This window comes from Cydia strobilella, chromosome 23 (genome assembly GCF_947568885.1).
Source record: "Cydia strobilella chromosome 23, ilCydStro3.1, whole genome shotgun sequence".
Lineage (NCBI taxonomy): Eukaryota > Metazoa > Arthropoda > Insecta > Lepidoptera > Tortricidae > Cydia > Cydia strobilella.
Window position 1 is genome coordinate 8204403 of NC_086063.1, and position 144179 is coordinate 8348581.

General features: G+C 36.3%; 1 protein-coding gene across 4 annotated transcripts; it reads left to right on the forward strand.

Moving 5' to 3' along the window:
* The first annotated feature begins 582 nt into the window (after positions 1–582).
* LOC134751875 (irregular chiasm C-roughest protein-like) lies at positions 583–102324 on the forward strand. Of its 4 annotated transcripts, none has more exons than XM_063687409.1 (20): positions 583–599; positions 62279–62454; positions 73142–73292; positions 79784–79864; positions 80508–80659; positions 81148–81239; positions 81988–82096; positions 82653–82826; positions 85356–85458; positions 86067–86200; positions 86526–86655; positions 86962–87107; positions 87450–87603; positions 87992–88230; positions 88680–88838; positions 89889–89974; positions 91222–91376; positions 92654–92734; positions 98062–98154; positions 100998–102324. In XM_063687409.1, the coding sequence occupies exons 2-20, from the start codon at positions 62326–62328 to the stop codon at positions 101033–101035; spliced, it is 2406 nt and encodes an 801-aa protein (XP_063543479.1). In that variant the 5' UTR covers positions 583–599; positions 62279–62325; the 3' UTR covers positions 101036–102324. The 4 variants fall into 4 exon arrangements, with proteins under 4 accessions (XP_063543479.1, XP_063543481.1, XP_063543478.1 ...); XM_063687411.1 differs by lacking the exon at positions 583–599 and adding an exon at positions 44272–44523 and having other exon boundaries at positions 98062–98163; XM_063687408.1 differs by lacking the exon at positions 583–599 and adding an exon at positions 44272–44523.
* Positions 102325–144179: the final 41855 nt, after the last annotated feature.

Sequence of the window (144179 nt, forward strand, 5' to 3'; positions counted from 1 at the left end):
ACTTCTAACTTTAGGTCTGTATTCCCAACGTCTAATATATAAATCTATATCTATCACGACAGGTTGTTTGACAACCAGTATACAAATAAAACGAAAACATAATGGAATTGGCCCAGTACTTTCCAGTTTTAGACAAAAACTACACAGTGTTTACCTACTTTACCTCTTACTGTATTACCAACATCTAACTTCCAAGAGTTCCAACCTGTACCGACAGATGTTCAAAAACCAGTATCCAAATTTAAAAAAAATAATACAAAAAATACAAAATTGGTCCACGGAGAGCACCCAAACAGCCACGCTAATCACTAATGCAGCTGCAGTCCGAAGGTCGCACGCATCTCTGACAGTGCGGACCGAAACGTCGCGACTAACGCACGCGAGTGACAACCGGCGCGCCGATCGTGTTTTGTTTTTGAACGTTTCGATTCGAGTGACAGTTTGAATTTAGAACAACGGATTTTGAGTTGAGTGTGTAACCTTTATTCTTAATTACGTACTTTGTAAAGTACATTAAGTTTGTGGGATTTTGAGATTATTGAAAGTGTTGTGTATTTCGGAAGTTGGATTTTATAAAGGACAGTGTTTTGTTTCATGAGGTAAGTTTTTTAAACTATTGTTTTGTAGAAGTTTAACGATTTGGTTTTTTGTTAAGCTGAGTGAACGAACTTTGAATAATTGTTATAATAGTCTTTGCGTGACTAAAAGTTTAACAGGCAATTATGAGTCTAAAGTTAATGGTACCAATTTGTTTTATAAATAAAGTTTGTGTGGCTGTGTTTATATGCATTGTTAACAAAAAAGTTGTTACAAAAAAGGAGGCCCAAACAAATACTTTATTTTTATTTTTCATTAAAGTAGATATAGCTGGTCAAGCAAATCTTGTCAGTAGAAAAAGGCGCGAAATTCAAATTTTCTACGGGACGATATCCCTTCGCGCCTACATTTTTTAAATTTGCCGCCTTTTTGTACTGACAAGATTTGCTTGACCAGCTATATGTACATTTTTTTCAGTATTATGTTACTTTACATTAAGTTGCAAATACCATTATTTAAATAATTTTAAAAAGTGTTGTCTCTAGAGTTTACTAGTTACTTGTAAGTCAATAAAAGCTTCGAGAAAATGCCCAGAGATGGCGCTAGCAGTATCAATTGAATAGTAACTGCATTTTGTTAGGTGTGTATGTACACTATGCATCTAGGTATACTTTAAATGCAGTGCGTCGTCACGCACGAGTAAAATAAAAAATAGGTAAACTGTTTTGGTAAAATTCATGAAATTTTTTTTGACCGAGCGTTAGCGAAGGCCTCCGTTTCAGCTTGCGCAAAAATACTTTCGTATATCCGGATGTTCTTCTCTACAGGTCGCAATTCTCAACCGATTCTCGTGAAATTTTGTGAGCAGGTTCGATGTTTAAATAGATTTAATTTCGAATCAGTTTTTGGAATATTTTCAAAACGGCGGAGCCATAATTTTATTAGGGTTCCGTACCCAAAGGGTAAAAACCGGACCCTATTACTAAGACTCCGCCTGTCTGTCTGTAGCCAGGCTGTATCTCAGGAACCGTGATAGCTATACAGCTATACAGTTGAAATTTTCACACATGATGTATTTCTGTTGCCGCTATTACAGCCGCAGTCACAGCAAATACTAAAAAGTACGGAACCCTCGGTGCGCGAGTCCGACTCGCACTTGGCCGGTTTATTTTTCAGTTTAAAGTTATGCTCGCGAGGTCTACAGCTCACAGAGCCACTTGTTTAATTTATTTTGAAATCCTTAAAACATTTTCTTTGGGAAACCAACCATGTACACTCAGTTTCCACTTGTGTGTACTTATTTTTGTACTATTTATTGCAATAATGATAATAATGAATTACTATTTAATAATTCAACGCGCTACTGTAACAAAACGCAAAACAAACTCGATCAAATGAATTTCTAATAAAAAAGACATTACCAGGTAGTCCGTGTCCTAAAAAAAGGACAATCAAGTCGATGCTACGAACTCGAGATGATCAAAATACAAACTTACAAAAACATCTACTTTTAATTATGTGAACTATTTACAACCTTAAGGTTACATGATAAGGTTGGAGGGTTTTATAGTGATCGTAAAGTTATAGTGGTAAATAAGTATTTTTTGTGTGGTAACTGGTTTTGATACATGTTTGTAATTAGGGCAGGTGTTCGATAGGGCCGTGTTTTTTGTTTTGAGAACTAGATTTTTATTTTCAATGTGAGATATTTAAAGATGGACAGGTTTGAGGTACTTTATATAGGACAACTTATTTTTGTGATGAAAGGGCAGTAGTATGAGTGGATAATAATTGATGTTTTAATTGAAAACGTGCTAGTTTAATATTAATCTGAAAATCAGTTATTATTAGTGCGTAACAATAGTAGCATTGTATCTACTCACGTAATTACAATAACTTAATTACGTATAGGAAAACTATTATATTAGGTACTTCATTAGTAGTTCTTACTTAGGTACACTTCAACTCATATGAACAAATACGTTAAAATTTTCAGCACTCATTACTTAATCTGCCACCAATTTCTCAGTTTTGAATTACCATATTAAGGACAAGTCAAGAAAACAACGTGTCAATATGAACAAACTTATATATGTCTATGAATGAGGGAGTATAGTATATGTAATTCTTACGTCTTCTGAATGTGTATATAGACAAGTTTTAGTTTAAGCGAATCAAGTTTGAAAGCGTGTACTTTAAAAAGTACAATTAAAGACGCACAAAAAAATTGTAAATCGATTTAACGGACAATCAAAATTTTCTTACGCAATTTCTTTACATAGAATTGATTAGTCATAGTTTTTTTTCTATTATCGAAAATAATACGGCTTTTAAACCAGTTATGGTGACCACCTAGTACTAAAGTATAGAATATTGATTGACTTTATAGGTATATTATGGTCCCGTTTTCTAATAAATGTCTATACACGTATTATAAATTTAGATCCCCTGTTGTGTTCAACTGTGTAGGAAATATTATGACCGGATTTGTTTTTGCGATTTGTATGATCAACTAAACTTGAACATTTTGCTTTAAAATAATAATTTGGATATTTAAATTAAAAGTGAAGTGTGGGATTTATAAAGGTATTCGTAAGATTTTTTTTATACTTTGAAAACTTTAGCAAATCGTGTTTTCTATATAAAATCTAACGTTATTAATTAAATATCTAGTAGCTTATTAGTTACGTCGTTTACATACCGCTGTTTGTAATAAAATATTGTTTACCGCTGGAAAAGGGTTAAAATGAATATGTCCTTCTCAAAGTACATAATTTAAAATAATAACTGTGCCAAGTAAAACAAGTTAAACACTTAATAAGGGGTTACTATAGACGCAACTCCTTGTAAATTTAAGTAGACATCCCACACAATTTGAAAATACATTTTCATACTAAATAGCCCTTATAAACTTTGCCTTATTTAGTATTTATGACTATAACCTGACCCACATATACGGTAAAACAACCCGTATACTATTTTCTTTATTATATCGCAAGTACTGTTATAACAAGTTGTTTAATACTAGTCTTTACAGCATTAGAATACAGCATAAAATTTAACAACCTTTAAAAAGTTACGGATAATACTTATAATACTTACCAGTATTTGTGGCTTTCCGTCAGCACTAGAAGCATAAGGACCCTGCTGTGATGGAAAGCCACATTTTTACTTAAACTAAACTAGACGACATACATACATAGACAGTGCTCTATGTCCTATGGATAGGACAAATGTAGGCACGAGGCTATTAAAAGGCCGTTCCTTTTTAATTTTCAATTCTTTATTTAAACGTCCGCACAAAAAGAGCGTTACTACATATTTTGTTTATTAAATTTTACCATAACTATATTGCAGTTCATTAGCACTTTGTTGCAAACGTATCAAAGTCTATTTTCCATTGATTTGACAGTATTTGATGGGTTTTGTCTTTTATTTATTAAATTTTACCACAATAAAATTGCGGGTCATTAGAATCTTGTTCCAAAGGTGTCAAAGTCTATTTTCGGGTGAATGAACAGTATTTGTTTGGGTTTTGCCTTATACCGTCCTCAATGCCTGTTCACCTACGCGAAATTCTTCGCTCTTGTCACACGAGTTTGTACGAAGTTGTAATAAATGAGCGTCCATCGTACCTACAAATAATTTTGGATTGGATATAATTATGCGTTTTTTTTCAAGCAAGATAAGATAAGATAAAAAGATAAAAAATGTTTTTATTGCACAGAACGAATACAATTGTAATACATAGTAAGTATATATCACAAGTTACAGAAAAGAGTTGGTGCATAACTGAATTGACATTCGGAGGTTCCAGGAGTCCCCGCACTAGGCAAGGGGTAAGTTGTTATCCATAAAGCATTATTGCCATTGGTAATGTATTTAGAAATCCTTTTCAAGTCAACTTCGTTTGTATGGGAGCGGCTTTTGGCGGCGGGTTCGTGTGACTTCTTTTTAAACTGTTACATCTTAGCCTCCTAAGGCCCAACGTCCTACCTATAGTACTTCTTCAGTTCGATGAAACCATATTCAATTTGAACAGTTGCATTTCTTTTGTTTCATTATTTTATAACAAATAAAAATCAACTCTATTCTCTGCACTATAGGTTCAAATTTTAGTTGCAAATTTCGGGTTTTTCGTTTGTATGGCTAGAGTAAAAAGTCTACCAATTAATAATAATTTCTACAATGTCTTCCTCAAAAATCATTGTCAATATTTCTAAATTGTGTGTATTTGCAGCAATCAAATAAACGCTTTATCTATATATCTATCTATCCATCTATCTATCATTGTCCTTAATCAAACAAGTTATTATAATTACAACAGTTAAAATACTTGTTTGAGTTGTCTAAAAGTCCTAAAACTTCAGCAAAGATTTTAATTGCTGAAACTCGACGAAGTCTCTTGCTAAATCAAACCTTGATAATTTTGTACGAGTTTAAGTTGAATGAGTTATAAGTTTGTGCCATAAATATCATTTTTAAATACATACTCAATTATTGCCCGGGTACCCGATTATATTTTCGTTTGTATTATATATGTTACTGTTAAACACGTTTTAGTGAAAACGCGTTTTCCCAAGTTAGAACTAGTTTTCCGTGTCGCCTCACTGAATATGCGTTTTTCCGTAAGGCCTCGGTGAAAAATAGATTTAACTGGGATTTTTCAGTCTTAACTTGTTTTAAGTAGATATTTAACTTCTTACAAATACAAAATACAAAAGTTTAAAGTGAGGTATGATTATTATAACTACAGGTAAGTATAGCTAATTATCCAGATTTAAATAAGGCATCGACGCTTTTTGTAAGTCATCGATGTTTAGAAACTTTCAAAGTTTCCATTGTTATTTAAAATACAATACATTCCAAAACTATAAACTCCGAAGCTCCACGCATATAGGTATAAAACTATTATAGTAACCTACAGGTCTTTATATAGTGGTACTTTATGAATCACTTATTGAAATACATTCAACCGAAAATAAATCTTAATCAATCGATCTATGGATGTATTTAGTTTTAACAAATAATTTAAATGACAATGGAGTCGGAAATACCAAATTAATTATTTGGAGAATACCATTCACGATTCATGATTGTTTAGATTTGTGATATAAGAATAGTTTGATACTTGCCAAATTATTTTTAAGATGTTATTGTGATGTATTTTCTTATAGGGTATAACTAGTTGTTTTTCTAGTGAGAAATTTTCAAAAGTAGTGCTGAGACTTATACAACGAATTCTGAAGGTTTTTATAACTGGAGGCCCAGAGTGCTTTAAAAAGTACTTTAAGTAAAGTTAATTAATACAATTTCAAATGTACCGTTCATCGATCTAAAGAAGTTTATAATGAACTAGCCGCCACCCGCGACTGAACGCCTAGGAAAATTTGAAACTGACTACCACCACCACCATTTTCACCACCTTGGGGTTAAATTAAAAAAAATATTTCGTGGTCTAACTACAACACTTAAAAAATTAATGACTCATTTTTATTCAAGAACAGGCTAATAGTTACCATCAGATATGAATTCTCTTAAGACCAAGAGTCATTCATGCAATTTTTAATTCGGAACCTTTTATTTCATTACAGTTCTAAGTCCAATTTCATTCTGTCCTTTTAAAAGGACACCGAGACTTAGTAGTGTATAGATAGGTCATTGGATTCTACGCGTTAGGAGGTTCCCTAAGCTATAGAAAACCTCACAGAGCGGTAAAATGAAAGCTATAGAGTAAATTCGACTATTTCCGCTATTTCCGTCATGTCACCACCCAACAATGTTCGTTGGACGGAAATACTAGTTGACTTTAATTGTAATTGTTTTGTCGTCTGCCTTTTAATTGGGCCATGAAAACATTTAAATTGGCCAGACATTCCTGGAAAGGATTATTCAGATGTTTAAATGGTTTATGCTGAGCAGGTTTATGTACGATAAACCCGAGCATTTGTTGATAATTATCAGCGAATATAATGTTTACTGATGGAATTTAGGAATTCACATAAGCGCGCTCTGACGTACACTGTTCCACACTGTAAGGTCGGGCATTCAAGCGCGCGAAGCGCGCTCTGACATACAGGGCGCCTGCGGGGCCCCTTACAGGCTCTGTATACTATTCTTTATTCTTTATTTATTCTTAACAATAATTATTATAAGATCGAGTAAGGTCGGGCGTCTTACATACAGACCGTCTGCGGTGCCGTTTACACTGTAAAGTCGGGCAAGCCCTAGCGCACCTAGCGCGCTCATTCATACAGGGCGCCCTTTACACTGTAATGTCGAGCAACTGACATACAGGGCGCGTGCGGGGCCTCCCCCCCTGCGATAAGCACTGTATTGTAGTCAAGGTTAATATGTAAGGTGCGTTGGGGTAACTTCAAAATCGCATTTAATTTACTTAACATAATAAACTTCGTAACAACCGCCTGAGAACGGGAAAAAGTCATTTATTGTCGCAGTAAAAATAAAAATAAAAAACAGTATCGGTAAACGGTAGACTTATAAGCCAGTAGCACTTCATACTTTGACCACCACTAAGAAGCAGCTTAGTTAATTATTTAAGTAGTGCCAAGAAACTGTTAAGTGAATTTTTGATCAGCTCTGTTTAGCATTCCCGTATCGAATCCGTAACAAGCCGTCGCAAAGCGTCACAAAGCGTCACTAAACGTCACAGACCGTCACTGTGACGCTACGCTTATTGAGATCCCTGTGGATGACGATTACTTTAGATTGAAAAACTAAAACGATACCCTTTGGGTAAAGGTGTGTCGTCATTTATGCAATTTACTGTGTACTTAGTATAGAATGGGTACCACACCATGTACAGAATTCTCACTGTGAGGGCAATTCCAACTTACACTGTGACATCAAAATTATACCTAAGTGATGCCACGATGTCAGTCGCCCGTGCATCTCGCTCGCGGCAATTACATACGGACAAGTACGAGCGAAATGCACGGACGACTGACAGCGTTTAGATGTCATTTTGATGTCACAATGCTTTGAATTACAACTTGGAGCAGTCGCCATTCAAACGCACTAACAATTTCCACTGGTAAATGTAGGTATGTAGAAGAAAATTACTAGGTATACATGACGTAGGTACTTAATCTTGATTGATAGTACAAGTATGTACTTATACCGTCGCCTAGTACCCGTAGTAGAATAGAATAGAATAGAATAGTTTTTATTCGTAAACACACAGACAATAAACATTAAAAGAACATAGTGAAAATAATGTGTCACGAAATGGCCCCATCTCAGCATGCTGCTGGCGACTTCCAGCGCTGATCTTCCGATGAGACCATCAGGTGAGAATCACGGAAGGTAACAGACAAAAAGAAAGCAACATAAAGGAAAGAGACATAGTACAAGCTTTGTCTGATCTCTAGGTACCTATAGAACGACATAATACCCACTCAGATTGTTTTCATTTACATATAGGTATGGATCGGCACACGCTTAAACCAAACATAATATACTCATCCTTTTCTTTTGGGTGCTAGTACTATTGTAAGACAAATTATAGTATGATTCTATGTTTGAAATGAGACAGCTTAGTCCTTTGACAAACTAAGTATTTGTTTCTGTTGGCATAATCTAAGGATATATTTTGTTTCTAAACGATTGCGCGCCATCTGTGTTAAGTTTTGGGCATTTATCACCATACTTAACTTATTACTCGTCTACTCGTCCATCTACGAGTATAAATTCACTACTGTATTTCTTCGACGCCAGCAGGGGGCCCGATTTGTCGTCAAACTAGTCGCCGCACCGGTCTGGCGACGGCAAAAAATCGGTGTCATTGTGGTTCTCAGCGATGTATACATTATGTATTGATTACCTACATACATTGCTTGATGAGTACGCGGGAGTAATGGAAGCGGGTATTTTTTTATTTATGTTAATATTTAATACCGGTTATGAAGAATCTTTTCTGAAAGACAAAATGGTTATCAAATAATCGGGTATTTACAAATTTTATGTAGAAAAAAAAAGACCGTACAAATCGTCTCCTATGTTCAAAACTTTGTAAATAACCTTTTTTGGGACTCTGGAAAGTAGGTGGCTCCTCTCTTAGACCCTTGTTTGGATTTTCAGTGATTAATTATCTTCTCAAGTACTTTTTGTTTGCTGACAAAAAATGGACAATATTACCTTAATTGGGGTAACTTCTAAACCAGAAGCATTTCAAACTTTGGCAACACACTGACAACTCACACTTTAGTTACGCTCTCATTTTAAAACGACTAGGTAGATTGCTCTGAAACTTTGTACTTACAATAGGATAAGATATATCTATGTCTGTAATTAGTTTATGTAGCTTCAGATACCATAGTTAAAAAAATACAGCGAATTTAAATTTTTCATACTTACTTGTTTTTGCTCTATTTCATTTGTTGTATAAACTGGAGCTATATAAACTAATTACAAACCAAGATATACCTCAGATCATTGTATGTGCAAAGTTTCATTACAATCCAACCAGTAGTTTTAAAATGAGAACAAAACTCCGTTTGTATGGGAAGGTGAAATTCGGCCAAGCTTGCTGGGGACTCTTAAGCTATTTCAACGCTTACCAAGGTATGTTGCTTATGCTTACTATTGCTCCATAAAAAAGTGCTGGTTTTGTAAATAATATATACGATTTTCAAAATTACCTCGGATTCAAAGGTATCCCAATGGACTCCCCAGGAGTACTCTCAAAATAAAATAAAAAAGCCAAATTTTTTCGTTACATAGGATAAGTTGAGATAGAAATCTTCTCTAAATACCTTAAAACCATGGCCTCGTTTCTCCCAGCGCCAACTATAACAGAACATTAATTGAAATGTTAAATTAACTGTATAATCGCTTCCCGATTAACCCTTCAAGGCGATTATTGAAGCCAAGCGTTGCGATTAAAGACCAGTAGTACTTGGTCCCTTACTCGATGTATCATCATCATCTTCCTCGCGTTATTTTGCCACGGCTCATGGGAGCCTGGGGTCCGCTTGACAACTAATCCTAAGAATTGACGTAGGCACTAGTTTTTACGAAAGCGACTGCCATCTGACCTTCCAATCCAGAGGGGGAACTAGGCCTTGTTACGATTAGTCCGGTTTCCTCACGATGTTTTCCTTCACCGAAAAGCGACTGGTAAATATCAAATGATATTTCGCACATAAGTTTCGCATATTTCCCTTACTCGATGTATATAATTCAGATTTTACTTTTTTTAGATAATAAATTAAATCTGCATGTGACTTCATCCGAAGTTGTTAAAGACCAGTAGTGCTTGGTCCCTTACTCGATATAATTCAGATTTTACTTTTTTAGATAATAAATTAAATCTGCATGTGACTTTATCCGAGGTTGTTAAATATAGGTAAAATTTCTATAAACTCATTTGCGACGATACAATTTTAAACAAACTGCTAGCTTTCTTAGGGTCCAACAAGGAATCGTGCTAAGATTTAATATCATCATAGAGTAACTTATACTAGAGCGGTACTGTCATAGTAAATTTTGTAACCCCAGTAAATTCACTGCCATCTGTCGACACACTTCAAAACTAAAAATAAATATTTATAAAAATACGATAAAATGTATTTAAATATGAATAAATGATTTTTTTATTTGCATTAATTATTTTTATATGATTTTGACCCATGTTCTTTCACTAGTATGCGTTAAAATTATAAATAACAAACTCAACAGTCAACGCCCTCTATACGAGTGTAGGCCAAAACTAGTGGCGCCATCTGATCGAGAATCAAATTTTCGTGATTTTCGAGGCACGTTTTTTCCTTAGACTGTCATGCGAGTATTAGTCGAAACCATATATTGTTTAGGGGGCCCTTTTGTTTGACATAATTATTAAAAGTCATAATGTAATGATTGTCAGATTATTATTAGTCATAAAAACCTTTAACTTTTCAGGATTTTCCTAAGGTTATCCTATAGATAGGTTAGGTTTGTTTTATGGCAATCCTGAAAAGTTACGCGTTTCTGAGAAAAACCAAATTCATCATCATCATCATCATGTCAGCCGATAGACGTCCACTGCTGGACATAGGCCTCCCCCAAGGCTCGCCAAACCAAAAAACCAAAAACCAAATTATGACTAACGAAAATGTAGACAAACAATACATTATGACTTAAAACTTTATGGGAAACAATAGACTATAGAGGTCACGCCTAAGGATCTTTGCAACGACTAGTCGTAAGCTTCAGAAAAGCGATTCGTAAATATAAAATTATATCTATTCTAAAACATAGACTAAAATAGAGACTGTGGCTTTGCTTGATGGTGAAAAATAAACTCACGAATTCAAGTGTCAAATTAATATAGAAACAAGCTCCAAAAGTAAACATCGGTTTGTGAACAGGGACCTGTAACTGACGGACCGAGAAGACAAGACAGTATCGATTCCACGCCCGTGGGAATTGAATTGTTGCGATAAATCGATTGTCGAGCGATCAGCGTCAAGACAAAGCGAGAATATTGTTTTGCTGTGGTTGTGGTTCTGCACAACATTTTCTCATTTTTATCGGTAAAAATTTCTTTTTAAGATAGATTATAATTGTTTGATATTTTTCTTATACTTACAGTGATTTTGTTATGTCTGACCATATTCTAAATATGTAGGTCATAGTGATCAACTTTTACGATGAAGCCAACCCCGAAATCGTGCAAAAAAAATCTCCATACGAAATATCATAACCAAACGTCAACATTATCGATGTTGCGATGGCTATAAGTAAAGCTATGTTTTGTGAAAATGTGTCGGAGTTTAGGAAATTACAATTTATAGGTATTTGTTTAACTTTCTTTTTAAGAAAAGGAAGGCGTTTGCTCAGCAGTTGGACACAAACGTTATTAAAAAATAACTTACTACCCGTCTATTTGTACCTACCAAAAAACATGAAGTACTCTGCGTTCGGCGACTACTTGAGAATTTGCTGCGAAAATTTCAATACTTTCTATTCAATACCTATACCTATATAATATATGTTTAACTATTAAATATTGTCACCGTACCTGTCTCGTTTAATATCGCCGTGTCGTCAAGTGGGCCAAGTCGGCAATCAGGCTTTGTATGGCTTCGGCGCACAGAGTTACTAACAGTAAGTCAACGAAAGTTAAAAAACTGTAATAATACCTGAGACCGGTTCATGGGTGTCTTGTTGCGCCTGTGAATGGGTTCCAGCAGGCATTCTACATGTTAAAGCTCTCCAAAGGCTCTATATCCCCACGCACAAACCTAGCTACTATAGCTGGGAACGAAAGGTCCGATCGCTGTGTCTCGTTCCAACCAATAGTTGCCGTCGTCACCGCCGTCAGTCGCGCAATGTCGTGGCCGAGCCATCAGAGGTAACTTAGTTCGGTTTCTTTAAGACTTTCGATCTTTCACCGAAGAGTAAATGGTACCTAAATGTAAAATGCTCTTTTGTTGATAAGTTCCATGAAACTAATTGATACCTGGTAGCTGCGATTAGAACTCACTACTTCTGGTTAGAAATCTAACCTAGCCTTTAACGCTTAAAATTTTCCTCACATCAATAGATAAAAATAGATCTTTGGGCCTCTCTAGATTAAGACTTGCGCGGAACATTAAAATAGATAGATAGATAGAGAGATTTATTATTCAAAAGTTATACATTATGTTACACAGTGGCCTGCAAAAATGTTTTCACAGTTTGTCTGCAGGTAAGATGGTTAACTAAATTATTCTACTTCTAATATTTTGGTACTAACGACCCGCCCGGCTTCGCACAGGTAAACAAATTTTATACCTAAACCTTCCTCAAGTATCACTCTATTGATAGGTGAAAACCGCATGAATATCCGTTCAGTAGTTTATAAGTTTATCGCTTACATACATACAGACAGACGCGACGCGACGGGAACTTTGTTTTATAAGATTTGGTATGAATAATAGGTACTTAATGCTGTGGTAGTTTCGGTACATAGATACTTATTTACTTTAGCGTCAATTATATATATATATATTCTACAAGTTGAGTCTAGTTCCAGCTCAAATCTTATGTGCACTTTTTACCTTGCACTACTGTTTCTTCCCCATTTACTGTTCATACTTCTTAGTTAATAAGATTTCACGAAGGCGACATTTTGTAGGTTTCCCTCCACTCGAACGGACCAAAATAATAGCTTTGAAGGAGTATAGACTTGAAATTAACTTCAAATATATTGAGTTCGATTACAGTTTGCTAATACTAAAACGATGAGTTTTAAAGGAAAACTTTCTATTTGTACAGGTTCCTAGCGGCTTACTTATTTCAAATTCAAATAACTTTATGCCCTCGGCCGGAAAGCATCAACTTTCGGTCCGTTCTGCTAAACGAAGTTGCCGGTTTCCGGCGACGTGAAACGGAAAAATAGTACCTATACACATTGATGATGGAAGTTGGAAGACGTATTGATACAACCAGACAATAAGACTACACTTTATTCATAAAGATCATCGATTATAAAAGGATTGGAATACACGTACACAAGCATCTATACACTACACACCTCTGCCAGTAAGAAAGCCTCAAGTCACATGTTTGTTGACCTCGGCTTCGCCTCACTTGTGACAATTACATGTAAACTGAGACAATTCTTACTTTACTGCCCTCGGTGTACTATACTCGGTGTACTCGGTTTACTGCACGCGGGGAGTGTTTTAGTGTCGTGAGTATTGCTGGATCGTTGGAAAGCAGAATTAGCGAACTATACATATATTATGACTTGTAGTTGTATTGATTTAACTACACAGTCTACACACTATTACTAGATATACAGTTTCTGTCATCTTGTTGCTTTAAAAGTTCACACGTATTTATACCTTACTTTTTAAACAAAAAAAGGATGGATCCATCCTTTTTTTCACCCCCAAATCGGTCCACTATAAATTTCCACCCCTTTTTTTCCACCCCTAAGGGATGATTTCGGGGATAAAAATTATTCTATATCCTTTCCCACATCTCAAACTGTCCCATACCAAGTTTCGTCTAAATCGGTTCAGCGGTTATTTATTCCCCATACAAATTTCCACCCCCCTTTTTACCCCCTTGAGGGGTGAGTTCTGGGATAAAAAGTATCCTATGTCTTTCCCCGGAACTCAAACTATCTGTATACCAAATTTTTACTAAATCGGTTCAGCGGTTTAAGCGTGAAGAGGTAACAGACAGACTGACAGACACACTTTCGCATTTATAATATTAGCTTGGATTAGCACTATTTTCACCAGTACAGTATATGTACATAATATTCTTTACAGTACATATGGTGCTACTTTCTCGCACTAGTGCGTAAAGTGCACTTTTTGTGCATATGTCGAAAGTTTAAAGGGCCATATGTACTGTAAAACGTTGTTCGATACACGTGCGAATAGGTAATTCGCCACTCCTTTCGAATTTCCTCTTTTCCGCACTTGTATTGAAAATAACTATAGTTGCACAGAAAAATAAACAAAGACAATATTGTGAACTCCAAACTCAATCTATGCACTGTATCTATGTGTCTACTCATCTTCCGCTGTTCACAGTTAGTTATTTTTGGCCACGTATGCAACGTATGGCATCGGGCAGTATCAGTCAATAACAACACAATCTAGTTAGCATGCAACATATGGTTAGAATACAGGGCAGTTTACACTACGAGGCGTGGCGGGGATACACGGGCAAATAGCACATCGAGCATACTTGAAATGCTGGATCAAAATGATTTAATAACAAAGATTCTTAGAAGAAAAGATGCTTTAACGGTAAATGTGCTAAATCTTGAAGAATAAGCGTAAAGAAAAATGTGAACATACCGTAAAATGGGATGAGTAGGGTTCGCGGGGAGAGTTGGGTTATGAATAGGGAGAGAAGGTTTGAAAGGAGGGGTGAGATGGGTTTTTAGGGCTACTGCTACAAAAATAATGTATTCCAATTTAAAATGGAGCTATAGTAATATTCATAATAATAAAATATAAATCCAACAATCTTCCAAAATCACCTTTGTATGACAGCCCATCTCACCCCAATTACGAGGGACTACGGGGTGAGGTGGTTTTTCCGGTTTATCGTCAAAGTTATGAAATGGAACTACCCAAAATAAAATAAAAACTAAAATACAAACGTCCGGAACACTTATTATATACACCATTCAGTTTACATATGTAAAAATAAAATGTTATCGAGGTTTGATCAGTTTTGCTCCTAATCACCCCATTTTACGGTATATAGTCAAATATATTTAGGTATTTAATCAAGTAAGTATGTAAATTGAAGTAGTATAAACTGAATGACAATGTGGAATAAAAGTCGGAGTCTATACCTATATATACCACAGTTAGTTTTGACCACGTATGATTGTTCGTTTTCAAATGCCTTGTCTTTACAAATAATTAAACTATGTATGTATAAGGAATATGAAGTGACCTTTCATCGCCCCGTCATGCGTTGTTATCGCACTAAAATATCCACATATTTGTTGAAACGTTATGCCCACGGTAACTGATAAATCGCGATCGCAATTATAATTGAATAGGGAAACACTCTTTTAATAATATCATAAAATAGTACTTATAATGTACATAATATGTACTACATATATTGAGGAGCCAAACTCCAGACACCCATATATTCAAACATACCTTTTGGGTGCGTTTGGACCAAGAAAACTCTTCACAGACTTTGCAATGACAAAGTGTGAGCTCGACGGCATCATGGGCGTAGCTGCCCCCCATCCCCATCCCCCCGCCCTATTTTACATACAATGTATGCCCCTCCTAGGCCTCCGGCGATATCAACTTTCTGGCTACGCCCTTGGGCGGTATAAGCGTCAAATTTCTATGAAAATATGACGTTCATCATTTAATTGTACTGCCATACTTTGTTAGGTCAAATTTGGCGCAGTTAGTTGATACGGCTATACAAACTTTCACATTTCGTAATATTAAATAGCAAGTTGGACAAACTCTGCGTCCGTATGTCCCAACCATGTTTTTCTTGTTTGCCGGGTGGCATCGTATCGTATCTATGTAAATTGCATCATGTACAGGGTGCGTCCTGTTTTTGCACCGGCTATACAGCGTGTAGAACATACTAACAAGCCGTGGAATGAGCAATTTGCCTTGATTAGTGTTTTTTTGCGTTTTTCCTGCTTTGATTCGGGATTCCTTTTCTAGCGTTTTAGGTTAAGAGCCCATCCACGTGCTCACTAGCGCCACTGCTAAATAATTGTGATTATTTACATACATACATACATACATATAATCACGCCTATTTCCCGGAGGGGTAGGCAGAGACCACGGATTTCCACTTGCTACGATCCTGACATACCTCTTTCGCTTCCTTCACTTTCATAACATTCCTCATACACGCTCGCCGGTTTAGGGTGCTCTTGACCTGGCCTTTCTTCAGGATTTCCCCGATCTGATCAGAGAAAGTCCGCCGAGGTCTGCCCCTTCCAACTCCCGTTTCTACCTCTCCCTTATACACTCTCTTTGTTAGCCTTCTTTCACTCATTCTTGTGATTATTTAAATTTAACAATAGATAATTAAAAAGGGGGCCGCTTCTTCTTCTTAAGATTTATTATAATGTATTCAAAAGGTACTTTTTTGAATATTTATCGCTTAATTTAAATAATCACAATAATTTACCAGTGGCGCTAGTGAGCACGTTGGTGGGGTCTTAAGTGAAAGAGCATTGGGTATTAATAGGAGAGTTATAAAATAAAAGTAAATAAAACCGGTCAAGTGCGAGTTCGTTAAATTTTTTAATTCTTAATCATAATCATAATCTTTTATTGCAACAATGGTATTACAAGGTATTCTTTTATTTAAAACTAGCTTTTGCCCGCGACCTCGTCTGCGTGGCCTTAGTAACCCCAGCTAGAGTAAGAATAGCGCCTGGAGAAAGTCTTATAGCAATTATTCAATTTGAGCATATTATGCACACAAATTAGCAGACACTTCATTAATTATCTCAATTCCACCCCGCTCTTTAGGGTTCCGTAGCCAAAGGGTAAAAACGGGACCCTATTACTAAGACTCCGCTGTCCGTCTGTCCGTTTGTCTGTCTGTCTGTCACCAGGCTGTATCTCATCAACCGTGATAGCTAGACAGTTGAAATTTTCACAGATGATGTATTTCTGTTGCCGCTATAACAACAAATACTAAAAACAGAATAATATAAATATTTAAATGGGGCTCCCATACAACAAACGTGATTTTTTTGCTGTTTTTTTCCGTAATGGTACGGAACCCTTCGTGCGCGAGTCCGACTCGCACTTGGCCGGTTTTTTTTACTTTCTTAAGGGATCATTTTCGGGATAAAAATTATCCTATGTCCTTCTCAGGGACTCAACCTACCTCTATGCCAAATTTCATTTAAATCGATTCAGCGGTTTAAGCGTGAAGAGGGAACACACAGACAGAAAGACAGACAGACAGACTTTCACATTTATAATATTAGTATGGATAGGCAAGCTGGTTATTTACCATCGCCACGGGCATAAATGACTGGTTGAGGTTTTACAAGTCCAACCGCACGTATAATCATTACTGCATACGTCAATATTGGCGTGCTGCACATCATTAATATAATTGGTCGGTGTATGGACTGAATGTGTGGGATGTGATGTGCTTAAACAGTTGCTCTTGATTCAGGGGTACTATGGGAACTCGAGCATTCATTTATTTAAAGAAAGAAATAGTAGTCGAGTAAACTAGTGCAATTATTTGCCGCATACAACCAAATTGGCTCTAAGAAATTTGATTGCTGGTTGGATTAACATTGTGCGAATAACTTTTTTTTTTGCTTTCTAAGGAGAACAAACAGACCATTTTATTTAAATAACATAACACTTTAAAAAACTATTTTTATGTTTAATTTCTATTCAGAATTTCGAGCTATTTCGATCCTTATATGAAAAAAAAGTAACCCAAAAATTCCATACATTTTTTGATATGTGCACTGTGTTACGGTCATTCAGTCTATGAAAAATGGCAACGGAATGAAAATAAAAAACTAGCGACACTTTTTTTCCTATTAAGATCGATAGAGTTCCTGATTTTAAGTAGGAGTAACATAAAAAATCCCAAATCTGAAAAAAATGTATTGCCAAGAAACTTTTTTCAAAAACCACAAGAAGCAGCTATGCGGGCCAAGTTCTTAAAATTTGCACATGATTGGAATACAGTTGCGTCCAGATCTTTTTGAATACCTCGCCCGCTTAGTTACTCCTGCCACTGACATTCCACGGCGCCGTAAATTAAAACGATGACAGGAAAGTTAACTTTTTGCATCGCACGCTTTGCGCACAACGTGTGAATTGGCTTTGTTCGTCGATCAAAACTGTAGTTTACTTTCCCTGTGCTTGATAGATCTTTACGAGTATGATATATGTTTACTTTTTATTGTTTTGCTAGATGTCTGTGGTAAAACTCTTGTCTACAAATAATAATATATATCGTATTTTATATTAACTCTTCCGATTTATATTATCCTCGAAAAAATAGTACCTAATCATTAGTAGTTTTATGTAGTTTTTAAGTTTAGTTTATAATTTTTACTTTAATTATTTATTTATTTTTGTTTACTCTAATTTATTCCTATGCATTTGTTTTCGTTTTTTTTATTATTATTTATATATTTAAATTTACAATTTACATTTATATTCTCGCCAAACTGCAACGTTTTATGGCGATGGAGTTGCTTTATATGATAAATTATTATCGAGCAATTATGATTTCTAGACAAAATACCTTAAAACTAGTATATAAATTTCTTAATCTTAAGGTATATCTTGAAGTAAAACTAATTATGGTTGTGTCACAAAGAGCCGACAGAACTTAACATAATTGTGGCATTAAGGGGCTACCTGAGGTTTTCATCGATTTTTGACAGGTTTTGAATCGTATCTCCTACTTTTGCACTACATATAGAATTATAAGACAAGCGGCTATCGGTTCTTCAATCTTTTATCTCCATTTTTGTCTACCGGATTGTGAAAAAAAATGAATACTTATTTATTTATGATTGTTTTAAACATTGTCTAAAAAAACACTTTTTTCGTATCTCGATTGCTGTGAAAGATCTTACTTATACGAAATCTACATATTTGGGTTCGTCTTAGACGTCTCTAAAAATTTGTCTAAGGTTTTAATTTTAAACTAATTAACACAAAAGTTATGGCCAGAAGACCAGTTTTTTGGCCTAAAATTGTTCAACTTTGATGCCAAATATTTCGAAAACAATGAACTTTGAAGTAAATATGGGATACTATATTGCTAAAATCCGTTGCTGTTAATATGATAAGCTACAAAAAACATTAGAAAACTAAGGGATTAAAATCGAAGGTCATTGGGGCATGGGATCCCCTTAAATATCTTTCAGTCTCGCCTCTTAATAAGTTAGGTATTTGTCTAAGAATCTCAATCTTACGGGTATTTACTCAACATTCACCGAGTAAACATTGCAAATAAAATTTAACTCTTTGAAAAACAAATTAAGTACCTAACTTCTCGTAATTTAAACACAAGTGTATCAAATCCATTACCTACCTGCGAGTTAGCAAAAATTCTCTGTGATTTAGTCATCGATCGAGATTGCGTAGTGTAGTAGCGATTACATTTCATCAGCGAGACCAGTGGCGGTAGCATCTTATTAATCGCAACATTATGCGATAGATATCGGTTCGCGTCCCGCTCTCAGTCAATAGGTCAAATGAACTAGTTCGGTCTTTCATTAGTTCAGTTCGGTTGTTGAGAGCTGGAAATAAGAATCGGTTTTTCATTAGACTTTTAATTGGTGCTAACTGACTGGAAAGATTTGAAGTGATTAGTCATCGATCGAGATTACGTAGTAGCGCTTACATTTCATCAAGACCAGTGGCGGGCATCTTATTAATGGGAACATTATGCTATAGATATTGGTTGATAGGCTTCTGCTTGGACGGTCACTACTACAGAGGGCGTTTCGATCTCGGCCAATCGGTCAAATCGGTCTTTGTTCCTGTCAGTTCGGTTGTTGAGAGCTGGAAATAGGAATGGGTTTTACATTAGACTTTTAATTTGTAGTAACTGACTGGTTGCAAAGATTTGAAGTGAGTCATAGATCGAGATAGCGTATTAGCGCTTTCATTTGAGCAAGATCAGTGGCAGAATCTCATTAATGCCAACATTATGATTGGTATATATTGTTTGATCAGCTTCTGCCTTCTCGGTCACTATAGAGAGCGTTCCGCTCGCAGTCAAATCGGTCAAATCGGTCTTTTAGTTCCTTTACTTCAGTTTGGTTGTTGAGCTGGGAAAAGGAATCGGTTTTACATTAAACTTGTACTCATAATTTGTGGTAACTGACACCAGCCACCACAACCACCAGCACAACCATACAACCATGTAAAGATTTAAAGTGAGTCATCGATCGAGATTACGTAGTAGCGCTTACGTTTCATCAAGACCAGTGGCGGTCATCTTATTAATGACAACATTATGCGATAGAGATAAGTTGAGATACAGTGTGGAGAAATATCGGTTTTGATAAGCTAAAACCAATGGGTTTTAGATTAGTTAGATTTAACTTGATTGTAAGCAATTTATATGTAGTTACGTAGATGTGTCCCGCCGAGTTTGTTGCCGGTCCCATATTGGGATACCCTACTCCAATTGAGGGGTATTTAAATCTTCTCGGGGCAGAGGTGTAGGGTTAGAGCCAGCGTAGCTTTATTAGACGTTCATAAGCGCATTGTAATATACCTACTTGAAAAATAAACTTTCTTTATCTTTATATTATCTTACGATAAAAATTTGTACTTTATGTAAGACCGATAATTGTTTAATGAATGCATGTGGAAATGTAGTGTATACAGGGTCATTATGACCCGTAAATAAGGGTTATAGCTCTCAATTTATTACTTGTTATCACACTGGCAAAAAAAACAAATACATTTATAGCGAAAACAAAAATTTGTTACAATAGGAATAAGGAAAATTATCGGTATTTTCATACGTAGGCGGTATACAGCTTTGATTTAAAATAGTCTAAAATTTGACATTAACGATGACATTGCCCCACTTTGTCATTTTGCCATGCAGAGTTAGTTCGGTCCGTCAACATTATCTTCTCTGTTTATCTTTTCTGCATGATTTAGTTTTAATGCAGTTCTGCTAACGTTTAGACTTAGTTATACCTACAGCAGCATTCAGAATCCGCCTGCTTGTTAGTCTATGTCACGTTGCTGACGTCACTGTTTGACAGCTCGCTGACGCCGCCATTGTTGCTAAAATGTGCAGCCACAGCTACCACTGTAAATGTACGAATCACACTATGATAATTTATTATTATCAAATAATTGTGATTATTTAAATTTAACGATACATATTTAAAAAAGGGGGCCGCTACATACTGTATTTTGTATTTAAGTACCTTTTGAATACATCAAACTAGTTTTTATGTGGCTGGATTCGTCGATCTATGAACTCAAAACAAAAACGGCCGTTTTAGCTTCGGACGCATAGATTGACGAATCCAGCAACGTAAATACTATTATAATGTATACAAAAGGTATTTAAATACAAAATACAGTACGTAGCGGTCGCCTTTTTTAAATATCTATCGTTAAATTTAAATAATAAATTATTTAACAGTGGCGCTACTGAGCACGTTGATGGGCTCTTAAGTGAATGTTTATGATTGTAACTTTTTTTAAATTAATTTATTTAGGGACTTAATCTTATTTACTGTACAAACAAAAAAAAGAAGAAAAAACAATCTTAACTTAAATTTTAATTTCATAGCTTTCGAATTTCGATATTGAAAGATAACGTTTTTAAAATAAACAAAAATTAACAAAATTCGATCAAAATTGACACTTGACGCGATCTATCCCGTTCTTTCTTCCGAAATGTGACAGTGACAGCGGCAAGCCAATGGTAACGGCCTTAAAGTCGATTTTTTATTGAAAATTAATGAATAAATATTTTTTTTGCAATAATCACGTGTCTATCTATAAAATGAAAACAGTACAAAAAATTGTCAACATCCCTATTGTAATAATATGCCATGTTTTCAAGTCCAAAACCCCACAGTCACTGAAAACCAGGGTCCACAAGCAATCTAACGCTCTGAAAGCATCCGCCTAATAGGAAATATTACGCGAAACTCTGCGTAGGAGCCACTGCCACAATCTGAGGGTCTATCGCGAAACAAGAAAATCGAAATTTCGTTATCTAACATCTCTGTCACTCTTGCATATTCGAGCGTTAAAGAGGCAGATAGCGAAATTTCTCTGTAAACAAACCGCCGCCATCAATGTCATATTTTATTATCTATGAAAACTTGTTAAAAACCTGTTAAAGGTACAGTATGTATAAGTTACTCTATGGTTTACTAAAAAGGCTAGTGCTGTACTCTGGTGGCAGAACATTGCAGTAATATCCCCTATTGTTGCAGTCCTATATTTAACCGGTTGTACATTAAAATCTATTGAATAAATGCTAAACGTTGCAGTGAGAACACACTTTAACATCGCAAACGCATCTCGCTCTGAAAGCATCCGCCTAATTGCCGGAGATTTGTCTGAGGTGTGCCGTAGCTGTCTCGTGCCTCGTTTACAACTTTACACTAGGAATCTACTTGAATGAGCACTTGACTATTAACCTTAAGGGGCCCACTGACTATCAGTCCGCCGGACGATATCGGCCTGTCAGTTAGAACAAAAATTTGACAGTTCCGAACAACTGACAGGCCGATATCGTCCGGCGAACTGATAGTCAGTGGGCCTCTTAACTATGCGAAAGTTAATAGTACGTAAATAGTAAGTTAGTAGTATCTAAGTTGATTAGTTGTTTAAAATGACCTGCACACGCTTATGTTTTCTTCATAATAAAGTCGTGTTTAGTGTTGTTATCACCTCCCCGATTAGCAACTTCGGAATGAAATACGAAAATAAAAATACCAATAGCAACAGCCAGTCTTTCCGTCTGCCTGTCATCAGGCTGTATGCCTTTTGCTCATATAATATAAAATTTTGATGAAATGTTTATCTTCTGTTACAGGTAAGTTCGTCGTTAAAGAAAACTTACTGTTATTTACTAGGGTAAGTTATAAGTGGCGTGGACACAATGATAACAATACATAACAAATGGACAAAGTATATACATTCTAAATATAAGTACATTAAATTATCTGATTTGTTCTCAATAGAATCTTTCTGTATTAAATATTTAATACGTATATTTATGTATGTATATGTTACTGTGTACTAGACGACCGGTCTGGCCTAGTGGGTAGTGACCCTGCCTGTGAAGCCGATGGTCCTGGGTTCGAATCCCGGTAAAGGCATTTATTTGTGTGATGAGCACAGATATTTGTTCCTGAGTCATGGGTGTTTTCTATGTATTTAAGTATTTATATATATTATTATATATATCGTTGTCTGAGTACCCATAACACAAGCCTCCTTGGGCTTACCGTGGGACTTAGTCAATCTGTGTAAGAATGTCCTATAATATTTATTTATTTATGTGTGTAACTTATCGATTTGAGGCATTGAGGCGAATCGGATAACTAATCCTTCTTTGTGTAATCATCGCACCTCGCACCGTCTACAGTTCTTAAAGCTTAGTACTTAAGCCAGTACTATACACCATCTAAACACCCCTCCACGTGAGAACGTATATTATTTATCTTCCTCCCATTTAGCGACTTGGAACGCAATCAGTCGAGTTGGTATGCAACTATTTACTCGACAAAATGTACAGAATGCCATTCCTTAATAGGAATTTAAAGGCGGTTACGACGTTCTTCAATTTGAAATGGTATTTAATCCAATATTAGGTACAGAATGTTCTATTTTAACAGTAATGTAAAGGCGGTTAAGACTGTTTTTGAAGTGTGTCAGAAAGTGTGATTCTACAGAGAGGAGTGCGTTAGTTCTAAATGTTCTAATAATGATAATTATGTATGCAAATTCACGAGAAATTCATACAATGTGGATTTGAATAAGATATATATATCAAGGCTATCTCTGGAACAATGGGTTTTCAAAGTATAATCTACGCGCATTTTTGAAAAAAATGTAAGAAAAAAATATGACATGGTCGAACCCCCTCTATCCTAAATCGTCTTACGTAATAAATGAATGGCACCTTACTAGAACTTTGTTACCAAGGTCGTGTGTCGTCTAAATCAACAATTTAATATGGTTTTGAACTAGTTTTGATACGACCTTGGTGATTGTCTTGGCGATTAGCGAAAATCTCACGTACGATCATTTCGCATGCACTAATCAGCGTCAAAAATCGCTTTTAAGAGTCCCCGACAAGCTCGGTTCTCCATACAAACGTAGTTACGCTCTCATTTTAAAACGACTAGATAGATTGCTCTGAAACTTTGTACTTACAATACGATAAGGTATGTCTTCACGTCATGCCTGCTACCTTGTTTAACATATGCTTGCCAAACTTGGAATTTTACCACAAGCGCAAAGAGAAAATTAATTTCGTGTCAAAGGGGAATAGAGCGCAGCATGTTAAACATAAAGAAAATGCAAAAAATACGCCATACAAAAATACGTGACGTCACAAATGCTACTGACGCTCTAACCTTTGCTCGAAGGTTAAAATGGAAATGGGCGGGGCACGTAGCACGCCTGCAAGACGACAGGTGGACGAGAAGAGTAACTTCTTGGAAGGGTCCTATAGGAAATCGTCGTAAGGCACGACCGCATACGAGATGGGAAGACGACGTCGTCAGAACCGCTGGACCTTCGTGGCTACAGGTGGCCCAAGGGAACCGTTTGGAGGAGGCCTATACCCAAACAGGGGTTCTTGCAACAGAACCATATTAATAAAAAAAAACTAATGTATATACATAAACAATTAGAGTAAGGAAGCATTTTTTTTTATAAAGTAAAAATTGTATACAGAAGTTAGAACAAAAATAAGAGAAAATATACTAACATTAGAAAATAGTAATACTTAAATAACTAACATGAAAACTGTAATCTTAAGTGCAAGCAAGGAATAATAGGTTTTTTTTTATTTATTTTTTATTAAGGTATGTCTAAGTCTGTAATTAGTTTATGTAGCTTCAGATACCATAGTAAAAAAAATACAGCGAAAATAGGAATTTTATACAAAACTTGTTTTTGCTTTATTTCGTTTGTTTTATAAACTGGAGCTACATAAACTAAATTACAGACCTAGATATACCTCATGTCATTGTATGTGCAAAGTTTCATTACCATCCAACACGTAGTTTTAAAATGAGATCGAAACTCCCTTTGTATGGGAAGTTGAAATTCGGCCGAGCTTGCCGGGGACTTAAAGGTCTTGAAGATCTTCAAGTTCGTATCAAAATGAGATCAAAGTATTAATCCATACTTACTAATATTATAAATGCGAAAGTCTGTCTGTCTGTGTGTTACCTCTTCACGCTTAAACCGCTGAACCGATTTAGTTAAAATTTGGCGTAGAGATAGTTTGAGTCCCGAGTACATAGGATAGTTTTCATCCCGAAAATCATCCCTTAAGAGGGTGAAAAGCGGGGTGGAATCATGATGGAATTGAGATAATAAATAATAATAAAACGTTTATTTATTTAGATAACAAGATCCATTTTTGTTAGTAATCTACAAACTAAACCGAAAAACTATGTTAGTATTCGTACCTCACTAATGACAACGTATTTTTAATTAAGTGTTGCGTTATTGAGCACTCATTCCTTACAGCTATTGTCTTCAGGAGGCTGTTTGGGCTGCCACGTATTCTGTTCAGAAGCGATGCCATCTTTTTCCGCAGCAGAGCATTGAAACTGTCTACGCGTGCTTCCGCGAACATGGTCGATGCACTGCAGAAACGTGACAACCCCAGCAACGCCCTTAAGTAATGAGTTGCCTAATATTTGTGTGCATATTATGCTCAAATTGAATGATTGCTATAAGACTTTCTCCAGGCGCTATTCTTACTCTAGCTGGACTTACTAAGTCCACGCAGGCGAAGTCTCGGGCAAAAGCTAGTAAGTTGATAAATCTGAATTGAGTTCACAGTCCATTATGATAACGCGTCGCACATATGTGGTATTTTCTATAAAAAGAGACCTTATTGTCGATGGCGCTTACGCCATTATAAACGATGCTCCGATATAAATACAATGCCACGCGATGCTGTGCATCGTAAGCGCCATCGACAATAAGGTCCCTTTTCATAGAAAATGTCCCATATCCCTAGTGTTCATTGCCCGATATCAAAGCTATCATAGTACTAATTGACGTGGATTGTGCTGGTCCTTCGAGCCGCTGAATAATACACGCTCGCACAATGCGGTTCGATAGCGTGTGAGGCTTAGTGTGTTGTGTTATAGCTGTTGAAAGTCATCTCATTATGAATGTGTATTTGTGTAACCAATTGTAAGGAAAATTTAAATTAACATTAATAGAAATGCAGATAGTACTTATAACAAAATCTAGTTATTTTATAAGGCACGCTTAGATATTTAATGGCAAATATATGACCACGCTATGACACGCATTTTTTTGTAGAAATAGAAATAGAAATAATTTTATTTGCAGAAAAATTGTACAATAATTGTCTTAGATTAAATGTACATTACATACAATCGTTTCACCTTCTTCAGCTGTTTAAACAGCATGCAAATTTACACATCGTTAATAATGAATTAAACCATACAAATAAAAAACTATAAGGTACAGGAATTTTGCAAGCATACATTATTTTTAACTTTAAGGATACTACATTAGGCTAAAAATATAAAGAACGAACAACAGTAAATTAAACATTATGTACAACTAGTGAAATCATCACTTTACTCTTTATAGGCAATATAATCACTAATGTTGTAAATTTTTTTTAGATAATTTTTTAGGGTTTTATGGAGGCGATGAAATTTTAATCGTGTAGGTTTTTAATCTTGACTGTCATCCTATTATTTAAGGTATTATCCTCTAGCAGCCCACTACACAAGAAAAAAATGCATTCCGAATTAATGTTATTAGCAAATAGAACAGAATTTGTATTGTTTCAAAATTAAAAATAACTGATTCATTTAATAATTATTTAAATTTCATTGTAGATAATTAGTACTAGTATTAGGAAAGAAAGAAAAAAAGAAAGAAAGAGAATACATTTATTTATAGCCACAATAATAATATAGTACATAAAAAAGAAAGACATGCAGACATAAAAAAAATCGGACTCTAAATAGGACTCAGCATAATGCGGCAAACCGTGGCGCTAGTTTTCTGTGGGGACCTGACTTTAATCTTAATTTTTAATCTAAATTTAATGGACAATGAACCTCAAGAGGCTTTGCTTACTTATTGCCAAGGTCATGAATATTCGGATGTAGAATAACATACTGTAATGAAAGCTTAAGGAAAATAATATACACGTGTCTGGCCTTTTACACGTCTTCAGAAGCTTTGGAGTATTTACTAAACAACAGGAAAATAACAAACACCTAATAAAAACCTGGTGAAGATGGATCAGAAGCGAAAAATATACCTAAGGCATCTGTGTGAAAATCTTCGCTGTTGGCAGAGCGATAGGGTCGTTATCCAGAATCGCGATTTCGAGCCTCCCCAAAGACTGAATTTTTCCACTTTTGATTTATTTCTAAGCAGAAAACACCTCCCGTATCGATAATCACTAATATCTGGCTCTCCGTAATTATTCACACAGTGGGTTTAGATTACATAGATAAAGATTGGTTACCGTAACGGGACTTGTTCTGTGGTTGGAACCGAACATCCTGATATAGGCAGTTTAATACGACTTGACAGATATACATTTCTTCTTAAAATACTGTAAAGCCCGCTGGATACGGTCACGTTTGATACGATTTCTCCAACGACGGAATATGAATATAAATATTATAGGACATTCTTACACAAATTGACTAAGTCCCACGGTAAGCCCAAGGAGGCTTGTCCCTATGGGTACTCAGACAACGATATATATAATATATAAATACTTAAATACATAGAAAACACCCATGACTTAGAAACAAATATGCTCCTCACACAAATAAATGCCTCTGTGCTCCTCACACAAATAAATGCCCTTACCGGGATTCGAACCCAGGACCATCGGCTTCGTAGGCAGGGTCACTAACCACTAGGCCAGACCGGTCGTTAAACCATATAAGAAGTATACGTATACATTTTTGACTTAGAAAAACGGTCTATATTTAAGACTGACGCTTATCTGAAACATATTACTAAAAGTTGTCCCTTCTCCAAAAATTATATTTTTGAAAATATAATGCAAGATTTTTTAGTTATTACCTACTTAAATAGCCGTTGCCGAATTTAAGGTATTATAGCTCTCGCGTCACGTTAAATGTTTTTTGGAACTTTAGCACATTAATTTTAAGAGTTTAAGTGCCAGTTGCAACATCCGCACTTGACAGACTGATCAACATCACCCGGCGCGACGTCGCGGTTTACTATGAAACTTTCCATACAATAAAATATAGCGAACTCTTTAACGATGACAAACAGTTGGTGCAACCGACCCTAAATACGGTAAAAACATATTTATTCAAATATTTTTTTAATTAAGCCAAACCAAAACGGACTTGAAGGAACTGTCATACTTAGGGACCATCAGTCGACGCGAGAGCTCTAGATTTCGACTTATGTTTATATAGTTAAAGTGGAGTAGGTATAATTATATATATATCTTCTTAAAATAGTTTCAGAAGATTAACTTGAATTTGAACATTTACTGTAGACGAGATCGTTGCCACTTTATTTTAAGAGTATAGCAAATTATTTTTAAAGAAAAAATAGGTAAAATTAAAATAAGTGGTGGTTTATCAGATCAATTTTGACTGAGCCTGTTCTGTGACACCTGTTTCTTATTTATTTTTACCACACGATTCGTCGTTTGCAAACTGTATACTTCAAGTATAGCCTACGGCAGATCATTACTGTTAATAAGGAATAATACTGGTCCCAGATTGCTGCCTTGAGGAACCCCCAATTATACGAAACTCAGAAAGACAATTTTGTTTAATGAGTTGCTTTCCCAGCATTGATATCGTAGTTTTAGAATAGTTTGTTTTCCTTCACCAATGTTAGCGTATAAATATGTGTTTCTATGTGCATTATTTTTTATTCTTAGTTTCTTTGTTCGTTTGCTAACCATAGGTCTATATCTAAAGACCAGCTTGTATTTTATTCGCTGCATTCTGAAACATTTCTTGTCACCTACTAGTTAAATGACCACGTCATTAAATAACAAACCCTGTTGTGTCATTTACAATTAAAACAGCGTAATTAAATATAACTGTTACTATACTTACGACTTTTAGCTTCCAAAGGATAGTGTTACCAACCCTGCAAATGACAATTTTCTATTTACAGTTCGCGTGACCTTTATCACGAAGAGTTAAAGTGCAAAATGAGTCGTCGCAACTGCAAAGCAATCTGCAAGAAAATATTTTTCAAACCAGCCAGTGACAAGTTATTAGTGTCAAGTCATAATTGCATAGAACCTTCCCTGTATAAAAAGGCGTAAGTCACAGGAGTTCCTACATAAGTTACGCTATTTTATTCATTCATTTTGAACTGGGACAGAGTGACGTAGCACTTTGTTATTGAATTTCAATCGTAGTGCAAATAAATTACAGTTCAATTTTAAATATTATGATTGTTGCTTTAAACATGTTTTAAATAATATCGAAAAAAAAAAACTTACACAGTAGCATGTGAAAATGTGTCGAATAATGACTGTTACTGATATATTTTTTTTACGTTCCTCGAATTTCGCAAGTAATTTTATTTAATGAGCTAACTAAATCTTTTTTTTACTCATTTGGTGAGCGGTTCCATTTCATATTTAATACATGACATTACTTATGTTATATGACATGATGTTACGTATGTATAATAATTAAATTTAATGTTAAATGGCGATTCATTAAGTATGTATTAAAAGTACCTACAGCCACAAAGTAACTATATACAGACCTATAAGGATTCATTATAATAATTATAACAGGTAACAAGAAATGTTTACAAATGCAGCTAATATAATATAAGCTGGTCATAGGATATAAACTTGTGGTTAGCAAATGAAGAAAGAAACTAAGAAATAATGCACATAGAAACACATATTTATACGCTAACATTGGTAAAAGAAAACGAACTATGCTAAAACCAAGACATCAATGATAGGAAGGCAACTCATTAAACAAAATTGTCTTTCTGAGTTTCGTATAATAAGGGGGTTCCTCAAGGCAGCAATCTAGGACCTTATTCCTTATTAACAGGAATGATATTATGAAGGCGTTGAATACCTATAAAACTGCAGATTAAGACACATATGCTTTCGAACATGTGATTACAGTTACTTAGAATCGCTATCCTGGACTAGGAGGACAATTCTAATTTAACAATTTGTTATGGTTTTGATACGACCGTCTTGGTAACTTTGCATGCGTGAGCGATCTTCAAGGTCGCATCAAAACCAATTCACAACCATAACAAATTGTTAAATCTTAATCGGATTCTAGGCAAAGGATGCCGTTTGTTTGCTTTTATTTGATTGGGTTGTTTGTACCTATCGAAGTAGTTTAAGATCTTAATCTCCTAAGACAGACGGTGGTCTGGGTCATAAGGTTCATAAGCACGAACTAGTGTTTGTGTTAGATACAGGCGATCGTGTAGCATGTACCATTTTTGTAGTAATCCTAGTGCTTTGTAGCAAATCATAGATGAGCCTTCCGAGGTTTTCCCGATGGTCTACAGTATGGAGTTCTTCAAAAAAGGTGTACAGATTTATAAAAGGTCGGAAACTCGCATGTAACACCTCTAGAGTTTCAGACGTCCATAGGCTACGGTGACTGCTTACCATCAGGCGGGCCGTATGCTTGTTTGCCACCGATGTGGTATAAAAAATTAATCTTAGAAAATCGGAACACTAAACTTAACATCGAAATAATAAGCATTGAAGGGCTAAACGAGCTATCTCAAAAATTTAGAATCAAAAAATCTGCATTGTAGGTACAAAAAAAGTGTGAAGTACGATTATAATAGATTTTATAAATACCTAAAGTATTTAAAAAAAACTGTATCTTTACTTTAGCAATAACTTCACGTCAAATGCAAATTCTGAGGTAAATGTTCCCATCTATTTATGGAATATTTTTTGAAACTGGCTGAATACCTTTGTAAAGTATTTTAAACTAGACTTAAATTCTAAATCTATTAGGTATAATTTTAACGAAAACTATTAGAAAATGCTCAAAAGGTGTTCTAAAAGATAACAAACAAGTTGGCTTCCTGTTAAGATGATATATTGTTATACTTAATACATTTGGATGTAAAATCGATTTATTTTTACACTGCGGGTTTCTGATTTATGGAGGAATAAATAAAATTGATGATAATTATCTACCGGGTAATTAAAATTTATTATTGTTAGCTTTATGTCATCACCTAGAACGAAACGTGGTGTTCAAAATCTTACTACAATAACTTACGATATAAGTGCGGAAAAGAGGAAATTCGAAACGAGTGGCGATAAATTAAAACACGACCGCAGGAAGTGTTTTAAATCGACACGAGTTGCGAATTCCCTATTCGCACGTGTATCGTACAACGTTTTACAGGACATATGGCCCCTTAAACTTTCGACATATGCACGAAAATTGCTCTTTTACGCACTTGTGCGAGAAAGTAGCACCATAATGTACTGTAAATTATGTTTTGTATTCTTACCGTAGCTTACCATCGGTTGTAATGATTTTTTATATAATAGAAACATAGCTTGTGGTGATTTTACTGGCGATCTAATTACTTTAGTTTCATAATCATCAATCATTATATTTCCATCTGAATCGTAGAAATGCCTTTCTTTTACCATGAGCTCATTTTTGAATAATTCTTAGTCATGTGCTGTTAAAGCCAATGTATAGAATATATACTAAATGATTTCATTGTTTTAAACATGAATTGTAAACATTGCGTCGCAATAATGTTATCTAGAAATCTAAAAATAAATTTGACGCAACGGGGTCATTGTAGATAAAAGGGTTTTGTAAATAATAATATGTAATAGTTTATGTAAATATATGTCATAATATATGAGAGTCAAGGCTTAGTTCATTGTATTGTTTTGCTTTTACATGTGAGGTAATAATGTGTTAATATAATTGTATACTGTAATAATAAATAAAAAATAAAAAATTGTATACTGTACCTTGTTTGTATGTATTACTTTTTGTCCTAAATTTCGCAGTGCATTAGTACCTACTGTAATGCTGTGTAATTTTTTTAATCAATAAATAAATAATAGTATTAAAACTTTGGACACGGCGCGTGTTTTCCTCACTCTGTGGCCCTGACTACCGGCAGCTTGGGCCCTGCCCCGCTGCTACTCGTGGCCCGCATAATTTGCCTAAGGTGTAGAGTTTGTGAAGTTAGTGCTTGTAGAGTTAGAAGCTTGGCTCTACAAGAGATCTGATAACTTTTTGACAGTGCGAGCCTTATGGTTTCGTCTTGGCAACATTTTACATGAAAATGCTTTTGGTGGGATCATAATTGCCGAATACATTTCTAATTACTATATACTTAACATCTTCATCTTGTATTAATAACATGTTAAGACATTACCAAACCAGAAATTTTTGTTAACCAAAAAATGGGTTTTGGAAATACGGGGACAATCAGATTGTGAAATTAAAACTAATTAAAAACAAAAAAAACTAAGGAGTCCGATTCTGGTTTATTTACGTTATGATATGATTTTCATCTTGTTTTGATACGAGCTTGATACGTGTCAACGTACATCTCGCACGCACCAAAAAGTGTGAGCGAGTCCTGATTTCCATCAACATTTCCATGCACCACTTAGATGGCTGGCAATCCTCAACTCTGCGTTTCTCCTCAAACCTTCTGCCTCGCACAGATAAACTGTGGAATAATTCGCCTGCGGTATTTCCGGACCGACAGGACCTTCAAACTGGTGTTGCAGGACTTGCAGTAGTGTAATTCTTATTATTCATATTTCATATTCATATTCATATTTCATATAACAAGTAGTAATTACGATTTAGAAGAATTATACTAATAATCACAACATTGAAAGTAATGCTAAATAATAATATGCTAATATTTCATATTTCATATTTCATATTTCATATTTCATATTTCATATTTCATATTTCATATTTCATATTCATATTTCACATTCATATTTCATAGTCATATTCATATTTCATATTCATATTTCATATTCATATTCATATTCATATTTCATATTCATGTTAACCATCGAGCGCTTCGTCTGCTCGTTTGTCGCCTATATCATTAAAAAGATATACGAGCTTGAGCCGTGTGAACATGCAACATGTATGTCACGGGTACTGACAAGTGCGAGCGAGATGCCAGATCCTTATTGCATTTTGTGACTAACGCTAATTGCTGCTCACGATCAAGGTCGTATCAAAATAAAATGAAAACTATAAAATCAGCCTTTAGAATACTGACCTGTAGTTTAATCACAGAGATGTGTCATTCAACAGTTAATGCGTTCGAGCGTACCTAATGTTGATTCTGATTTCTATCATTTGTGGTACAAGTGATGAGAGCTTCGCTTAAGCACAAACGAGAGCGATAAGTATATGTTTAAGTGCTTAACAATAATTATTTAGGTACATTATTATACGGTCAAGCTTTAACCACTCGTTTGTGTATAATAAGGATCCTGTCCGAATTTTTAGTCACCATTTTGCATTTTTTGTAAACTATTTTTTCTAAGTATACAGCACTAACGAGGTTTGAACCCACGATTTTGGCCACCACCAAATATAAAAGGAACCTGAAAGTGGCATATAATATAAGTACCGTCAACCGGGGTGAATAGGGGTGGCTGGGGCGAATAGGGACAAAACCTAAAACGTGATTTACCTCACAATTTCTTATAAAATACCCACACAAATTGTATCACACAAAATCTACTAAGTATTATTTTGAATGAGATGAGACAAATAATTACGATAAGGGAGTAGTCTCTCCATTTCATTGGGTTTCCTCTCCCTCTATTTCATCTAAACTTTCCCAGTGACCTGCAAGAGCTAACTTATTTGCTTAAAAAAAAAAACAACAACAACTTGTCAGTTCATCAAAACGCTCTCGACTCTAAATTGGACCACCGTCTCTTATAAAACGGAATCGTAAAGACACGCATACATTATCTTATCTCGCTGTCCCCAATTAGTTTTAATTTTAATTACTCTCTCTGTTTTATTGTCTCCAGAAAATAAGGGGTCCGAATTAAAATGTGTTTCTAAATTAAAATGCATGTCAATTATATGATGCTGCACTTTAATATGCCTTATTTTATTTGTTTTTTATTATGCATATATTAATGAAATGCATTAAAACTTGGATTTAATAAAACATTTGATTGCACTAAGGGTGCTATTTATTAATGGCACCCATTTTGTGACGTAGTGCTAGAAATGTCTTGGTGAAAAAGATAGACATACCTTTTTCTGTACATAAATAATTTTTTTCACCTTAATCCATTGAATTATGGCATAGGGTATTTATATATTTAGGTCAAAAACCACGCCTAAATATAAAATTTCGAGTCCCTTACAAAAATTTGAGACGTTTCCGAAATTTTTCCATGTCGAAATTTCGTACTTTCGGAAACTTTCCGACAAACCATTAGTACGCCAGCTGCTTCTTCTTGGATATATTCGATAATATCATCGCCTGTGGTTTGCTTGTAAACCTTTTTTTAAACAAAACATTTTTTTGTTCAACATATATTATACATATATTATTGTATATTATCAAAATTTATTACCTTTACCGTACCATGGCGGAACGATAATTTTCGTTGATAACAGTGATCATTTTTAGGGTTCCGTACCCAAAGGGTAAAAACGGCTGTATCTCATGAACGGTGATAGCTAGACAGTTGAAATTTTCACAGATAATGTATTTCTGTTACCGCTATAACAGCAAATACTAAAAAGTGCGCAACCCTCGGAGGGCGAGTCCGACTCGCACTTGTCCGGTTTTTTTAAGATTGATATAATGATGAGCTGAAAAATCAAAAATATAATTTAACCCCCCGCCATCTAATTGCTATGCAAATTCCAGTTCTAAGCTATAATTGTAATTGTAACACTACATTATACAGCAAATAGTTAAACTAAAACTAAATAATGTTTAGCACTTGAGTGTATTTGAAATTACATTGACGTGTTAAGTAAAGTTTAGTTTACAACTATTTAGTTATGATTAAGTTTGTTGATAGACAATGTTAATGTTAGTTGTTCTTTTATAAAGTTAGTTGTGGGGATTCATTGTTCACAGTCAGCAAAATTATTAACTTAGTTACGTGTTCATGAAAATTTAATATTATTATAAACTAACTAGTCAGCATGAATAATAGCGGGTGAAACAATGCGCCAAAAGTATCTGCCATACTATCGTATGGTATACTTTTCGAAATAGAGATAGAGTTCGTCATCATCATCCTCATACCAGCCCTTTATCGCCTACTGCTGAGCATAGGCCTCTCTTCTAGTACGCCGCTTGTCCCGGTCCTGAGCTAACCTCATCCAGAAGTGACCCGCAATCTTCCGGATGTCATCCACCCAACGAGCCAAACGGACGCAAGGGGCTTCTTTTATTCGAAAGCGGTCACCATTCCGTTAACATCTTAGTCCACCTGCCATCACTTTGCCTAGCAACATGTCCCGCCCAACTCCATATTAGTTTGTTAATGACGAAACCAACGAGTATTATTTTTAACGTCAAACTTCTATGAAATTATGACGTATGCGTATGCGATTAAAATCGTTGCAGACTTATCTTGGTCTAACTATATCTGTATGGCTACCACTAGTTTGACAGTGACATATTCGCTAGCGTGTGCATAACAGTAAAGATCATGGAGACTATATAAAGGAGCCAAATCTCTATGTATGAAAAGTGTCCATCAAAAACAGTAATTAGGCGGCGCCACCATACACCGAAATACTACCAAAAACAACCTACGTAATTTGGTCGGGTTATTTGTTGCCTTATATGGTTCATGTTATACTCATGTCCCAGAGCCTAACTAGCGCTACCGGAGAGATTAGGAACTATTATTTAAAGCTGAAAGCGGTCACTTTTGCAACAATTCTGCCATAAGAGATTGGCATCCTTTCTATACCATCCATAATCTGTATGGCTACCACTAGTTTGACAGTGACATATTCGCTAGCGTGTGCGTAACTATAAAGATATGACGCAGACGTAAGCGACTATGTCAGTTTGACACTGCCAAAGCAATCGCTGTAAGAGCGTTTTCACATTACCCGATCCGATATCGGATGTCAGATGCCACGGCTCATGGGAGTCTGGGGTCCGCTTGGCAACTAACCCCAACAATTGGCGTAGGAAAGCGACTGCCATCTGACCTTCCAACCCTGCACCCTGAGGGTAAACTAGGCCTTATCGGGATTAGTCCGGTTTCCTCACGATGTTTTCCTTCACCGAAAAGCGACTGGTAAATATCAAATGATATTTCGTACATAAGTTTCGAAAAACTCATTGGTACGAGCCGGGGTTTGAACCCGCGACACACATGCCCTTACCGCTAGGCCACCAGCGCTTATTAACGCAACCTAATGAACCTATCCTACCTATAACCTATTGGTTTAATGTGACTAACTTACCATCAAAACATTACACAGGAACTTAACGATCGGGCGGATTTTATGTTCAGCCGCCGGCAGATATATCACTATATAGTATAAAACAAAGTTGCTTCCAGGTGCCCATTTCTCGAACGGTATTAGTCTAATATTATTAGTGGGTTGTCATGGCAACCAATACGATTTGACAGTTCGTGGACTAATATTATAAGTCTAATACCGTTCGAGAAATGGGCCCCTGTTGTCTGCTTGTATGCTTAGATCTTTAAAACTACGCAACGGATTTTGATGCGATTTTTTTAAATAGATAGAGTGATTCAAGAGGAAGGTTTATATGTATAGTACATCAGCATTGTACCCGTGCGAAGCCGGGGCGGGTCGCTAGTAAATAATAAACAAAAGTTGACACAACCTCAAGCCGACCTGAATTTTCCTCCGCCATTTTTAATTAAGATATTAATAAGCTGTTGATACCATCATGATGTATGGTGATTGGCTCCCAATGGGATTGTTGACATCTTTTATTTATTGCTTTATGCATATTTGAGCGGTTTATTAATATGAAAAAATCATAGGTATATGCATAGAGTAACTTATACTAGAGCGGTACTGTCATAGTAAATTTTGTAACCCCAGTAAATTCACTGTCATCTGTCGACACACTTTAAAACTAAAAATGAAGATTTATAAAAATACGATAAAATGTAGTTAAATATGGATAAATGCTTTTTTTTATTTGCATTAATTATTTTTATGATTTTGACCCATGTTCTTTCACTGATATGCGTTAAAATTGTTAAATAACAAACGAAACCGTCAAGGCCATCTATACGACCGTAGGCCAAAGCTAGTAGCGCCCTCTGAACGAGAATCAAATTTTCTTAATTTTCGAGGCACGTTGTTTCCTTAGACTGTATCCATCTATTACGGAGTTATATCTATCTTTGGTATATGGAAATTTTCTCTTTAATATATTTGAAGGGTACCCGGAAAGAACATGTCTAGTCACTTTTTTAGGAAAATGAGATTTTTATCTCAAAATGTAGAGCTCCTAATGAACTATTAATTATATCTTTTGCTACCACTGTATAATATATGTAACACATCTTTTTTTTAGTTAAAAAAGTCCTGGTCACGGAATTACCATACGTTCTGACATGGTTCCAAATTTTAAAACCGCGATTACTCAAAATGTTAGTAAAGTGACTCCAGACATGTTCTTTCCGTGTACCCTTCATTTATAAACTTGTATAAACTGCGAGGCCGATTTTTAAAAATAAAAGTATTTTCCTGGAACAGAATTGGTCAAACACAGATTTTAAAATAAAATTGTATGCAAGTGTACCTCGGCATTTTCACTTAAAAGTGTACCATTAACTTGTTTTCGAAAATCCGTCAACTTTTGCATTATTTCTACTCAGAATGACGATGACTATCGATTTAAAAAGTTAAAAAAATATGTCCACAAAAAATGACAGTTTAGTAACGGATATTCACATACATTTTGTATGGACCGTTACAAAACTGACACCCAAAATTTGTATGAAAAACTGGGGACACTTTTTTTCTTTGTCTCATTCAATAGTGCTCGTGATTCTGAGTCCAAATGACCCAAAAGTTGTAGGTTTTTAGAAAAAAAGTAAACGGTACCATTTTTTCTGAAAACCCCCAAAATTTGCAGTATGATCTTGAAATTTAAATAAATATATAACCGACTAGTCCAGACCGGTCGACAACATCATGCATTTTTTTCGGTAGGTTGAAACATTATACATTTTTTATGATATATATGTGGGATTAATTTAGGCCTCTTAATAAAAACCAAAGTAACACTTGACTTTTTTATTTAAATGAGAAAAACTAATTTTTAAGAATATTTAACACCTTATCGCACGTTCGCTCGCTCACCATTCAAATCGTTCTCCCCGTCCCTTTCGCACCTCTTGTCATCCTTCTCTCTCCCTTACGTTCCGTTTCACGCTATCCTCTTACGTTCCATTCTTACATATATATATATATATATATATATATATATATATCTCAAACGCAAACGAGTAGACGAAGCGCAAGATAGAAAGCAATTTACCGTATAGCATCGTTCACAGACGTTTTTGCTTGTTAAAAAATCAAATTCTAACGCCAACATTAAGTAAACAATTTTCTTAAATACTTTCCACTTTTTATCTGTGTATCGTATTTCATAAAATTATTTATGGAAACAACCAAAAGTTCAAAAAATGCATTCATTACTGCACCCACTATTTTTCAACCAAAATAACGGAAATGTACCTACAAGCCAGCAATAACTTTTTAACCGTCCGTAAAAGGATCCTTTTTAAAAACACGTTGAAAATGTACCCCCCATTTATCCTACGCAAAAACGACTTCAACGCCAGTAAATTGACATTAACATAAGCTCTTTTAAGCAAACAGTTTAGGTATCAAAAGGAATCCAACTTAATACTTTTGCTAAATAACGAAGTTAGTTAACTTAAGCTATTGTGGACTTTGGGATTAAGGATTAAGGTTGAGTTTACTTTGTGATGTAGTTTCAGGCCAGACTGAAAAAAAAGAGCGGATGCAGTGCGGATGAATTTAGCGAAAGCACAGAATAGATAAACAGAAAGTTCATTTTCTTAAAAAAAATATAGGAATAACAGTTGTGCCGAAAATAGGAAACTAAACTAAAGTTAAAATTTACGAGCTTTGGAAATAAATTATGGTAATTATATATGACTGCAATGCAAAATGACTTTTACAGTACAGTATTACAACAGGTAATACATTTTCACCCAGTTTTTCTGTTTCGCATTATTACATTTTAGTTCAACAATTATTTTGAAAAGTTTGAGTGCAACATCGTTTGTTTAAATATAATTAATAAGTGTTCTTAATTACACTGCCTATAATTTATTATTTACAACACTTTAAAACATTTGAGTTGGTTTTTAGCACTTAAGTCAACAGTATTAAGAGATTTTTTATTGTCTGCATCTTCTTAAATGATTTTTTCGCCAAATACCCTAATCTGTTAAACAAAAGCTTTTGTTCCTCTTATGCGTGCGCGTGCCCATTGTTGGTGAGCGCGTGCCCATTGTTGGTGAGCGCGTGGCCATTGTTGGTAAGCGCATGCCACTCGCTGATACACAACGGTCACGCGCTCACCAACAATGGGCACGCGCACACACAAGAGGAACACAGGCTTTTGTTTAACAGATTAGGGTCTTTAGCGAAAAAATCATTTGAGAAGATGCAGACTATAACCTTTTGAACGTTACTTCTGTCGTGTGCGGCGCGTCATTGTGAACCTTTTTGGAATGCACGAGGGTTGATATTGGGCCGAAGCCGCGCGCGTCAGTTGACGTCTTTGAGGGTCAAAGCATACGAAGAATTTCAGTCGAACTCTAGAATTCTTAGTGAACTCCATGAATTTTGTAAGATGAGATGAATTATTTCAATGGTACGTTGAAACCGAATGAACATTCTGACGTTACATACTCTGTGCCAAAGAAGGGTAAAGCGTGCAAAAAGTACTAGACACCCTTTTCCAAGGTACATTTACCGACTGTATCAAGAATTAAAATAGGCAGGGAATATTTTCAGCATTTTCAGTGCTCTGAGTTTTTGGAACGTTTCACATGGGTTCAGTTTTTTAAGTATTGCACTTTAAGCGTGTTTTAGACGTCATACCCTTTCGTTACGCCGGGCCGCATTTGCCCAGAGTGCTCGCAATGTTTTATTCGCTGTGTCTCCGCCACTCATATTTGCCTATGGAATAATAATTATTAAGCTTAGAATAAATTGCGGCCTCTGGATCGATACTCCAGCGCTCTGCCAACTGAGCCACCAAGACCTCACCTCACCTCGCTGGTTATGGATGATTATGTCCTCTAGCCCAGAGGCCTATAAAAAGGTTTCGCTATTCCATTCTATTTTGAATCTTAATTCTGAAAAATCAAGATTGCATTTGCCTTGCCAAAATTCACGGGCGGCTAGATATGGTTATGAAGTTTACGATGTCTATTTTCCTAAAACTTAGTTCGTGCTTTTATAAAATCAAAATTATAGTGGTATAGGGTAATTCTGTACATTCAACAATATGTAAATAAAACTCCCGAGACGTATACTGAACTGCATTTTAATTATAATAGTAAAACACTCATCTACCTCGCGTTATCCCGGCATTTTGCCACAGCTCATGGGAGCCTGGGGTCCGCTTTACAACTAAGAATTGACGTAGGCACTAGTTTTTACGAAAGCGACTGCCATCTGATCTTCCAACCCAGAAGGTAAACTAGGCCTTGTTGGGATAAGCCTGGTTTCCTCACGATGTTTTCCTTCACCGAAAAGCGACTGGTAAATATCAAATGATATTTCGTACATAAGTTCCGAAGAACTCATTGGTACGAGCCGGGGTTTGAACCCGCGACCTCCGGATTGAAAGTCGCACGCTCTTACCGCTAGGCCACCTGCGCTTATTATATTACTAAAACACTATTTTATAAAAACGCTATTTTCTAACAAAGTCAAATTAACAAAGAAAGAAAAGAGTAACATTAATTTGAACATGTGCAAAAGCACATATTATTAGCAAAGGTAGTCCGCCATCTTGGACAGTCAAATGACTCATTGTTTTGAGAGCAAATTCCCATAGACACATTCAATATAGTAGATTGTTAACCAAGGGATGAAAGGCACTCATTTCTGCCGAGGTATTTTGGCGCTCGAACGCAGTGAGAGCGCCAATAGTCCGAGGCTGAAATGATGCCTTTCACCCGAGTTAAACACTCTACTTTTCATTTCGAATACGAGAAAAGTAAAATGAATGTGTTTTTTAAACATGACTAAGTCTTGTATACATTTTTATAGTATTTCTTGAGGGTACTTTCAATTAACAATTTAGGCAAAAGTATCGTTATTTATGGAACGGAGAGTCAAATATCATAATGGAAATTGTATAAAAAATCCATTTAAATTCAAATTTCAATTGCTTATCGTAAAAAAAGTTAAAAAATCGTATTTCGAACGTAAAATGCTCTAGTGCAGACACGTATCATTTTCTGCACACCTTTTAGAACAACAATGACCCTCTTTCAGAGCGTGAGAAATGAAAAAATAATATCTATTCATAGTTTCATAAACTCATTGAATGTTTTTTCAAACTGTCCTACTGTCAAAACATCATAGTATTCTTTAAAACAATGTTAGTTACGACATTTTTAAAGCAACAACGCCCGCCATTTTTAAAGCATTAACGCCCGCCATTTTGAAAAGGGCTTATCTCAAAATTTCTGATTATTTTTGTACGATTTTAGACCTTATTTCCTAGACATAAATAGCAGAATGTTCATATATTTTTAGTTGAGACTAGATATTTGTCCTTTTAAAGTGTATTCAGTTATGAGTGAGTCACTTTGGGAACCGAATTGAAAACATATGGCAATGATAAAACATGTGTGGTGTAGGGTTCATTGAAAAATAATCGAGATAAGTATTAATAAAATATATTAATTTATCGATCTTTGAGGCAGCTTGCATATAGATCAATAATAATTACTGAAAGCATTAATTAATAATGTTATTGCTTATAGATAATGAAATTAAGTCCGCCATTTATACATTCTTTTTGTATTTTGTGCAATAAAGTTTAAATAAATAAGTAATTTTATACGCAATGGGGCATAAACTAACTTACGAGTAGGTACATGATAACACTAAAATGAATATGAATTATTTTAGAATTATTATAAAATATACATCAAAATATAATCAAATACTTCAACTTACTAATAATAAATACATAATAATATGACAATAGCCAAACAATAGTATGTCAATTATAAATTTCTCAATGTATTAGTTCGCTGGCTGTAATGCTGTGTAAATTTTTTTAATCAATAAAAAAAAAATATGTATACAACTTAATAATAAATACATACCCAGAATAGTATAAATGGATAATACTTTCAGCTGCTTTAATCATCATCTGTTAAATTAAATTAATATTATTATAATTAATACTGTTTTCAAATAAATAGTATAACTCTATTAAATCACATTTAGAAACGGGCCTATCGCGAATGTATTTTGTTACCTTTATTTACCGACGTTTCGACACACTGGTCGTGGTCGCGGCTAACTGACGTCCCAGCAAAATGTCAAAACAGAGATTTGTGTGACTACCCCACGAAAAGTGCATTTAAAGTTTGAGGTAGACATCACATTTTCAAACCACCCACTACACACATAAAAGTTAATTATTGTCAATAGTCCGACACACAACACTCACAACATCCGCGCACACATCCGAAGATAGATCCCTTGGCTTTAACTTCTGGATCACTGGTCCCCAAGTTGCCGTTGCGTTTCTAAATGTGATTTAATATGTGTTCAAACCGCGAAAGTTTTAAATGTTATAGTATAACTCTAGTTTACACAAATATCAATATGGGATCATTAGGTATAATAAAATTTGGATTTATTTACAATTCATATTCATGAATTGTTTAAAGGATTATGGATATATTTTCAATATTTTAAAGAAAGTTCTGAATATTTGTAAGTAAAATACTAAGTGACTAAAATTCTTCAGACAAGTACTTTGGGGTTTTGTTTTTACTGATAATACGAAAATCAATCAATTTAGTTAAACTTACTTAAGGCATTATGAAAATCAGAAATAAATACGCATTAACGATAACATAGATTCTTAACTCATCTTGACGATAACCGTCATCTTCAATATTGCCGCTTTCTAAACAATCAATAATATGTATGTATATATCTTCCGCCACGTCCAAACTCCGGCGCCGCTCTTAAAATATCGCCCCCCTGCGGACATTTATACACATACTTCCGTTTAAGTATCCCTTCAGCGCCATACAAATCCTTCACCCAAAGGCATTACTGAGCGGGGAAATCGGACTTCTTTGAAGTCGTAAATGACATTCGGAACTATAACTTTTTTAGGCTCAAAACGAAGTAACTGACTAGGAAACTGATAGACAGTTAAGAGGGGGTTAACGCTAAATTGTAGTTTTTATACATTTAAATCAAAAGCACCAACAGTATCCTGAAAATGATCTGCAGACTGGACTTGTCCGTACATGAATCGGTGCTTTTCAGTCTCAAGTGGTCAGCGGTGTGGTGATCTATGTATGGATAATAATGTAATTTAATTTAATTTAAGTAACATACAGTGTAATTAAATTTAATTTGCAATTGAAATTTAATTTAATTTTATTATAAACCTACTAACCTCAGTTATAAGTAAAACATAAAATATGTAACCAGCAATATGTGGATCCTGGTTATCTAAATAAAGAAGTTTTATTATTATTATTAAAAGCATGCCATGAAAAAATTCATACCGAAAGTAGATTATAATTTACAAGGGCAAACTCAAACCAGAACCTTAACGGATTAAAGTTAGCTTGTAATATTTACAATCGGGTCTATCGCCAATTTATTTTGTTATACCAATACCTTTATTTACCGACGTTTCGACACAGGTTTCACTAGTCGTGGTCGCAGCTAACTGACGTCCCAGCAAAATGTCAAAACAAAGATTTGTGTGACTACCCGACGAAAAGTGTATGAAAAAGTTTGAGGTAGACAACACATTTTCAAACTATCCACACACACACTTGATAAACTGCATACACTTTTCGTCGGGTAGTCACACAAATCTCTGTTTTGACATTTTGCTGGGACGTCAGTTAGCCGCGACCACGACCAGTGAAACCTGTGTCGAAACGTCGGTAAATAAAGGTAACAAAATAAATTCGCGAGTAGAAAAATAACGAAAACTAGTCTAATTTTCATTTATGTTAAGTTATTCTGCATACCGTAGCAGTATAATTTTAGTATAAACTAGCTAGTTATATAGCCGAGGGATCTGTTAAGCAAAATTTTAAACAGAATTCAGAGTAATTGAAATGAAATGTAAAAACTCGCTTGGCGGCCATATCTTTCATTGCAATTTTCTTTGGTTTCTTTCTAATTTCCTGGCCTTACGCCTCCTCTTAATCCTTTCCTGTAAAATTGATTTACATTAACGCTCGCACTTGACCGTTTTTTCAAGCGGATACGGCCAGTCGGCCACATAGTCGCGCCCTCAGACAAGGGGGCGTATTCTAAAAATACAACAGTATTCTAAACTATACATGCGGCTTAGTCACGTATCGTCGCTCCCGAATAGTCGACGATTCGAATCTCGAATTCGAATTTTCAAATTTCGAATTTCGCGAAATGGAAAGTGCTTGAAATTGGTGCAAAGTTCTTTGTGATCAGCCATCGCACATGTCTGGAATGAGGTATGGATTTTTAAAAATTGAAGGTAGTTCTTTTATTGGCAGTTTTGGAAATTACGTGGCCGGCATTGTTCTTGAATTTCTGTGGGAATTTTTCAGTTTTAGACAATGGAATTTCTAGCTTTAGTGGTGTTTTAGGAGATGTGAAGAAAAAAAATGATAACAATTTTAAATTTCCATGTCTATACTACCTAAAAGGTCAGTATGCTTCGGTACTTTCCGTTTTTATTTCAAATTAGTAGTTTTTTACTCCGTGACAACTTTTCATAGCAATAACCTGCCTCGGCCCTGCTACAGTACAAAAAGAGTTCAATTTGATACTTTATAATAGTGCGACATAAATTATTAGAAATTAAATAAAATGGAACTTAAAAAAATCCATACTGGATTGTTGCCATGTTTAAGCATTTTACGTCAAAAATGTGACAGTAACGTAGGAAGTAGCGCCGTCAATAATGTTCTACAATTTCTTGTCGGACTATACATTCACACATGCATGGGCTGACTAAGGCAAAAGGTAGTTTAAAGTTAGACCAAGATAATTCTGCAACGATTTTGATAGCACACTCAGTGCAACTGTTACTTTAAACGTCAAACTTCTATAAAATTATGATAATGCACTGCGATTTCCATCAAAATCGTTACAGACTTATCATGGTCTAATTCTACCTAGGTTTTATTGTTCTTAAAAAATAACTTTTCAATATTTTAATTAATTTTCCGCCTAGAATTAATTGTGTATTGCTTGTGTTTTTTTATTTAATATAAGTGACGTATTAGTTTTACCATTAATCTCAATTGTATGGTTCGTACGTAAGTGGAAACATACTCGTACACAAATTCAGCACATTCAGCACATGACATTTTCCATCTACTAAATTTATCCGGCAAGTCAGAACCGGTTTCAGAGATGACTAACGGTAATTATGCCTGAATGTTGCGAAATATTTTATCATAATCCCACATTATTCATTTGAAAAACCTTTCTTATATCATTTAGGTACATCATAAAGGTGCCAATTCCTTAATAACATTAAAATTCTTGGCTTTTCAAAAATAAATAGTAAAAAAATACTATAAGTCGAACAACAACGTGGGAAGCAGTATTAATACGCCATTTTCTCTACATTAAAACACCTCATATAACAAGGTCCCCGGCTGCGTCTGTCTGTCTATATGTATGTTCGCGATAAACTCAAAAACTACTTAACGGATTATAATGCGGTTTTCAACTATCAATAGTGATTTTTGAGGAAGGTTTAGGTGTATACTTTGTAGGTTTTATTTTGTGTAACCTGTGCGAAGCTGGGGCGGGTCGCTAGTATTATGTATGTACGAGACAACAGTTTCCATCAAACACTTTGGTGTAAGCCCGAATCAAACCTGCGATCTTTTTGTAAGACAGTTTTTATATACAGTGTACATTTAATTCGATAGCGTGACGTGACATACGTTGCGTTTTATTTTGAGTTTCCAAAACGTCCCGCTTGGCGCGCTGTTCAAAATCCCATACAAAATGATACTTACCCGCAAACGCGTACGTCCGTCACTGACGAATAAAACGTACACTAGGGGTTTTGAATCGTAATTCGAATCTAGACAAGCAGTGTTTTGTAGTTACCTACCTAGTTAAAAAGAAACTACTTTCTAGTTTTGTGCTATGAGAACTAGATCTAGACATTAATGATTAAGGTTAGGTCAATACTTGGTTACTGGTAAGTGTGGTTGCGGGATCAGTGTAATTGGGGTCCGTTTCTCAAAAGCTTGTAACTTGTAATACAAGTGGAAGTCCCTTTCTAACAAAAGCTGTCAAAAAGTGACATCCACTTGTATTACAAGTTATAAGCTTATGAGAAACGGGGCCTTCATACCGAGGTTTGAATATTTACTAAACGCAAGTAGCAAATGTATGAACTCGGAATAAACACTAATCAATGTGTAAGCTGGACCCAATGTGAAGGCCAGTCACACTTAGGTACCTCACAGAGTCACAGTCACGGAGTTTCGGTTTCAGCAGCTTTCGGCATTAGAATCATGTTTCAGCCAAAGGCTCGGTTTCGGTCAAAATACTGACCTTCACCACCAAAACTGTATTAAATTTTCGGTAAAGTTTCGGTTTCAAATTTTGGCATAAAAATCATGTTTTGGCCGAAGGTTCGGTTTCGGTAGAAACTAGAGCAAAAACCAAACCTTCGGTCTCAGTTTCACCAAAAAGTCGATTTCGTTCGAACAGTATTTTTATTGCTATTAGTAAGTACTTTAGTAGCTTAACTTTCCTGCCGCCACATGAAATATAAGTGACATTCATACATATATAAGTAGATTCAACGAAACTTACATTAAAAGTTACTTTTATACTTAAATAGATATAAGTTTTGTAAAAAGACATACCTAATTACGCTCACTAAGATGGCTCCTATGTTAATGTTTCTGGGAAGCCAGACAGACAGACAGACAAAAATAGAACATTTCCTTTTGCAATAAAAGCTTAGGGCTGAAGCTGTGAAGGAAGCGGGAAGCTTTATAATAATGAAGTAGCTTTATAATTTTTGAGTCGACTTAATTAGAAAAGAATTACTTTTTATAATAATACCATAAACTGTTCCGTTATGAAATTTTGAAACTGGGATTTTTTGAGCGGCAATGTATTGCATATAGTCATCACTTGTGACAGTTGTGACATTCAGTAAGTGCGACGTTTCGAATAAAAACTATTGCGTGCTGAATTGTTTTATAAAGGGGCCCACTGACTATCAGTCCGACGGACGATATCGGCCTGTCAGTTAGAACAAAAATTTGACACTTCCGAACAACTGACAGGCCGATATCGTCCGGCGGATTGATAGTCAGTGGGCCCCTTAAGGTCAAATAAAAGATTTTTGAAGTAAAACTTATTTAGGCGCGACTAGAGGGTAACTCTGATTTTTTTCTGACGGAAGTAACGCTCAGTAGTAATAGTAACACACGCACAATAGGACACACATCAAAGTGCCAACATAGCGTTAAACGTCAAAGAAGTTTTACTTCATTCGCGCGTAAAGATTACACGCACACCCTTTTTTTTAAGGAAAACATATGAAAGTTAATTCATTAGCCTCTACTACTACCCTTAGATTGTATTAAAATACTCGCTGTATAGTATAAGTAATATAAGGTCACGTCGTCACTCACGTGTTTTTAGTCACTCGCGCGACATGTTTCCATTTTTAAGCACTATCAGTGCATTAGTGTTGATTTTGAATTCCGAGAAAGCGAAAGATCCTATAATTGAATCACGAGCGAAGCGAGTGATTCTAAGTTAGAATCTTGAGCGTAGCGAGGGACATAAAAACACGAGATGTAAAATAACTTTGCTCTCGTGTGACACATATAATTTTTCACCTCAGTATTAGTGAGAACATATTAAAGGTTAAAATGTATTTCGAATTTGTAATAGACCCCGAAGTATGAAGTGGCAGTTCATGGCTTCACTAAATTAAAAAGCTACTTTGTTTCACTCCCTGGAGTGAGGAAAGTCGCACTTTCGTCACTCCAGCGAGTGACGTAGTTTCGGAGAAGACAACGCCGTCCTCGAAACGTCGGAGGTAAATTTAAGACTCATTTTACGCTATTAAGTCCCGTCGTTGTGAATAATAATGAGTAAAAATCGTGAAAGTTTAAATCGACATTTCAAAAGTTTTCCACTAGGGCTTCCAAATGGATAAGTACTCAGTAAACTGTTGATTTAAATGTAGCGCGCCGCTGAAAGCGATGGGTGCTTTTATAATAAGTGATGACATTTTTATCTTCGTTTCGCGAGATCATTTCATCAGGTTTAGGTGTTCCTATTTTGGCTTTTACGGTTGAAATACTTTACGTAGGTTATAATAGAAGTGTTGGTGGGCTTATTTCAAAACTGTTATTAATGTTGATGGGGTCTATTTTCAAAATTATACTCTGGCAAAGCCAATTTGTGCGCCGGCGCCTACATTTTTCTAATTTGCATATGCATATGTTCCTGCATGGGTGTTTTCTATGTATCATCATCAGCCTACTCTCGTCCACTGCTGGACATAGGCCTCTCCTATTGTACGCCATTGAGCACGATTTGCGGCAACTCTGATCCAGCTCTTGCCAGCCACCTTACTAATCGCTCCATCTAGTTTGAGGGCGTCCTACGCTACGTTTGCCGACACGCGGTCTCCACTCGAGAACTCGTCTACCCCAACGGTTATCGGTTCTACGGCTAATATGACCGGCCCACTGCCACTTCATCTTGCTAACCCGGTGGACTATGTATGTATTTATCTATATAAGTATGTGTATTTCGTCGCTTAGTACCCATAGTACAAGCTTCGCTTAGTTTGGGGCTGTTGATCTTTGTAATACTAATATTTACATCTAAAATTCTAAACTCATGGCCGCGAACAAAAGCAAAAAGTACCAGCTAAACAAATAGGATTTAACATATAACCTTGAAGGTTTCAGACCTATGTAATTAGTTACAATCCTAGTTACCGTTAGTAAATAAATACTGGCTGTTACAGATTTAAAACAGCAATTGAGACTCTCAACGTAGGCGCGTAAAATGGGTTTCTAGGACGCCTCAATAGAATATATATTTTTACATTTCCCTTAAGTATTACCCTATTGTTAAGTATCGTTGGTGACCGTATTGGCAGGCGGCCTAGTTTTAGGGTTTTGGCAATGAGCCTAAAGGACCCAGGTGATTACCTGGAGTAAATGTGTAATTGTGTAGTTTTAGTAGAGTGAGAAAGACGGATGGACAGAAACCAGTGTTCTCCGAGACGACGGGGACAACGCCGTCCTCGAAACGTCGGAGGTAAATTTAAAACTTATTTTAAGCGATAAGTCCCGTCGTTGTGAATAATAATGAGAAACCAGTGTTTTTTTAAACAGATTTCTTTTAGTGATAGTCCAGTATATGTGCAACGATCTTTTAATCCATTTCCTTCCGTTTGTCTGTTATTTATTGAGGTGTTTAATAAAGTAGTGCATTTGTAAATCCTAGGGTGATTTTAGTTGTGAACAGGTAACAAAAATCTCTGTTTTTATTTTCTAGTGGCGGTATTGGGTCTAACCCATTAGCGCCCATTGTACAGTCGCCGTCAGATATATCGGAGCGGCCAAGGTGCTCACAAATATCTGAACACGCCTCTATTGTCAAGGCGTTAGAGTGCGTGTTCAGATATTTTTGAGCACCTCGGCTGCTCCGATATATCTGATGGCGACTGTACCTTCTTACACCTGTGTTACCGTGTTAAATTCGATTTTCTACTGTAACTACCTAACAGCATTAAAAAATAAAAATTCCAAAAAGTGGGTATAGGCACAGAATAAGTAATAGTATTATCATACAGAACGGCCACGCACCGCCCCGCCCCGACTCGAATTACCTCGCTCCGCGACAGTAGATTGACGGCCGTTTGCCGGTACTATTTTTAAGCAACTTACTCACACTATGACGCATGACGCGTGTACAGATGTGCCGTTCACACATAGAAACGCAAGTGATCTTTGATGTATATCGTGTCAGCCCTGTGGTATAGGTACTATTGGGCTAATGAAATAAACCGTTCAGTTTCAGTTTCAGTTTCTTTATTCATAACAAGAGTTACATGTCAATTTTATTATACATATGTACATCTTGTGTCTAATCATCAATAATAATCGTTAATAATCATTTGTTTATATCCATAATTTTGACAATTCCGTTTATTTCAGTCACCTTAAAATATTCAAGAGTATAAAAAATAATCATATAGGCGTGTTGCAAAAAGTTTCTACGCAGTTGGAAAAGTTCTCGTAAATTTCAGGAAAATTTTAAAGGAAACCAAGGAAACAATTCCATACAATGATATTTCTATGTAGAAATTCTGCTATTTCTGAAATCCGACGGCACATCAGTACCCGCGTCTGACAGGCCAATTAAAATTTTAATTATTCGATCTGTTGCCGATATGATACTGGTCTGTCAGTGTCAAGAGTGACGTTTTTGGTTGAAGAAATTTAACTCTTGACACTGACATATCAGTATCATATCGGGAACAGATCGAATAACTAAAATTCGAATTGGCCTGTGAGCAGCACGAAGCGGGTAAAATAAAATTGCTACACAAAAAGTACCCGTTTTGCTCTTGAACGTATTTACCCAAGACGGATACAATACATCTAATGCATTCGAATTTCCATTATCGACTTATTTATAGAAGACATTTCAGACGGGGGGCTTATTTCGAAAAACAATGGAATCCGATTTAGGTTCAACGCTCGGTACGAATTTAGACTAAACGCGGGGGGCGCTTATTCTAAAAGCGAGAGATAAGGCGGTTCCCTAAGCCAGAAGGCGAAAAATCTCCTTACATGATCATGTTTTTCTAAAAGGCGTTGATATTAGTAGACGTGAAAAAAATATATGTAGTTCTTGACTATATTATCTTTAATAACACAGCTTCCGATACACGAATTATGACACTTCGCTCGATACAATTATTTCCCAAAGTAACCTCTAACTCGAACTTTTAATCCAACTTTACTCGGTTATTTATTATGTGGTACTATAAACAAAAAAAAAGAAAAAACAATCTTAACTTAAATAGTAATTTCATAGCTTTCGAATTTCGATATTGTAATAAATAAAAATCGACCACTTGGCGTGCATTATCTTTCCCGTTCTTTCTTGCGAAATGTGACAGTGACAGCGAGCGGCAAACAGATGGAACCCGATGTTTCTACGGATGGAGTTTTGAAAATCGATGTGGAGCCTGTACTTTATAAAAGTATATTGTCAAATACAAAATTCCGCTTAAATTTGTTTACTAGATCATTTTCTTTACTTTAATAATTATATGTGTTAGAATAAGGCAATTAACACATGTTATGTTAAAAAAATCTGTGAAATCTTGCCTTATACTTCTATGAATAAGAAGATGGTAAGATGTTGGATGTAATTATACATACACAACTATCGGGGTCCTTCTCGGGTGTCTAACTATCGCCATACAAAATTTCATCTAAATCGGTTTAAGCGTTAAAAGGTGACAGGCAGACAGTCAGATAGGCAGACAGAATTACTTTAGCATTTATAAATAGTATAGGAATTACTGAGTACAAAATATTAAATTCGTCAAAATTGATATTCAGATGTAAAGTTAGTGTGTGCGAAGAAATTGATCGAAATTATTGATAGATATAACTCCGTAATAGATGGATACAGTCTAAGGAAAAAACGTACCTCGAAAATCACGCAAATTTGATTCTCGATCAGATGACGCCACTAGCTTTGGCCTACTCTCGTATAGAGGGCGTTGACTGTTTCGTTTGGTATTTATAATTTTAACGCATATCCGTTAAAGAACATGGGTCAAAATCATATAAAAATAATTAATGCAAATAAAAAAAACATTTATGCATATTTAAATACATTTTAACGTATTTTTATAAATCTTCATTTTTAGTTTTAAAGTATGTCGATAGATGGCAGTGAATTTACAGTGGTTACAAAATTTACTATGACAGTATCGCTCTATCTTATTATATCCTCTTTGTTATTAGGTACATTTTGTTTTCTGCGATTTATTTTTTAAGCGTATATATAGTTATGTAGGTACGCGGCTCTGCCCTTACGAGTCACTTCCGCTCCATCCCCTTTGGAGTGAATTTCCAAAAATAAATTAACTCCATGTCCATTATCAGGGTTTGCTATATTGTATGTATAAAAAGTTAGTAATGTAATAGCGTTGCTTTTACTATTAACGTCTTCTTTAACCTCTTTATTAATTATGTAATAGGTTACGGCATTCGGGGACAAGTCTAGATGTCCTAAAATTACTTGAGTGACGTGAAAAATACATCTACACATGATCAAGATTTTTCTAGAATCCTGTCACTAAGTTACGAAAGACTGAAGCTAACTGCATGCGATTTGCAATAAGAAAGTGTGGAAATGTCAATGAAAATATGCCCTTTGTAATGACACTCCTCACTTTTTTCTGTTCAAGTTAGTGCAAAGTTAACTTAGACGGACTCTCTTAAGAGTCCCCGGCAAGCTCGGTTCTCCATACAAACGTAGTTACGCTCTCATTTTAAAACGACTAGCTAGTTTGCTCTCAAACTTTGTACTTACAATAGGATAAGGTATATCTAGGTCTGTAACTAGTTTAATATGTAGATTCAGATACAATACTTCAAAAAATACAGTGAATTTAAGTTTTTTATACAACTTGTTTTTGCTCTGTGTCGTTTGCTTTATATACTAGAGTTATATAAACGAATTACAGACCTAGATATGCCTCATATCATTGTGTGTGCAAAGTTTCATTACAATCCAACACGTAGTTTTAAAATGAGAACGAAACTCCGTTTGTTTGGGAAGATAAAATTCGGTCGAGCTTGCCGGGGACTTAAAATGCACAGAATACACTCCGTTGCGAGGTTAGACCATTGCATTTTACGTTTCTAAATTTGCACGTGTGTAAGTGTGGATGTGTCATGTGCCAGCCACGATCTATGTCTATTTATATCTACATACATTTTGTTACTTGCTGTGCCGTTCATCATCATCATCATCATGTCAGCCGATAGACGTCCACTGCTGGACATAGGCCTCCCCCAAGGCTCGCCACTCCGACCGATCGTGTGCCGCTCGCAACCCCCGAATTCCCGCGACCTTCACCGTCGGTCGATCCATCTTGTTGGAGGCCTACCGGCAGTTCGTCTTCCGGTACGCGGACGCCACTCCAGAACCTTCCGGCCCCACCGGCCATCAGTTCTGCGAGCAATGTGCCCCGCCCACTGTCACTGTGCCGTTCAGCAAAATATTATCAGCACGTGACGATAGCTAGAAAGGAGTTAGCGCACGCGCTGGTCCAGTTAGGATGTCAGTTGTATCGTAGTAGATTTGAACTGTACGAAAGCACTACTATTATACAGGGTGGGCACAGGGATTCCGACAGACTTTAACCGTGGATTCCTGGCAGTGTTACGAAAGAAAAATGTTATATCAACATGGGTCCAAAATTGCCTAATTAATTTACTTAATTTCTGGAACAAAATAAATCAATTAACGATAGTACCAACTTGTGAACGTATCTTTAGTTTGAAAGAGTGAAAAAGACAACATGCGACACCAATATGACACTTTATAGTCTAGTTTATAGCAGGTGACAGGTAAGTTTACTATTTTTAACACTTCTGCTTTGCATGTGTGATTGTTTGTGTCTTGGTATGTATGATTACGTCACATAAGGGCGTGTTGCCTTGAGTTTTTTTAACTTCGAAATTACTTAAATAATTGAATATCTCGTAAATTAGGCTTTCTATGGCATTGTTATATTACTTTTTTTTTTATCCAAATAGGCACTAGAATTCATGGTTAAAGTGTGTCGGAATCCCTGTGCCCACCCTGTATATTATAAGCACCAGTTAGAACGAAGTAAATTAGTGTAAGCCCGACCACTATACCTTTTACTCAGCGCCGCTACCCCTTTGGATAATGCAAAAAAAAACTATCTCTAATGCCAAGAGAATGTGGCTAGAATTTAAAATTAAATGCAGAGAACAAAATATTGTCTTCGGTTACCGCGATAGTTACTCATGAAACAATACAAAACAAAATCAACACAACAGAAACAACAACAACAACAGAGAACAATACAAAATCATTGACTTTATTATTCAAAGTTCGTAAATACATATTAATGAGAAAAAAACATTTTCGAAAACTCGCGCGGCTAGATGTTGATGTCAACTTTAGCCAGTCTTCTCCGAGACAACGGGACAACGCCGTCCTCGAAACGTCGGAGGTAAATTAAGTTACTTAAATTACCTCCGACGTCCTTAATACTTAAATACGCGATTAAGTCCCATTTTACAATTTAATAATGTAGAAAACATTTTGGACTAATAAATAAAGTCGGATATTTTGGCTTAGAAATTGCTTACTATCAATCAATATGACAATTAAGTCCATAATCACTGTTGGTAGTGTTGGTACGTTTTTGCCCCCGAAAAACCGGGCTTTACTCATATTATATTATTAAATTAAATTAAATTTCTTTATTTGAGAGACAACGTATGGTCCATAAATTTGTTAGTTATTGCAGCTTATACCTTATGTTAGTAACAACAACAACAACAACACTATACAGTATATTATACTATAAATTAAGCTAATAATTGAAAACAGTCGCACCTTAGAAATTTTTCCTAATCCCATAACACAAACCACACTTTTCAAACCATCTTGTTGTCACATGACCGATTTTGAACGACATTCGATATTCCATCCAACGGACCACACGCATTGAAAGTCAATGACATTCTACATTTAAAATATAGGTTAAGTTTTGACAAAGACCTTAATACAAAGGTTTAAGATTTAAAATTGAATAACAAGTCAAAGTTGAAGTGATAATGAATGTCTCATAATAGGGAATATTACGCGAAACTGCGCAGAGGTGGTGCCACTACCACAATCTGAGGGTCTATCGCGAAACGAGAAAATCGAAATTTCGTTATCTAACATCTCTGTCACTCTTGCATATTCGAGCGATAAGGAGGCAGATAGCGAAATTTCGGATTCGCGTTTCCCGGTAGGTCCTCTGTAAACAAACCACCTTGATGCATCAATGTCGTATTTTATTATCTCTGAAATCATGTCAAAAACCTGTTAAAGGTACAGTATGTATAAGTTATTACTCTATGGTTTACTAAAAAGGCTAGTGCTGCACTCTGGTGGCAGAACATTGCAGTAATATCCCCTATTAGGAGTTTTGCACATTCCTTTCTATATTGATTAGGCATTTTGCTTATTGAATTTGTACTTTTTGCAGTTATGATAGGGTGGAAATTTGAATATAAGTTGATATCAAAGATAGATATAACTCCGTAATAGATGGATACAGTCTAAGGAAAAAACGTGCCTCGAAAATCAAGAAAATTTGACTCTCGTTCAGAGGGCGCTACTAGCTTTGGCCAACTGTCGTACAGATGGCGTTGACGGTTTTTGTTATTTAACAATTTTAACGCATATCAGTGAAAGAACATGGGTCAAAATTATAAAAATAATTAATGCAAATAAAAAAAAAATCATTTATCCATATCTAAATACATTTTATCGTATTTTTAAAAATATTTATTTTTAGTTTTAAAGTGTGTCGACAGATGGCAGTGAATTTACTGGGGTTACAAAATTTACTATGACAGTACCGCTCTAGTATAAGTTACTCTATGGTTGATATTAATCTGTCTCAGTACTTAATAGGAACGATTTACGAAAGTTACATAATTTTAAATAATTGCAATGTCATGATGTTCGTATTTTTATCGTAATCAAACTAGCTTCTGACGATAATAATAATGATGATGATTATTAAAAACTATCAAATGTCCTTCGAAAGGGCTCCAAACAATCTCCATACCAAACTTAATCTTAATCGGTTCAGCGGTTTAAACGTGAAGAGATAACAGACAGACATAATTACTTTCGAATTCATAATAGTAGGGATTGTCTTTGCCAAAATTACTATGCAAATGGATAACAATAACTTCTCAATATGTTTAGCATAAGCCATAGTAAAGTTCGCTAAATCACTGTTTCAAAACGACGTAAGCGCCACACATTTTCTTCCAATATAATCCCTTTTGTAAATTACACTGGTCGTAAGTTATAAGAAAACCGTGATAATAAATCACATGGCGGGAACCTTATCTTGTTGAGTTAAGGTTGAATTTTGCTTAATTTGAGGTTGGTTATATTGGTAGGAAATCCTGCTGTTTTATGTAAGTAGAACAGTTACGATTTACGTCTTTTAATGGTTAAATATTAGTCATTAATTAATTTTGGCTTGAATTCTAAAATGTTAGGCCTCGTTTACACGGCCCCCTACCAAGTCACCTGTACCCCTACTAAGGTTATTTAGATAAAACTTATAAAATTGTGAACGGAGTCTATTCGGAGGATCGAGTCTTTCAGTTGCGCTTAGAAAAGGAACTCGGAACTTAAAAGTCTCGGAAGTTTTAACGCTGAGCCTTGTAAAAACGAGTCGAATTCTTCAAAAGACTCAAAAGAATCTAACACCATGACTAATAGAGTCTTATTGATTATATCATTATACTTGATAATTAATTCAGACGAATGAGAACAGGGCTCTTAAACGAGGTTTTATTCGCTCTTAAAATTGGAAATGTTATAGATACTTTAAAATTAAATGACGGATATTTAAAAGTTTTAAAACATACTATATTTAATGCCGGATTAATAATAACCTAAAATTAATATAGTCGTCAGTGGAAATTTCAAATGAAGTACGTTATTTTTAGATACCTAATAAAATTAATAAAACCATAATTACCTTTGAATACAATTTAATAGTTTCTTTTTTAAATTAAAATTTTACAAGTCAACAGAACGATGTGATAAATTCTAATGCTTAAAAAGAGCCTTCTTACCCCAATGTCGCAATTGAAGAATATAAATAATAGTAAAAATAAAAATAATAGGCAAGTGCTAGCCGCCTTGGCCCCTCCTCCTATCCCATCCCATCCTCGTCGCCACTTTTAGTCGGGGTGCGGGGCGGGGCAAGGAAATGAAAGACGTGCGTCTCGCGTAGGTGCATCTATTCGACTGAATCGCATACGGTCGCAGCCGCACTACTTAATACTAACAATATATGGAACGACACAATTAATGCTCTGCTTCATATGTTACGTGGGTGCCAAACAAGCACGCTGCCCATGTTTGAATATAAACTTAACAACTTTATTCATGTATAGCGTTATTTGTAGTGTCTGTTGTTAACTTATTAAATTATTCAATGCATTTTCTGGTCGGTTTCTCGTTTTATAACTTGTTCTATCACACAAAATAAACAGTAAAATGCGATGAACTATGAATTTGAATGGTTTTGTGATTAAATAGGTTGTATTGAGATAACTTCAGAAGCGTAATAAATTTGAAAATTGCGAATATTTTGGTAGGTACTAAATTAAAAGCAATACCTACTGTAGCAATAATAAGCAAAATACCTTGGTTGTCAGGTTAGTTGAATTTAAATGTTGCCAAGGGGTCTCTATTGTTTCCCAAAAAGTTTGTCAAAATGTATTGTTTTTCCGCATTTTTTTTAGCCATAATTTCTTTGCTCAGAAACGCGTAACCTTTCAGGATTTCCATGAAACAAACCTAACCTAACCTATCTATAGGATAACCTTACGAAAATCCTGAAAAGTTAACGGTTTCAGTTTCAGGACTAATGATAATATGACAAACAATACATTATGACTTAAAATCCTGCATTCGGAGTTACCCCAAAGCACCTTCCTATATTTTGTATCAAAAGTTTAATTTCTTAAAGATCGTAAAGTTGAGTTCATAAATATGTGTACATTTTTTATTCTTAATCCATTGCAATAAGGTTAAAAAGATATACATATTTATGAACTAGACTGCGTGTGTTTGTAATGAAAAAATGTACTTAATATCAAAAAAGTTGCCGCTATAAGTACACTATAAATTTTTGCAAAATTAATTCTAAACTTACAATAAAAAATAACCTAACATTAAAACTACCTAAAACCTACCTTTTTGCATGACAAGGGTGTTAAATCTTCGCTGAATTAAGTATGTTCCCATATGTTCCCAGTTTTTCTACATTCTATAGTTCGTTCCGTAGTGTTATTTTATTTATATATCTTAATGCTTAAAGTTACTCTATAACTTGCTAGAATAACACTAACAGAATTAAGTTTCGTGTGAATTTAAACACACTGCATTATCCTTTTAAAGTTATCACAAACAGAGCTGTGGTTTTTTGTAAATGTTTATTATTTTAGAGTTCCGTACCGGAAAAGCAAAAAAAAAACAATTATTTGTCAGGGTCTACTTTAAACATTTTTTTACAAACAAATATAATAACCCTCGAGCGGCAAGCTACCTCGAATGGGACGCACTTTGACAACCGCGCGTGCGGCGGGCCGCCATTTTTAATATGGAAAACATGGCGCATTACGGCTGCGCGCCGCACGGCGCGAAAATTTTAAATATTGGCTTTGCCGCTCGAGGGGTTATAAAATTTAACTTTTAACTTTTGTGCGGGTGAGTGCGGGGCAGTGTTTGAAGAAGTTACCATTAAGAAAGAGGAGGCAAAACGCTATAAAATATAATTTTATAAATACGTAAATAAATAATGAATGATCGTATTCAAACAAAGCAAACCTTGTACTATGGATATTAGGCGTTTGACATCAAAATATTCCTAATAAACAAACAAATAAACGCCATTTCTGGGACTCGAACCCAGGACCTCAATCTTTGATTGCAGAGTTGTAGCCGCCGTGCAAATAAAAAGACTTCGATTTGAAGTAAACTTATAATCAATAGGTGCTGGTTACTTTACAAGGTACAGTTGACGTAAACGGTTAAAGGTGTAGAAGTGGTGGTAACAGTATGGAGGCTGATGCGAAAGTGGTTAAGCTAATTTTGAATGTTAAAAATGGTAGTCAAAATTTAGGTGCCTCTAATTGGCCGCGATACAGGTTATGTGGAGCGCTCCTATTGGTGCATTTAAATAAGCCTCCGCATAGTAAGCGAGCCCGACGGCTGCGTTTTGCTACTGCATTATAGACATATAAGGTTGCGTTCGCAACCGAGTTACTACCAAAGCTAAAGGGGCCCATTACCAGTCAGCTGGACAATATCGGCCTGTCAGTTGTTCGGAACTGCCAATTTTTTGTTCTAACTGTCAGGCTGATATCGTGCAATGTATCGAATATTGCATACAAATTCTTGAACCTTCTAAATGGTGCTAAATAATGTCATAAATCTCACAAATAAGCACAACCTAATATTTTTTACACTGCGGAACCCTTCACGCGCAATTTAAGCGCATCTAACCATATTCGTACAAAAACATTGCACAAAAACAGTTTACACTAAATTCCGTTGCCACATGTGGGGCCATGTGCTGTTATCCTTATCTGTGATATTCTAAACACTGGAAGCGGCTTGCGAAATGTTATGGCCTTATTCAGACAAGCCCTTGATAATTGTTTGTCCTCATCTGTCATTTTGACAGTTGTATTTATTAGTTGTATTTATGGTTGACCTGTAGAGAATGCCTATAATGGCATTAAGTCCGCCTGTTGTACACTTTTTATGTGCAATAAAGTTTAAAATAATAAAAAGACAAAATTTGACGAAGGTTTGCTATGTTTTTGAATAAGGAGATAAAGCTTATTAGGTTACAGTTTAACAAGGAGATAAAGCTTGATATGGTACTATGACGTAGTAACTCTATGACCTCTGTAGATGTAGACTTCATGAACCCTCGTTGCTCCACCATTTTGAAGAATTTTCAACGACTGACCAGACAAAAAAAATACTGTGGCACATTATTGGTAATTTTAACAAACGTTTGCTTTTGTGTATAAAAGAAAAAGGAAAACATTTTGAAACTACAGTAAAAATTAAATGAAATATACTGATTTAAACTAACACGATTTTCACTCATAATCATAGTCAGGCCATAAATAAACGTAAGTTTGTACGCGATTAAGTCCCGTGTTACTTTTAAAATTATAAATTAAATGAAGTTAAATGATTCTAGCTTTAATTTTAAGTGATATTTTGTATAAGACGTATAAGTAAGAAGAATATTCCTGAAAAAAAAATGTAATCGTATTTTTGAGTCACGCCTGTAGTCTGTACTTTTACTCTGTCGCTTGTCAAGTCAGGAGCTAGAGTTAGACCAAGAAAAGTCTGCAGATTTTGACAGCACACGCAATGCCAGTGTTATTTATACGCATAGACATAGCATACAAGTAGTTATAGACATGAAACCGAGCGACCAGGGGTAAGAGACAGACATATTCATGTATTGACAGTTTCATGTATGGCAGCATAATCCTTTTTCTCTTTCACTCTTAGAAATTTCGGTATTTCGCCATCGCCACCTTGCTATGATGCCATAACCCGACCATGAAAAAATGCCCGGTCGGTGATAAAGAAAGCATGGCGCTGTTTTCTCTTTCCTCTTATAGGAATCGCAATAAGACTATCTTTCTCTATCAAAGAGTGTCAGGCCCTTGTTTATACGTCATCATTTCATTGAAGTTTGACGTTTAAAATTACACCTGCATTGCGTGTGCTGTCAAAATGTCTGCAGACTTTTCTTGAATTTAAACTGTTGTGCGACATACTAACATTAAATCATTTTACGGTTTAGACTCACTTGTTTTAGTCACTCGCGCGACATGTTTCGGAGAGCCTAGGTCTCCTTTCTCAAGCACTAATACTACTACTACTAACACTATTACTAAGTACTTATCTTGGTTTGACTCTAGCTTGGTCTGACTAGTAATATGTCACTTCCATTCATTCCTATCCACGTCACCCGGGCCACGTGTTCAAACATTATTCCAACGCCTACTTTTTATAATTATTTCATGCCCACTCGAGATAATTATCATTCGTGGCTTGTTCCCATGACTTTTTACACTTGTGGCAACGGAAATGGCTAGTTTATATATTTTTAATTAAGTGCGGTGCGAAATGTTTTGCATGTGTCGTTGATGTCATTAGATAATAAGAAACAAGTATGTTCTTGATGGTGAGAAAGGTTTCAAACTTTCGCGTTTTGAACACATATTAAATCAAATTTACAATCGCGTCTATCGCGACTTTATTTTGTTACCTTTATTTATTTAAAACCATCTTCCCTATTAAAAGTTCTGGGATGCTTCTGATTGCAATTGATTTCTTGATTGAAATCAAGAAGCACCCCAGAAATTTTAATAGGGAAGATGGTTTTAACTTATCGGCAACTTGGGGACCAGTGATCCAGAAGTTAAACCCGAATCTATCTTCGGATGTGTGCGCGGATGTTGTGTGTTGCGGCGCGTGTCGGACTATTGACAATAATTAACATTGTGTAGTGGGTGGCTTGAAAATGTGTTGTCTACCCCAAATTTTTTCATACACTTTTCGTCGGGTAGTCACACAAATTCTGTTTTGACATTTTGCTGGAACGCCTGCGACCACGACCAGTGAAACCTGTGTCGAAACGTCGATAAATAAAGATAACAAAATAAATTCGCGATAGAACCTATTTTTAAAGTGATTTAATATAACAAAACTTCCGTGAGACACAGACATATTAAATACATTAATAACGGGTCACTCACGTGTTTTAAGTCGAAAACGTTCGACATGTTTCACTCCGTACCGAGGAGCCGCGTGCGCGAGGAGGAGGAAGGTCTGCGCCGGTCCGTCACCATCGACGCAAGCTCCTGATGACGCTCCTCGGTACGGAGTGAAACATGTCGAGCGTTTTCGACTTAAAACACGTGAGTGACCCGTTATTAATATATTTAATATGATTTAATATACTTAGGTTGTATAGTGTTAGGAATTTTTAGTTATATGAATAATATCATCAATTGAACTTTTCAATTAATGATGTTAACCGTATAAAAAACCGGTCAAGTGCGAGTCGGACTCGCGCACCGAGGGTTCCGTACTCTTTAGTATTTGTTGTTATAGCTTCAACAGAAATACATCATCTGTGAAAATTTCCACTGTCTAGCTATCACGGTTTCTGAGATACAGCCTGGCCAGACAGACGGACAGACGGACAGCGGAGTCTTAGTAATAGGGTCCCGTTTTTACCCATTGGGTACAGAACCCTAAAAACAAAGTTAACCGTTTAAAAATATGGTACAAAAGCTGTAAACAAAAATTAATTTTACCTTTCTTTTGTTTCAGATATGTCCCAACCTCCGTTATAGACATGTCAAGACCATGTCAATGACATGTCGACCTTACCGAGCTTGTGGACCGGAAGGACCGGAAGTTGGCGACCGGAAGTGTTGTTGCTGGTGCTGCTGAGCTGCAGCTATGGGTATCAGGAGCAGAGGTTCGCAAGGGAGCCCCCGGATCAGGTTAGTTATCCTCCTCCTCCTCCTCCTCCCCTTCCTCCTACCCCTACCTACCTCTCTCCCTACCTCCTGATGACGCTCCTCGGTACGGAGTGAAACATGTCGAGCGTTTTCGACTTAAAATACGTGAGGGACCCGTTATTAATATGTTTAATAGGTTATCATTGCTATCAAGTTTTAATTACGGTAATTACCTCCCAGTCTAGCTTCTAGCATTTAATTAGGGCTGTTACAAGGGTGTTATCTCATAATGTGGTTAAACCTTCGGCAGGAACCAAAATATCCGTTTTAGGGTTTCGTACCCAAAGAGTAAAACGGGACCCTATTACTAAGATTTCGCTGTCCGTCCGTCCGTCTGTCACTAGGCTGTATCTCATGAACCGTGATAGCTAGATTAGCTAGACAGTTGAAATTTTCACAGATGATGTATTACTGTTGCCGCTGTAACAGCAAATACTAAACAGAATAAAATATAATAAAAATATAATAAAATATAATATATATTTAAGTGGGGCTCCCATACAAAAAACGTGATTTTTTTGCCGTTTTGTGAGGAAGGTTTTTTTTAATCGTCCTAGTGGCAAATTTTCTCGTCTCAAATCTCCTGTCACGTTAAACACCCTTCATATCACTGAGATTTAAATTGACATTTAATTATTTACGAGTTTTTATATCAAAATGCTAACCTAAACCCCTACGGATATCCCCAACACCCTGATTAAATAAATTTAAAAAGTTAGATAACGCCAGTCATTTTAACTTTGCCCGAATGGGCTTGAGTCGAATTTCGAACTGGCCAATTCATCAGCTATTAAACGCAATTTTTGAGGTTAATGTTTTGGTATCACAGATTACACCCTTTCATATCTTTAAGTAGGCCTAATTTCGATGGCCTATGACCCTGCCAGGGGTCCTGGGTTCGAATCATGGTAAGGGCATTTTGTTGACATTATTATGTTCATTTGTTCCTAAGTTATATACACGGTGTTCTCGAGTAACTCGAAAGATTTTAACAACGTATTCCTGATCATATTTAAAGACTAAAATGTCCTATAAACCATGGAGACTATATAAAGGAGCCAATGAAAAGTATACATCAAAAAACAGTAATTCGGCGGCGCCACCATACACCGAAATACTACCAAAAACAACCTACGTAATTTGGTCGTGTTATTTGTTGCCTTATATGGTTCATGTTATACTCATGTCCCAGAGCCTAACTAGTGCCACCGGAGAGATTAGGAACTATTATTTAAAGCTGAAAGCGGTCACTTTTGCAACAATTGTGCCTTAAGAGATTGGCATCCTTTCTATACCATCCATACTACCATCTATACTACACCACCATATACCATCTATACCATCTATACTATAAACTTTTCTGTATTTCGCGTAGTTTCAGAGTTAATACTAATTCTCTAAAGGGGCCCACTGACTGCAAACTGATATAGCGACAGATACGCATAAAACCTTCATAAGTCTTATAGTGCAAAACTGTTTTAATTCTTCCATTTTTAATATAATTAATTGTATACAAATACAATCTGGTGAATCTATATCAATTTAATACTAATTAGTCCCCACCCACCACTCTCGATCAGAACTCATTAATTACACTGTTAATTGTGTTACCGATCCGATCATTTGGGATTAAAGTAGGTTTTTACAATATTTTTATGTTCTGATCGGCCGACGTCATAGACATACTATAGGTATATACAAGTAGTTATAGACATAAAACCGAACAACCAGGGGTAAGAGAAGGACATATTCATGTATTGACAGTTGTATGTATGGCAGCATAATCCTTTTTCTCTTTCACTCTTATAGATTTCGGCATTTCTCCATCGCCTACCACAAAAAAAAATCGCATGAAAAAATGCCCGGTCGGTGATAAAGACAAATCATGGCACTATTTTCTCTTTCACTCTTATTTTTATTTTTTATTTTATTAATTCAAAAAATTTACACAGCATTACAGCGAACTAATACACTGAGAAATTTATAATAGAAAGTATTTATACAACTAGGTACATGATACAGTCTAGAAAGGACAACAGAACAAATGTAAGAAAAAAAAAACTAATACAAAACAGATGATTCACGCTTATCCATCGCCTCACAGTACCTCATACATTCTTTACACAGATCCATCCAACTACTTGCAAATAAATCACATTCCGGTGCTGATGCGAGGAGCGCGTTGATATATAGGTACTGTAGAGCGCGGACAAGTGGTGATTTGCCATGAGACATAGTGCGCGTTTTAGGCACAGCTAATAGGTGAGGACTTCGCGGTCGTAAATTAATTTGGGCCTTAGCTATAGATGGTACGAACAGGCGTACGAGCTGTGCAACCAGTTCAAGGCAGTCCGAGTTCCCCCGTAAGACATTACATGCAGTAGTCAAGAGCCCGTAGTTACGCCTTACCTCTAAGGAATTAAACCCCAAAACGCCAAGCAGGAACTTTGATGGGTACAAATATGGGTAATACCCGTGAATCTTCTTATATAAGAACCGCAGAAAGGCTTTTTGGATTTTTTCCAGAAGCAGGACGTACTTGTCTTCATGCGGGCTCCAAACGACCGAGGCAGCTTCAAGTTTACTCCGAACTAACGCAGTGTACACTAATTTAATAGCCCTTATAAATTAAGGCATTTCGCCATTGCCTACCACAAAAAAAATCGCATGAAAAAATGCCCGGTCGGTAATAAAGACAAAGCATGGCACTATTTTCTCTTTCCTCTTATAGGAATCGCAATAAGACTATCTTTCTCTATCAAAGAGTGTCAGGCCCTTGGCCGACGACCTTTAATCTGGTTTCACTTCTGTTTTGCTTTCACTAAGCAAAGTTGAATCTAGTTTAGTTATTATCATAAATGGTCATCAAAAATCATAAATCGTCATTTTAATATAAAAAAACTTAGATCACCCAAAATAGGTAAGGTCAATACGGGTGATGTGGCGACCTTTTAGGTCTTTACACAGGGGCAGAACAAAAAAAAAGCATTTTTATAATATAATTTAATAATAAAAATAAGTAAGTAATTGAAACTCGGCAAAAGTAATTTAGACCTCTTCCAATTGTTTTTTGCTTAAAATATACTCATATACTTTTATTATGTCCATTTTACAGCTATAAAGCCTTCTGTAAAGTAACAACTTGTTTATACCTTTACGCTTCTCTCAACTGATCAATTATTATTTTTTACGACATAATATTCGTCATTAAATAACATAAAATAATAACGGCGTATGCCCAGGAATCCTATTCAGATTTAATAACATGTTACGGTTTTAACTGGTTTTGATACCACCATGAAGTTCGTGTAGGTGATTGACGCGCAATCGCGTTTCATAACATTAGCTTTATTTGACGTTCATAAGTGCATTGTAATACCTAGGTGCCTACTTGAAAAATAAACTTTCACTTCATTTCACATGCACCAATCACCGTGCGAACTTCAAGGTCGTGTCAAAATAAGATCAAAACCGTAACAAGTTGAATCAATCTGAATCGGACCCTAGGCTACAATATGGTAATTATTAATTTACTTGGTCGTAAAAGCAGCATCCGTGATTATTACTAAGTAGGAGTTAGCTTAGAGATTTTTAATAGGATTATGGAGTTAATAGCTGGTTAAAGTATAATAATACAGCAATAATAAGACTGTCGTCAGGATATAGTCATATAAAACGTTAAAAAACCGGCCAAGTGCGAGTCGGACTCGCCCATCGAGGGTTCCGTACTTTTTAGTATTTAACAACAAATACTAAAAAGTAGCGGCAACAGAAATACATTCTGTGAAAATTTCAACTGTTCATTTCAACTATCACGGTTCATGAGAGCCTGGTGACAGACAGACGGACAGACGGCCAGACGGACAGACGGACAGCGGAGTCTTAGTAATAGGGTCCCGTTTTTACCCTTTTGGTACAGAATCCTAAAAACGGGCGCTATTTTAGTTTTTGTTTAGCATCGTTTTTGAATAATCGAAGCGAGTTTTGAAATAAAACAGTTCGATTATTGTACCGGACAATGTGTCTACTTTTCTTTAGCCTTTACCTAGTCCGTGATTTTAACCATTTTTCCTTATATTAGTTCTTTTTAACCGCCCTAGTTATATCTGCAATCGACGCAAAGGCCAATGATGATGATGATAAATAAAGTTATATCGTATACATAATTATATAGGTATATAGTAATATTTTGATATTTTTAAAATTAAAGTTTGACTTTGAAAGTGCCTACACTAAAACAGGAATTTCTAAAAGACAATTTCTAAAACAGGAATTTCCTTCGTCGTCGGGTATACTAATAGACATATATCCATATGCCCGATGACCCCTCGATAAGCAAAATCACGTAAATTATTCAGATATAATCAGAATAAATATTTAACACTATGTCACACATATGAAAGAAATGCTGAGCAATTATGTGTTCTGAATATTCATTAGGAGATTAGCGTGATATATATATAACATATATAATTTGTGGTAAAGATTTAATACTGTAAACCATAAATATTAGGAGTTAAGAATCTCGTGTTTCTGTCAGCGAGTTGAGGTAAGAGTTTTAAGTTATACGATTGTAGCGAGTTTTTGGCTAACATTTATTTATTATTTCGATTACAACCACGACGCAACATTCCATTTAAATGGTCACATTAAGATGCTGAAATGTTTATAATTAAAACTAGTTAGAGTTTGAAGCTGACTCTGCATCATCTTTGAAAGCGACAGAGTGTAACGGCGCCACCAAAATGTCAAATTCCTGTGAAAAATTGACGTTTATGAAACAGGTGTTGTCACATTTTGTCGCCGCCAACTCAGTTTGAAGTGAGCTTACATAGACAACATCGGTTCAGGCAAAAATAACATTTTGAATAAAAAAAAAACACTTAGAAAGCTAGCTAAAGTTTCGTGTCGATGGAGTAACATTAAAATATAAATATGAAATTGATGAAATAAACTGTTCTAATCCTCCCCTTGCTTTACCAAAATATTTGCCTCTTCAAACTAATTTTAAGGAAGCACTAATAACTTTTCTAAAAAAATAGAGGCCAACGACTGTACATTAATTTACAAACTATTATTAAGAATGTTTTTTAAAACAGCCAACCATTTACCAAATAAAAGGCGGACTCCCATTGCTCATCCCAAAGCTGATAAATTTCCTGTTCATACAATTACATTTTAACGAACTTACTAATCGTTTAAAATAACCAGTAAATACTAAATTCATTCTCACGCTTTACTTTATCATTAGTCCGTTTATGAAGTCGGCTTACTCTTGTTATTAGAAAAACTCATTTAAAACACATTATTTAGAAAACAATTATCTCGGTTAAATGACGACGATGAGTTGAGCGTGTCGGTGCTCTAATTATAATTGAGTAAAGAGGTTTTATTTGCAAATAAAAAAATAATAGAACTCATTTTTCATATCATCAACTTTAAATTATATAATTGCTCCATGGATAAAAGACGTAAGTGACATTAAAAAAATCTGTTTAAACTTGAAATCTGTATGGTCCATTGAATGAATTTGATTAATTAAGATAAAATCGAAATTCCAACAACTCAAAAATGACGTATGCCACAGGTTGTGTCGTGAGGCAGATAAGTAGTACTTTACTCAACTTTATTAGTTTGTTTAAATAGACATTTTCTATAATTTATTTTTTATACACGTCGGTGCGGCAATTCACTGACTTAATGAACATTTAATAACTTGAATATTTCTACTATAAAGAACCCGTACAGCAGTCAACGGATAAGGTAAACGTATCTAATCGTATCCGCTCCCCGCTTATGACATAAAACGCGAGTAAATTATCATCTAATGGTATCCGCTCTTCGCTTATGACATAAAACGCGCAGCTTTATACAGTTTTAATTTGAATTTATAATTACTTTGAGCATTAGCATAGGTATTTGTAATGCGCCATTTCGCTATAAGAAGCTACGGCATTAAACAGGCTTATCAAAAATTGTAGGAGCATTTAATTTTAGTTGCAAATTATGCTAAGGCCTAATCGCTAACTGTTACAGTGGCGCCAATTCTGATTTGATAATTTGATATGATTTTCATTTTATTTTGACGACCTTGACCTCACGGTTACCAGCATCACCACAGTATAATCATAATCATAATCATTTTATTCATAAAACCAATTTACATGTCAAAAACTTATAATTACAATACAGTTAAAATATAAATCGAGATAAAACTTAAAATTAATATCTAAACAATAAATATACAATTAGGTGTAACAAAAACAAAAAATTAAATAAAGTAAATCATGGTCGAAATTAGAAATAAATATCAAAAAACAAAAAAAGAAAACAAAAGTCAATTCACATGTCACAAAAATTATATTAAATTTATTATAATTATAGAGGTTTTTTTTTCTTGACTACAATGCTAGGCACTGACCTTGTGTGCAACGAATTCCCCATAGGTGTAGAACGAGCGTTCGACGAGCCACTTTTTTAAGCGATGCTTAAAGCTGCACAAACTTGGCGCGTCAATAATGTTTTGTGGCAGATTATTATAGACAGTAGGTCCCATTACGTGAGTTAATTTATTAGATTTTTTTATTTTCCTACTAATTCCTACAAGTTTCTTGGCGTTACGGGTGTTGCAATTAGAACCCATCTCTCTCGTTTTATAGGAGTCTAAGTTTCCCCTCACGTATATAGCTACCTGCATGATTATTATTGCAGGCAGTGTAAGAATGCCAAGTTTTTTGAAAAGCTCTTTGGCGGGGGTATCGGCAGGCACCCGCGCGATGATCCTGACGGCACGTTTTTGCAGGCGAAATACTCTCTCCCATTGCGCACAGAGGCCCCATAGCTCTGCACCATACTGTATCAGTGAGTGTACAGTAGCGAAATAGCAGGTTCGGGCTACCTCTGGAGTCACTGTCTTCGCAACACGACCCAAAGCGAAGCATGCACTTCCTAATTTGCTACACAACCTGTCAACGTGCAGATCCCACTTTAAGCCCTGATCGATTTGGAATCCTAAGAAGGTTGTGGAGGTGGTTTGCTCGAGCATTTTTCCATCAATCTGGACACTCAGTGGTCTCATACTGCGACCCGACAAGTTGAAGTGTAAGAAGTGCGTCTTTTTTAGATTCAAGGCTAGCCCGTTCCATGCGAACCACCTAGACAGCTGTGCTGCCGCGATGTTCAGACCCTGCTGTAAACCGTCAGGGGTAGGCGCTGTAACAATTGCGGCAACGTCATCAGCGTACATTAGAGTTTCGGCAGCTTGAATTGACTCCGGTAGGTCATTAAGAAGTAGGGAAAAGAGAATATTTGATACTGATGATCCCTGCGCAACACCCATGGTCGCTTCCAAGGGATCTGATCTTATCTTTCGGCCGTCGCCTACTACAATTTGGGATCTATTTCTGAGTAGGCTAGTAAATAGAGACAGCGTTGAGCCGTGAATGCCGTAGTGCTGCAGCTTTGCCGCTAGCACAGCATGGTCAGCAACGTCGAAGGCCTTGGAAAGGTCACAGCACAAGATTGCGACCTGCTGTTGACCTTCCCTGGCAGCCATGATACGCCGGACTAGTTCTCGAGTTAGAGACGTTGTCGAGTGCCCTGTACGGTACGCATACTGGCGTTCAGACAGCGCGTTCGTAGCGGCCAAGAAGTTGGAAAGGCGGCTGCTCAGGCCACTTTCGAGAACCTTCGATACCGCTGGGATGATAGAAATAGGCCGGTTTCCATCCATATTTTCTCTCTTACCTTTGCCTTTGAAAATCGGAGCTACTTTGCTGGTCTTAAGCAAAGGGGGCATACTGCCCTCATCTAAGCAGCGGTTAAAGAGTTCCGCCATAGCAAACGCGAGCGGGATTGGGGCTAGTCTTAATAATTTCATGCTTATGCCGTACAAATCCTTCGAGGCCTTTGGAGGTATTGTTGTTGTTATTAGACGATGAACCTCATCCGCAGTAAATGGCTGGAGAGAGAGGGTTCCTGTCGCTGCTGGTTTTGCAGCACGCAATTCGCGCAGAGCGCACGTGACATCGGCGCACGGCGCCCCGCACGCCCGCGCAGCACTCAAAAACTTACAATTAATCGCATTCATCGCGTGTTTCTTGGTAGGGAACTCTGATCCATCGTCATCTAAAATGACATCTGCGACATCTAACACAGGACTGTTATTTTTTCCACGCTCCTTGTTTACTACTGACCACAAAGCTTTTGATACATTATTACTGGATTTTATTAATTTATTGTAGTGGTTAGATTTGCAATTTTTTACTAATTTATTATAGTGCAGTTGCATACTCGTTATAATGTCGTCAATTAATTCATTATTGGGCTGCCTATCTCTTATTTTTATCATGTCAAATAATAATGATTTGTACAGTTTCACTTCCGTTGTAATCCACGACTGAGCGAGCTTAATATATGGAGGGTTTGTTTTAGACCCAGTAGTCCAACTTCGAACAATTTATAATTCTCGTTCGAAATTCAAAATTTGCTTGCGCGCGACGGTTTGCCCGGGTCCTGCTTAAAGCCGTCGCGTCGTCACTTGCTTTTACCCGAGAATCCCGAGATCCGCTATTTTTTTTTGTTCGAAGTTGGATTACAATTCAATTCAATTATTTATTTCGAATCATTTTGAACATGGTATAAATCGGTGTACACTACTGCTGGTTCATTTATGGGCTGGCTGGTACTTGATGCTGTCGACTGCATTGCTGCTGAAAACGCCAAAAAAGTCAATTAATTTAGACATCTAAATTAAATTTGAAGCTTCTTGCAGTTATGCGGATAACTGAATTACTGCGGCAAAAGTCAAAATCAATATAGCTGTCTAGATTTTTGACATAGTCGGCAACAATGTCGTGACACTCGTGACGCAATACTTTAGCAGTAATGCAGCGGGCTTAGCACGGTAGCAATTTTATCGCCTGTCACCATGCCTGTCACGTTCTAACAAGTATGTAAGTGCGAAAGTGACAGGCATAGTGACAGGTGATAAAAATGCAACCAGGCTGACACCGCTGGTGTAGTTTGAAGTAGAATTGGTACCGTTAGCGGCTCACGCTGCTTGATGTTTACGAAATGTAACCAGGAGTCGCATCATATGGCATCTCGCTCGCACTTATTGGTGCGCATGAGATTCCCGATAACATGACTCAAGGTTCGAAATGAGATGAAAACCATGTCAAGTTGTTAATACAGAATTGGCTGGGTGTGAGTGTTGAATATGTTAGGGAAAATGGTGTTAGTGGAAACCTTAATAGAGGTAAGTTTTGGCAGGGATAAGGATATAATAGACTGTATTAGGTCACTTAACCCAGGCGCTTGGTAACGTCTAAAACGTTCAGAATTCAGAACCCCTAGTTAAATTTGTTTCGATAGCGTGACGAGCGTTTGCGCTTGCGTTATGTCTATTTTTGTATGGGATTTTGAACAGCGCGCCAAGCGGGACGTTTTGGAAACTCAAAATCCCATACAAAATGACACTTAACGCAAACGCGTACGTCATGTCACGCTATCGAATTATATTTACACTAGGGGCTGGAAAACGGGTGACTTTCCTGTGGACAATATAATAACGTTAAATGCCTTGCCGACTGGTTAGTTCACTTAGCCGACTAAATTTAATTCAGATCCAACAGTTTTTAGGGTCCGTACCCAAAGGGTAAAAACGGGACCCTATTACTAAGACTTCGCTGTCCGTCCGTCTGTCACCAGGCTGTATCTCATGAACCGTGATAGCTAGACAGTTGACTTCACAGATGATGTATTTCTGTTGCCGCTATAACAACAAATACTAAAAAACAGGATAAAATAAATATTTAAGCGGGGCTCCCATACAACAAACGTGATTCTTTTGCCGTTGTTTTGGGTAATGATACGGAAAAAAACGCTCCCTTCCCTCCCCCCTTCCCTTCCACTTCCACCACCCCCTTCCCTTTCCCTTCCCCACCCCCTCCCTTCCCCTCCCCCCTCCTGCCCCTTCCCCTTCCCCTTCTTGCACGAGACCGACTCGCACTTGTCCGGTTTTTTTATACATTGAAACTATATCACACCCTTATTTAAGTGTTGCTATCTCTATCGCAGGCGCAATATTGCTGTACCACTCGCACAGTGTCATTGACCGCCGGCATCTTCGGCGGTACAGCAATATAATTATGCGCGTGCCATAGAGATAGGAACAGGCGGATCATTGTACGAAATTATTTGTGTTTAGCGTCCTTCCTTTAGGACGCGATATTGTACAGGGATCAACAGTCTTCTCTATATCTTAGTCTCTAGTTAGCGCTTGGACTAAATCATTAGGTCATAAGGAGATCCTTGAAACTTTAGAAGCCTTGGAAGTTAGATTGAAAGGGACTGAATGGTTATGGTAATTAGATGAGAAATTTACTAGATAAGCACCAGTATTCGATAATATAAACTAGGCTGAGGAATTTATTATAATATTAAATATATTAATATGTCTGTGTCTTACGGAAGTTTTGTTATTCAAATTTATTATAATATAGACTAGGCTAAGATGCTTCAACATTACTTATAATAAAGCATGTCCCATGTATAGTACGAATAACTTGTTATGATACTTTGTGTTTGTGGGATAATATAGGTACGTTGTCATGTAAATGTTTTTTTTTAACCATTCATTTAGTAAAACTCCGTTTTTTGTCCCCAGGAAGCGATAGTGGGCTCAGAAGTGATACTTCCCTGCCGAGTGGAAAATAAAATCGGCGCCCTGCAATGGACGCAGAACGACTTCGGTCTCGGTACCAACAGGAATCTCAGCGGATACGACCGGTACCTCATGATCGGGAGCGACGAAGAAGGTATGTAGTTTTTACATAAATAAACATTGAATTGGAAACTTGAATTTCATCGAGGAATGGACCCGATACATAAGCTGTATATAGTGGTCATCGGGTTTATACTAAATTTTCGAAAGCTTTTGACAAAGTTAATCACGAGATCTTAGTTAATAAATTGCATAAATCGGTACTGCAGCTGTTGCAGTTTAACTGGTACCAAACTTACCTTCAAGGCGGGCCGACAATTGTGGTAATAGAAAGAACTCGGTCTGGCTGTATTATCACACTCTTCGGTGTACCACAAGGGTCTAATTTAGGGCCATATTTTTTTAGCTTATTCATTAATCTTATTACTTTTGACTGTAGTTAGTTAGATTCAAATTCCTTTGACACTCAGGTGCACTTCAACTCTTGAAGGGAATTCTGTAATATTTGTGGTTTTATTATTATTTAGACTCCCCCGCGCCCCAGCCCTTGAAGTTAATCTTGCCTTTAAATAGACTTGGCAATGTATATGACGCGATTTGACAACCGAAAGCACATAATGATTCATTTGCATGAGCTGTCGAACGTCAGTTTTGTAAGACAGTAGGACTTACGTACAATTTACAAAAATACAATAAAGTACCTCTCTGTTGCATACCTCAAAATGACATAACAACAACAGATATAAATGAAGTACTAAAGGTACTTAGAGACGAGTTTTCAGCAACTTTAAAGTGGCCTATATTTCATTTTCCTTGACCGCACTACTACACATGAAATAGTTTGTTTCAAATTAGCCGAATTAGAACTATGTAGTATGTAGGACACATGACAACTGTGTTCATTGCCAATTTTACACAAAAGCGGAATACAGACAATACAGACGACAGACGGACGTTGACATATTAATAATGGGTATAGTAGTGACGTCGGTGAGCGCTGGTGGCCTAGCGGTAAGAGTGTGCGACTTTCAATCCGGAGTTCGCAGGTTCAAACCCCGGCTCGTACCAATGAGTTATTATGTACGAAAACTACAAAATATTATTTGATATGTACCAGTCGCTTTTCGGTGAAGGAAAACATCGTGAGGAAACCGGACTAATCCCAATAAGGCCTAGTTCCCCTCCGGGTTGGAAGGTCAGATGGCAGTCGCTTTTGTAAAAATTAGTGCTTACGTCAATTCTTGAGATTAGTTGTCAAGCGAACACCAGGCTCCCATGAGCCGTGGCAAAATGCCGGGATAACGCGAGGTAGGAGAGAGAAATTAGGTACGTCGGTTCCTCCCTGCGGCCCTGACCACCGGCAGTTTGGGCTTTGCCCCGCCGCTGGCTGCTCCCTAGGTTAGGTTCTTTTGTTTGATATGTATTTAAAATCCATAATAATTATAAAACCTAATCTAAGACAAGATAAATAAGACATATGTGTTGCGATTGAGACCGTGAATTTAGAGTGAGGTACTAAAGGGAGAGGTGAATGAAACGAATGATAAATGAATTGATTGTCACATACTCGTAGGTTAAAAAGTATGGAGATGAGAATTCTAAATTTAAAATAGCGTTGACAGTTTCATGCCTATAGACGATGTTTCTGTGTGTGGCCTTTCATTACAATGCGATATTATGTTTGTGACTTGTTTTAAAACAAAAAGCGTATTTTTTTTACATTAGCTCCTTATTTTTCTACCATGTTAGCGGCAAACAAGCGTACGGCTCGCCTGATTGCAAGTGATTACCGTGGCCTATGGACGCCTGTAGCTCCAAAGGTTTCCCATGCGCTTTGCCGAAACTTTAGATATCTATACACTCGTGTTTTCAAAAACGCCAACTTATGTAGTCCTTCAAGAAAACTTGGCCATGGCGTTGATTCCTCAACCGGAGCCCTGTAAATTTGTATTTTTTTTAATCACTCACGAAACTCAAATTCAAGTAATTTCTAACTGACATGCTCAAAAATGTGTTGGCACATACCTTAAATACCGTACTTACGCGAATCTTGTTTATGTGAATATATTTGGCACACGCAGAATCTTTACGCATTAGATATTTAGGTAAATTGCCCTGTTTTCATTTTTATAGCAGACGCACTATATGCATAGGTAGTTTATAAATTGAAAACTTTATGCGAATGTGTCCCCTACGAAGTAGACTTCAAGATATATCGTTGTGTATGTCTTAAGGCTAGGGAAATGAAAATTCAAAAATGACCAGAATTTAATTATTTCATACTTTAAAGCTATAATTTCACTCAATCGTAACGAATTTTATAAATATAATTTTTAGGTTTTGATTAAGAGTAACACATGTACATGTACGGACAAGTACGAGCGAAATGCACGATAACCTAATGACATCAGTTAGGTGCCATTTCGACCATCTAACATGAATTACGTTCTCGCGCCGCTCGCGCGCCAGTCCATACTTGAAGCACAGAAAGTAATAGTATTATTTTACAGAACGGCCACGCACCGCTCCGCCCCGACTCGAATTACCTCGCCCCGCGACACCAGATTGACGGCCGTTTGCCGGCCGCTCAGTACTATTTTTAAGCAACTTACTCACACTATGACGCATGCCGCGTGTACAGACGTGCCGTTCACACATAGAAACGCATCGATTTTTGATGTAGCAGGTCTGATATCAGTGTACGTTCGTATTGGCCTAATTATACTATCATCATCATTCAATTTAAGAGCTGTGGGCTCTTGTCGGTGCAGCGTGATGGAGTTGTCTCCACCTTGGTCGATCCGAAGCCAGCCCCTTAGTATCCTGGTACGACACGGCCCCTGCATGCTCCTTTACTTGGCTCATATAACTTTTTCTTGGCCTTCCCCTACCTAAAAAGAGTGAAGGAAAAGAGATGTATAATGACCATTATTAAGAATAGGAGAGGAAAAATGATCGGCCACCTTACGCCACGACCAATTCATCAGGAACATCATAGAAGGGAAAATAAACGGAATTATACTATGTAGATACGATAATCGAACTATTAGTCCTATACAAAGTGTGCCTGTCTCAATAGCTGACTACAAAGCATGTCAAAACTTGCCATTAGCTTAAGAAGCTCTTTCTATTCATACTGTTAAGACTGTCCGTTGTCTACGATACTTAGCAACTTAATTGTTTTATTAAATACTAGCTTCTGCCCGCAACTTGGTCTGCTTCGAATGAAGATGATATTGATGATGATTGATAAAAAATATACTATGTCCTACCCCGGACCTTAAATTGTCTCCATAAAAAGTCGTCTAAATCGATTCAGCCGTTTAACCATGGGGAGGTAACAGACAGACCGACAGAGTTACATTCGCATTTATAATATTATAGTCGGAATCACAGATCCATAGCTAATATATTAGGTATGTCTAAGACAAATTCGTGCTTTTAATTTAATAGCTTAGTTAGTTAGTGCTAGTAGTGTTAGGTGGATGGACTGTGTGAGAGTGATATGAAACGAACGCAAGTGAATGATGAGATGACGGGTAACGTCTCTGTTACCTAGTGCATAATTGTTTTTCATTGTATTTTCTAGGAAACGTTCGTATTTATCATGCTACTTCAGTCAACCGCAGTACTGTACCGAGACTGACTGAAATAGCATGACGCGTTCGTACGTTTCCGTGAAAATACGATGAAATACAACTAATATATTTATGCACTATATCTGTAGGTACACATAACATTAGTAGAAAGTGAACTTATCCATTTTAGGGACATAATCGAATTAACCTTCTGTCAATTGAGGAAGAGTCGGAATCAGAGTTGTGTCCGGGAACGTTCCCCATACAAAATAGGGAACGTTCCCGGGAACGGCACAACTAGTCGGAATTACGCATATTTTTGCTATGGTAATTATATTAACCTAATTACCAAACTCTTAATTTTAAACCGTCTATTTTTGTTTTAAAGCTTCCGCAATTGTTTAGCCAGATAAAACATTTCCCAACCTTGACTACACATACAATATAATACGTAGTAACGACCCTTGAGAACTCATTCATTATGCACCTTATGCAATTACAACTAGGTATATATTTGAATGGATTTTCAAATGTAGTTGCTGCACTTATTTATGATGATTTGATGAACGAGTGCCAAGTCGAGGTCAATGATCTGAGGTTAATAATATGTGTATGAGATTTTTGAGATGTGCAATGTATGAAAATAAACCGTTTTTTGTGCGTGGCGCCTCGTTGGCGTAATATTTAGCGTAGAAATGTATGATGCAGTCGGTACTTTTAGGTTTTACTTTTAGGAACTTTATTTTTGTCTTATCTCTGTTCGCTATATATATGTAAATCTTTATTTCTCTCATAATTATTAAAATTATGTAACATTTGAAATGATAAAATGATGAATGATAACCACAGAGTGGGTGCCCCATGAGTCAAACCGGGGATCCGGCAGACCTCGTCGGCGATGGCGGGATAACTTGGACTCCTTATTGAGTGACTGGCCAGATGTAGCTCAAAACCGGGATGAGTGGAAGAAGAGGGGGGAGGCCTTTGCCCAGCAGTGGGACACAATAGGCTCGTAATAATAAATAAAATATCTCAAAGCTCGAAAGCGATACCGTCCGACATTCGTTTACTGTGACAGGTGATCGGTGATCACTTGATGCTTCTATAGAAAACGAAGTGTCGGACACCTCGGCCCGGACCCGGACAGTTCTAGCTTGATTATGATGATGATGCATTTCTGTTATACTCATTAGGGACATAGGGCTCGCAGAAGAATCCTCCATTTGTCACGATCTTGAGCGGCTACTTCCAGCACTTAGCCTCTTTCTCAACTGATCGCCTCCATGTAGTACACCGCCTTCCCGACCGTCTACTGCCAGTCGAATGTCAGCGGAGACCCTGCTTGGCCAGATGGCTGTCCGGCCTACGGACGGTTCGGAGTTCTAGCTTGAGTCATCATTAATACGAATAACGTTAACTTTCCTTTCCTTTGATCTAGACGGATAAAATTCGAAGAAAGGTGTCGAAAAATTATGTTTTCGCGTTGTCCGTGATGACGAATGATTTTGGAAGCAATTCAGCTGAAAAAACTTGGCACGGTTTGAAATCATTTACATCACCTGATTAAAATTTAAGAATTACCTTTCGTGTTAAAATTTTGGAGATAACGAATTTTCTTTCTTTCTGGGCATAGTGCTATCAAAAACGATACTAACGAAAGAAAGTGCCACAGTGACTACCTGATTTTTGAGGGAAAAATTAAAAAATAATCGATAATTGAGTTTATCGATCGATATAGGAACTTCCTAACCGTCATTACGTTTTGCCCCAAATAATCCGATTTCTGGTGACCATGAAACAAATTTAAAAAAATACTGCTATTACTTTCGCGTCACGTTTAGATTTATTTCATCAAAACAATTTGAATGGTTGTGTTTGAAAACAATTAAATAAAGCTTGCGTTACTTTCTGATACCATTACGTAAATTTAATAGTGAGAAACGAGTACTGTATATGTTATTTGTCATAAAAATGAGTTATACTATCACGAGAGATTTTCTATCATTAGTCACTATTTTGTCGTATTTCTATTATCTCGCGTCAATAACGTGAGAAAATAGTTGACAGTGATAATTCGAGATTAAAATGGAAATATTACCACTTTCATTTGGCTTAACAGCAGAGTAAATTTCACTTGTAGTTAGGTGCAGTGGATACTAGCTATAAGTACGTGAAACATAAAGATAGTTTAAATTGTTTAGGTAGAGTTATATTTGGTGCACGTACCATTTTACTAGGAAGCGTAGGAGTAGCAAAACAGTAAAAGTATTCGTTATGCGAGCTGAAATAGAATAGATCTGTGATGATTTAAGGTGAGGAAGATTAGGTAGGAATAGTTTTGAAACGTATTTACATTCACATATTTATAGTCTATCAAGCAATTTCCGTCAGTAGAAAAAAGCGGCAAATTTAAAAAAAACTAGGCGTGAAGGGTTATCCTCCCACAGAAAATTTGAATTTCGCGCCTTTTCTACTGACAATGTTGTTTGACTGACGTGAAATCAAATGAATGTGGTCGATACAAGATCTTTTCATTCCGTTATCATTGCTTTTTATGTGTGATCTCAACTGGTGCCGACACCTGTACTTGTATTCGCAAGGCAAAAATCTTGTTTGCGAAAACAATGATATCAATCACGTAGTCCCTACCAAATTTTAATTAACCATATAAATTATACATATATGTTACATTGTAGCAGATAATTTATTTTAAAATTATAAAATATACCTAATATTTACCCAGGTACCTACTATTGTATTTATAAATTATGGTCAAGCTATTAAATCACACAGACACAGGTTTCACTGGTCGTGGTCGCGGCTAACTTAGCTGCTGCTGTTAGCTGCGACCACGACCAGTGAAACCTGTGTCGAAACGTCGGTAAATAAAGGTAACAAAATAAATTCGCGATAGACCCGTTTGTAAATGTGATTTAATATGTGTTCAAACCGAGAAAGTTTTAAATGTTATATGGTCAAGCTGTTAAAACTGTTTTTATTGTTACAGGAGATTTCTCCTTGAAGATACAGAACGTGACTCTAGAAGACGATGGGGACTACCAGTGCCAAGTGAGCTCGGGTTTGAATGGTAAGTTTTTTTTAGTTAGGTCAATGTAGTAAAGACCGGCATATAAAGTTCTTGCAGGGAAAACCATCATAGGGCTTGCCTTTTCTTCGAAAGCTCTTGATCTTTCGTATTTGTATACGCACACATAACCAAAAATGAAGTGCTTTACTTCACTCTTTCTGCTCTACCGACTAAAAAGACAGAACTTTTCCACGTTAAACTTAGTTAAAAATTAGTGAGATTAAACGTGCAAAGCTGATCGCAAATGGCGAAGCAGTTAAAAGAGTTCCAAGTGACTGGTGAGATTTTGTAATATTAAATGCTAGATTTTTAAATAAGAAAGATATATTATATCATCAAGGTGAAATGCTTCAATTTTTTTTGTTTTGTCCTTAATGTCCCTATTGATACGAACTCAAGCTCATACCAATGAGTATTTTGGGATGAACCATATCACATTATACAAGGATATTTACCATCAGTTTGGTCCGGTGACTGAAAATAATATACCTACAAGGAAACTGAACATAACTATGTACCTAGTACTTTGTGTGATGATAACGGAACCATCAAAGTCTTAGAACTTTTATGGTTCCGTAGAGTCACTTTGAATTTGTCCTTTGAAAAAAACAGCAGGATTAATCCTTGCTTTCTTTGTCTATAGGTGAACCCGCCATACGTTCCCGCTACGCCAAACTAACAGTGTTGGTAGCACCGAATCCACCTAGGATCGTGCAAGGCGCCTTTATAGATGCTACTGAGGAGCAACCAGTAGATATTGAATGCGTGTCGGTTGGTGGAAAACCTGCGGCTGAGGTAAGAAAACACTTATCTTGTTTGTAAAGTTCTTCTGTAGTGTGTATGCCTCACCCACACACAAGCATACACATCATAAATATCCTGAATCATGAAGCATATATTTATGCTTAGGATTTATACGTCCTGGCAGGGTCGCCATGTGATGTGGTGATTATATCAACATCATAGCAAGCAGATTTTTCTCCTAATCACCACATCACACTTATTTATCCTGCGTTATGCCCCAAACTAGTGTTTGATCTAAACTCCTTGGGGTTACAGACTCTCTCCTACTAATTTTAATGAGTAGGAGCAAGTTTTTTCCACGTGGTCGAAAACGACCCAATAGGCATAGAATAAATAAATAAATATTGTAGGACATGAATAAAACGTCAAATTCGAATTGTGACACTTAAACTATACCTTGGCGCTTTAAAATACTATCATTGGCCCCATTTTTATAGGAAACAGCATACTGAAATGTTCTCTTATTTTTTTTAATTCAGATCACGTGGGTCGATGGCAACCAACAAGTAATCAAGAAGAACGTAAAAACATCGGAGGAACTGTTACCAGACGGCCAAAAGTTTAAAACCAGGTAAATACATGTCATTTTGAGTACATTGGGTCACACAAAAAAGTCATGTAATTTTAAGGTAAGTATTGGATTGCCGGTCCCATATTGGGATACCCTCCTCCAATTGAGGGGAGATTTAAATCTTCTCGGGGCAGAGGTGTAGGGTTAGAGCCGGCGTAGCTTTATTTGACGTTCATAAGCGCATGGTAATATGCCTCCCTGAATAATAAACTATCTTTATCTTATCTTATATTGATAAGAACGGTGAGAATTGAGAGAAAAACATTTCTTATGATTTTTCTAATATCTAAATTTGTCCACGTAATCCATTACTTATACCTACTACAAAATAGTTACGTTATTTGTTTGATGAACCAGTAAAATCCAAAATATTGACTTAGGGTATTTAATTATTCAAGATGTAATATTGTCTTCGGTTACCGCGATAGTTATCTACCCATGAACTAAAACTATGAAAACGGATTATATCGCGTGTATTTAATTTATTTTTTGAATTTATTTATTTACTGAAGGGTTCGAAACGTCGGGATGTATTATAAATTCAATATACGCGATATAATCCGTTTTCAGTTTTATTTTATTCAAGATGTATTTATAACTTGTACTTAATACCTTAATTTTAGCCCTTCAAAAGCATCCTCCGTTTCATTTAAATATATAATTTAAACTGTCTCGAAGTTTGTCTGGCAGATTAGCGGGTTACTGATAAATTCACGCCACTAAAACGTTAACGCAATAACTGTCACAGGTCCATATTGCGGTTGACCCCCAGCAAGGACCACCACAAGCAGACAATCACCTGCCAGGCGCAGAACACCGCCGACCGAGCCGCTAGGATGGCCACTGTTTATATCGAGGTAAGCGCCTAACTAAAAGAAAGCAAAATTTAATTGGTTTAGCCCAAGCCTCGGCAAACTTTTGAGGAGAACCAACAGCAGATATTGCCAGAATCTCAAAAAGCCCCAAATGTATGATTGTGGTTAAATTAGATTAATTCTACTTTGCTGATGCCTAATCTAGCTGCTAAATTATGATGCATTGAAACGAACAGGAAACATCTGAAAAAGATTAGGTCTTGTACCTTACTACAAACCATGAAAATAATTTACTAGTATTAATAGAAAACTTGACGTATTTTATTTATTTTATTTTTATTTATTTAAACTTTATTGCACGATATAAAATTGTACAAATGGCGGACTTTACTTTACTAATTATTATCAGTGTATCTACTCGTAGTAGTACAATTACTTACTTTTATACATCCTACTGCTGAGCCTTTCGCATTTTACAAACGGGTTTACGTTATATTCCAATCGCTAGCTGAATGAGAAATTTTTGGATTTGGGATTTTGGAGGACCTTTGAAATACTTGGCCCACACTCACGAATGTTTTAACTATTTTTTAAACAGGTCAGATACGCCCCAAAAGTGAAGCTCTCAATCAGCTCGGGCGCCGTGGATGGGCGTTTCCCTGAAAGCTCGGAGGCACGACTGAGATGTGAAGTAGACGCTAATCCAAGAGCCCAGGTGTACCGGTGGTATATCAACAACAGCCCAGTCGTTGGAGATTATACTGAGGAAATGGTAAGTCTTATGCTTATTTGTATGTTTCTTTCTTATCTCTCTCTCACTTTCCCTGCCTAACAGAGATGCGAAGCATGGGCCAACCCAAGGGCCTAGGTGTAATGGTAATACATCATCAATTAGTCCTCATAATTGTAGTCATTTCGCGCGGCGTGTTCCGATTCTTCCTTTCTCCTTCCTTCCATCCTTGCTTCCTTCCTTTTCCTTTTCTTTCCTCCTTCTTAAACATCGGTAAATGGTGCTAGTGATGTGGTGCATCGGTAAATGTTTTATTCTGATTTCTGATTTGTTTTTTTTTTTATAAATGTCAGGATTGTTCAAATGTTTCAAAATTTCTATTTTGACGACCAGTCTGGCCTAGTGGGTAGTGACCCTGCCTATGAAGCCGATGGTTCTGGGTTCAAATCCCGGTAAGGGCATTAATTTGTGTGATGAGCACGGATATTTGTTCCTGAGTTATATATATATAGTTGTCTGAGTACCCACAGCACAAGCCTTCTTAAGCTTACTGTTACTCAATTTGTGTAATAATTTCCTATAATATTTTATTATTATTTATTAGTTATTATTTATACTGTTTATTATGTTGTCTTAAATAAATGGATTTATTATTATTATTATAACGCGAAATATTTCTTAGAAGCTTTTGTAAGTTCTTCATCGCGCTATTTGTTTCAAATGCCATTTTTTTTAGGTATTTCCTATTTCTTTATTTTTCTTTTTTTTCTTTGACGTCTTCCTTTTTTGCTTTCTCTCTTCTTTCTTTCGTTCTAAGCAAAATTCATTTTACCAGGGACTAGACACCATTAGTCGTATCACTTAAACGTTACAAAACGTACCGTTACAAACGTTACAAAATAAAACTAGCCAATTAAAAGCCAACCGCGCGAAATATCCACTAGATTATCCAATTACCGTTCTTTATGAGCAACGAGTGCGTTCATTTTTCAGCGGCGCATTTATAGTTTATGCATGAACGGCTGCAGTATGGAGCTTTACACAGAGAGCGAAGATATCAGAGTAACAGCTTAAAGGGGCCCACTGATTACCAGTCCGCCGGACGATATCAGCCTGTCAGTTAGAACAAAAATTGACAGTTTCGAACAACTGACAGGCCGATATCTTCCGGCGGACTGATAATCAGTGGGCCCCTTTATAAATGTGCTGAGAATTTCATAACAAAAAAAACTCACACTTCGTGAGGTAGATACTTCTTTATCTAAAACGTTGCTTATTTTGAATCTACGTCTAGTATTATATTATAATCATATACATACAATGTAATGTATAGTTATATATAAATACATAAAAAAACATCCATAGCTCAGGAATAAATATTTCTGATGAACATACAAATAAATATTTACCAGGATTCGAACCCGGGACCTCCCTGTTTTGTAGGCAGGGTCACAATTACACTACCAGCTAGGCCAGGAGGCCGTCAAACCAGTAAAACCTTCAACTCTGTTTGCATGTCTATTTGAGGATTGGAGGATTCTAATTCTAACAGTTGTCACATAATATTTGAGCTGTAGGCCTAGCACGTGAATGGTGCGACAGTATCTTGCGGCGAGATAGACTACCTGTCTTTTTCTAACTATGTTAATGAAAGAGGAATGGGTAGTCTAACTCGCCGCAAGATACTGTTGCGCCAATCATGTGCTAGCCCGGTTGGTGTGCAACCTCTCGCCTATGTACAGTATTTCTCATCACGCTCATTTATATGTGTCGTTTTCAAGCAAAAGGTACCACATTTTCGCTAGCCATAAGGACGCTCTGACAGGTTTTTCGTATAAAGATACAAGCAATTCTCTTTCTTATGGTAAGCGACGATGTGGTACCTCTTGATTGAAAACGTCACATATTAAAGCTGTTGCTCTGATACTTCAGTTCTCTGTGACCCGACGTGGAACTGCTAAGTTAACTCCGGTGGGTTAAATTAAAATGGTTGTTTTAACCGGCACTTCTGGGAAAATGTAGTTTTGGCTCAACATTTCCTTTGTATGGCGAATTCGAGATGATATTTAATAAAGGAATTCCTTGACAGTTATTTAATTACAAGTTCCACGAGATGATTCAAATGATATTTCAATTTCTTTATTGTTGGTTGTATACAAGTAATAAAATGTTCTGAAATGGTTGTGGTCATTAAAAGGTGGCCCAAAAATAAGTATAGAAAGGATTTTTAGGATAACCTTTGTACTTAATATTTTTTTTCAAAATGGTGTTAAATATAATGTATTATTAATACTACGAGAACAACAATTCAAATTTTATTATGAAGGCAATATTGATGACTACTAGTATAAAATTACTACGTATTAGTAAAGAGAAAAATAAATCCAAAGTCAATGGATCAAGAAATAAATATTGGTTCTAAAAACGTAATATTAAACGCCAGTTTTCCTTCAAATAATATTGATTAAATTGATGTTAGACGATTTTTGATTATGATCAAAAATCGTCTAACATCAATTACAAACACATTGTAATATGTTACAAAGTAATCTATTTCCTATTTGTCCTTAGATAATCTTCAATGTAACGAAAAAATACCATAACGCAGTGGTAAAGTGTGAAGTCAGCAACTCTGTGGGGAAAAGTGAAGATACTGTTACGTTAGATGTTACATGTAAGTTTATTATTAGGTAGTGATAATGAAATGAAATAAAAAATCTTTATTTTCAGGCAATACAATGTTCATACTTAGATAAATACCTTAAAACTATCTTTTTTTTTTCAATTCATTACATTTCACAGCATAACAGTTAAGTATTTCAAAGCACTGTGAAACTAATATACATTTCATACATATAATTATTACACAATTCAACATAATCACAGTTATAGGTAACGTACATTAATATGAGAAAAAACAATGCGATTGCGATTTGTGTAACAAAGATAAATTACACGGTATACTATCATCTGGATTCGATGTATAATATAGATTTAGATTTACTTCGTTCAGAAATCTTACAGAAATGTATAATTTTGCACTTAGGTATGTCGATACGATACAAACAATAATTGAAAAAGTTATCTTACTTACTGACATAGCTAAATTAAAAAAAGACAGAAAGTGGACTCAGAAACGAGATGATAAAACAACAAAACCTCAGTTTGAGTATATTACAATCTAGTAACAAGTAGTCTTAAGACGACTGTTGAAAGAAAAGTACAGGCGTCGATAAAACATTGAATCAAATAGATTTTCTCTGACATAAAACTTATTTTTAGATCCACCAGTCTTCCGTTCAAGGCCCCGCGACGTCGAAGCCGACGAAGGTTCGACCGTCAGCCTCCACTGCGATGTGGACGGCCAGCCCAAACCCGAGATAAAGTGGGTGCTTCACGAGCCTGGTCGGATCGCGGTAAGTGACTACCATGCTTTTACTACGTTAACTACGTAAAATCTCTGTCTACTTTACTACAGAATTTGCTCCAAATTCGATTAATTATTATATTGTGGTATGTTATTATTCGGCTGAATAATATTTAAATCAATAATTTTGCAATTAATAAAATAAATAAGAACATAATCTTATCGATATTTGCTTTAACAATAGGGGAAAGAAAACTAAAAGGATTTAAAAGTACCTAGTCAAATGGGATCATGATTTTTGGTTTATATATAGTTTCAATATTAGTACAATATACGTATTTGACATATTTATGTGAACTTGACACACATTTCAGCAGCCTAAGGGGTCCGAACCGACCCTAAAGATAAAGAGAGTAGACGAGCAATCTGCAGGCAGATATGTCTGCATTGCTAAAGTGGAAGGATACAACGAAATCAGGAGCGAAGCTACGGTTTTCATTAAAGGTACGTACTCGTTTTTGTTTTTCGTTTTAATATTGGCCAAAAAGTATACTTATAAAGACACTTTCTCTGACCTTCTAAACAAAGAATTTTCCGATCTTCAAGGGGAACATTAACTGCTCTTCAAGAGCATCATCTGATTTTGATTTTTGAACGAATCTCTTTTTCTTATTCGTCGTTTTACTCTAGAGTGGCCGTGGTCATCATTTTAGCGCTTGGTTACGACCACATCGCCAATCCTCTTTGTCTAGTTTATTTCAGATTTTCTTTCTGTTCTTAGTTTTATTAATTTAGTTTTCTTTTTTCTAGGACCGCCAAAGATTCTTTCCAACAGGACACAATTTGGTGCAGAAGGGGAGATGGTGACGATAGAGTGTGTCTTCCTTAGTGTTCCTAAATCTTTCGACATCATATGGTACTTTGAAGGTCGAGAAATCAAGCCTATAGAGAATCCGGTAAGACACTTGATATTACTTCACTCTTTCCTTCTTTAACTTTTATGATTTGATCAACGCAAATTTATTTTGATATTTATTTTAACCGTCGGCTTTGCGGTTTCAAATATAATATTACTCAAATCTACAATTTCTTTTTTTATTTCCAAGCGTATATTTTTAAACTCATTGATAATTCCATTTACCTACTTCATTCATTCCATTTACTTTAAAATACCTTACACCTTATTTCTCGTTTAGCACATTGGTTGCCAGGTGGAGAATGCCTTTAGGCATTAAGTCCGCCATTTGTACATAGTATATGATGAATTATGCAATCCAAATAATTTTGTTTTATTTTAGGACTACGCGCCCTTCGAACAAGACCTGGGTGATGGAATAGTGAAAGCAAGTTTAGTGATCAGAGCGAGTCAATCGAAACATTACGGGCTTTACAACTGCAGTGTCACTAATGATATTGGGAATGCTAATGCTGGAATCACACTTAAACCTATAAGTAAGTTTATATTAATCTTTAATTATGAATTAGGTATTGATTTAAATTGAAAATTTTGTTTATAATCAATAATATACTAAAGAGAGGAGAGCCATGTTAGGAGAAATTATGATCGAACACTTAAAACGACAAGAGAGGCAAAAAAAAATATAAATTTAAGAATTTTGCATTGAGAAGAAACGACTGAAAAGAACAACACCGACAAGAGTTTCTCAGTTAAATTTTAATAGCCTTCACCCACCCACCGTACCAATACCATTACCACCAAATATACCATTGCAATTTTTCATTACTTTTTGTTTTGACTGATAAATGCAAGATTCAATTAGCGTTTTTATTTATATTTTTAATTACAGTTACAAAATCTTATTGTTCATCATCCTTTCAGAAACCTTACCTCTCTTCATAATCCTCATTGGAGTCACATCAGGCATCATCGTCTTCTCCGCCTTCATTATTCTCCTGGTCATCTGCAACAGGAGAAGGAGACAGAATAGTCAGCAGATGAGCGAGAAGCCAGATGTTACTGTTACCACTTGCGATATGTATAACAAGGAGAGCGATAGGAGCTCGAATATTAGCGATTTGAAGTTACAGTTGCCTCATGGGGACGGTAGTTATGAGTTGGTGAGTAAAGATCCTTAAAGCCTTCTTGTACATATAAATTCAAACTACTTCTCACGAAAGTTTAATTAGCAGCTTAACGATTCATTTTCTTTTAGAATCTTAAATTGTTTAATACATGTTTAAGAAGCGATAGCCTTTATCTATGTATGTCAAAACACTTAATAAGAAGGACAAGGTTAGCAGAGGCACTTAAATGTTTTTCTGCTAATTTAGGTATAATTTCTCATACCGACTATATTACTTGCAGTTTAAACGTGTCACTCATGTAATTTTGGTCGATTATCGCTCGAAGTGTTGATTTTGCTCCAGTTGATGATTCTCGAAACCGTTCGAAACATTTCGAGCGGTGAACGACTAAACTCACGTTTAAAGATAATTTCAATATATTCGAGTTTTACGTGTAACTTTTCTATCAATTTGTGTAATAAAATAATAAATCTCTTTCTCAGGACTACACCAGCTCAGACCGATCCGACTCTAAACTACAGTCAGGCCTGCCATTGGCCGGGCCTGTGACTCTACCGAGCATACGACTGGACGATCCTCTGATGCAGTTCAGATACAGCAACGACTATTCCGATCCTGCTTACAACGAAAATTATTATAAGGTAAGTTTCTTTTGCAAGTTGGAAACTATTAAAAAGAAAAGGGAAAATATCGATATCTCGATCAATCTATTCACATTTTAGAAAAATGCCTTAATAACACGACGCGGCGGCGTGCATGTAGTGCACACCAATAAGCGGAAGCGAGCGACCGTATCATAACTATATTAAAAACAACAGATTTTAAAACCGCTCCATCAGGTCGGCTAAAGTCGGTTTCAGGGATTAAATAATTCTTAGAGCTAAGTATTATTTTGTTAATTGAGATATTAAATCAGACTCCATAATTACTTTCTAGGCCTTTATTGAAGATTTTATTTTATTACCTGCGCGGAAAATTAAATAAGACTTTCTATATTATGGCAGAAAAATGTTGACTAAACCTTTTAGATGATTTCTATTTGTTTTTTGTTCCATTGAAGAACATTAGAGGACTTGCGTATGTATGTAGACTAGCGTTGAAATTGTTGAAAAGCTCCGTAAGCATCTCTTTAAAAAATCTCATCATTGCTGTAAATAAAAGATTATGACTATCATACGCCATTGATACTCGTACTTAGTTAAATCATTTACAACACAAACAAATAACACAAACCTCATGGCATAGCAGAGCTAAAATCACAAACATATTCCAATATGTGTACAATTATGCTCACGACCCTACATCTGACCAATTAATCCAACAATATACATCTGTAGCAAATTAGAACTTACCAATTGCTAAACACTCTGAACAACCCTTATAGTTACCAACTCCAGAATCAAACCAAACAAACAATTCAAAACATCCTATCTACCTTCACTGTTTATACAAATTTGGACTTTAACTAGAAATTTAACGTCCATTTTCCAAACGCAGCTTCTCCTGATTCAAACCAAATAATCAACTATTCAAAACATCCCAACAGCCTTCACTCTTTCTGCAAAATTCAACTTTGACTTCAGCAATATAAAGTACATTTTCCAAAATTATTAGTATAGTCACAATCGCCCCCGAAACTTTGACCGCAAGCTTGTTGACGTGCGCAGCTGACACGATGCCTTTGTTTGCAGAACCCGGGTGGGTATGTGTATGACTATCCGCAGGGATACGCACCGCCGAACAACCTGCGGGTACAGTCGCCGGAACCGGCTAACAGGTTAGTGTGGAATTTGATTCGTACATGGGAACTGGAAATGCTGAGAGTATTACTATAGAAGCATCGTAAAAGTACCCAACTATAGTACAGTACAACTATGGCCCTATGTTATTCTTAGTTTTTTCTTTCATCTATAAACATGTTTTACTATCGACATTCAAATAATAGTCATATCTTGAACGAAGATATTTAGAATAATCTTTGATCATACTTTAGAGCTTCTGGACCTTGATACTTGGGTCTATAGGAAAGATAAATTATGACTTTCTCTTCCTTGCATCATCATGACTGAGAGACGTTAACGACTGTGGACACTATTCAGTTAAAACAAATTTAACAAGTACAAAGGCAAACTTGTCCTTCCGAGGGATCTCTTCAATTATAATATTTTAATGACCTTACTAACAAAATATAGTGCCCGAAAAAGTGAGTCGTAATACAAAACACCAGGCAGTTACTGTAATGTTAGGCAGGTAACTAAAATTTATACGAAATTTTAGTATTTACTTCCTTACCAAGTTCATTATTAATATTTTCTTAAATATTTAGATTTGTATTTCGAAACGACAGTTCAATATATGAGAGCCATTATGATTCGATCTCATATTATTCTAAACAGAATCACAAGTTCTGGTTAGTCTTCAAGAAGATATTTCACTTCTACTCATCATATTATTCATATGGGTTATTATTATTATTACGAGCCTATTGTGTCCCACTGCTGGGCAAAGGCCTCCCCCCTCTTCTTCCACTCCTCCCGGTTTTGAGCTACATCTGGCCAGTCGCTCAAAAAGGAGTCCAAGTTATCCCGCCATCGCCGACGAGGTCTGCCGGATCCCCGGTTTGACTCATGGGGCACCCACTCTGTGGTTATTTTGGCCCACAAGTCATTCGGCATGCGGCAGACATGACCAGCCCATATGGGTTAATAAAATTAAATAACAAGATAACTACATTTTCATAGTAAGTTCAAAGTTTTCCACGAAACCACAACTATTTTTACCCTTCCCGTACAAAGACATTTCCACAGGCCATTATCCCAAAAACCTACCTTAAGTGTTAGGTCCAGCCTCATTCACTTTATTATTTTCACTCCCACGTGCCGAAAACCCACTTATTGTGTCTCTCCACAATAAACTTGCTAAAGTGCCGCACGGTCGACATTCAAGCAAGAAGTTCCCTAGTAAATTTCTGCAATGTTTTTGTGTTCCCTTCACAAAGATATCCAACGAATTTTTCTTGCACAGGTCACTTCAAGGCTCATTGACGCGCAGCATCGACACAGCTTCAACTCTACCGTTGTCAGCCGGCAATGGATCGCAGAATAATTCTCTGCAACGAACGAAAACTCAAGACGAGACTGACGCAATCAATAATTTGGGCCTGCCAGTTGGTGGCGACAGTAAGTGAGGTTCCTGTTTTGATTAAGGGAAGAATTTTGTTTAACAAATTAGTTGAGGCGAAATTGATAATGTGCCAGATTACTTCGGATCTCAAGGGCGCTTGGGTGGAGCTCTGTATATTTTGTCATTTTAAAGTCTTGAAAGTAATTTGTTTTCGTACTATTGCCAGCATACAAACTTGTACAACAATGACTGTATGTGATTTTAGTTTATAGAATTTTAAGTATAAATTAAAGAAGAACGGTGTAATTTAATATTTTAACAATCATCACGTTTGAAAAATTAATAATTTCAATATTCGAATTCTAGAATATCTTCATTTTCAAGTGTTGATTTAATTTAAACTCAAAATACGTATTTTTACGCCTCCGCGCGTTGCTTCCACATTTTAAAATAAATACGCCAATTTAAATCGAAAACTTTTATTCAAAAAACATGTTGTGCTATTTTCGTACACTGTGATGACCGACAAAAAGTTTATCTGGCTTTAAAGTTTTAACTTGAATAACAAGCAAAGCGGTAAATAAGCTCACATGCTTGAGCCTTTTAAAAGTCGACTTGAATGCAAAACGTGTTGGTTCAGTTTGTTGTGCCGGACCACAAACTTTTGCTTTATAACTTTTTTCTACTTTTTCGTGCAAGCTTATTAGCTTTGGCCTGTGGTGTAAGCATACTTAACTCGACATATATTGGACTAGCTTCTGCCCACGACTTCTCTGGGTTAAAATATGATTATGATGATTTGATACAAACTATCGTATGTCCTGTCTCGGGCCTCTCTAGGTGGTTTGGTTTAGGCTGAAGAGTTAACGGACAGACAGACAGAGACAGAGTTACATTCGCATTTATAATATAATACTACACTGTCACTAGGCTGTATCTCATGAACTTTCAACTTATAATTGAAATTTTCACAGATGATGTATTTCTGTTGCCGCTATAACAACAAATACTAAAAAGTACGGAACCCTCGGTGCGCGAGTCCGACTCGCACTTGGCCGGTTTTTTCAATTCTATTAGTAGAATTTAAGTGCCTAGTAGTAGTAGTGGAGATAGTATTGAAGGGAAGCTACATGAAATCGAGCGATCGGAATTCAAAAATCAGCCCCCTGATCGACCATATTTGCATTACAATATAGAATAGTTTAAGTGACATTTCATTTGTCGGCTAAACCCTGTATGACGGGTTTGGCCACATTGACCATCGGTAACTTAAACTTCAACTGTAAAACCAACTTACTACTTTCCGTTGTCACAAGTTTCGTTCTGTTTGCAGCGCCACCGATCTACGCGAAAGGCGTGGATTTGCGGTACGCGGCCACATACGGGAACCCGTATCTAAGGAACAGTTCACATGGTAAGAGAAATACTTTGTATCACAAGGAGGCTGATCCTGACTTAATAATAGGGAATACGCAAAACTCTGCGTAGAGAGCGCCACTAGCACACTGAGAGCATACTAAAAAAATCTAAATTTCGTTATATTCCTCTCTTCACTCTTATCAGGACGTTGCAGTAATGCCACAGAATAAGTAATAGCATAGAGTAACTTATACTAGAGCGGTACTGTCATAGTAAATTTTGTAACCACAGTAAATTCACTGACATCTATCGACACACTTTAAAACTAAAAATGAAGATTTATAAAAATACGATAAAATGTATTTAAATATGGATAAATGATTTTTTTTATTTGCATTAATTATTTTTATGATTTTGACCCATATTCTTTCACTGATATGCGTAAAAATTGTTAAATAACAAACGAAACCGTCAATGCCATCTATACGACAGTGGGTCAAAGCTAGTAGCGCCCTCTGATCGAGAGTAAAATTTTCTTGATTTTCGAGGCACGTTTTTTCCTTAGACTGTATCCATCTATTACGGAGCTATATCTATCTTTGGTAATAGTATTATCATACAGAACGGCCACGCACCGCCCCGCACCGATTCGAATTACCTCGCCCCGCGATAGCAGATTGACGACCTTTTGCTGACCTCTCAGTACTGTTTTTAAGCAACTTACTCACACAATGACGCATGTCGCGTGTACGTGCCGTTCACACATAGAAACGCAAGTAATTTGTTGAGGCTTTAATTATATTAAATCACATTTACAAACGGGTCTATCGCGAATTTATTTTGTTACCTTTATTTACCGACGTTTCGACACAGGTTTCACTGGTGATGTATACCTCTAACTTTAAATGCACTTTTCGTGGGGTAGTCACACAAATCTCTGTTTTGACATTTTGCTGGGACGTCAGTTAGCCGCGACCACGACCAGTGAAACCTGTGTCGAAACGTCGGTAAATAAAGGTAACAAAATAAATTCGCGATAGACCCGTTTGTAAATGTGATTTAATATGTTTAATTATATTTTCATTGGTTGGCTAGTTTCGAAATGCAATCAGTCGCGTGTCATTGGGCATATCGCTCGAACTCACTGGTATGCGTGAGATACATCATGCAGCGTGAGGTATCGACAAGGTCATATCAAAACAAGATCAAATTGTCAAATCAAAATCGGCATGAAAGACGTAAAATAAAGTGTGCGTAGTTTTATGAAGTGCGCAGTTTGTGATGCGGGCAAATAGTTAAACTGTAGTAAATATCAGAAATTATCGTAAAACCCGCGGTCTCATGATAATTTATGCCACAAGCATAAAGCGAGTTTCATACACTTTGCGGTTTGTGTCAGCTTTAGCATAATTACTTAATAATACCACAAGGAACAGGATAAGTTGTTTTAAATAAATTCTGTCTTAACGAAAACGAATAATCAAAATATATTTTTTATCGAAACTTGATAAAAAATGGCTTTAAATTAAATTTTAAATCGTGAGTACATTTATATTTGAAAAGGTCGTAACGTTAATTTAAAATATCACTTAATCCGATTCCTTAGTATGGGTCCTGTGAAATGCGGATATTCTAAAAAATACTTATAAATAAATAAAAAATAAAAAGATATATATTTACCAACACAAAACAATGAATTGCGAGTACATTAAAAATCAGGTAGAATAACAAATATTTGTGCAGTAAAATAAAATGGATGAGACTCAGCGAGACCGCTGATTTTCAGTCCCCAACCAAAAACTTAAAGCTAATTCTTAACTAAGTTATTATGTTATCAGACACTGTTAATTTCACAAGATAAACTTAAGACACAGACAAAATAAAAAGATAATAATGATATGTATACCTATTCACTATAAACTTTATTGCACAAATTTACACAAAAAGAGTACAAATGGCGGACTTAACGCCTTGATGCATTCTCTACCAGTCAACCATTGGGCTAAACAGAAACAGTGTAAAATGTTGTGTTGTTGTATTTTTTGATTAAAAAAAACTACAGACCACACCTTGTTTAGTAGATAACCGCAAGAACATAAAATGGGACGTTTTATTCAAGACAGTAAGGGTACAAAAACATTATACTCTAGCTTCCTCGCTTCCCTCGCTGGTCGTTCGTTTGAATATAGGGTGAAGACGTTTACGACCGTGTGAAATGAAAAAGATGGTGTAATACCATGATTTAAATAAAATGAACTGACCCAGGCTTAAAAATACGTGAAACACGTATATTATTTTTTGAAAATGGCAGTAGAAAGCTAACTTCTATCGAATAACTTTGAATTGCAAATTTTTGAAGTCAAGTACAGCTACCACCAGTTTCGCACTGTCATAAACGCATAGAAATGCATCTCGCTCCTACTGGCATATTAGTGCGAGCGAGATTTATAGAAATAAATTCCGAAGACGTCAGCGTATAATGTCAGTGTTGACACTGTCAGTGACTGGTGGTACGGGTTAAAAGTAAAATGAGGTTATTTAATACTACGACAACTAAGCCAAACAATTAGATATCTTAAACATTTAAGTTTTAGTACAATATGCGAACCAATTTGTAAGTCCCGTCGTTGTGAATAATAATGAGTAAAAATCATGAAAGTTTAAATCAGTAAAATGACATTGTGTGACAAATAATTAAGTAGGTATTTTAAGTGTAACCTCTGTGATATAGTTCATTCAATTTTCCTACGCATTCTCTCCTACACCATTAATATGTCTGCCCTTGAAATAACATTGAACTTTCAGCGCTATTCGAATTTTACAAATTGAGTTTATTTTTAGCGGATCTGTCTCGGCAATATCTTTATTTGTATTCGTATTGTTTCTTTTATATTCTACTAGCTTTTGCCCGCGACTTCGTCTGCGTGGACTTAGTAACAGCAGTATGGCGTCTGGAAAAAATCTCATAGCAATAATTCAACTTGAGCATATTATTATTATGCACACAAATTAGCAGGCACTTCATTAATTATCTCAATTCCACCCCGCTTTTTACTTTCTTAAGGTGATGATGATGATGATTTTCGGGATAAAACTATCCTATGTCCTTCTCAGGGACTCAACCTATCTCAATGCCAAATTTCATCTAAATCGATTCAGCGGTTTAAGCGTGAAGAGGGAACACACAGACAGACAGTCAGACAGACAGACAGACTTTCGCATTTATAATATTAGTATGGATAATAGCATTTAGGTCAAGACAGTGAACTATCAACTGAGCTGAATACAATCAAAATATAGACTAACAGTCGATACCTAAAAGGGATAAGTTCGCCTTTGTACAAATGATGCGTTTTTCTCTTGTTTTATATTTCTTTTTGTACAATAAAGAGTTTCACTACTACTACTACAACGTTAAATACCAGTTAATTTGTATGGAAATAAAACTAATTCGATCCTTGTTTCTAAGTAAAAGTGAGAAGCGCTGCGATTAGTATCAAAAGGAAATCATTTTTTAAACTTTCAATGTCACTCTTTCAGATCCAAAGCAGGATTTGAACTTAACTTATTCCCCCTACACTGATAATCAAAGCTTAAGATCTTACAGGATTTGATCAAGACTGCCAAAAGCCGATTTTGATGAGATTCTGTATACAAAGTCTTGCATATACATACATAATTATTAAAAGTATTGAATCTTGTGAAAGTGTTATATCTGGATATTTTTTTAAAAAGATCCTTTATTGTAGTAATGGGCTGGCTAAGATCCAAAATTATGATTTCGATAATCCGAGCCAACAACATGTGTATTCGTGTGACACGGCACAGATTCAAATCCATCCAACATTTCTTCGGTTTTCATGACGGTGCAGCCCTATACCCAACTCGTCTACCTCTACCCTGTACTAGCATCGTTTTCTTGTTGTTGGTTTTCTTTTTTTTATACCACGTCGGTGGCAATGGTAAGCAGTTACCGTAGCCTATGGACGCCTGCAACACCGGACATATTACACGCGCGTTGCCGACCCTTTAAAAACCTTTACACTCCTTTTTTGAAGAACCCCATACTGTAGCCCCTCGGGAAAACCTCGGCAGGGAGCTCATTCCACAGCCGAAGCGTACGCGGGAGGAAATTCCTCTTAAACTGCACAGTACGCGACCATTTAGGTGCTAGGGTGTGAGGATGAACTTTTTTGATAAATAAATAAAGCATAAGAAAAAAATTTACTAATGATATTTAAAAATAGGTTTGATACGCCAATAATAAGGCTCCAGCTCCAGCATAGGTTCAGTCTACTTATTGTATTGTTTATGCAGGAAATATACATGACAAAATGTTTTGGCCCCATCAGATTTAATACTGTACACCTATCCTATTGATCAATGTGTAGATTTTTTCTTTCCATTTAATTTTTTATTTAGTAAGGTGTATTAGGGTTACTTCAAAAACGGGGTAATTTTGAAAATCACTAGTACATATCTACAAATCATAAGCACTTCTTACTTTGGCAACGCTTATGCTACTGTTAGACCACCTGTGCTGGGCATACTTTACAATTAGCTCCATACATGAACTTGTTTTAATTTTTATAATCATAATTTATCTCGTTTGAATACCGGAAAAAATAAAAATTCTTTTGTTAACCTTCACATTATTTTATTAAAAAATATTTAAAATGTTGAAAATTTTTGAGCGGGTGAAACGCTCATAATTTTTGGCGCGAATTCGACAAAGCGTGATCACGTTACACATTGGACGGTCCAACTGACGTGTGCTACTAATGACACTTATGTGGACTAATCTGTCGAACGCGTGACGTCACGTGGCTCACTAGCTTTTCGCGGGCAAATTTTTGTACTTTTTATTTATTTATTATTTTAAGCAATTAAATGATAATTTAATAGCGGAAATGTATTAGTAACATGATATAACGGTAACAAACATCCGAATGAAAAATATTACGTTCAAATATAAACTTCATGCATAAGGCTAAATTATGTCGGAGGGGTGGTGAGCTGCAGCGAGTGTGGTCGCACATTCGCTGCAAAAATTGGCTATGTCAGTCAACTGAGAGCGCACCGGCGACGCTCTCAGCGGTAGAACGCAGTCGTTGTGGCCGAAATCCACTAGAAGATGATGACTGTTGTTGTAGTAAGCGTTGGCTTTCCAAAACATCTTGTTATGTGTACTGGTATAGCAAAAAATGCTTATAGTTTACTAGATATTTGTTATTTTAAAAATTATAATTATAATATTATAATATACAGATACAGATAGTTTATTCATAACGCCAAGTTACATGTCATCAGGTACATATTCAATTTAACACATTTTAATTATGTAATAACTAAATATATAAATATATAATAACTTTATTACAGGTTACCCAAACCAAGTGCACACAGCAAAACCGGCGTCCACACCGGCGCCACCGCCATACTCTGCCCTTCGGAGTTCAGTGGTCATGCCATCAGGTCAGTGAGGTCTGTCGTCTTCATCATTACTATCATATACCATTAGCAACAGATATTATTAAGCATGAGTAAAGTAGGGACGAGAATAATATCAGGAAGGCCGAGTTGAAATGAATGAATTTCTTGAGCCAGTCTTCTCCGAGACCACGGGGACAACGCCGTCCTCGAAACGTCGGAGGTGAATTTAAAACTTGTTTTACGCGATTAAGTCCCGTCGTTGTGAATAATAATAATAATAAACGAATTTGGTTTTTTTATCCTAATGAAAACTTAAATCCTCTTACCATCTATATGCGGACGATCTACAGATCTATGCAGCGGCTGGCATTGATGATGTCCCTTCGCTAGTCACTCAAATAAATGATGATTTAGAACTGATTCGCAGATGGGCATGTAACTTCGTTTTAAAGGTTAACGCACAGAAATCGCAGGCAATTGTTATCGGTAGTCCTTATTATATTAGTGGGCTCTCAGACATGGTGGTACCCGACATTCTTTTTGATGGAATTCCCATCTCTTTCTCCTCTACTGTTAGGAATTTGGGTATCACCATGGATGAGACGCTTTCCTGGTCGGCCCATACGGCTGAGGTGAGTAGGAGGATATTTGCATCTCTCCACTCTTTAAAGCGTCTCCAAAACTTCCTCCCTGTTCACACCAAGCTGACTATAGCGCGATCCCTCTTGATGCCACTTCTGGACTATGGTGACATTGCGTTCGTGGACCTCAAAGAGGAACTACTTGACAAGCTGGAGCGTCTCCAAAATGTGTGTATCCGTTACATTTTTGGTTTGCGGAAATATGACCACATCTCCGACTTCCGTTCTCAGCTCGGTTGGCTTCGGATCCGTCGGCGCAGGGATGTGCATATCTTGTCCTTACTGTTCAACGTCCTATTCAATCCGACCTACCCTCCATATCTCTCTGAGAGATTTACTTATCTGGCAGATGGTAGTGGTCATCGCTTGAGATCGAGTGCAAACCTGACTCTCGCTGTGCCGTGTAACAAGACCCGGTCATATGCGAAGTCTTTCACAGTGCGCGCTGTACAGTTGTGGAACAAGTTGCCATTATCCCTTAGACAGTCCCAGTCGGTAGCATCACTCAAGGAAAAATTACATAAGTTGTGGCTTTCTGATGACTTGTGTTGTACTTAGTTGAGTACTAAGATTATTTATTTAGTTGTGATAATATATATATATGTATATATGTATATTTATAGGTATATATTTGTGTTTATATGGATATGTATTGTGTATATATATATATATATATATATATGTTTATTTTATATTCTAGATTACAGGTTTTAATTATTTACGTTTGTAATAATTGAACCATAATTTACTTTCTGTTCATAGTGTTCGTTTGTCTATCTTGATCTGTTTTGTTTCATTCTCAATTGCTCAAAGGTTGACTGGAAGAGATCCCTTATAGGGATAAGTCCGCCTTTGTACATTGTATATATTTATGTTCTTTTATTGTGTTTGTAATCTGTCTTATGTACAATAAAGTGTTTACATACATACATAAAACTAGGTCGCTGTCGGAACGGGACCTTAGTGATTATTCAATCTGGTCATTGGGGTCTGCCGTGTCCATAATTACTATTAAATTACATTATAACAGAATACAGATGTAGTGCATAATTGTTTTCCATCGTATTTTCACGGGAACGTACGAACATGTCTTGTTATTTCAGTCAGTCTCGGTACAAAAAGTACTAAGGTTGACTGAAGTACCATGACAAATACAAACGTTTCCGAGAAAATGCGATGCTTTAGGGGGTACAAATCAAATTATTTTTATTAAATATTTTTGATTTGTGTTTTTTTAAGTACCTAGCCTAGCCGTTAACCCGGACTGCTAAAGACGCCGTTCGAATCCGTTCTTCACCACTGCAGGGCTTCGTCACTTTTTCTTTAATCTATGACATCTATTTTAGTTTATAATTCGTGCAATAGTTGTTAATACAATAAAATTTTAAATAATCTTTCATAAAGTCATTTACAGAGTAGCATGCTTGGTCTAGAAGTAAACATTTAAGTTTTTTTGTGAATATTGAATTGATTATTTAACAACACGACGTAAAAAACGAAACTCCATACACACATTATCTGCGTTGTGTTTTGTAATTATACTGATATTACTTTTAGGGTGATCCAATAAAGCTTCCATAACTATTAATGTTGCTTATCATACATGTTTAATGGTTTTATTATGATGTATGTAACACATTTGCAAAATCATTTATGCAAAGCCGTTGTCCGGTGTTGATGCAATCATATTAAGTTGATTATTTTAATTCATTCATTGCTTTTGCGCACCGCGTTCGTGTTAAAATTATTTTGAATTGAATTATTTTCTGGTTAAAAAAATTATCATCGCCCAAATTACTTTACATTTTTGTTTATGTAAGTATGGCGATAGTTATCGTGACTTATTACATGTATACAAACAAGATTATTCCTCGAAATCGCTAACTTCTATGTACATTTTTTTAAATAAAAAATACCTACATAATTGATTGTGAATCAATCAAGAGTTAGTGCTGAATGACTATAAAAAATTTGGCAAATATGAATGGATTATTAACTGAGTCATTGTATTTGACATCAATGTTGCACAACTGCTTACTTATTGTATAATTCTATTAGCTTATCATCCCATCACAGTGATACATAAACAGATCAAATATCATTTTTGACATTTTTATAAATAGTTCGTTACCGACACAGATGGAAAACTATAAAGATACATCTCAATTGTAGTTGAAAATACTGGTATTGTTAGTGTAATTTTTATATAACCTATAATATATAATATGTATATTTATTTTGCAGGTAATGGCAACCAACCGGCGCAGGGTACACATGTATAGCAAATGCATGAAACACGCGTAGTGTAAAAACAATGCTGTGAACTATTCAGTGACTTCAAAGCGTGGCTTTTGGTACCCTCCCCCCGCTCGGAACTACGGCGTCAGTGGGGACTTAGAAGGGTGCGGGTGGTGAGAGTGTGCAGTGCATATTTATTGTAAATGTGTTCCTAAAATAGATTTAAAATGTATGACTGAATGTAAATAATTATAGATATATAAAACAAGTAAAATGTACAGTGAAAGTTGGATTTAATTCATTTATTCTGATGCGTCTCATAAAAATTTACAATGAAATTTTATTGTTGTGGGTATTTCGTTGTTCAATGTATAAGATCAATGAATACTGTTTGTGCTTGGATTTCCTCGTTCTGCTTTAGCCAGAGTCGATTGTATTTAGATTTTCTTTGTGCCGTATTGTAGGTAAAATATTTCTTAATGTTATAAACGTTTTGCATTTGTTATTTAAAACCTTGTAAATATTATAGTTAAAATAGATTACCCAGATATGTACAGATTTTAAGTAGATTTCAAAAACTTCGTACCACCAATAATTGTAATTATAAAAATGGCCCCAAATCATTAAAAATATTTATAATGAATATTGTATTATAAATAACGCTGTTGCTCAAATAACTAAATCGATGTACGATTCCAATTTAATTCCATTATTTATATTTATAAAATATATTATTGTATAATAATATTCTAGAAATAAAACAGACTGAGAATGTTTTGTCAAAATTTTTGATATAAAAACTTCTTGAATTTTCAATAAGAAATTTCTAATTAAATATTTTATCAGCTGGCCGATAGATATTATAATTTAAGTAGATAAATCAATTTATAGGAAATAAATGATGAAACTATTTAAGGAAGTTCATCTTTTCTGTGATAAAGAAATAGTGTCGGATAAGTTTCAATTCGAGTTTTTAATTTGATAATTTTTTAATCTTCCGAAACATACATTATAAAAAAACGTATTTACTGATGTGCTGCCGAAGTTTTAAAAATTTCGAAATTTACACAAGGAAAAATTTTGGAAACCTCATATTTTTCTATGGACATCGAAATTTGCCATTTACAAACTAACTTATCTTTGTTTCTTATGATTTTTTTCTGAAATTTCCAAGAACTTTTCCAACTGTAATTGTATTTTAATTCCAGACAATTGCTTTTATTATAATAAAAAACAAAAATGTATAAAAATAATGCATGCCAGTGTTTTGTTATTGCATGCGAAATTGATTTGCCATTATTTCCGTATATTGAATAAACCTCTAACTGAAAAACTGATTTTTATTTCATACACTTTATTTTTGAGATCTCAAAAATAAAATGCGAAAGATCAACAATTTTGTCAGGATCATTAATAATTGTACACGGACAAGATGTTGAGGAATGTAAATTTTGCTTGCAAGTTTTCACCCGAACTTAACACCATTGCAAATTAAATAAAATCTTGTATAAACAAAAGTTTGTGATAATTACATTACTCACATTTCATATTGTGCTAATGTATAATTAACCTTTTCGCTGCCACATCAATTAACCAATAAAGTGTCATCACGCCATGTCAACAATTGAACGTAGACAACCCGTATAACATTTCAAGTCGTGGCGTGTGCGACAAGAAACGTACTGACTTTATATCAAGTCAATGGCGGCGAAAATGTTGTTTTTTTTTTTTACTAGCCTATTATGGTGTCCCACTGCTGGGCAAAGGCCTCTCCCCTTGTCTTCCACGACTCCCGATATAGTGCCTCCTCCGGCCAGTTGTTGAGAAAGGTGTCTAGGTCGTCTCGCCATCTCCGTCTGGGCCTGCCGGGTCCGCGCCCCTCTTCTGGCATCCATCCTGCTAGCCCATCTGTTTGGATGCATGCGGCAGACGCTTTTTTTTTAATACCACGTCGGTGGCAATCAAGCATACGGCCCGCCTGATGGTAAGCAGTTACCGTAGCCTATGGACGCCTGCAACACCGGAGATATTACCCTTTAAAAATTAGTAGTAAAGTATACTTTAATGCGCTATTTTTTACTTTACATAGGTAGCTACAAGCATAGAGAAATAAGTAAGCATAGAGTGCTCACTCCATACATCAGTTTTGTTACCAAAACGCTTATTATTTTCGTATTCGACATCTAGCGTAAAGTAGCGGATTTATCACTAGGGTAGGGTAGGAAACAGTGGCTCAGCTCGAATAGTTGGTCAGTCGCCCCAATATCGCCTCTATCTTGTTGGAATTGGGTTGAGTGAGCCACTGCACCCGGCAAATTTTTTCCGAGCCACTGTTTCCTACCTTACCCTACCGCTACTGGAGCATTCCATGAAAACGGTAAGGTTTTCATTTAGTTTTATTTAACAAAATTCTTTATTTATTCTTTTTTTATGTTATTTATAGGACAAAGTATTTGGCGTATTTTGCATGCGAATCGCTTACGAAATATTTGCTTTAAGTCCGAATTACTTTGTCGAGTTGCGTATTATAGTAAAAGTAAATTAAACAGTTTATTAAGAAAACAAGAAGCTTTAAGATGATACTAATATTACACTATAAAAAGGCACTTACATACGAATTTACAAGTGCGACAGAGAGGCAACACGTCGAAACGCGTTTCGACGTGTTGCCTCTCTGTCGCACTTGTAAATTCGTATGTAAGTGTGACAGGAAGGCAACACGTCGAACGTGGTTCGCGGTAGGCCCTCAGGCTCGGAAAGTCGACAAAATGGCTCCGAATATCCCTTACGTAACGATGGAATGCTCCTTCTCGACAAAGCTGATGTATGGAGTGAAACTACGCTTATTACTTATTTCTCTATGCTACAAGCAAAGATGATATTATTATAATAGGATAGAGCGGTACTGTCATAGTAAATTTTGTAACCACGGTAAATTCACTGCCATCTATCGACACACTTTAAAACTAAAAATGAAGACTTATAAAAATACGATAAGATGTATTTAAATATGGATAAATGTTTTTTTTTATTTGCATTACCTATTCTTATGGTTTTGACCCATGTTCTTTCACTGATATGCGTTAAAATTGTTAAATAACAAACGAAACTGTTAACGCCCTCTATACGAGAGTAGGCCAAAGGTAGTGGCGCCATCTGATCGAAAATCAAATTTTCGTGATTTTCGAGGCACGTTTTTTCCTTGAGACTATCCATCTATTACGGAGTTATATCTATCTTTGCTACAAGTCACAGATTTTCTTTCATTTGTATCGAGTTTTAAATTATTTTGCAAATTGTAGAGAAAACCCTAATGGTTCAAGCGATAATGACTATTCCGCGGATGGCGTAAGAACTTCGACTTATTGTGTATGGTATTGGTAGACTAGTGTCCACAGTAAAAGTAAAGCCAGTGCATTAAGTCACATATCGTACCCATACAATTGAAGTTACGCTCTCGTTTTAAAACGATATTTAAATATCACATGATACTGTCCGCGCGCCAATTCCGTGCATTCAGAGGTCGAAGAAGTGGGGGTGTATGCGCCGCGCCCGTACGTACAAAATGACACCACTCTGTCATGACGCCCAAAATTCCTAACATTCCTCAGCCGTGCACGGAATTCGCGCGCGGACAGTAGGCACTTGGCATGATCATTTACAGCGATCTCTCACAGGCCAGTTTGGACGCACACTGACATCAAAATGATATTTAAATCATGTTATGTACAGGCCAATTCTAAAGTCCACTGATATCAGATTGACATCTAACTGATGTCATTCAAATATAGTGCATTATATTGTTCGTACATGTATTGGCGCCAACGACACTCACGATAACTAATACGATACGATAACTAAATATTAATATGATTCAAATATCGTTCTGATGTAATTGTATGTTCGAATTTGTATGTTAGTTACTCGGCCGTTAGGAGTGTTGCGATGCGATACGATGCAACACAGTAATATATGATCACGCGCTATGTTCCGGAATTTCATTGGAACTATTATTTTCATACTATACTGAATTGTCACCGTATAAATTAGAATAACAGCGCCCTCTTGACAATTATCATAATATTACTGGTCAGCTCAAGAATAATTAGCGACATTCCCAACGTCCAAGAAATTTCCTAATAGATCGCGATACATTCCACGGCCAAGAAACTAAGAGACTAGATAATTCGCGACATTTGCTACACCTACTTACAAGTACTAAGTAATTTTGCCGATACCAAATTTTGTATTTTTTTTTATTTTGCCGTTTTTTTCTGTTTTCTTATTCCGTAGACTAAAATGACGTTTCATGTGTAAGACATGACATTTCTTAGTACCACATGAAATGTCGTTTTAGTCTACGGAATAAAAAAACAGAATATAGAAACCAAGATACTGCATACTTTTACTACGCCACAGAAGAACTGCGGGGTAAAAACAAGAAAATGTGTTTTTGATGACCACCACTAACGATTGCGATAATTATACAAACCGCCTCATTCGAAAACGTCATATCTACCATATAAATCCTATACACTTCCGTCCATTTAACTCGCATTCGATTTCATCTTTTAAAGAACAACGCAGTAACTACATATGAGTGTCTTAGTTACTTAGAACCTTTTGGTTTTGACAAGGACTAGGCTATTATTTATATTGCTTTACTGCGCTCAAGCAAGTGCGTGCTTCAAAAACCAGTTTTTGTCTGATCCCTTAATACGAATAGTTGTTAAAGACTTAAAGGTCCTCTTATATTAGTTACCGAACTTACTAAGGATAGGAAAATTGCATTCAGAAGTCATTTTGGATTGTTTGTCAGGTTAATACATTTTAAAATGGAAGATTAAGGTTTATCTATTGGAGGTTGTGGTTAAGCTGTTTTTTAGTGATAATACAGATATTATTTGCAACTAAGTAATTTCTACAGTTTCTGAAGGGGTTTTCACAAAAGGAGTGTACAGTTTTCTAAAGGGACAACACGGATATCAGGGTAACCGGCTACCATTAGAAAGAAAGAAATAAAGAAAATACATTTATTTAACGCCACAACATATTACAAATGGAAAAGGAAACATACAGACATAAAAAAAACATTGGACGCTAAAATAGGACCCCACTCAGCATAATGCCGCGGTAATCCGTGGGGCTGGTGGTGGCAGTGGGGACCTGACTTAAAACTGACTATTAGGCTTCAGCCGTATGCTACTCTGCAACCGATACGGTGTATAATAAAAAGAGTGGGTTAGTATTAAATGCAAATTAAGTCACTGCTTAATGAGTGAAGTGATTTAATTGATTTGATTTTATTGATGTATTGACGAATTTTCACCTTTTTTTAAATCACATTTTTAATGATATTCCTTGCTCATATTTTGCTCAATTATTTAGATTCGATGTTAAAATGTCGCCAAGTAAACAACCATCATTTTTTTTTAAACCCAATGAGCTTACATTAAAATTTAAATATACAATTTACCGACATAACAACACAAAATTATCCTTACACCCTTCTAATAAGACCTAGTTATAATATTAATATTGTTCACGATGCAAAATACTAGTTCATTACCAGCGTCAATGAATGTGTAAGAGCTGAGAGGTGCATCCGGGGTGCATCTATGCATTTGCGAACAAACCCGAGTTGGTTCCGATCTAGTTTCCGCGCCAGCCGCACGTCTTTTGCGCTCATTTTTTTGTATGTGTACCTACTTTCCGTTTTTAGGGTTCCGTACCCAAAGGGTAAAACCGGGTCCCTAATACTAAGACCACTGTCCGTCTGTCTGTCACCAGGCTGTTTCTCATGAACCGTGATAGCTTAGACAGGTGAAATTTTCATAGATGATGTGTTTCTGTTACCGCTATAACAACAAATACTAAAAAGTACGGAACCCTCGGTGGGCGAGTCCGACTCGCACTTGTCCGGTTTTTATTAAATGTGTACCTGTGCATGCAAGTCGGGCTCGCGCACGAAGGGTTCCGTACCATTGCGCAAAAATCGGCAAAAAAATCACGTTCGTTGTATTATGGGAGCCCCATATTAATTTTATTCTGTTTTTAGTATTTGTTGTTATAGCGGCAACAGAAATCCATTATCTCATCTGTGAAAATTACAACTGTCTAGCTTCACAGTTCACGAGATACAGCCTGGTCATAGACGGACGGACAGCGGAGTCTTAGTAATAGGGTCCCGTTTTCACCCTTAGGTTACGAAACCCTAAAAATTAAGCTGTTATTTCAAATATTTCAGTAGGTTATTTTTTTAGTAGTTAATTCGATGTCAGATTAAAAAAGCAACACTTGGGTGCCGCCTACCTCTGTCAATATGGTAACTGTGTCTACGACCACAAATATTCTTGAGGTTTGAAGAGTTCAATCGCTTTACTTATTATATTGCTGTAACTTGAGATATCTCATTCCTATTGACCATTTGTATGAAATGGAATGTTGGTTGAATCATGCTAAACACATTTCTCCGGGTTTCCTATATGACACAAGTTTGTTATTTATAAATAAATATACAAAAAAATTATGAATTTTATCGCTGACTGTAATTTTCTTTTAACAGGCAACTAATACGTACCTACTTATCAAGATAATTCTATCAAACCCAAGTCCCAAACACAATTAGGTGCCCACATTGCCCACCTCATGTGTCCATCATCATAAGGTTAGCTCGATATTACCGCACCAGAACAATATAATATATATGTAGGTGCATTAGGAAACATCCATAGCTCAGGAACAAATATTTGTGATGAACACACAAAAAAATGCCCTGACCGGAATTCGAATCCGGGACCTCCTGCTGCGTAGACAGGGTCACTACCTACACCAACTATAAAAGCTTGTTTTAAATGCGAGGTAGATAAAACTGTCAGCTTTATGAAATCTAAAAAATGTCATATTGAAAACCGCAATAGAAACTGTAGTTTTACTCTCTATTATTTGTGGCTCCTTGCGGACTCATTCGTGTGTGGGTAGTGCTAGAAATATCACAGCTTAAATAGAACAGAATGTTCAAAACAGCAAAAAAAAGTTGTATTATAAACATGAGAATAATTTAATCAGATCAAATTATTATATGATGAGATGACGGGTGACAGAGGTGAGGAAGAAAAATACATGCTGCGCTGACCCCAAGTGAATGGGACAAGGGCAAGCGAATGATAATGAAGCAAATCTACATTAATCTAGATTTATAGATAAAGTAAGTAAGTAATTTATTTATTGTAAACTGTGTAGGTACATAAAGGTGTTCATTATATCAAAAGGTATCAACAGTTGCTCGTTTCGAGCGTACAATTTAAAAATAATTAACAACTATAAACATGTAACAACTGGTAGTATCTAATACATATCACTTGCTGTTTCCATCGCTTCGAAAAATTCCTTTAAACTATAATATACATTGTCTGTAAGAAACCTTTTTCACTGGTACTTAAATTTATTATCATTTAAAATTTTAATATAGTTAGGTAGGGCAAAGTTATATTAATTATCCGAATTGATCACTTTATAGATTACAAATAGGTATGCATTTGGTTGGAAAATATTAAAAACCAGTCAAGTAGGTGTCGGACCGTGCATAATGGAGGGTTCCTCCACAAAATACAAAATACCCATACAAGCAAAAAGCGTATCTTCGCGACCCTAACGTTTCAAAATATATTTTAAAGTTTTTGAGTAAATTATCTCATTCATTCAATGCAAGCTGAATCTAACCGGACTCTAGGCAGTTATTGTATTTTATAGACCTACAACCTAGATGCTGGCCGGGGTGCAGGCAGGCCGAAAAGGAGATGGCGGGACGACTTGGACGCATTTATTCCGGATTGGCGGGACACTACAAACGACATGGTCGAGTGGAGGAAACGAGGGGAGGCCTTTGCCCAGCAGTGGGACACTAAATTAGGCTAGTAAAAAAAAAATAGACCTACCGTCTGTACAATGGGGAATGCTCCGAAGAACTTTTTGAATTGCTGCCATCGTCTCGTTTTTATCACCGCACCTCCCGCCAAAGGAGCAAAGCTCATCCTCACTTCTTAGATACATGGCACACCAAGAATAAACAGGCATCTCGCTCGTTTCTTCCCAGAACATGCAGAATGTGGAATTAGTTGCCTCCTGAGGTATTTCTGTGATGTTGCTTATGTCCATGGGCAACGATGACCGCTTCCCATCAGGCGGCTCGTTTGCTGACTACCACATTAAAAAAACCAGCCAAGTGCGAGTCGGTCTCGCGCACGAAGGGTTCCGTACCATTACGGAAAAAAACAGCAAAAAAATCACGTTTGTTGTATGGGAGCCCCATTCAAATATTTATATTATTCTGTTTTTAGTATTAAATTTGTTGTTATAGGGGCAACAGAAATACATCATCTGTGAAAATTTCAACTGTCTAGCTATCACGGTTCATGAGATACAGCCTGGTGACAGACAGACAGACGGACAGACGGACAGACGGACAGACGGACAGACGGACAGATGGACAGCGGAGTCTTAGTAATAGGGTCCCGTTTTTACCCTTTGGGTACGGAACCCTAAAACGGCCTAGCTGTAAACCTACTCTGTCAACCGCAAACCGGGTGCAACGCTCTCTTAAGACCCTCCATGTATTCTCAACTTTATTGTCACCGTCGAATATCGACGGCTCACTTCCAACTTCCAAGCATACTCAACCTTACTCCTCTAACCTAAGGATAGTTTTTGATGATCAGTGTTATGGATGATAAGAGGTTTTGAAATTTATGTGAAAATAGTGTGTTTCTTCTTTATAAGACGAAAATGGTAGATGTTTTGTTAGTTGCTTCAAAGGTCTTAAATGTGAGCTGTGGCATATGACATGTATTATATAACTTTGAAACAATATTATTAAAGATAAAGATAAGATTATAGAAGAGTAAGTAGGCATATTATAATGCGCTTATGAACGTCAAATAAAGCTACGCCGGCTCTAACTCTACACCTCTGCCCCGAGAATATTTAAATCCCCCCTCAATTGGAGGAATTGCGATTGGTTTAAGCTTAGGTTGGAATATCTTTAAAACCATGACCTTTCTGCAACTGGAAACTAATAGGTTTTAGTAGTAGTCACTTTAGTAGGTAAGTATCTATTGCAAGTAAGTACAAGTAAGTTAAATATTGAGGTTATCGCAAATTAGCAATTTATCTGTTATTTTATCATCAAACTGTTCTATGCCTGTTATTTTAAGGCCGTTTCATCGGTTTGCCGCTGTCACTGTCACATTTCGCAAGAAAGAACGGTAAAGAACATACGCGCCAAGTGTCAATTTTGATCGAATTCTGTCGATTTTTATTTATTTTAAAAACGTTACCTTACAATATCGAAATTCGAAAGCTATGTAATTACTATTTAAGTCAAGATTGTTTTTTCTTCTTTTTTTGTTTATAGTATCACATAATAAATAACCGAGTAAAGTAGGATTAAAAGTCCGAGTTAGAGTTTACTTTGGAAATTAATTGTATCGAGCGAAGTGTCATAATTCGTGTATCGGAAGCTATGTTGTTAAAGATAATATAGTCAAGAATTACATATATTTTTTCCACGTCTACAAATATCAACGCCTCTTAGAAAAACATGATCATATAAGGAGATTTTTCGCCATCGGGCTCAGAGAACCGCCTTAATACCTGAGGTATGAAAACTAGGTTTCAAGATGATCCCAAAACACTATTTTTCCCTAAACTTCTATTTGACATATGTGTAACACTTTATTTTATTCTGCAGCTATTTAGATTTAAGTCTTAAAGTCTATAGTAGTCTATCTGATTATTAGCAACTAAATCTTACTAGTCTGTCTAGATTCTAGAACAAACAAAGTCTGGGGCTCCTTCTGAATATAGCTCCGAATGGTCTCAAAGGAGTTATGGAGATAATTTAATTAATTCAACAGACGAAATGTATAACGGTGCAGTTTGAATTTATACAACGTGCCGCCCACTGGCTTTAAATGCAGGACTTGATTATATTCGCAAAACTAAGCTAGTTTTATTATTGCACCAATCCGGAATCGCAAAAAAGCCGTATAAAAAGTAGCTCAGTTTAGGGAGTAAAATCGAACCCTGCATTTAAAGCCCCAGGCAAATAAGATTGTAGGTATAATTAGTAGAGTGAAAGATGAATTAAATTGTTATTTATATTAGAGAGAAGCATAAATATAATTTTACATGAAGACATTTGTTTTTTTTTGTCAAAACAGTCGAGTATTAAGTCCCCGGCAAGCTCGGTCGAATTGCACCTTCCCATACAAACGTAGTTCCGCTCTCATTTTAAAACTATGTGTTGGATTGTAATGAAACTTTGCACATACAATGACATGAGGTATATCTTGGTCTGAAATTAGTTTATATAGCTCCAGCTTATAAAACAAATGAAATAAAGCAAAAACAAGTTTTGTATGAAAAACTTAAATTCGCTGTATTTTTTAACTATGGTATCTGAGGCTACATATTTTAAACTAATTACAGATATAGATATACCTTATCCTATTGTAAGTACAAAGTTTTAGAGCAATCTAGCTAGTCGTTTTAAAATGAGAGCGGAACTGGCGGAACAGCGTTTGTATGGAGAACAGAGCTTGCCGGAGACCCTTAAAGTAGAGCACTCAAAGGACTCTAGTCTTAACCAACACTGGTGTGTGCGGAATTCCGATCCGAGGTTAGTCCGATTTTATGACCGAAACAGACTACAGACGGAAACATCCAACGTATTAGCGTAAGGGACACGATGAGAATTCACATATTCCGCACACATATTAATTCAATGTGGTTTAGTAAGGGGGCGGACTGAAAATCAGCGCTGTGCGGTCAATTCTTAATGAAATGGCTGGCGCAGCATATGCTGAGCCCTTTCCTTTTGTCGCGCATGCCAATTGTTAATATCTATATCTTATATGTATCTTGTTATATCTATTTTTTTGTGTGGCAATAAATGTTTTCTTATTCTTATTAATGACGAAAACATTTCGAGATCGGCTTAACCACGGCACGTAGTCCACAGCTAGAGAAATAAACACATCAGGACACAATTATACAGTATGTCCGCATCGCCGGTTTATGTCCACTCGGGTTCGGGTTTTATGGACGGGGGAGTTCGTTCCACTTGTCACTTTGCAATATTTACACTACAAAACAAAGTTAGTATTATCACAAAATAAGTAATAGTATTATCATCCAGAACGGCCACGCACCGCCCCGCCCCGACTCGAATTACCTCGCTCCGCGACAGCAGATTGACGGCCGTTTGCCGGCCGCTCAATTCTGTTTTTAAGCAACTTACACAATAACGCATGCCGCGTGCACAGACGTGCCCTTCACACATAGAAACGCAAGTGATTTTTAAATAGCGTGTCCGCCCGGGATATTATACCTATGAATGCAATGCAAATAATGCAATTAATAAGGCTGACAAGATACCATAAATCTACACGATTTAGTTGGATTATTGTTGTTTCTTAAATTGGTGGGCTACAAAACGACGTCTACGGTTTTTACTTGGTGTTTACGTATATAGTACTTTGTGTAGTCCCCTTAGTACAGTGGTTCCTAACCTTTTTACTACTGTGACCCCTTTGACCAATTAGGGAACTCGATTTTACCCCTCCTCCATAATCATTTATATTTTTTCTTATAGATAGGTACCCCCGTAAAATGCCAGTTTTACCCCCACGGGGGTAATTACCGCCAGGTTAGGAACCGCTGCCTTAGTAGTTCTCCCCACTACCTTATACAGTGTGTAAATCCAATACTTACGAGCAATAATCCGAATCGAATTTATCCGTTTCTTTACTAATAAAGAAATTTTTAGTGTTCCGTGCAAAACTTTGTTTTGACAAACAGAACACTTATGGGATCACTTCGGTCTTGAAAATCAGTTAAATGCGTTTTTAAGTTACATCTAATTCTGACCCCGTAATTAATTTTTGAATATTTACAGAGCAGCAATGTACTGCAAACATTACGAGGCATAACATTACATAACATTACGAGATACAAGCTTTTTATAGTAACTGCCAACAAGCGTTGGTAGTTAACTAGTTACTTTAAAAAGCTTGTATCGTAACTTGGGTTTTGATTTATATTGCGGGCCGAATTATTTTGTATGGTTAATTGGTAAATTTAATAATCCGAATACACCCTTGTTTTTGAGTGTTCCTAGTGGGTATTTAAACTGACTTTATAATACCTGGTTAAAAGAACAAAGTGGAACAAACCAAAAAGATGTTCCAAAGTATCGCAAGAACAAATATTTTGTTTGGACCACTTTTATGAGCTGTAATACGGCATTACAACCGGCCCTTTTTCAATTACAAAATGTCCTTAGCGCCGGGAATTTTCTATGAAAATAAGCTCTGTGATAAAAGCCTGTTATAGAATATTTGGGGTTCGAATCCCATTGAGTGTGTTTCGTTTCGTCATTAAATTTAATGTGAGATTGAATTCTTTTTACATTATAAAGGTATTCTATCATCGTGTTAATTCATTCGATAGCGTGACGTGCGTTCGCGTGTGCGTTATGTTTATTTTTGTATTGGATTGTAGTCAGCGCGCCAAGCGGGACGTTTTGGAAACTCAAAATCCCATACAAAATGACAACACAAACGCGTACGTCACGTCACGATATCGGTACTAAATTTGGATGTGTAAACATTGTAAAATTCAGATCAGAAAATCATTGCGTTGAATAGTTCCTACCTACAGTAGGAATTTCCTACTGTAAAGTAGGAAATTATTCCTAGGAACAGTACTATTCAACGCAATGATTTTCTGATCTGAATTTTCAAAAGTAAATTGCCAATACGGGCAATATGCATTACTTATATTTTTATAAGTTATTACTACTGTGGTTGCTAGAACCCTTGAAGATCCTTAAGAGAGTTAGGTTTGCCCCTTAAACTACTAAAGCGAGAATAGCATGACTATGATCATTGGTTCAGTATATCGGAATGATTAGCCACTTTAGAACCCATTCATTTTATTTTTGTACCCATTTTGTAATAAAATGACAGATAGGTCAGATTAATTACGGAATATTATTCCAGAGCCTAAAAAAAGTTAAAATTCCCTATATACATATTTATATTATAAAAACAGAGCTTACGGATTTGGTAATGAGTTTTGCTTACAGAAATTATAAATGCACTAGCTTAACGAAAATATTAACTGTTATAACGCGTCAACCTCAAATGTCGGCCCGGCCGAACGAAACTCGCGGATTGGATGAATTCATTGCTTCACCGTATGAGCCAATCATGGCTCCGAATCGAAACGCACCGCGTCTGAGCGACCGACCGTTTAGAAATACGTTCTCGCCACTCCCGCGCATTTCGGCAACCGACACGATATCTGTAGTTAATCAATCAATCAATCAATATGTTTATTTCAGGCAAAAACCCATAGATATTTACAAATTAAACTTAATAATACATAAAATAAATTAAAATTACATTACATTACAATTAGATTGAAAGTCAAATTAAAATTACAATTAACTATTTACATTAAATTACACACTCATGTGCCTCTAGAACCCATATAATGTGCCTAACCGATATTTTGTTAATCAAAACTAATTAGTGAATATTTTCTAATAAGTTTCCCTATGTACTATAAATCCGTGCAACTTCTTATTAGAATAAACTTTTATTCTTTATCAGTGTCTTTTCACTTAAAATATAGCCTCATGGTACGAACCCCGAGCTAGCTGGCGCTACACTTAGCACATTTTTTACAATTCACCCATTTAGTCTCGCATACTTATATTATGATACAAAGAAACATAAAACTTCACTTCCATTTTATATTAATATTATATGACTGCCGAAACGACCGCATGCCAAACGAGAAGGTATATAATGGAGCCATAACGGCTGTATTATTTTTTATACGAGTATTGGTGCTATAAACGTCGTATAGTGTATTAAAATGGAATAAGGTATTTAAGATGGTTTATGATACGAATTTGATGTTAGTTACGCAAAAAATATGCTTATCTAAACAACATGTGTAGGGTAGAATAAATTCCTAGTTAATATATAAAATATGTTATTAAGTATATCCATTCGTACTAATATTAAGTGTGTCTGTCTGTCTGTCTATCTGTCTGTTATCTCTTCACGCTTAAACCGCTTAACTGATTTAGATGAAATTTGATATGGAGATAGTTTAAGTTGCGGGAAAGGATATAGAATAGTTTTTATTCCCGAATCATCCCTTAAGGGTGCAAAATGGGGCTGAAAGCTTGTATGGGGAATTAAATAATTAACTAAGTGGATTTAGTTTTTTTCTAACACGACTATTTAATTGCGGTTGACTGTTTTGTTTGCATTTTAACAAGTTTTGCCATTCAATACAATTTGTCTCCAAAAATAATAGTTTTTCACAAACTTCAAATGAAAGCTTTCAATATTGACCTCTTACCCCATTCAGCGCTAATCACGACAGGTTGTCGTTTTGCTCCTACGAAAGCCTTTCCGCTATATACCGGGAAATCCATGTTATCGGCTACGACGTTGCGCTACGACCGTAGCTCAGCAGTGAATGTGTTAAAGTTCTGAAACTACTGGTCTCAAAATTGAAAATCTCAAGTTTTTCGCAAATGCTGAATTAACTCAGCTGAAACGTCTTAATTTAAGGTAAAAACAATGAAATTAAATCGCAGTAGACCCGTTCGTATAATTAAATGTGTTCAAAACGCGAGAGTTAAAAGTGTTATAATGCTGAATGAGTTCCCAAAATTCAATTCTACCCCGTGCCTATATTCCACACTTTCAATTACAGGCATATCTCCAATCTGGACAGCCGTTTTATTCGGGCGAGAAAATATTTCACTCGCTGGCCCCTCGCCAGACCGCATTGTCTTTCCTCACTACCCTTATACAGAGCAGAACAGAGCATTCACTTTAAATAATTAAATACTTAGTTTTTTAGGGTTGCGTATCTCAAAAGGAAAAACTGAACCCTTATAGGATCACTCTCTCTCTCTCTGTCTGTCCGTCTGTCACAGCCTATTTTCTCCGAAACTACTGGACCAATTAAGTTGAAATTTTGTATACATATGTAAGTTTGTGTCACAAAGACGGACATGTAACGTAAGCAAATGATATTTTAAACACGGGGGCCACTTTTCAATTTTCTCATTTACGGGTGCAAATGAGAAAAATTAAGTTTTTCAAACTATATCGTGTTACATACCAAAGGAAAGAGCTCATTGTGAGAATCTCAATTTTTTTTAATAATTTTATATATAAAACAGGATAAACAGTTTAGAAGTTATTCAAGAAAATAGGCACAAGATTCATTCACATATATTGGACAAGTGATATCACCTCAAAACTTAACACAACAAGAAGTAGACACTATAATCAGGAACTCATGGAAAATATATTGGTCATTAAAGGAAATAGTGAAGAACAACCACAACCAAATACTTCCAAAGTAATTTAACACTTGCATCCTTCCCTGCCTTACATATGGATGTCAAACATGTGCCCTAACTGTCAAGGAGAGGAAAGCTGAGTCTGCCAAAACAGTATGGAAAGAAGCATGTTGAATATACAACTTAGAGACATAATAAAACTGGAGGACATTAAAAAAAGAACAAAACTAATCAACGTAAACCACACTATGAAAAAACTAAAGTGGAACTGCACATGCTCCGAGACAAAAGAGAAAAAAAGAGAAAAGACATCACAACATGGTACCCAAGAGACGGAGAAAGGAATGATGGAAGACAAAAAATGAGATGGAAAGACGAGTTCAGGCAGGTGGCTGGAGTCTTGTGGAGAAGAGAGGCTCTGGACAGGGACTCGTGCATGGAGGAATATGGAAGAGGCCTATGCCAAGAGCAACCAGACAAGACGTCTGTGGAGAAAGGCTAGCAGTAAGCAGTAAGTAAGTATACTCGCTGTTTTCTTAGCTATGCCCACAGACAATAACGGTAGATATAGAAAGAAAGAAAGAAAGAAAAGAAAGAACGAAAAGAACGAAAATAACTTTATTTTGCATGAAATATGATACAAAAGGTGGTCATACATAAGTATCACATATTTCACCAGCATCTGGCATGCAAAAAACTAAACTTACAACTAAAGCTAAGTTTACACAATCATAGTCAAGGCCTATATTATAATTATCATGCACCTACCTCACTCAAAAGATGTCATGTATTCCTCAACGGAATAGAAGGTTTTTTGTACGAGCCATGCTTTAAGTTTTACTTTAAACATTTTCAAAGGCAACTGCTTGATGTCATTATCCAGTCTATTATAAATTTTTATGATCATACAAAAAGTGTTTCTGCTATACAAAGCTGTTCGTTTGCAAGGTATTGCTAGCCTATCAGGGTACCTTGTATTAAAATTACATATATTTTGAAACGTCTTGAAAAGTTCTGGGTTCATTTTAACAAACATACATATTTCGTATATGTACATACAAGGTACTGTCATTAGCTCAAGATCTTTGTACAATGGTCTGCAAGATGTCATAATATCAACATCGCAAATTGCTCTGATGCAGAAGCTGAGGCAGTAGATGCCACGGCCGTAAAATGAGCAATTGTTTTACTATCGTATGGCGTAGTACATCATATAATCAATGGTCAATGTGAGAAAGAGATAGACAAGATATTTCTGCTCTACCGACCTTCTGTAAGATTTAGATTTATTTATTTCATAATTCGAAATTATAATATAGTTACAAGTTCAGTTTGTCTATAAACGCAAAAGTTAAGACCGACGAAATAGCTTGTACGTAATCTTACCTAATAGACGGTCTTACCCACATTGACCTTACACTGTTTTACTACTAAAAGAGTAAACTCGCTGTAGTTCAAGCTATGTGCACAGACATATAACAGTAGATACATATAGAAGCTCAGGCAGTAAAAGCCACGGCCGTAAAATGACCAATGGTTTTATTATCGTACGGCGCAGTAAAACATATAAGTAGCGTCTACTATGTAATGTACAGTCAGCAACAATATTTAACGGATAAATTAATTAATTTGACGACCGGCCTGGCCTAGTTTACAGACGTTCTTCAGCTATGTGGACAGTTAAATTACTATTACTCAGACATTAATTTGCTCTTATTCACATTAAATCATTTAAAAATGTGCCCAATTTGCTTGAATAACAGCTGAGTAAACGTTTATACAATCTTTATTCAGCCTATCTTTTCAGCTTACAGTTCGGTGGACAACTATTACTAAACCTTTATACAACACTTCTGTGTTACTTGGGTAGTAAACCCTGCCTGTGAAGCCGATGGTCCTGACGGAAAATATACGACAATGCTTAGAAATAAAGGAAAAGTGGAATAAAACTCACTGCCTCGAAAAACAAAGAACAAAGAAATGCTTTACTCGTTGATGTGGTGAAAAACAATTTGTAATCACTACATAGTATAAAACAATGTCGCTTTCCGCTGTCTAACCGTCCGTCTGTCCTTATGTTTGCTTAGATCTTTAAAACTACGCAACGGATTTTGATACGGTTTTTTTTATATAGTTAGAGTGATTCAAGAGGAAGGTTTATGTGTATAATTTGTATAGGCGTTGTATAAATTATTATTACTACCCGTGCAAAGCCGGGGCGGGTCGCTAGTGTATGGAATATTTCATAATCACCTTGCAAAGGTGCATTCAATTACTCAAATTGACACGTGACAACGTAGACAATTTATTTTCCATTAAAAAAATTAAACCCCACTTAGCGTAAGCGGGTAAATTAATTAGTTCCTATTATCCGGTAACTTCATCGTAATACTTGGGAAAGTTTGTTTTAAAGGTTTCAGATTAACTTTTTAATTTTCTAAATTCCTGTAAGCCAGCAGTATTAATGAAAAAAAAAATGTCCATTTCATACATTTGTATGATAAAGTGAGGATATTTTATCTTTTTTAGGGTTTCGTGGCAAAAAGGCAAAGTATCCGTTCGTCTGCTATGGGGCCGATCCTCGGATTGGCAGCGAGTGTTTTCGATGCAAAAGAGAGCAGTCCGAGCAACGGCCGGCGTGCCCGACGACGCCTCAGCACGCGAGCTGCTTAAGGAATTCCATATACTACCCCAGCCTTGCTTATATCTGTACCAAGTAGCCATGTTCACTTATGGACACATCGATGAGTCCAAGCGCATGGGTACGAATCCGAAATACAGCTTGCGTAGCAATGAACATGAATATAGGCTAAGTACAATCTCGCACAAACTCGCCAAAACGGAAAGATCAGTATACTACCTAGGACCTTCCGTGTATAATCGGTTGCCAAGGACAGTACGAAATGCAGCATCCGCCCAAAGCTTTAAAAGTAGACTGAAGTCGTGGCTCGAGGAGAATATTTTTTATAATTATCAAGATTTTTTCAATCTGCCTCTTGCAGTATAAATAATATATTTTTTTGTAATTAAATATATATAATGTACTTTAATAAATAAATAAATTAATACTTAAAAATAAGTACTTAAATATACCAAATGTGAAATGTGAAAAAATCTTATTATGTATTGACCTATAACTGTGTGTTATGAATAATAAATTTCATTTCATTTCTTTTCATTTCATTTCTGCCCGTCACATAGCTAAATATCTCGAAAACTGACTTTTCGATTTGTAATTCAATGTCACTGGTGATTTTAAGTAAAAAAATATGCCTTTTTATATTTTGTTCTTATGCATAATTTATATGAGAAGGCTAGGTTCGTGACTCTTAAGTGGTATCCATTTCCTACATTGGCGCCCAACGTGGTGCCAAAATTTCTAAATCACACAAACTTTTAAATTCCAAAAACCAACCACTCCGATCAAACTAAAATGAAGGAGAGGCAAACTACAAATTCACTACAAGCAAGTTACTCAATAAAGAAGTATCGTTGACATTGGCGTTTAAGGGCAACATATTGGCACCCAACGTGGGGTCAAAATCTCCAAATCAAGAACAAAATTTCAAAAGCCAAAAGCCGATCCGAAGAAGCTAATAAGATTTTGGCAATAATTTCATTTTAGGTACAAGCCTTTAACGCTGACTGTACTTTTCTTTCCACAGGCAACTAATACTCATCGAGATGATTCTAACAACCTCAAAACCAATTAGTTTGCGTTGTTTTATTACAGAGTTCCCATGGCCACCTCCTGTCTCCATCATTAGATCAGCTCCATGTCATCATAATATTGCATTGTCATCCGATTTACATATGCATAAAATTTGTGTGTGATTTGACCCACACTAACAAATTACATACTAACAGCAGGGTACGTTAAATAAAAGCTAGACGTATATAGACCGGGGGATATGGACCGTGAATACAAAAGGTAGACACGGTCCTTATCCCAGTCTTTATAAGTCTTGTGAAACTAACCGTGAATCATTCAAATTTGTAAATAAAAGCTTTTAAAATGATGAGAGCGGAGTATAAAATCCGTACAAGCTTGTAGTGATAAAGCTACAAGACGAGAGCTCTTGAATTATGAATGAACAATGCAAGCGAAGTGCAATGAAGTGCACTAGGCGGACATCAAGGCTTAGGTTAGTCACGGGGACTACTTAATGCGGAAAAAAGTACAGATTTTTAAATATTGATGTTACTTGCGGTAAACCTTACCTTTTTGTCATTTTAGTCAATTACCTATCTATTTACCTTAAAAACTCTGTCAAGAATTTACGCATGTTGTAGTATTTTTTATACATTTTGTAGGAATCCTCACTAAATGGGTACTTTTCTGTGAGAAAATGAATCCCCTTCGTTTCTAGTTCTTTATCCGCCTGCTTCTGATTATATACTTCGTTTTTTTGGTATTAGAAAACACTCCACAAAACTAAGCTCAATAATGTTATCAGGGTCTTCGAATAATTATAGCAAGCTTCATTCAGCAATAAGAAATATTTATTATTTAGGTAATTAAAAGGGAAAAACTGTACTACATTTTACATATTGTAAATTAACTAACGCTCAATGACTGTGTATGTGTATTGTATCCCAAAAATAGGTGCATTTTAGACATTGTACGTTTTTCTGAAAACTCTCATGACTGTGTATCCCATAAACAGGTCTATAGTATAACTTCCTCTTCCATTGTCGATAACCGGAAAATCCTGCAAGATATATAGACAATATATACGATACTTTACGTTAATATAATGGTACGGATAAGTCTGCCGATTCTGTCTCAACAATTTGATAAAATTTTCATCTTATTTTGATACGACCCTGAGTCGTGTCACCAGGCATCTTAACATTAATCGCGAGCGAGATGCCATGAGACGACTCTTGATTGCATTTAGTGAGCTACAATCAACGTTAGCGGCTCACGTTGATTGATACAGCGGCGCACGCTGACTTAAGGTCATATCAAAATAAGATTGATGAAAACTGTGACACGCACCGTTACAAAAACCATATCAAACCGAGTAGGGCCGAAAGTCCGAAGGGTCCGAGAGTACAAGTGTCAGACCCCACACTGGTGTCTGTTGAGCGTCGGCGTCTAGTTAGCGCTATGGAAAATGGTTTCGCTGTGCAGTTGCTCCAGCGTTACGTCGAGCAGTACGTTAGATTTTACTGAACGACGCTTGGGAGACGCTAGTGGGGGTCTCTCAGGGCCACCCCACAGCGTCTTTTGAGCGTCGGCGTCTAGTCAGCGCTATGGAAAATGGTGTCGCTATGCAATTGTGCCAGCGTTGCGTCGAACAGTACCGTAGATTTGACAAGACTACGCTTGGGATACGCTAATGGGGGCGGGGGGGGGGGGTCGAATTTACGAGTATCTTTATTGACGAATCAGAATTGGCCCCAATATCTATGATATTCTGCAGCCCCACAAACAATCTGTAGCCGACGTATAGAAAATAGAAAAACGTGGACAGAATAAATACGTTCTGCCAGAGATAAATTTGAGTAGCTTCGGTTTGTTAGAAAATACAGTTAACTATTATTATTTTTGCTTGTGGCTTTACCGTATTGCTGCTATTGATTTGATGTCTAGTTTATATCGTACTCTCAAATATAGTGTAGATGTATTTACAAAAAAGGTCATTACAAAACGAGAAATCGAATTACAAAATACTATACGAAACAGTTGCGATATATGAATATTTACAGACAACTCACAGTTTAAACAGTTGAAGAGTTGGAATCGTATTCTTCAAATATTGGCGAGTTCTAGTAAGAAATTAAAAAGAATGTTTCAAAGTGAACCCTAAGTTGAAAATGAGGTTAAATTTTAACAAGTTTTACCGGGGACGTTCTCGCGGTTGCTAGCCTCCAAGTATTAATAATAAATAAATAAATATTATAGGACATTTTTAAGGGTACTCAGATAACAATATATATAATATACAAATACATAGAAAACACCCAAGACTCAGGAACAAATATCTGTGCTCATCACACAAATAAATGCCCTTACAGGGATTCGATTCGAACCACTTAAAAACACACAATTAAAAACCACTCTCAACTAGAGTACATCGCCGCCAGTAGTCCAAGATTAATACATTTAATAATATTAACGGAAGCTAACATCACAGAAACAACTGCAAGTTTGTTTACGATTGACGACTATGTTATGTACACAGAGCTGCGAACACAACGAAAAGGAGGCGGCATTATTATCTACGCGCATAAAAGTATTTCTTTCATCAAGATCCCCGTAAAGACAATGTTCTTCGAGTGTTTATATGGCGAAGTGGAAATATTTCAGGGCAATAAAATCAACTTGTGTTCAATTTATAGACCGCCGAATCTAAGTAAGTCTGCTTTTATTAGTGAATTGTCGCATTTGCTATCAAAGTATCCTAGTCAATCGGACTGTATACTGATAGGTGATATGAACATTGACATTTCGTGCACAGACACTACTGTAAAGTCGTACATAAACAGCTTAAATGAACTGGGATTTGATTGTTGTATTTCACAGTTTACGAGAGTCGAGTCGAACATAAATGGAACATCCAAATCATGTATTGATCATTTGTTCATTCGTGACGCATGCAAGCGAGGTGCATTTAGGTATTCTGCGCGCTCAGCTGTTGTTCGAGAAGCGCCGGCCGACCATTACATAATAGGACTCGCTCTTATCAGCGAGGCCAGAGTAATTAACAATAAAACTGTAAACAAGTTAAATAATGAAAAACTTAAACTAGAATTAAGTCAAATAGATTGGAGCCCGGCATTTCAGTGTAGCGACCCGAATGAAATAATTGATTACATTATTGGCAAATTCCAGACAATTTATAAAAACTGTACCTATAAGACAAAAATACATGTTAATAAAAGACAACAAAGTAGCTGGATGACTGATAAATTATTGAGCATGTGTGATAAAAAGAAAGAACTGTTAAAAATATATTTAAAGGACACTACAAATAAACAAAATGAGTTAGTATATAAAAAATATAGAAACAGGACGAATAGAGTGATATGTAACGCCAAAAATAATTGTATAAAGAAGGAAATATGTAATAACTTTAAAAATCCAAAAAAAATGTGGGGAATAATAAACAGATTGACTGGTAGAATTGTTAAAGCTATCGATGATGTGATACTTAAGTCCTTTAGATTAAGAGCAACACAATTATGTAACAAATTTGCTATCGACTTCGATAGTAATGTCAACAACATTAAAATAAACTGTAATACGCCGTTACTTGATGAGAAAAATTATATAAATTCTCCATTGGTGTCAATGCGATTAAAAAAAATCAATGAAGAAATTTTACATAAAATCATACTACAAATGGATGACAAAAAAAGCCCAGGATATGACAAGATCAGAGCTAAAGACATAAAGTACATCTCCGGACAAATTACGCCTGTTCTGACTCACTTAATTAATTTATGCATAGAAAAAACTACATATCCTGATAAGTTAAAAGTGGGAATTGTAAGACCCATACATAAAAAAGGTAGTTACACAGATACTAATAATTATAGGCCGATAACAATTTTATCGGTCATAGATAAAATTATAGAAAAATACCTAGGTAACTCGATAAGTACATTCCTATCAAGTAACGGCATAATACACGAAAAGCAATTTGGTTTCCAGCGGAATAAAAGTACGTCGCAACTTCTGTCCTTATTCACTGATGAAATCAATGACTACCTAGATAAAAAACACCATGTACTCGCCATAATGATCGACTTTTCTAAGGCATTTGACACTTTATGTCACAGTACACTTTATGAAAAACTAAAACAAAATGGTATACAAGGACCCATGCTGGATCTCATAAAAAATTATCATAGTAACAGACACAACGCGGTTAGCATCGCAGGCGAACAAAGCGACCTAATTCCGACCTTATGCGGCACCGCACAAGGCTCAATTTTAGCTCCGACGGAATATTTATTATACGTTAATGATATGTATCATATATTCCAACATGGATCCGTATATCAGTTCGCAGACGACACATGTATAATTGTAGCCCACGAGGACTTGGAGACTGCACAGGACATGATGCAAAATGACTTTGATGCACTGTGCAAATGGGCCCACGATCTAGGTTTATCGCTAAATTACTCTAAAACGAAACTTATGTATATACACTCACCTTATAAAAATGTAACCATAACGCCAAAAATCGTGGCCCACGAACATAAATGTATGCACATGCCCCGTGCGGCCTGTAACTGTGCTCACCTGGAGATTGTACAGGAACACACCTACCTTGGACTAAAAATAGACCAGAAATTCAACTGGAATCCACATGTTAATCATGTTTGTAACAAACTTAGAGCTATTCTGTCAAAACTATTTATACTTAAAAACAAAGTTCCCTACACTACATTAAGACTTTTGTACATGTCAATGGCCGATTCCCTCATAAGTTACGGTTTAGAAAGTTATGGAAGAACATACAAAACATATCTAAACGACATTTATAACTTACAATTACGTCTACTTAAAACGATTGTACCTACAAAAATCAAATATAAATTCAAAAATAACTATGAAAATCTATTCAAATACTGCAAAGTGCTAACGGTGTTTGAAAAGGTTGATTTAGCCATTATAACCCAATACTATAACCATATAACAGAATTAAGGAAAAAAACACGACCCGCGCGATTACGTAACCTAGCGAACCTTCCGACATTTGAAGTTGAAAAAACAAACAATGTATACGGGCAAAGAGTGTGGAAGTACATCTTACCGAGTACCTTGAATAGATTTTCAGAGGAATTATTAACACTTATAGAAGGACGAACGAGTAAACAAGCAAGAAATATTATTAAAAAATACTTAATTAAAATAAGAGGCCAGTCTACCGAAATCGCTTAATTTAATATATGACCTATGTACCTAGAAAAAAATTATATGTATAAATATTGAATATAAGATAAGACTCCTTAACTCAAAAAATCTTTTTAATTTAAGATTAGTAGTTAAGTTAAATATTACATGTGTTTTTTTATAAAAATAAACAGTTTAAATTTTTAAAATTTTTTTTTTTTTTTAAACCCAGGACCATCAAAATGGGTATGCTGATAGTAATGTAGGTGTATTAATTTTACCATACATATTAATTGTACCATAGTCCATAACTAAATAGTTATAGACAGTTCGTTTGGACTATTTCTAAGTAGAAAGCTTCACATCCATGTCTATTTCGAAAACTCAATGTCTACATTGACGATGACAGGCTAATACAATACGAGTAACAACTCGATGCCCGTATAATTTCATTATATGTGTAACCGTCCATACGGTACCTCACGGTCTTTAATTATTAACCCTTTATACGGCCTCTTCATTTCCTATGCTACTACTAAGCGAGTCCGTGCTAGGGTTGCCTGTTGTAAAATACATTAACAAAAAAAATCTTACTTTATTCCTCCCTCTCTCTCTTTACATCTCTGTTTAACTTTATGGTTGACTTGTAGAGAATGCCGTTACACATTATGTCCGCCATTTGTAATTTTTTTGTATTTTGTGTAATCAATTTATAATAATTTGGGGCAGAATCATGCGTACAACAACAAAGTACAAGTTCAAACCTTAATAATATTTTGAAAAAAAAAAATTGTGGACTAAAAATCTGTATCAGATATTTATTTGAATGTCAAAAAATACCACGGTTAGTCCTCGACTCTTTAATAAGCCTTCAACATCAAAGGCTTCGAACGAAACAGAGGAAAACCAAGTTTTGTATGAAAAACCTAAATTCGCTGTATTTTTTGAACTATTGTATGTGAAGCTACATAAACTAATCACAGGCATAGATATACCTTATCCTATTGAAAGTACAAAGTTTCAGAGCAATATAGCCAGTCCTTTTAAAATGAGAGCGTAACTACGTTTGTATGGAGAACCGAGCTTGCCGGGGACTGTTAATTTTATTTGCTATATAATATTTATTTACAGGAAACTGACAACCCTAGCTACTCCTGCTATCCCTACCGTCAACCCTTCCCCGCCTCCAACAGCTGGACATTAAAACTTTACACAACTTTATTCCTAACGGAAAATAATACTTTTAAGTATCATATTACAATAGTGACAAGGCTTCAGATATAAGTAATTGATTTACTTATACTTACTACGGTGACGCAACGGCCCAAAGTGATTCCTGGCTTCCGACACCAGATCACGCCATGCCTCTCGGTCTTGCGATAGCTCTCGCCAGTCGCCATGGCCGAGGTTGAGCAGGTCTTGAGACTCTTGAGCAAGTCTGTCGTTCCAGCGGTACCTAGGGCTTCCAATCGGGCCGGGCCGTGAAGTAATTGATTTATTTTATTGTTATAAAGTATTATGCTGGCGGTAATTTGCGGCTTTTGACAAATTGTGATTGAAATACCAGATTGGTTGCAAGTTGCCAGCCTTTAAATAGGGTATACGCTCGTATTATTAATAACCTTACCTGCAATACGTTATCCTGCAGTACACCAGGCTAAAGACATCCATTTTGAAACTCACATAAAGTTATTAATTCTGGTACGCAGGTAAACTGGGATTCCAAATTGGAATCCGACCAAAAACGTTACTTAATCTTTGCCTGGGACCGAACCCGGGCTGCTAACTCTAACTGCATTATCCCTACTTTATTATATTACAAATACGAAAGTAACTCTGTCTGTCTGTTGTACCCTTTTCACGCTTAAACCACGTAACCGTTTTTAGATGAAATTTGGTATGGCGATAGTTTGAGGACGGAGGATCGACACACGATAGTTTTTAACAATCATCATCATCCCACACAGACGAAGTCACGGCAGGTTGAAGCCAGTATTTTGAATTAATCACAGCACCCTCCCCCCCCCCTCCGCAGTCCTGGCCCGGTTGAACCGGGACTTCACACCAGGTTCGGGGAGAATCAGCAAACGAAGTGTTGGGCAATATTATGCATTCGTCCTAGCGCCACTTGCACCATCCCACTAACCCAGGGTTAACCAGTGAAACCTGGACTTACCTTGGCTACCAGTACAATTTGACACTGTGTTCACGGTTTAACCGGTTAACCCCGGGTTAGTGGGGTGGTGCAAGTGGCGCCTAGTACTACCTGGTGTAACTCCAAATCCCATTCAGAAAGTTCCACACAATTCATAATTCCAACGCGGTTAATCCGGGGTTTCGAACCTGGAACCCGTCCAAAGACAAATCTTAACTACGTAAAGCCACACTAGTTCGCCACACTCAGAATGGCTCACTTTATACTGTAAATTTAATTATCTAAGCTATGATAGACTTTTGTTTAAGGGAAGAGACATATTTAAGCTAAATACTATTATTTAATTGCAAAAAGTTATAAGGATGCGTATCTAAATCTGAATTACCTACAATCACGCCACAAGTACTTATACAGTAAGTATCGCTCGAAGGATTTTACACATAAATAAATAAATAAATATTGTATAGGACATTCTTACACAGATTGACTAAGTCCCACGGTAAGGCTTGTGTTATGGGTACTCAGACAACGATATATATAATATATAAATACTTAAATACATAGAAAACACCCACGACTCAGGAACAAATATCTGTGGTGTGTGTGTGGTGTGTGATGACACAAATAAATGCCCTTACCGGGATTAGAACCCAGGACCATCGGCTTCACAGACAGGGTCACTATATACCCACTAGGCCAGACCGGTCGTCAAACAGATGACGTTAGTATATGTTTTACCTGACAATCCTATGAATAGTGTAAAATTACTTTTATTTTTTTTATTTTATGACCTTTATAAGCCTTAATCTCATAGAACAAAACGAGACACAGGTAAAATCTATGCTGGCGCAATCTACCTTTGACAGTTTCTGACCCCATTCGAACCTAGTACACACACACATCTTCTTCTTCTTCCTCGCGTTAACCCGGCATTTTGCCACGGCTCATGGGAGCCTGGGGTCAGCTTGACAACTAATCCTAGAACTGGCGTAGGCACTAGTTTTTACGAAAGCGACTGCCATCTGACCTTCCAACCCCGAGGGGGAACTAGGCCTTGTTAGGATTAGTCCGGTTTCCTCACGATGTTTTCCTTCACCGAGAAGCGACTGGTAAATATCAAATGATATTTCGTACATAAGTTCCGAAAAACTCATTGGTACGAGCCGGGGGTTTGAACCCGCGACCTCCGAATTGAAAGTCGCACGCTCTTACTGCTAGGCCACCAGCGCTTCAATCTAGTACACACACATATAAGTTACTTTATTGGTCCTAGTATGTTACCTTGCGTAACACCAGTCAGAAACACATAACGCTTAATTTCGCAGGTAATCCGGACTCGAACCTGGACCCCGTCCAAAGAGCAGTCATCGCGTAGATTAATTACGGGGATTTACGGTTATGGCGGTGTTATGCTAAATTGTATGGATTTATGGCGTGTAGGGAGTAATATGTGTTCCTTACGCCTTGCTGGGTGGCGTTTTGTCACACCCTCGTGACTCGTGACATTTACTCGGAAATACACGTATTTCCATTGTCAGTAAATAAGAAAAAAAACTATACTCATCCCTTTTTTTTGGGTGCTATTACTAGCGAAAGACTATGATTCTCTCTGTCAATCTTTGAAATGAGATTGTCCCTGGCCAAACTATATAATAGTATGCATGCTATGCGTAGCGTTTTGTCACAGGATGAAGTACCTAGTGCTAATTATGAATACCACAAGCTGCCCAGAATTAAGGTTATTATTGAGGGTGCGTTTAGTAAGAGAGCATTATGGGAGGGGTTGGGAATCAGCTTATCATTTTAGGTATACCTAATACGCAGTAACAATTCATTTTTTAATTTCGACGTTTCAAAATAAAAATACTCCCTCTGTTTGATAGATTTAACCCCACAAAGCCGATGTTTTCGCTAAAGCATAAAATAATTCTATTACGAAAACATGTCACACATTATTCCATATAATGCATGACATAATGTGGCATCACGACGTGACATGACACGTATTGACAGCTGCGTCACCTGAGTCATAGCATGGAATGATAGCAATAGGAAAAATGATGTTAACATATCCTGTCACACGTAAACAAGATGGTGGAGTGGAGGTAAGGTATATTTTATAGAATAGGTACATTGAATATTTAGACTTCGACACAAATATATTTTAATATGTACCAAAATTAATTCAAAACGATGACAATTTGTTAAATCTGAATAGGACTCCGGGAAAGGCTACTGATTGGCTGATTGAAAAAACTCTTAACTGTCCAATTAAAATAATTGGTCCTTAGAACAACTGCAATTTTAAAATGCTACAGCTATATATAATTTTAAAGAGCTCTGCAATCATTTTTATTGCGTTAAGTTTTTCGAAAATGTTTAAAGTCGATGTGGAGGGGACCATCTCGACGCTCTTCGTCGCTTTTTAGTGTAAGGCCTGAGTGGACGCTCGAGTTGGGCGTCAGCGGGGCGGGGCGTGCGGCGCGCATGTTAAACAAATGCAAAAGTATAGGAGCGGCCTTAGTGCGCGCTGCTCAAATCACTTGTGAGCCAGACGCCACGCTGCACGCTCCGCCGAACGCTCCGCTTCGAGCGTCCACTCAGGCCTTACAATCTTGAGTTTGTACACATATTCCACTTATAGAAGGTCGGTAGAGTATAAGGAGTGAAGCTCGGCCATTCTGACTTTATTTTCTGTTCAGATGCGATTGGCCCTAGTTACACTAGATGGAAAGTGAAGACAGGGCCTAAGATGGATCTCACCGGTTCAGTAATAGCCTATTCTTGCTTTAAAGAGACCGAGGTCATATTGATCAGGGAATACAGATGGCGGAAGCGCATTCCATTCTTTAGCCAAACGTTTCGTGCGAGCAAATGGAACGTTCCTGTGCGCACTCCCCGGAATGTGTCCGATAGAATACCGATAGGCAAACGACTCGACGGCAATGCTCAAGGCTCTGTATCCTTGACTTGACAGATGGGTCATCGTCAAAGAGTCTATGAGCCCGACGCTCTATTGAGTCCAGGCCGCGTAGCCAACACGCCAATCGCTTACGCTCCGTAGCGATCGAAACGCAACTGTCACTGTCGCACTAATATGGAAGAGTGATAGAGAGGCACAAAGCGTTTCGTTGTCGAAGCGATAGCGATTGTCACCTTGGCTAGGCCGGCAGGGCCGCCAGCTGATATTTGGCGGAACCGTCCCATAGGTGGGAGCATGATTCCATGCACGAGCGGACCTGTGCTTGGTATTATAGGGAGAGAAGCTGATTCGACACAGTCACAGTGTTGATTTGATACAGTCAAATACCGAGAGTTCTTGCCCTACTACGGTCGTCCCAGCAATACATTTGATCTCTAAAACAAGACCGATTTCTGAAAACTTTATAACATTTTAATCTCTAAATGCGGTCGAGAATACACCTTTAAAATCTGTCGGGTTTTACCAGCCGACGATGTATTCATGCTATCTAAAGTAAAATGATTCTCAATAATCTCAATCAATGTTTTCAAATATCAAAACAAATTAGTTCGATTCCAGCCTCAATCGATCACAATTTCCACATGATCCCGTACCCGTACTACGTGAACCAACATAATATGTTACGTACAATAGAGGACAAACAGCTCTGAAGAAGGCCGAGTGAAAAATTACCGCCGGAGCGCCGCATTTTTCACCTCGCTAGCAAGTTTATGCGCAGAGATGATTGTTTACTGGAAGCGGCATTCAGATTCAGAATCAGAATCAAATTTTCATTTCCTAAGACATGGCACAAAAGGTCATGCATATTTGAAAAAAAGAACTACATGTTTGGTCACAAAGACTTGCAAATATTTAAGAATGTCATTTATTTATTTTATTTATTCAGGTAAATACACATAATTTACAACTTAATTACAAAAGTACCGTTAAACCAGTAAGGTTTGTCTCGGTACACCATCCGCAGTAGATTTGATACAATAATAAAATATAACAACAATAGAAGAAAGTTAATCATGTGTATCGCATGCATAAGTTAATTATACCTACTCTATTACATTCATTATTATTGCATGAAATCTATAGTAATTTAAATTGGGCTTTTTCTTATTTACTCGTAATGCATGTTAATTATAAGATGTAATGTTTTGAAAAGATGTGTAACGCTGAGTTTGTTGCCGGTCCCATATAGAGATACCCTCCTCAAATTGAGGGGGGATTTAAATCTTCTCGGGGCAGAGGTGTAGGGTTAGAGCCGGCGTAGTTTTATTGACGTTCATAAGTGCATTGTAATATGCCTACTTGAATAATAAACTTTATCTTTACAAATGTATATCAGTGAGATATTCTTTAAAGGTATATTTAGGCACAGCAGAATTCTGTATATAGATTATATAGGATATAGATTAACATAATATTCCAAATGCCTGTGGCATAATTTTATGTTTTATAATTTAATGATGCCTAATAATCTAAATATTTAGATCAGTACGGTTTTTACTCACTATTATTTTTAGTCGCTTTTGGCGACATGTCTCGGATTCTTTGGGAATCCTTCCTCAGGCACGAGTGTCCGCGGCGGTTGTACGTCGTGCACTGCCCGCGCCGCCCGCCTCGTCGCTCGTTGCGCACGCGCAGATGGGGCGGGGCCGGGGGGCGCGGGGCAGTCCGCAGATGGAGTCGTCAATAGATATTTTGAAATATGTCTCACGATAGTTTAAGTTCGCCTAATAATCTAATTAGATAGTATAATGTAATTTAATTTCTAAATGAATAATGACATTATTTATAATTGTAATCTTACATAAGTACATGGTATAAGATTACACTGTTTGTTAAAGCTAGGTCTTCTAATAAAATAATAGTACATTACGAAACAAGTGCGATAAATAGGAAATTCGCAACGAGTGGCGATAAATTAAAACACGACCGAAGGTAGTGTATTAAATCGGCACGAGTTGCGAATGTATTCGCACATATATCGTACAACATTTTACAGTTCATATGGCCCTTTAAAGTTTCGACATAGTTACGTAATGTGCTTATTATCGCACTAGTGCGGTAAAGTAGCACGATGAGTACTGTAAAATATTTGGAAACACTTTCATTTCGATATAACCTATCTCTTCTGTATTACTACATCCTTGTATAAACCCATGATTTATGAAACCTGAGGCGAAACATTTCAATTAGAACTTTGACGAGTCACTACTATTGATTTATTTACAATAACTTTGCATATCAATAGCATAGCTTTGTACGGTGCTTCCATTCAAATATCAATCTTATTCACTTTGCATACGTTCTAATTTCCAAAGTATAAGTTACGATTTGTAAAAAAGTAGACTCACTTTTGAAAAATGCTGTGCTTTTAATTTTCTTTGAAACATGCAATTTTGAATCTATTTCAACTCGACATAAGTCTCAATTTTAAAAGATTCTACTTGTATCAGAAAAAATGCTTGCTACTGAGGATGTGTTTAAAAACATTCAAATTTAGATCTTTTTCTCTTGGTATAAGTTCTAAAATAGACATTTCGGTGAAGGGGTGGTAAATGTATCGGAAATACTGATATCTTTTATATTCAATAGATAGGGTGGATAAATTATAGCTTATTTCAGGTGTTTGAAAGGCCATATTAAAATATGACATCGTAAACATTGCTTGTATACCTACAGCGTGTATCTTTACTACAACCGCAAATTCAAGAGGTGTAGGTTTAAGTACTAATAAGTTAATTTATCCTTAACTAGCGACCCGCCCCGGCTTCGCATATAACATATAAACCTTCCTCTTGAATCACTCTATCTGTCTCGTAAATCTGTCTGTCTGTTTGTCTGTCTGTCAGTGTGTTACCTCATCACGGTTAAACCGCTGAACCGATTTAGTTTAAATATGGCATAGGAAAATCATCCCTTAAGGGGGTCAAAAGCGGGGTGGAATTGAAATAACTAATGTAGTGCCTGATAATTTGTGTACGTAAGCAATTAAGCATATGCTCAATTGCATAATTGCTATGACACTTTATCCAGGCGCTATTCTTACTCTTTTGCCTCCTTTATCATAAAAAAATACACGGCCATCTGCAAAAACCTTTTGAATGTTAAACGCATAATTCCACATCACTCCAGCCTAAGCGTACCATTCCCATTTCGACCCCTGAACATATAGAATACGATTTAAATGCTAATTTGTATCGATTCCACTGCTATCTGGCCGTAGATTAAATTGTACCAAAGATACAGCACTCGAAAATTGTTCTCAAATTACTCCCAGGCTATAGGTAATATTGCGCGAAACTCTGCGTAGGTGGCGCCACTACCACAATCTGAGGGTCTATCGCAAAACAAGAAAATCGAAATTTCGTTATCTAACATCTCTGTCATTTGCATATTCGAGCGATAAAGAGGCAGATAGCGAAATTTCGGATTCGCGTTTCCCGGTAGGTCCTCTGTAAACAAACCGCCTTGATGCATCAATGTCATATTTTATTATCTCTGAAAACTTGACAAAAAACTGTTAAAGGCACAGTATGTTTAAGTTACTCTATGTTTTATTAAACATATTAATAACGGGTCACTGTAACCCTCCCCATACAAACACCTCTACTAACCCTCTAAATAAATACATATATACTTATATAAACCCTTTACTTACTTACTTACTTAAATAATTTGGCCATGTGATCGTCTAGATAATAGTTAGGACCCCTCGAAGTGTACCGCGGTACCCTAGATTCTTTAATGAGTAACAGCTAAATTTTGGACTCTGAATCTATTACTATTATTACCTAAATTTTAAGGAATAAATATTTATGGTATTAAAGATATATTTTATTATGATGCTAAGGAATAATTAAAGGAATATTTTAATAGTTACAAGAGCAGAAATAGTATACTGTGTCACAAGGAAGCAAAATGACGTATTGACGGCGAGGAAGAACATAGAATCCTGAACAAAGCGAAGGATTCCATAATTGAATGCTGAGCGTAGTGATGCATTCTAAAATGGAATCTCGAGCGTAGTGACGTAAATAATTTTACATTTTTATTAAATCTATTCGTGTAAAGTAAATGCTGTTGAAGGTTTACTACATATGATGTTATTTAGGTATTTACAGCATATATGGTTAATATGAGGTTAAAAATGTTGTTGGAAAAATGAGTTTAAAATTGTTTTTGGTGAAGTCCCGCTACGCCTATTAAGTTTTCGGGATAACATACAAAGCATTACTCCTGGGATGAGCCCATTTACACCCTAGCCTTTTAGGAAAGTTATAATTATACTATCACTTTCTAAACGATGTGTGAGTCCACACGTACTGCTTCGCATGCTCGATGCGGGTCAGAAAACTCTTAGCCCGTTTCAAAACATCATTCGGGTCACCTATCCTAACATTGTAGCCAGACGGGCTATGACCAACGCTTCGCAATCCTATGCATTCCTAGATGATTTGATGAAAGAAGCGCCAAGTATCATCAATCAATCAAAATTACTTATTTTTTTTATGTTCAAAAGCTAGGGATACTGATCCCTTTTTCCCAATCCCCAAAACTAAAAGAATAGACTGTATTTCTAGTCTTTAGACGCTCAAACGAAGTACTAAGATTATTTACTATATTTTATGAAACAGAAATATCAAGTCGAGCATTATTCCACTCTGACTCCTCCCATTGGACTGCTCTTGCCTGCCAAGGGTTCCCTAAAACAAACCATTCTTCTATTCCAGAACGATGTGTATACCTAAACCCAGCTTGATATTTTAGGAATTTATTTTGTATATACCTTGGAAACCAGAATGAAATATACAGTACCTCGTTTTTACATCAGAACACTAGAAATTTTAGCAAAATAAAACAAATAGGATAAGATTTTATAAACAACAATACCTTTTTACGCAGATACATTATAAAATAGGAATATCTAGGCAATTAAACCCCTTGCCTATTACACGTACGCTTTTTAGGATAATGAAGCCATATTAAAAGTCTTTAATAGAGAAATATATATCAACCAGATTAGATTTCGATAAATAGTGTGTGATTCTACCCTACACCTACCTGGAGCCCTAGCTAGTACACTCAAAGCACAATCCGTACTTACCATAGGCCTAGTGCTTTGACGTGTACGCAAGTGTATCCCTAACTCTCTGTACAGTTCAGGAGGCGACCCCGAGGTATAGTAACTTATCGGCCAGTGTTGTGTGATTCCCCCCTATACAAGCTCGCAAGCCCGGTGGTATAGAGTAAATCGCCCTATTCCGTGTCTATCAGTGGATCGGCACCCTTAGAACACACCAGCACTACCTACATTGGAAGCTCTGCCGAGACTATGACTGTAAGTGTATGACATCAGTCGCGACAGAATCCTCCCCTGCAGCCAGCACTAGTATGAACCGGAGCACCGAAATATATAAGTATATTTAATAGAAGACCGGGGATCAGTTACTGCCGACTGCAATAAGCTTCGATTACTCGAAATGGCACGCACGTGATGCCCTTACATTCATCGGACAGCTGGACCCTGATACCTGGGAGGTGGTTCATCTCTTATGTAAATATAAACGAGATGCCAAGAGCCTCAAATCTTGGAACAAAGACTCCCAATCATCCACTTCTTAACACCGCAAGGGAACTGGATGTTTGGCTGGACAAACAGTCTGTCCAAACAATGATCTGGCTTATAAAATAGTAAAAGCACTACATAGCAAAACACTAAAATAATTAAGTTCACTTTTATGTAACTAATCTGGACAAATAAACCGAACAGAGAAATGAATTTCCTTCACTGTTATCCAAGCTCGACGTTACGAAAATTGCTTTCCGTAAAATCAAACCAAGACACCATTCTAAGTCCCTGATATGCACGATATTTACTATCTGTGCATAGCTTTACGGCACTAAGAACAACACAGCGTAGGAAACCTCACTTCACAATAAAATAAATCAAACAGGTAAGTAAAGATCCTCCATCATAGTTCAGGCTTAATTCCACAAAGACAGGCCCATCTTTGTACAATCAAACACAGATCCAATGTCCTAAGTTTAACTTCGCTTAGATAGCTCTAAGCTAGGCTATACAAATGGACAGAGTGACAGAGTAATTTCACTTACGTAAGTAATGTACGCGCGAAGCCAGAGACACTGCTAGTTTGAAGGATAGAAAATTAATGAATCCCCCCTGCCCCGCTCCAGCTATTTATATTGGCCAAATGGCGACATATTCTAAAAAGAAAGATCATAAGTCCTGGTTTGTTTACCATTAAGGAAAGGCATATGTCCGACACTTTAATGCTTACAATCGCTTAACGCTGGCAAATTAAAATATTCTAATAATATGGTAATAAATCTTACGAATTTAATTACTAAGATAAGGATTTAATCCCTGGTTTGTTTACTATGTCTTACGCCCATCATATTAAAGGCCATATTCTTCATAATTCGAGAAAGCAATTATTAAACCATAAAACCGTAAAACTAGCGACACACTCCAAAAGGGAATAGTCTTAAATCCTACTTTGTTTGTTAAGTCATCTGTAGTACATATTAAGAATCATAATCTATTAATGCTACCAAAATAACCTACGTAGGCATTTCTGCAGGTGCGATCTTGGAATTGCATTTGTGTGGTACTGTAAAAGCGGCGACAAAAAGTTACTCCTGTCTTGCTTACTAAACTTTAAGTGAAACATATTAAAGCTCCAAATCCATTAATGCTCACGAAGGTGACTTTTACTCACACAAGTAAAACTATCTACCAAAGGTTTCTCACGAACACATGTCTATAATCCCGCCTTGATTACTAAGCTTTATGTCAAACATATTAAAGCTCCAAATCCATTAATGCTCACGAAGACGATTTTCACACACACATGTAGCCTAGCTCAACGAAAACGATATGATCCAAAATCTGTCAAACTCCATTGTGCTGACAATTTCCCATTTTTAGATTATTTCTTATTTAGCTTGTTATTTCAAAATGATGCCCGTTTTGAAATATTTCATGTTTATTTTTAACATATTGTATTAAAACATAAATAAACTTAAAATTCAATTATGGCAACGTCTTATTTCTATCGCACCTTTTGGACTTTATATTTCATAACGATTTTGGAACGTTACGTCACTTACGTCACCCTCAATGTCAATAAACAATCGTAATGTCAATATATTTTCTATTTTCTCAAGCGGATTTCTGCTTGTATTTTGTGTTTTTACTAAGTGAATTAGTAATTTATTTAACCTCAGTTATATGTGATAAAACGTAGGCCGTGAAAGCAGTGTTACAAGTTATTATTGTTAGACTATTTGATAAAATTATGAAGAAAACCGGCGATGGAAAAGACCGACGAAAACGAACTTTGCTTCAAGGCTAAAAATGTAAGTTTTATATTGATAAGTAAGCTTTTTACTGTGTAATAGGCTTCTGGCCAGTCACATCACTCACGTACTTTAAGTCGAAAAACGCTCGACGCTATGTCTGTGTCTCACGGAAGTTTTGTTTTTAAAAATTACTCTATGTTTTATTAAAAATAGTCCCTGTAAGTAATGTTTTGGTATTGGTACCTATTTGGTTGAATAACAATGGATTCATACGTCTTATGAACGTTTTAGATTAAAATATTACAATAAAAGATATATTATGTTTGCATAACTGTAACAAATTATTATTATTTTTGAAATAAAACTATGAAAACGGATTATATCGCGTATATTGAATTTATAATACATCCCGAGTTTTATTTCATGAGTAACTATCGCGGTAACCGAAGACAATATTATTATTATTTTGTTAGTACATACATAAAAAATGGGACGTGAAAAATAGGTGTTATACCCAAGTCGATTTGTAACAACATCGGTTTTAGGATATTGATTAAAATTTAATATATAAATATTGTTTCCTTATTATTTAAGTTCAGTAATTTTTTGAACTAATCAATCAGTTCATCAAAAATAATTGTTTTTGTCAGTGTAAAGGCCGTCGCTTTTGCTCCAACGTGGTGTATCTACGCTTACAATAATTAATCTACTATCCATCCCCGTATGTTTTTAGGGTTCCGCGCAAAGTCCATTTGTCCTTCATATACGACGTTTGGAAACGTAAACGCCCGTTTTAAATGCTAATTTGTATAGTTCCGGCTATCCGGTATATATTTTTAGGACATTTCTATTCAATGTCCTTTATACAGTACATGGTGCATGTTAAGGTCGTTTACATCATTTGCCGCGGGTTGCGTGCGTATGTTAGGTCCTTTATGAATAAACTATAGGGTTGGTGTTTTTTTTTATAGCTGGTAGAGGTAGATTTAAGGTCGAAAAATGTCACCCCTCTAGGACGAAAATGTGTATTGTGAATTGGACTAAGGAACATATTTCAGAAATCAGATTACATACAATTAAAACATTTCAAATTTAAATTCTGGAATTCCAATTACCACCTGTCTATCGCAGTGTACTACGTAGGCGAACAACACGCAAACGCGAAGCTATGCGGCACGGGGTGAATCAATCCTTTGATACCTATAGAGTGTCCTACGTTGGCGATCTCGTTGCGAACGCGAACGCCGTGGGCCGCCGCGCCGTTCCGCTTCGCTTCGCGTTCGCGAGTTTTTCGCTTACGTAAGACGCTGCGTAACTGATGTAATTCAAATATCGTGCATTTCGCTAGCATTTGTCCGTATATACATACAATAACATGATTCAAATATAATTTTTATGTCAGTTTACCTTCGAATTGGCCTGGTGATACTTAATTATTGTCGTAAAATTATGTCACAATACTCAATGTAAACAATACATACATTTTATGAGAATATGACGTAAGTTTTTATATAGTTTACGTTATATATATCAAAATATGATATGTTAAATTGATCAAAAACATGAAATAAAACTATGAAAACGGATTATATCGCGTATATTGAATTTATAATACATCCCGACGTTTCGAACTCTTTACAGCGTTCGTGGTCAACGGGTGACTGAGGAAAAATTTTACGCGATATAATCCGTTTTCATAGTTTTATTTCATGAGTAACTATCGCGGTAACCGAAGACAATATTTTGATCAAAAACATTTTTTGAAAAAGGTCACTACTGTGGACAGTATAATAAAATTTAACGACTTCGGTACATGTATATCCCTTTTTTTGAGTTTCAAGTACTGAAAAAGTGTATCCCTTACGGGTGCAGCGTAAAAATTAGCTTTAAATTCCCCTAAGTTTCCAATGTCTACAGGAAGACACGAATAAGCTAAGCATATTATAAAATGTAACCCAAATACCCAAAAGATACGGAACACTCCATAAATACGTTTCCCATCCAGGTTTTTCATCGTAATTAAAATAAAAGTACGGGGAATGTTGAAAAATCGGAAAAATCTTAATTACCGTACGATTTTTGACGCACCCATTTCCATGAGCGCGGTTTGATGGCACATCTGCTGCGATGTTTATTTATTTTATCGGTTTTCAGAAATATTGCGATGGTATTTTAAATATTTGGGCATTTTTTTTTCTGTAGTGATGCACTGGACTTTTTTTAGGATATGTACATTTAATGTTATTTGTGACCAGAATCATGAGTTGATTCCATGCTCCTAGGAAAGAAACAATGTCCCAAAATTTTCATACATTTTACGTACTTTCCATTTTGTTACCCGCTCGGCCGTGCAAAGTGTTTGAAAAATGGTAACGGTATGGAAAAATAAAACTTGGGATGCTTTTTTCGAATAGATAGCTCGAAACATAACGAAGGAGCTCGTGATTCTGAGTTGGAAAAACATTAAATTTACCTATTTTGGAAAAATAGTCCAGTGCATCACTACAGAAAAAAATGCCCATTTGTATTGGTGTAGAAACTATAGATGTTTAGTGTGTAATAATGCATGCAAATCTGTATTTAAAATTGGAATGTATAGTCTGGCAAACAAGTTTTGTAAGTAACAGTAAAAATAACTATACTCATCAGATTTCATCATTGGTGTGTTTGCGAATGTGCCGTACAAAGTACCATTTCATGCACGTCTTTGGAATGCCAAAGAACACAATGAGCGGGCCAGAACGCAAAATTTGTGACCATTCACACTTAAAAAACAATGAAATATTGGAAGTTAGCAAGCCTAAGATCCGGGTTTTATGTGGTACATTGGAACCTTTAGGGTTTCAGCCGTTCCGATACTTCCAAATTGTAAAAGACCTGACGTGCTGACTCTATTTCTTGAGAAAATTTAAGTGTATTTTTTTTTTTATGAAATAGGAGGCAAACGAGCAGACGGATCACCTGATGGAAAGCGATTACCGCCGCCCATGGACACCCGCAACACCAGAGGGGTTGTAAGTGCGTTGCCGTTGCGTGTATACTTTGTGACGGGAAGTGTCAGTATTTTTGCCGTAGGAGCAGCGGCTGAATTAGCGGTACTTCGAAAGCGCGATAAGTGTTCGATGCTGTTAAATATATATTTATATATTTGGTGTTTAATAAAAATTCTTAGCCAAATTGAGGGGCGCTTAAGGGAGAAAGTTTATGATCCTCGTTCCGGGCTATTCTTGATGTTATCGCGATCGTGGCAAAGCGGCGAGCGCGATGGGCAATTTTGCACCTGAAACATATAACAAGTTTTGACAGTTCTATTTTTAATTTTTAGTTCAGTTTTTACTTTGTGCTTAATTAAAATTTAAAAAACCGGCCAAGTGCGTGTCGGACGCGCGCACCGAGGGTTGTGTACTTTTTAGTATTTGTTGTTATAGCGGCAACAGAAATACATCATCTGTGAAAATTTCAACCGTCTAGCTATCACGGTTCATGAGATACAGCCTAGTGACAGACAGACAGACGGACAGATGGACAGACGGACAGACGAACAGCGGAGTCTTAGTAATAGGGTCCCGTTTTTACCCTTTGGGTACGGAACCCTAAAAAAGTACTCTATTGTTGTTGATATTGTACAGATAGGTAGGTAACCAAGATTAATAAGCACAGCTTTAACAAAACCTATTCGATAATAAACCTCACATTTTATTACATTTACATCAGTAAAAAAGACAATTTTATGCCACAGCGTTTTCTGAGTGTGAAGTTGATTGAATCCATTGTCCATTAAAATATTTGCCATCAAAACGTACAATGCCATATTCCACGCGTGAACGGCTAAAAACTGCCTAACATAGAGTTAAAAGAACGATGTATGACTGGAAGCACTTAGTAGTAGTATTAAAACACTTTATTGCACACAACAAGTTAAACACAGATAGAATACCATAAAGTGTACCATGAAAAACTTATCACTTTAAGGTATCTCTTCCAGCTAACCTTTAAGCAATTAAGACAGATAAATATGAAATGGTAGGTAAACTAAAATTTGTATATGACGGCAAGACTTAAAAGAAATAGCTAACACACTAGAAACATAACTACTGTGCATTTGGTGCAGTAATATACAAATTATTACATATCCATAAATAACTTAATTAGATATACATACAAATTACAAATACATATACATACAAATATAATAAAATATATAATTGCACACACCTAACTACCTACGAATTGACATCGTCGGTGACACACAGGCATACTTAACGGTGGTTATTATTGTAACCTATGGACACCAGGGGTAACGTATGCGCGTTGCCTCCGACCTATTAAAACTTTTTTTACAAAATCCTTAAAGGAAACCTCGGCAGGAACTTCATTCCACAACCACCGGAGCGTTTGCGGAATTCCATTGATTTCTAAAATTAAAACAATACATTGGGGACTTCAACTGTCATTTTAGTACCTATCTGGAAAATAAAAACAGAGGTTTCACCTCATTTGACTCAGTTCTAAAGATCCGGCGCAAGAAACTCGACACTTTGCGCTTTCCAGTAGATTACATATTAAATCCACGCTCGCCATTCGACCATTGTAGTGAACCTCCATATTGGTCCGGGAACGACCTTTTTTCCGGCCGGATAGTTTTTTAAGCATTGCGATGGCGTGTGGGGAAATTTATTCTTATGAGTTTTTTGCGGGCCTTTATCACTAGTTTAATAGACGTTAGGTTGGACGCTTTTGTGTTGCCAATGTACGTTTTCACAATGTCACGTTCGTGTCCCAGTTGTGTATTATCACTATGAAATATTCTCATTTATTTCCGTAATTGGTCGTTCCAACGTTTTTTGTGGCTTGAGGAAATCAATTGTGGTTAGTTGTGGCGATGACATCTTTCTTAGGTATTTCACCTTCTTCACTTGACGTAAATTTGCTTAAGCACATGTTTAACTTTAAGCACATGCACCATTCACTAACCCGGGGTTAACCGGTTAAACCTGGACTTACCATGGTTACCAGTACATTCATCCACATGTTCACAGCAATTACACAATTTTTACTTTATGGTATCAAAATAAGTATAGGTTTTAAAATTGTCAGGTTATTGGGACCCTGTATATTATGAATTTAAACCCTTCTCATATCGGATAAAAAGTAATTCAGACAGGCTAATATATTAATGGCTTCATAACCCGTTCGCTTAACGGCCTTTTTTATGACTTTAAATTAATTTTGTTCGCGCCCGAAATTTTAAAAGCTAATAGGGGTACAAAATGATATAAAAATGTGTTAAATGAGTCATTCGGCCGTTTTCAAGTGTGTCATGTTTGTATGTCTGTTACTATTGTAGCAGTTCACTGTTGAGACGAATTATAATGCGAGTTTCATAAAATATCACATCAGTGCAATCGTATCAGTCAAATGCATTAAAAATACTAACGTGATCTTTTATGAAACTCGCTTTCAGCTCGTTACATAAACCCAAACTCGTGTTCTAATTTTCATTTAGTAGCAGTCACATAAACTACTATTGCGGCATTGCAAATATCTAATTTTTAGGGTTTCGTACCCAAAGGGTAAAAACGTGACCCTATTAATAAGACTCCGCTGTCCGTCTGCCCGGCTGTCCGTCTGTCTGTCACCAGGCTGTATCTCATGAACCGTGATAGCAGGACAGTTGAAATTTTCACAGATGATGTATTTCTATTGCCGCTATAACAACAAATACTAAAAAACAGAATAAAATAAATATTTAAGTGGGGCTCCCATACAACAAACGTGATTTTTTTGCCGTTTTTTTGCGCAATGGTACGGAATCCTTCGTGCGCGAGCCCGACTCGCACTTGGCCGGTTTTATTTTGACTAATGTAACCGTCAAACTAAAACAACAACAGTGAACACAGCCTGGCTTTACAACGATAACAAACATCGGCACAAACGAAATAATATCGTCGACGGTTCGTTGCGCCGTGAGTTTGTCTGCTAGTACCTACCTGTCGGGCAGGGACGGACTTTGTGCGAAACAATAAACAAAGAATGTACGAAAAATATATTTCACCTTAGTAGTGAGAACTTATGTATTTCGAATTACACAGAATAATACAGAGAAAAAAAAAACAAGTTGTAATAGAAGTATGAAGTAGCAGTTCATGGCCTTCACTAACTTAAAAAGCTACATTGTTTCACTCCCTGGAGTGAGGAAAGTCTCACTTTCCTCACTCCAGAGAGTGACGAAAGTAGGCTTGTTCGAGCTGCTGAGGTGAAAAATATATTTTTACACACATGGTTATTTAAACATGATGAATATGATGTGTTCAAAAACCTTAAATCAAGCCCAGTATATATAGGTAGATAAGTTTTTTTTGTTACAAGTTTATTTCGTTTCTTACCTATGCAAATTTTATTATTACCGTCGATTTAATAATTACATCCAATTTTATAGCATCTCCGTAACACAAAGGAATTTGATTTTACCTCATTTC

Coding starts and splice junctions, on each gene's coding strand:
- LOC134751875 (XM_063687409.1), top strand. CDS start 62,326: ATGTCGACCTTACCGAGCTTGTGGACCGGAAGGACCGGAAGTTGGCGA. Junction 80,660..81,147: donor GTGGAAAACCTGCGGCTGAG/GTAAGAAAACAC, acceptor TTTTTAATTCAG/ATCACGTGGGTCGATGGCAA. Junction 82,097..82,652: donor TGGCCACTGTTTATATCGAG/GTAAGCGCCTAA, acceptor TTTTTTAAACAG/GTCAGATACGCCCCAAAAGT.